The following is a 129,234-nucleotide window of genomic DNA, read 5'->3' as shown; positions in this document are numbered from 1 at the left end:
TCAAAAATCAATCTGCTCCAAGCATATGCATGTGTCTACCATTTGAAATTTTGCATTAGGGGAAGTTGCTTGCCTCATTTTCAATAAATAACTGATACATGTTGCTAACAATGCCACAGTAAGGTAAAATTGACCCTTCATTCAGTTTAGAAAAGGTCTACGCTTCAGCCTTTCCTTTCAGTTCTCCCACATGCTCAGTTTAATTTCAGTTATCTGATTTTTGAGATGCTGTTGGGAAGCTGCCAGTTACCATTAGAAACTTGATACAATGGTATAGAACTGCTGAAAGTGGAAATAATATTTCAGTTGTTTGCTCCTGTGCTGAGTATGTTGTCTTCAATGAATAATGCAGTGTTGCAAAGATATGATTTGCCAGAGAATTTCCCCTCAGTATTATTGGACTCCCTCACCCATAGACTGATAACCCTTTTTGCTGGTTTGTGTCATACTCCCCTGGGTTTTACAGTAATCGTTACTAAAACAGATTAAAAGATGGTGGTACTAAATGATGACTCTGTGAAGAAGTTAGTGGGAACTGGCAAAATTTAGGAGGTAAGTGAGGTGTTGATTGAAATGTTTAATATTCCATTCTCATAAAACAAAACATTGTATTTTTAGTACTTCAATCAGGTTTCTTAATTGAATAGAGGCTGCAGCTTTAAGGTGTTCTAAAGTGTTTATAACAACTTAATAGTAATTTCTATTGGATATTTGCAATTATGCACAGAGGAATTTTTTGGGACTCACACCTTTGGTTTTAATCATGTCCAAGAACAGGAATTTAACATCTAATTGTTAATTTAATTAATGTCTAATATGAAATTTGGGGTGAGGATGTGTGTAAAGCAAAATGGAAATTCAGTGGCAGAATCACTTGTTTAATACCTTTTGGCCTTTTTATGCCTTCTTTTTGCTTTTTGAAGAAAAAGCTAAAAGAATTAAACTACATATAAAATAAATATGAAAATGTTTTAGACTGATAGTTTTAGCATATACCTCTTTTTCTTACAACCAATCTGAAAGATATCTTGAAACATTTATGATGACAGTAGCAATAAGTCAATTCCATATGAGTACTAGCTCATACTAAAATCTAAATTAATGTAGTTTATCCTGAAAAAAATTAGAGCAGCAGCTATACAAACTCTACAACACTGTTGGATTTCTAAGAAGACAAAAGAATAGAATGATGCTCAATTTAATATAGTTCCATACTAGTAGCACTCAAATGTTAGCAGGTGGAGTTGTTTTTTGCCTTGGAAGTAATCTGTGCAAGACATGCATCTGAAACTGCTACTCCAGTGTATCAAAGAGGTCTAATAAGCAACAGTAAAGGGTGACATTTTCTGAAGAAAGTGCACTATTTTTCATGGCTAAAAAAGGCTTCACTGTTCTCAGAAGATTCCCAGTATAGTCTGGCAGTTTTCAAAGACTTGGTGAATGTACAAACTCATATTTGAAGGGGCCTTGTCTGGTGTGTTATGAGCAAGAACTAGAAGCTTTTGTGCATGTTAAAAAGCACAGGATCTTAGAAAGCACACAAACTTTCTTATTCTGGCTTGCCTAAACAGGAACTCAGGCCCATGTATTTTGGTGAAACAGATTTTTCTGTCAGTAGATGCTTTTCAATCTAGTGTAGGTGTTTCCTCAGTTCATATAAGGAATTTGGAAAGTTCTGTTTTGCTGCTACAGGAGCAAATGTTCTTCAGACGAGACAAGAATTGTGATAAGTTCTGAATTCCAGTTTCTTAAGTAAAGATACTTCCCTGCCTTCCATCCCGAGCATATCTCAACAGTTTAAGGTAATGCACAGCAATTTTAAAGGTGGCTATCAAATTCTCATCTATTTCAATGTACAAAATGCTCGCTTATGTTAAATAAACCAAACTCTTATTTCTTGAATATGTTTCTGAAAAACAAGCACACACATAAACACATCATTTAGAAATGCAGTAAAAAAAAAACTTTGAAAAATGTTGAATGTTTGCATTACATAGAGTTTTGCTTCTATTTTACCTTTCTATTTAATAAATAGAATAAATTATTAGGATAAAACTTTTGCTGTGAATTGAACATGGAGTACAATTTCAAATGTAGTCACGCAGTTTAAGGTAGATTTGTGAACTGTAATCAGTATTTATTGCTCCATTACTCATTTTGGCAAGTAGGTTTCACGTTGTTTTTCTCTGCAAGAATCGAAATTATCGCTGCGTTTGAAATTGCAGTCTCTTTGCCTCTCACAGCCTGTTGTATGACTCAGGCAACTTGTGTAATCTGTGTGTTCATGGGCAGAGCACTACATTTCCATGTGCAGAATATTTATGTGAAGTGGAATATAAAATGAATACTCTGGCATGATGACTGTTTAATGTACGTGAGGGATTGTGTTCAGCCATGCTGCCACCAGTGCAAAGGGATTCCTGCAAGCAAGAAGACTGCACTGACAAACAGCTCATCTAACAGCCCGAGAACTGTGCATTGTCAAATATGATAAAAGCTACAAAAAAACTGCAAGAGTGTGGTGGTTTGTAAAGATTTCCTGGAATTTTTCCCTGCTGAAACCTGGGCAGCCTCCTTTGAAGCTGACAAAGACCAATCAGTGTCTGACTTTTAATACTGACACATTGTTACACCAATGAAAACGATTATGTGCCTTTTGTGAAACACACAAAAAGATGAAAAACCCTGGGAAAGTTCTCTTTCCCTTCCGGCCTCTCAGAATGTAACACCGCCTTCCTCCTAGTTCTATCTCACAGCAGGAAAGGAGTCAATAATTCTAGTAGGTGCATTGGCAATTTGGCTAATGCTAAAACCCATTACATGATTTAGTGCATTGGTGAGAAATTTCAAATTGACAAACCGAAACCACTACAAAAAGTTTTGCCTGGAGGCTGAAGAACTAACAAAACCAAAAAAATCCTACAATTACTGAAAGAAAATGAACAGAGGTTATCAGTAAACTTAAGAAGTTAATTAGTTGTTGAACTCTTGCTTGTGTCTTCATGTTCAATGTCTCTTAACAGAACTGAAAAGTATTGTGCAGTAAAAAAAATTCATGCAGGGATGCCCTTTGACAAATGTAACACTAGAGTGGAGAAGGGTAAAATTCTTTTCCTGTCTTGTTGAATAGCATGCAACTCTATCAACACTGCCTGCAAGTGTTGAGCGTGGACCACAGGATATAGATGTTTTACACTGGGGAAGATTTTATGTATCTTGTACTTATTAGGCACAATTAATTCATAGTCACTGACATTACTGTTTAAGATGCATTAATAGTGTAACAAGCTCTAAGGTTGCTACTACTTGTTTGCACAGCTCTTCTATGAAATCACAATACTGTGGAATTTATATCACAAACCTTTACAAGAACCTACTTTTTTTATGTCAGCAAACAATAAAAAAACATTTAGTCAAATAGACACAGAAAAATGAACAAATGGTTTGTATTGTCCAAGTTCCTTTACTTGTTTCTTTTAACATCCTTAAGAAGAACTCTGGCATCTCATTTAATAATTTAATTTTAGTTTGTAAAGGTGAGAAATATTTTCTTATCAATCATTCCTAGTAGGTTTACTATCTGTATGTTTCTTTGAGATAGCTGGAAGATGCTGTATATACTTTAAGGTTTTCATCTTTCTGCTTATTTTTTCAGTTTATAGGTAATTACTAAGAATGTGGGCAGATTTTGCTGAGAAAGACATCACTGCAAGAAGACATGTTTGTCTGAGCAGTCTTTGAAGAGAATATTCAATTTCGATTCCATCCTGGTTTTGGGAAGTCTTGGTTGTATTGCAAGGCACATTCTAAAAACAAGTTACAAAAATGTGTTGTCTGTCTCTAGATGGGAGTATGTGGTGAAAGCAGATGTGTGTGTGTATGATATGGACAGGAAGAATAAGGCCAAGCATTGGCATCTCAGTACTGTGGGAAACAGAATGGAGGAAGTGATCTTTCTGGCCTATAAATCTGACTGGAGTTATATTTGCTAACAGTCCAACTGTAGAAACTTCTGGGAAAAAACAGCAGGAAGCTGACACTTGTCTAGTGTCCTGAGTAATGTATGTGCCAGTTAACACATGTTAAGGGAACTTGGGGGTTTGTCCTTTTTTCTAAATGCTGAAATGTATTTGTATCTCACATAGGTTTAGAGTTCAATCTGGCAAAAAGGTCAGATGATTTTTAAGTTTCCTCTAAGGGGAAGTGAGTTGCATGTCAAGTTTAATGTAATCTAACCTAGAAAAACAGAAAGTAAAAATGCTTACTGTAGTGAGATGTAAAGAGAAGTACTTTTAGTAGATCAGAAAAATTTGTAGGACTTGTGATTTTTATATATTTTCCATTGCTGCTCTTGCTTTGTGTATTCTGAACCTACCAGACATCAGTGTTTACTCCATGGATTGGAAGAGCCATACTAAGCCCTACTAAGCCCTACTATCCACATTCAGACTGAAAAAAAAACCTCATCACACTGAATTTTCAAAGCTTTTAGTATAAGCAGCACAGAGTTATTATTGTGGATAACAAACTGAGATTGCTGCCATGTTCTAAACTTTTTTCTGTGGAATAGAAATCTGTGTAAATGGTACTGAGAGAAAATCTGAACTCTGCCAGTGATTCCTCTGGTTGGGTGGATCCATCTTTCCAGCATGCTCTGGCTGGGTTTTAGGTAACTGAAATTAGTACTGGAAACTGGAATGGAAAAAATGGGTAATATAAATAAGTTAAAGCATCCATAATCATAGATACACAGTATCCACTTAATAATAAAAACAACACAGGGACTTAACAGCCTTCATAAAATTCAAACTATTCAAACAGAAGAATAACTGGAGAATTGACATAGTTGAGTTGAAAATCATGAGTGCTTTACTTATGTTTCATTAGAAAAAGGTAATGGCTTAGTGATTAAATAATATTATGCACATTCAAAAGCAGAGTCTCCCACTCCCCCTTCATTTCCTGAAGTTTGAGCCCTGTTTAAATCACTGTAGAACTGCTTGTCACTTAGTCATACTCAGCCATGCCAATCCATGTGTTTCTGTGATCCAGCTCGCTCTCACGTGGCTGCAACTGTCTCACACCTTCCATGCCCTGAAGAGTTTTTCTCCTTTTATCACTGAGTTGAGTAGGAGCTACAAATGCAAGGCTTGGAGTTTGAGCAGATGCATGAGTTCCCTTGTACAACGCCCAATGCTTATGCCATACAGACTACTGAATATTCTACAGAATCCTGAAAATCCTGAACTTGGAAGCTAAAAGCTTCCAAGCTTTTTGGAATCGTTCGTCTGAAACTAAAGCAATTCTTCATAGAGTGATTTGTCTCTATTCCACCCTGGGATGTTTATCACAAGTTTAACACTGAAATTCATGGTTGGTGGGAATCTGCAACCTTTTTTTTTTTTTTATGTGTACTTAACTGACATTTTATAACAAACATGAATAATGAATTTTTCTTATCTTTTAGTTTATTTGTATTTCCCCTGCTCTGTTGAGGATTATACAGCAGCATACAACTTAATCAGAACAGTTCACAAATGTATTTTCAAACTTATTGTACAATTTAAGGGAGTTCTTACTTGCTTTCACAGTGCTTTTTATTCTTGCAACATAATCTTATTCTCAAAAGACAGAAATCCCTAATTTCTGGAACTGTATGTAAGTAGCTATGGCTGGGAGACCCACACTGAATCAACCTGCAGAGTTTTAAAGTGTTTTGTAAATGTGAATTTAATATTGTATTCAGCTGAAGTTTTCAGTTGAGGGTGGTTCTTCAGAGAACCTGTGAAGATATACAGCATTGTAAGGGGAAACAGTACAGTACTTCCTGTCTTTGCTAGCTCTAGATAGAGTAATTGCTCCGTCAATTTTACTGGCACTTCTTTCAGTTTACTATAAAATCATATTACAATTAATTTCACATTTTTCCAACAAGATCAAACCAGAAAAATTAGTATTTCAATAAATCACAGGGCTAGAACAGCTCAAACACTTAATCTGATGGTTGTTGTAGAGCTGCTTTAATGCTACAAACTTACTAGAGGTTGTTCTACTTCTGTTTCATTAATGTAATGTAAGTGTGTTCTATTGTCTGGTTTTGTTCTGATATTCTTCCCTTTAATAGCCACCTAAAAGGAACAGCCACTGAACTGCTAAAAATGAGGATGAATGACACATTGTAAGGAAAGAGGCTCTATGCCAAATTCCACACATTTACACTGCCAACATTTATCCACAATGTTGGCAAAGTGGAGAAACACTTCTGAGCTGCTCTGTTATTTATGAGACAGATAATTTCTTTCCCTGGTAGGATGGCGCTGGATAATCTGATTTTTGTCACTGTCAGCTTAGCTACCAGTTTTTAGGGTGCCATTGGGCAGCTTTAACCCTTCTGTGTCTCTGGTTTCTCCATCTGTAAAATGGAAGTGATATTTACATATCTGATGTTACTCTGAGATTGAATTCAATTAAGCTCCATAAGTATATTTTATTTTCATATGAGGCATTATTGCATATTAAAAGAATCATTGCTTAAATTAATTTTGTACTTATTTACTCAGGATTATGTGAATTTTTTCCATGAAAGCAGTACATGGTGAATTAACTTGTTTCACATCTATTATAAAGTGTTTAACAAGATCAGGTATAACAGTTTTCTTCAATTTCATCTTACTAATATGACCATACACACTTAAAGATATTCTGCCTCATTTGTTCTTTTTGGAATCCTTCCAGGATCTGTCTGCAGAAAATATGTGAAATACCCTGTTTTTGTGTCTTGGTCCTTTCCCCTTCCCTCTACCTCCACAGCATTTTAACTAAACAGTGTTATTTAAGTAAACTGTGCTACTCTGTATTCGAATTTGATGCACAGGGACAGTGTTTTATAGAATCTTAGTTTATGCAGTGATCTCTCTCCCTGCCCCTCACTGCCTTCTTGTCCTGAAAAGACCTGCACTGCAGCTTTTCCTGGTATTGTAAACTCGCAGCTCGGAGCAGGGAGTTGGAAACGTGTGTTCATTCGGTGAGGACGTTAGTTTGAACAATGTGTGCTAAGGCTTTGTGAATTTGGAAGTTAATTACTGTGTAAGAGACTTCCTAGAGAAGTTCATTCTGAGCAGTTGCCTTAGGCAAAAAAGACAAATTCTTACTTTTTGAGATGTCTTCACAACAGTAGGCACTGAAATCGTGCCCGAGGTCTCACAGATAAATATTCACTGTAAACCTAACCTGGGCAGTTACACTGCTACACAGAAGCTGGTTTTTTATGCAACTTGAATGCTACACAGGAATAATGCAATACTGGGAGGAGGCAGGGGAAATGAAGTAAAAGAACAATTAGAAATGCTGTTCTTTGAAATCATAGTCCAGGTTTTCTTAGATTATATTTGTGTATTTGTGTAGAAATTGAAGTCTGTGGGACAACATAGCCTTTTCATCTTGATATTTGTAGGAAAGGGCACAAAGTTTTTTTTTTAATTCCTTGAATAAATGCACAAAAATACTTTCCGGAGACGTTTAGTATCTGCTAGAGTTCTCTTCAAACATTTTCCTGGCATAGTTTAAGCATCATGTAAGCACAAAGAGAAGGGTTTATCCTGCTGCCTTTGGTCAGTGTTGTGAGCCATACTAATTTCAATTCATATCCAGTGCATTCCTTCTTCCCTAACAGGCAAACCAGGGCTCTAATTTTAGCATTAATTTCACATTCAAGATTTTTTTTTTTTAGTTTTAACAAAGACTTTCTTTGGTTTTATTCTAATACAGTGTTTTCTCTTGTGCTGTGTTTGGACTTATTAGGATATTTAAGCAAAAATTAATGTTGCTTTTTAAAAAGTTTGGATACATTCTGCCTACTATGCACATTGCTGGTGAGCCAGATATCTCCAGGAGAGGGCTTATGAAGGTGGCTTGAAAGTGTCTAGGATTTAAAAATCATGCAGAGTAGAAACTCATAAAATGCATCATTTATGCAGAGAGAATTCTTTAAGTGTAGAGGAAAAGTCTCTGGGGCTCACAAAGAAAGGTAGCAAACTATAAAAATATTTTTAGTTTGCTTAGTATATAACTCTTCATGTAATATATGCAGTGCCTACAAAATGCATTATCTAACTCTGTAAAAGAAACACCCCAAGCTTGAACTTGATTTACTCCTAAATAATTTAGCCAAGTTGAACTGTAGATAAGTCACTTATACTTTTTTTTTAAAGATACAGTGTAAATTTTAAAAATATTTTGCTGTGATATCAGTGTTGAATGTGTGCAATAAGAGAGAGACTTTTGTGCAAATTACCTTTAGCATTTATAGCTTCCTGACTTTCAGCTGACCTATTTTCCAAGTTGCATTCTTATATTGCTGGAACAGAAAATCACCTTTATAAACAGAAATAATATAATTAATACTTCTGATTAAAAGCTTGTGGAGTCCTAGTGGACACAATACTCTCAATTTAAATGAAATTTGGTAACAAATTCAACTTCAGACAAGTTAGAGTTCAAGCCTTGTCCAAATAGCTGCAATTGAAGTGGCTTGAATGGATTTGATTATTGAGGTTTCTTGGGAGGCTGAAAGAGACTGAGATAAAGCTTTTTGAAAGGCTGCACATAAGGGGCAGTTGCAAGTGTGTTTCCCCACAGAATTTTAAGATGTAAGTTTTACCTCCTGGGGAAATTTTCTATTTGAAGTGTTATAAATTTGCTATTGTTGCACTTGCCAATGTTGTCACATTTGCAGCACGAAATCTCCTAACTTACTGTGCATTAGCTTGAACTCTTCTGTACATATACAATTAGAAATCATTAAATAGGGTTCAGTTAAACAATCTTCCCCTGAAAAGCTCAAATGGAATTTTATTTCAATAAACAAGACCATTAGGAAGCCATGTGTTTAAAAAAGATCTAGGACTTTGAATCTAATATTTGTGTCTGCATTACCTGGTATTGCGTTGTTGACTCTTATATTCATAATTAGATGAAACCCACACGCAGGATATAAAAATATGAGGATTTATATAGTAACTCAAATAAATTTTTGTGATTATTTGTTTGCTGCTATAAATTTTCAAAACATCAATAAGCTGGTCTCCTAACTCACATTTCCCTGAAGAACTGTAATGTTCACAGTCTCCATCACTTTCCCAACCCATAATTATTTTTCATAAGTTAAATGGAGAAATAATGTCATACACATGGCAAACCGTAAAAAATCTCATGTTTTGTTACCTTTTACTTAGCAGTTTCCCATTTGGTACTTTATTTTGGATGGTATATAAAGGCAATAAGCAGGTGGAAATTGGATCATAGGAAACTTTCTGGTGCCAAGAAACCAACTTAATGGAAATTGTTAAACATAGCTTTATTTTGTAAAGGAGCTTTACTGTTCTCATCTGAATTTGGCAATAATGTTCTGTATTATGTATGTTTGAAACAATTGTAAATTAATGCTGAATCCAGTTGGCTCTCATCAGCCCTGTCGACAGCAAACACATTTCATATAGATATATGTTCACTGGAAATAGGAAGTCTTTTATTTGAAATGTTACAGCTTTACTTTTACATTTTTATGCTATTTAAATGTCAATATTCTTAATTTAGACAAGAGCTGAAGCTGTAAAATTTGCCTGCTGAAAGCTGTTTATTAGCTTAATGCTTATTTTAAAAATTATTAAATAAAACCAGGTTTCTGAGTAGGACTGACAGTTGAATGGGTGATATTTAATGCTGTACAGAAGTCTTAAATTTCCTGCTATTTTCATACTTGACTGTTTGTCCTTAAAGACAGGTTTTTTTGAAAGTCAGTACACAGCAACTGCTGTTGTACTGCTGCTGTGTGCTTTTGGTATACAAAAGTGGTAATTCAGTGAATGATCTATGATGTTGACTTTGACATCCTGAAGTGAAGGGCTATTTTGTATATGAGTATGGAGTTCCAAAAGATAGATGAACTTCATATTTCACTCAGCTTTGCTTTTCCATGTTCTTTGCCCTTGAGATTCAAGCCTCCAATTCAAATGTTTTCTCTAGTAGATACTCATAAAGAGAAAATAAATTAGAATGCATTCTGTACTATTAAGTGTACTAGTTACAGGTCTTAGCTATTTTAATTAGATAATTATTTATTTGTAATTAAATGAATATGTGCTTTACATAATCCTTTTTTCTTTTAAAAAAAGATTTCTTTCATATAAAGATTTTATAGAGCATAACCTATCCTACACTGAAATAAGTGTGTTCCTTTATATAGCTGAAATAATAAATCAGGTTTGTATCTGCAAGAAAAAAAAATGAAATGCCATAGAGGAAATATTTCTGGAGAAGTATTGTACTAAGCAAGATTTTGCAAGATTTTCCATACAGTTGAAAGATTGGTTTGCTTTTGAAAGTTTGGACAGATGACCTTTTTTTTTTTCCTTCTTTTTGAGGGCATGCAGATTTTTTATTAAACCTGAAATGCTTTTCAAAAACAATGACAAACATTTCATAATCTCTGTATCAGAATCTGTGGTACTGCAAATTCATAATATATATTAATGCTTCCTTCTTTAGTTTTGATGTCTAATTTTGCAAAACATTAAATTTTCTATAAGCTAAGTGACATAAATTTTGCCATATTTTAATTTTGTTCTGAGTAATAAACCCAAAACAAGAATGCTCTGGAGTGACTTATACCAAACTCTGTCAGATTTATTGGTATAAAATGTTTGTTTGTCACAGTTTGTCAAAGTTAGGAGTGAGTTAAATCTGTATCTGGAATTTTAAAATGTGAGTCACAGTGAGATCTTAAAAAACAAATATTTTGACTGGGTGTCCCAGGTGGAAAAAATACTGGCCACTTAGATCTCACTGAAGAACAGTTCTATAATTCTCTCTTGACCTCACTTCTTTATTAATGTTTTATTGTTTCCTGTATGGAGAGAAAAAACCCAACCAACATTCACACAGCTTCTTTTATGGTTGTGATTCACCACTATGGCAATCGAGCAAACCTTGGAAGAACACTGTGTGGGGCTTTGCCAGTGCTTTGAAGTGCAGGCAGCCAGCGCTGTTTGGACATGCTTTGATTTGAATGTTGTGCCAATATGTGATTTCCAAAGTTCTTGCTTGTGGTTCTCCACCCAGAAAAAAAGAAGACAATCACAATGCACCCTCATACTTTTTTCCTACAAACAAATAAGAAATACATAATAATGAAGAGGCATTGAAAATACTAAAACTGCAAACTGCTATCTAACAAATAAATTGTTCTTATGAGTAAAGAAGCCAAGGACAGAATTAGTTACCTGTAATGTCAAGAAAACATCTCTGAATGTTGTCCTGATCCTATTTTTGGTATACCTACAAATGGTTTGAAATTCCAGTTTAGTAGCTTGGGTCTACTTTTACAATATAGGGGAGAATATAGATTTCATTTGGAACAAGCACTTGTCTCAGGTAGGAGATCTTCCTCTGGCATTTGCCTAAAACTACAGGAACAATTGACAAGTAAGAGCTCAAATTGTGTAAAAGTTATTTAATGAAGGGCATCTCTGTAGTGAAGAGCCATTTGTAGGTATGACTGCATGGAATATTTCCTAAAATAATCACAATTATGTTAACTTTTATTGAAAGTGAATATTTGACAACTGGCCTGCAAATTTCAACTGATGCAATAGTGAGAAGAAACAGGCTTGTCACAGGCTTCCTAATGTCCAGTCAGCTGGAAATGGACCAGATTGCTTTGTTTCCATTCTTCCTCTTGAAGGCCATATACCTTTAAGCTTTGTTTGATCTAAGTGGAAAGCAGATTTCTCTTTGGTTCAGTTTCCAGTCAGATTATTTGTCTTCTATTCCTTGGTAAATGTGAGACTTTGCTTGTACGTGTGCCCCAGCACCAAGGATGAGCACTGACAGCTGTGTTGCTGTATTCTCTGAAAGATTAAGCACAGCTTTTCCTTTTGCCCCCCTTTTATGCACTCAGGGTTTATAGTTCACCTCTTAGAAAAATGTGATAGTTGAAGGAGACAAGCACAGGTGTAAAATTCTTGTAAAATCAATGATTCTTTGTATTAGCTGGCATCTATCATACAGCTGAGAAAACACTGGATATACTGTGTATACTTCCCTTCATTGGTTCTAATGTTGTTTTGGGCATAGTCTATGCAGCCTGTGCCATCCACTTCTGTACATAACTTTGCTAAATAATGTTGCATACATGTCTGTGTCACAGTTCTGAAGCCAGGTTTCTTCTCATTTGGCTGGCCCTCAGTTAGCAAAGCACACCTCACTGTTCCTTCATGCACAAGTTTTCTTTCTTTCTGTGATTCACAGCATTTCTTTATCTTTCAAGGTCTAGTTGTAGCTGTTGATCTTCCTTTCAATTTTGGGGAAAATCTATAGCTTAAGACCCTGGCTTGCAGGAGGAGTTTGGGTGAATTTGTTGCTGTCTGGCTCAGACATCTCATTGTCCTTTTATGTTCCCTCTTAACTAGGAGCTGCTTGGGTGGGACATTTTCCACAGCCCCATGTCTGAGACATGGATGACTCAGGCCTGACAGCATATGGCTGATTTCACATCCTCTGAGGTATTTAATGATACAGCAGTTTCATAACCACAACCACAATTTCTACTTTGCACACAGATAGATTTCCCACGTCGGCACAGATGTTTTTTCAAAGGTAGTTTCTTAATAGTTCTGAGTATTTAACCTATAAGCTGTACTGGTGGCACTCTCTATTTCCTGCACTACTTATTCACCTCTCTGCTTCTTATAAGCAGAGTATGTAAGAGGTATTAGAGTGGAATAAAATATGAAAAGTGAGATTTATCACACCACATAACTTCTAAGTAAAAAGGTGATTTACAAAGCCAGCAGCTGCTTATATAGATCTTAAGATATAACCAGTACTTCTCTGAGTAAAAGAATTTCAGATGGGTTATGAATCAGAAACATGAGAAAAACTAATAGACACATAGAAGGCTATAAGCTTGGAAGCATAATTTTGGCTTTGGAAGTTGTGGCTTCAAAAACCACATCTTTTTGTTTCCCTGCTGTTGTTTCAAATAGAATTATTTATTATTTTTGACTTACATACAATAAACATTCAGATGGGAATGGTCGTCTTGATCCTGGCTTCATATTCCTATCTCACTGTTATATCAGTTCAGGGAAGTGAACTGGCAGAAAATAATTCCCTTTTTCTGAGGATAACATCTTGCTTGCTTCACGCCTTGAGCTGACTTAAAAACATGAGCAGGGTCTTTCTGACCAGCATCATGTCAGGTGATGCTGGTTTGGGGGGAGGGAATAAGAATGTGTGACCAGAGACAAGGGAAGCCCTTAATGTTAGTGCTCAAGGAATTGCATTGCATTAGCTCCATCACCCCCATATTCTCTGTCATATTGAGCATTTTCAAATTAAATTGCTTTACTTAGATTTTCCCAGACTATTGGACATATGAACTTATTAGCTAACTCATTATGTTAAAAACTCCTTAGAAATTGAAAGAGTGCTTAGAAGGAAGAATTATTAAGTGGCAGTTTTAAGTGTTCTAAGTTTATACCAGTGTAAATTATATTATGTCTGCTTGTATCTTGTAATGTTAAATACATTTCTTCCATATGAGGAATATAACTGAAAGAAATTTTAATCTTCAGATTTGTCAGAATTAATGTTTTGGAACTCAGTCCAAATGTCTACAAATTCTAAGTGAATACTCCTAGAAGTTATGCTGCTGTACCCAATATCCACATGTGATAGTCTAGGATGTAGTTTGGGTAACTATGAATACCATGGCAATCCTTAAAACAACAAGCACAAAAAATCCAAACAACTTAGAAAACCAACATGGTAAACTTCTTCGAAAAATTTTTAAGGTAAGCTAGGGACATATGTTTTATACTGCCCTTATTAAAAAACAAAGGTCTGGCAACTTTATTCTTTGAAATACTGGAATGACCCAAAGGCTTGGAATTGAGTTTCGATGTTGGCAGGAAAGTGACCTGCCTGTTGAGCATGTGCTTTTTGTTATTTCTATGAAAAATCTACATATTTAACCAAGTTTTAACCCTTTTGGCCATAACTCCTATATCTAGCAAGCAATCTCTGCTTGCTAGATTTAAACAGTGAAATCTTTGATAATTTTATCCCAGATTATTCCCATAACCTCCCTCCATGTGAAGCATGTGCATACGAGCTCAAATGAGCTGTTGGATACACTCTGTCCCCTCACAGGTCACACTGAGACCTGTCACAACTGTCTCAGGAAATTCCATTTACTGGGGCCTGAGGATGATAAAAATTTAGTAAAAGGGGTAACATCTTAAGACTAATCACAACTGTCTCTTATCACAACAGCTGGAGAACCCAGGTAGGTGAATTTCTTGATTGCAGAGTTCAGTTCATCTGTCAGCTCTGCAGCTCAGCTATCCCATTCCAGGGCTGCAGAACCAAAGGAATGCTGGCTTTGTGGTCACTGCAGGTCATGGGTCCGTGTGTTAAAATTTAACAAATAGTGGCTCATTTCACTTACTCAGCACTGAACTATAGATTCTTTCCTCCCCCCCTCCCCAAATCTGTATCCTGAGGAATTAGCATAAAAGGTTATGAACCTAAATTTTGGATGTGGCTAGCGTGAAAAGAGTGGTGTGTGAAAGGTTGGCCTTATTTGATATTACCAGCAGTTAAAGGTTACAAAGTGTTTGCAGTTACTCAACTATTTCACCTGCTGCTAAGAGAGTTAAGAGACATGATACTTAAATCCGATTATAATGGTTTGAAGGATGAATTCTCTCCATGGAATTTTGCAAAACTACTGAATTGCAAAAGTTCTGAACTCTCTTTGTCTTTATGAGTTAAACAGTTTTCTTTACAGAATCAACTTATGTTTGAACCACCTTATATGAGTTACTGGTAGCTGTACAAAGTAATTATTTTCAAGGATTTAGCATTAATTCTGCTCTCTGTAATTCTTGTCACTCCTTGTAGTAGTTATTAAATAAATATGAAGGGTAATGATTTTAATTTTACAGAAATTGTAATTTAGCATTTCTGTAAGAATCCAGGTGATTGGAAAAAGCATTTTTAAAAATAAATAATTGACTGGGAACATCAGTTTAATTTCTTTCTCGAGCCTTTATAATCTTCAATTAAGGTTTTTGGTGACTATTTTTTTATGATTAGTCTGCTTAAGTATTGGGTTCCTGACTGCACTATGACTAAGCAGTCTAGATGCTTATATCTTAAACTGAGAGCAGAAAGAATTCATAATTCATACAAAACTGTGCAGTGAAATAAATCTCGAGCAGTAAAACTCCAGTCATCTCATAAGCACCCATAAGTGTGCATGTAAAGCTACACGTGGAGCTTGCAAAGGGGAATCAAGGAGTCACCTCTCACTTTGTGCTGTCTCCAGTGTCTGTCAGAAATCAATGCAAATTATTGTTAGAAATACTAAGTACAAAATCTTTGTTTAACTTACAGTTTGCACACAAATGAATATGTATGTCAAGTGCCACAAAGGAGAGAAGAAGGCCCCAAAAATCACTTCCTTTTAACTCCAGGTACTTCTTATTTTATGCTTTCATTTTTATTGGCATAAACATAATATTTAGAATTAAATAATCCACATGTAAACAATTATTTTGATTATATTTTTCTCCTGAGCCTATTGAGTCTGCAAACTCTTACAAGGATTCTAGAATGCTCCTCAATATTAGGCTTGTCTGCCAAGAACACTCTCCAGTTGTGCTAAAATCTTCTCAATTCTTGTCAGTCTTGGGAAAATCCTATTTTTCTAGTAACTCAAAATATCTTGGATTACTGGCTTTCTGATAAGTCAGTGCCATAATTAAACTCCAGTGAGTTTACTGCATCCTTTGCATCTTGTCTATTAGATCCACCCTTTTTTTAAAGCATCTTTTCAGTAACAGTGCATTTTCTGGAAACAGCAAGATTATTTGTAATTTAAAATTAGGAAATTACTATTACATAATGTTACTTTAAAAGAAGTTAACAATTTGTCCTTTATGTTAGTTGATCTGTATGGGCAGTCTATTAGAAAAATATAACTAAAGAGACAGAAAATGAAGAGTTTCTTTGCTTTTCCTTTTCTTTTTAAACATTCCAGTTAGTGAGTAATTATTCCATGGTCTCCCTACTCCACGGTATAAGTATTAAAACAGAATACTTAATACAGAATTGTATTCAATACAAATACTTATATATTCCAGTAAGTAGTTAAGCAGGTTTTTTATGTGTTAATGGTAGTTTATGGCAACGAGTAGGACAGTTGTATTTTAAATATGCAGAAAATCTGAAGCAGAATATCTCCACTTAGTGAATAAATAAATACATAGACAATCCCATGCATTGCTGCCAAAAGGATGACTTAAAAATGAATAAAAATTGTGTAAGTGTAGAATTCCATTCCTTATGTTTTCCCTTGCAGAATGGGATGTTTTCTTTTTTGCAGGAGTGGCAACAAAAGTGCGTTAATTAAAAAACAAAAATCAAACAAACAAAAACAAACAAAAAAACCCCACCCAAAAAGAACCCCCCAAAACAATTGCAGTTATTTCATAGAGCAACTCCTGACTCTTGGAGACCACAGTCTGAGCTGTGATTGGAAAGGTTAGATTTTAATCAGCTGAATTTCGTTGAAAACTCAGAGAGTGAGAGAAATGGCAGTTACAACATAATTTATCTTGATAACCAGAGAGAGAGACTCACCAGATTCCTGTAGTGCAAATATTTGTGTGATTGGGTTTTCTGATTTGATCTTTTTTCATTACTCTGAGTCCTTGACAGCTTTTCTGTGTGGCTTTCTAATGTGGATTTCTTCTGGGCTTTTCCTACAGAGGTACTGAAGAACATGAGAGAAGCACAAAGATTTTATTTCTCATGTTTTATTACCAGCTCCTCATTACCTTTAGCTGCTGTATTATAAATGCACTCACTGTGAGATAATACAAATAAAGTCACAGCACATAACAGAGGTCTATAAAGAGTTTCAGAAAGCAGAGGTTGTAACTGAGGGGCATTATTCTGTACATGTGATTTGGGACTATGCAAATGAATTAGAAGTCTTGTTTAAAACCTCTGAAATTACTCAGGATTTTGTAGAGTGTTTAATTCAGATGTTTTTATTTCAAATTGTTCAAATCTAAAAGCTAGTTAAAAGGCTTTGCAAAGGTATGTACTTTTGTCAGTGATCAATTGTATAGAAGAATATATCTTCAATATCAAAATAGATTAAAATTCATAATGCTTATATTTTAGTTTCATAAGCCTTTCAGAAAGTGAGAAACAACAAAAAAAATGGGTGAGTATGTGTGGGTTTGAATTAATATTAAGATATGAAAATGAATCTTTGAACAGCTGTGGTATGTCGGGGACTTGAGTGAATAAAGGGGAAATAAGCAAACAGCAATTGAATATTTGTGGGGATTTTAAATATTATGTAAATATCATGTGCCATCTTTTGAAGCAATGTTGCAGGGTACATCAGAGATATTCAGGACATATTTGTGCAGTCATTGGTGTGCTTCCCAAGGGGAGTTCTTTTCCACACTGCTGTAGTCCATGGCCATGCAAGTGTTCCTGAGTCCCCTCTGTGAGTGTCATCTCCTCTTGAGGAGCAGCCATCCCAGGAAAGTGCAGTGGAAAGGATACCTCTGTCTGCTAGGTCAGAACTGCTGCTGGCACACATTCTGGGGCACCTGGCTGGGATTCTTCTGACTGTATCCACCCTAAAATACCAGATTTTGTACACAGTTGCCACTTAAATCCAGTGTACTCTTGAGAGGCAAGATCCTGTTATAAAATACTCACTAGTTGAAAAAAAAAAGCTGTGCTAGGAGCACATTGCTTTTCCTCAGCTTCTCAGGAAATACTTTGTACTTATTTTGGCAATGACAGGCCAACAGTCAAATTCTACAAATATGTTTTAACGAGAAGCTAGGCAGGAAAGGTAGTCAGTGTCACAAATTCTTTTCTCAGATTCAGGTTCGCTATCCCACTTAGCTGCTCCAAACTCTACATTGACAAATTCCCTTCTAGCAATTTGGGATTTGTCCCCTTTACTTCTGAAGCCAGATGAGAGAGAGATGTCTATATATTTCCAGTTACCACAGAAATCTTTTACAGAAATCTTTATAATTCTTTTATAATTTCCTTTCTATTGAATCCCTTCTTTTAGGAATTTTTTTTTGAGAGAGTGGGAGGGAATATTTTTAAAATTCCTACTAATATAATTGCATCAAATGTAATATACTTTCATCATCATCATCAAATATTAGAATGCAGTAGAAAGGCATTTACAATAACAAACTGAAAAACTGTAAGATTAAAATTATATGACTCCTACTAAGTATTTACTGTCAGCTTGATGTTATCAGAGATTCTCACTACAGAAAGTGTAGCAGGAGTTGATATTTCCAGGACACATGTAATACTTACCATCTTATTTATTTCTTACAATTCCCAGATATGATGAACAAAAAGGGGAAAAAAATAAAAGAAAAATGTGCTCTTGTTTGGGATTTTTTGTTGTAGGTTTTGAGGGATTTTTTAATGAAAAGGTGGAACTTTCCTTTTAAAAAGATGAAAAGCACAATAATAATTATAAAATAGCAGTCTTGTTGAGGCAAACACATTGAAGTCATTCAGAAAAATAACTGCATGACATCATGGGAGAAAGATAGAACCAAAAAAGGGTAAGTTTTCCAGGCCAAATAGCTTCTATTCATTCCCAAAGAATTTGTCCTACTCACATAAGAATTAGGAGAAAGAAAGAAAGAAAGAAATAAAACCTTCATCCTTGGAAGCTCACAAAACACAAATATGTTGTCCCACATAGAAAAGGTCAAAAAAGTAAAAAAAAAAAATGAAACAAAACCATTACTCTAATCAGGAATGCTTACTGAGAAATACTGACTTGCTGTTTAAAAAAACAGTTCAAGTTACTCCCAGTAATCCAAAGAACACCTGGAGCAATTGTGACTCACTATATACTTTTATTATCTTACATTTTCAGCAAAGTAGCATTTGCATATTAAAGGATGATTTTTGACACGTTTTTCTATCTTGATCGCTCACAGCAGCAGGAAGAGTTTTACACCTTTATGAATTTAGCAAGGTGATTCCCAGGCACTTGCTTGGCACTAGGAAATGTCAGAAACATGAGCTGCTCCACCAGCTGATCTGTGCCCTGTAGCTTATCCTGTCCTTAGGCACATAATTGTGTTGTCTAAACCAACCCACGTAGCTGAGGAGGAAATGAAGCATTTGGGTTCAGAAGGCTTCCAGGACTGAAGTACTACATAATCTCGGGTTTTATGCCCCCTGACATATCCAGGCTACTTTGAAATAAATGATGTGCTAAATACCATGAGGGAACTCTCACTCTTCTGCCACAGGCCTGTTAATCTGTCCTGTTTCTTTACCTGTCCTGTTACTATTTTGTGCCTTTCTGTACTTCAAGGGCATCTGTCTCTGAACAGGAACAGGTACCTGCTCCCTGCCCCTTTGTTACCTCTACATTATCTAACGATGGCCAGTTGCCATTACTGCTCCTTCCCTACGGTTTGCAATTTTCACATGATGTAGTTCAACCCATTATCTTAACAGATTTGTCCTTGAATGTGTGCAATATGCTTAAAAATAAGTATATTATCAAATTAACATATAAAAGTCCTTGAAATTGATGTTTCTGAGGATATTGATAAGCTCATGCACTGTGTTAGTCACAGCATTCTCCTTTTATTGAACAGAGTGAAGGAGCTGTTCTTGAGAGAAAAATAGTACAGAAAAAAAGTGTCAGAAGTTTACAAAAGCAGGAAGGTAATATCAAGAGGGGAAATGCAGTGTTGTCTGAAAGCTGAAAAGGAACTTGTTTAAGTGGATACAGCTGGACAAGGTTAGGGTAGTTGGGTACATTTTAGTGTGCATTTAGAAATAATCACAATTATTTTCTTGAATCATACTGGGGCTACCTTCAGAAGGTGGTGCATCTTAAAACAGTGTTATTGTCATGCAGGTGTGTAATTTCTAGAAATAACACCTAAGGCTTTAGAGATATATTGGTACTTAAAGCAGATTTGCTGGCTTCCTGGCATATAGATATTGATAAGTCTTGTTTGATAATGACATAGAGTATTTGAGACATTCTTAGCTTTGTGATTTAAAGCCAAACAACTGTAGCCCTAAAGTGCCAAAGCACTAGAAAGGAAGTGTCATTCTTAGAGGAACTTAGATCATGAAAATTGCTCTTTAGGACTATGCAGAGTTTGAAGGTGGCAGACCAAATCAGACTAAGAATGTGCCTATAATGATGAGCAGTGCCATTTGAGTGTTTTATGGTACTAATGTGAGATTTCTAAACTTCTGGGCACAAGCTTTGCGCTGTGAAAACATGGTACTACTGTTACAAATAATTTTGGTTGCATTTATTTATACACGTGTGGATTTACAATCACAGTTGTACAATGGCATATATGTATCTTAGGTACTTCATATTTGTTTTCCTGAAGGAAAAGTTTTAATGTTAAGGTTAAGGAAAATTTCTCAGTTGCAAAGAATGTGAGTCGAAACTTCTCAGCAATTATTTTGGTAAGTCGATACATTCTTTATGTGACTTTTGGAGGGAGGTGAAATGACATTGCCCTACAGACATTCAGATGAAAGCTGCATTTAGCTGCAAATTTGAAGAGTAAATGTTAGTTTAAAATAAATTTTGTTACCATTATTCTTACAAAAAATTTCCATAGTAGCAGTGTTGTTGCCCTTGTAGTCTTCAATGCTGCCTGATGTGCTACACCATACAAATTGTCCTACTGCCTGTAGGCTTACATTTGGTTTGCAGCTGTCTGTAGTTCTGCAGGATTGGTTCTAGGAAATTGCCAATTAAAAAATAACCAAACAAAACACCAAAACCCAGCATTATTCATATATCCATTTCTGATGGACCAGTTCCCAGGTAATTACTGTGAGCTGATTGTTCTCATCCTAGCTCAACTCAGAGATTAAGTTTGTATCTCCTCTGTAGCAATGTTCTCACTCCACTTTTTAGAATATTGTCTGTTTAGTCTCAGTTACTCTAGAGTTCCTGAAGAGTCAATTCCCACGGAATGGCCAGTGGTTTTTTTTCCTGTAAAGAAGCAGTCACTTCTGGGAGGCCACTTTTCTGCTTTCCATCTTTCCCCAGTCTGTACAGACAGTGCAGATTTAGATGAACAATTTTATTGGCATATCTACAGAAAATCACTTCACCCAAATCATGATAGTAATGGTCCTGCTTCTTCTGCCTTGTTTTCTTACAATGATAGAAAGCACTGATAAAATTTTCCAATTAGTATTTTATGCTGGTAGAGTCCTCTTTAGAAAGCCTGTGTGACATACTCATACATGGTAGGAACTGAAAAAGGAAAGACCTTTTCTTTTGCTCTGTCCAGAAAGAATTCCACACCCTTGCTTCACTCTAAATTCACTCTAAAATGTAACTGCACAAGTCTGCAGATTTACTTAGTAAATTGTCATCTAAATCCATTGAGCAAAGAACTGTTTACTGTAATAGTCCAGAAATCTTTACAAATGTAATAGTTAATCCCCTTACAATTCAGGCCCAACAAAAATGTGTGCCAATATTACTTTCTCATAATTGAAGCCTATTCATCTTTCAAAACAGATGAAATTCATTTGTCATTTTTATCAGGAAATCTAGGGAGAAAAACACAGTCTTCTATCTGAACCTTTAGTAAGAATAAGGGATTTGTAGATGGGGCATAAAAAAACGAGTCATGACAGGTTTTTTTTTCACATAGGTACAAAGGAACACCACCCACAAAGGTAATCAAGGTCTATATTAAGGAATAGCTTTCAAAAACTTATGGTTCATATTATTGCAATTGCCAGCACTTCAGAGCCTGAGTCCCAAAATGAGAAAATGATGCATGAAGAATGAATAGAAGAACATTCACTGTTTCATTTTTTGGCATTATTAGTACATTTTACATGGCATGTACTAGTAAAACTATAAAAAAATCCAGAACACAGCTTTGGAATTTGGATTAAATTATATGTTTTATTTCTTCCAACAGAGATAAATTAAAACAAATCCTGTGTGAGCTGGTTTGAGTTCAGCATTTTGCAATCAGTGCAGTTAAGTAAGCAACTGAATGAACCTATACACTAGGTGTCAAATCTTTTCTTATTAACTAATGCATTTGAGTACATAAAAAGCACTTCTTACTGTTGTATTCCAAATGGTGCAAGTGGTGATACATAAAATAAACATCCGTAGAGAAAAACCACTTTTAGTTTTTACTGTTTGTAGACTGATGTTAAAAAGAAATCCAGAACTCCCTGCAAATTAATTTTATCCCATAAGACCAGTAAAACAATGGAAAGTATGCAATCTGCCTCACATAAAGATTATTTAATATCTTCATGGCTCTAAAAAGAGCTTGGTGTGGCCTTCAATCTCAAAGACAGTTTCACCTGTTGCAAAGCCTGACTGAATTATCAACACATGTCATAAATAAAAAGTTCAAGGTGTTATTTCTTTTATTTCTTAAAGCCATGTGTAGCTGTAAAGGTTTTATTTCTCTACATTGGAATAGAAAGAAGAGTTTTCACATGCCAATATTATGGCAAAGGATTTTAGGCATGAACCGACTGTGGATTTTTAAACCATTTTTAAGATTAGCAATATTAATAACATATTTTAATAATACTGTCATTAAAAACATATTTGTTAACAAAGTGGAAGTTTGAAAAATGGTTAGTAATAGGATAATATGAAATTGAATTTTGTGGGGGATGGTCTAAAAGGAAGGGGACAGCAGAACACAAAACTGCCACAGCATTATCCTGCTGGAGTTGTAAAGAGTAGTCAGGCATGTTAAAGATATAAGGTTAAGAGGAAAAATGAAGAAACAAACCCCTTTTAAATGCACTTGATCAAATTAGATGTTTTTTACTATTGCAGACTACAAAAATCAGGTGAATTTTCCTGTAACTTAACTGCAAATACTACTTTTATTCAGGAATCCAACTTGTTTCTCTTTCACTAAGTATAAAAATAAAAAAAAGTTAATATAAACTAAGAAAAATAATTTGCTGTCATCCAGAAGCAGGAAGTAAGTAACAGGATGGATTTGTGAACAACAAACCAAATTAATCAAGTTCGATTTCCCTTTATGACAGGGTAGCAGCTCTTGTGAATGAGGGACAGGCAGTTGTATATTTTATTTTTAATAACTCTTTTGAAAAATGTTTCAAATAACATTCTCATAAACCATCTAGGGAAATGCAATCTAGGTCATACATTGGCAATATTCATGGCTGTATGCCAGATTGAATTTCCTTCTCCAAACTCTGTGATTTAAACCCTTGTGCAATTTGTGAGACGTCACATCTCACACAAGATGCTTTGTGCTGTTGCCTCTGTAAAGATGGTGGCTCCTCACCGGTATCCCTGGGAGTGTGCAGTGAGCCCTGCTGGCAGGGCAGGCACGAGCACAGAGACACAGATGGAGGGTGAGAGTGCTCTAACAAGCAGTAGCTCCCAGAAGCTGAGCTCTGCCTGCTAGCCAGCTTTATTAGCTCTCCTGGAAAGGCTGCTGGAAACCCAGTATTTATGGAAGGTGGTCTCCTTTGAACAGGTGCAATATAACTGCATCCATCTTCTGGCCTTTCTTGCAGCAAGTCAGAATAGATTCATATGTTTTTGTGTTACTCTTGCTGTACATTAGGAGTGGTTGAAAAGTACTCATAATATTATTAACTTTGGAAACCTCTTGCTTTTTGGTCCATAGCAAGTGGAACTGCTCAGCAGTGAAAATGTGAAGAGATGTACTTGGAATCAGTGCTGACAGCTTGAGAAATAACAGGTGATAATGAATCAGCACCAACAGCTAAGTGTTCATTCTCTGCTAAGCTGTCCAAAGCTTGGTTTAGAAGGACAAGAATTAATTAGCTGGTGTCAGGATTAGGAGCAATGATCAGTAATGGACCACCTGGGCATATTCATATCCACTGAAGTCAGTGGATAGTCCTGATATCAGCAAGAGAGAGCAGGACTGATGCAAGCCAGGAAAGTAAGAGTGACCTGGCTCTGCTTCTGAGTTTTGTTTTGGAGGTAGATTAGTAGCAGAGTTTTCTGTCTCGTGAATGACTCTGTTCTGTTACTCATCAACTAAACAAGCCAACAGAGAATTTAAACAAAGCAACTCTCCTGCAAATGAAGCAGAGTATGGGTGCCAGCTGTGCCCAGCTCTTGGTCCAGAGCGAACCTATCAGCCTGCACGTTCGGACAGTTGCTATTGCTGTCTGTGGCGAAGAGGATTGGGAACTGTTTTGGAAGCAAGGGCTTTCTGACACGTTTATTAGGTCATCCAGACATTTCTTGATCCAATAAAGATGTGATCCTGTGCAATCTGCTCTAGGTTGGTCTGCTTCAGCAGGGGGATTGGTCTGCACGGCCTCCAGAGGTCCCTTCCAACCACAGCTGCTCTGTTCTGTGTGACAAACGTCTGAGAGGGCCACTGTACTGCCTAGCACAGCCAGCCACAGCAAAGAATGACTCAGAGAAAAGCCAACATTTCATTAACTCATCACGTGTAAAAGCACAAGGAATGCAGAAAAGCTGTGCAAAGTACAGTAAAGCTTTACCAGAAGATCCCAGAGGACCATAGTAGAGGTGAAGATAACAAAGCCAGCCTTTATGAAATCTTGGTTAGCCAACACTGGGCTGAACAAGATAAAATATGGCAACAGAATTATACTGGTATGATCTGGTTTACTGACACACTTGTATACAAATACCCTGACTAGCATGAGTAATTGCAATAACTTAAATATTAAAAAACCTAGGAAGAAAGACTCTACAATTAATAACTCACATTTTAACATGTTGATAAAACAGCAGAAGTCAGCAGAAGATTGCTGTTTTTACAGGACATTAAAGGATTGCTATTAAAACTTTTTGCCCTGCACATGAGTATTTTGAACGATGCAAATTAAAGTTCTGTGCTTCCCTCCAAATATCTGTAGGCAATAAGATTTCTCTTTCCAATTTTTCTTTTCTTTAAAGAATGTGTGTACATGATTATACCAAGCTTGTTCTTCTACCTAATTTTTTAGTGAAGAACCATCTTTCTATTGGTGTATTATAAGAATGAAGCTCCCTCCCCCTTCAAAGAAGAGGGCACAATTCAGAAGTAGTTGTTTCAGAACATACTCAGTTTAATTACAGGATCAGTGAACACAGCAACATTTTCTTGGCAACAGGTAGAAAAGCTGGCAGTTGCTCATTTTCTCTGGAGCAGTTTCTTGGCATTACATTGCTGCATTAGAAACTTGGATTTCATTTCTCACTTTGTTTTTCTGTTCCCCTGCTTCATTTCCTCTTTATCAGTTTTCTCCTAGTGGTATGTAAAAATAACATGCTGCATTCTTTGCTATGAAGAAAAAAATAACTCATTTGCTTTTAAATCATAAGTAGTAATGTACTGTGGTAAGAATCCTGTGCATATACATATGCATTATCTGATAATAAAGTAGATAAATGAAGATCATGAAGAAGAGATAAGTGTTGAATGTTAAACTGATGCAATTGCCATTGCTGAATTTATATATTAAAGTACATTACATGCATAAGAAAAAGCCAGTTTATAATGTAAATTTACTGATACATCAAGCAAGAGAAAACTCTTAGGGTAGAAAGAGAACAGCCACCAACAGTTCTTACGACTTATGAGAGAGTTCTATTGCTATAGCCTTACTGCCCCACTGTGTTCATATCTATTGATCACGGCATATATCAAGTTGAATTTAATATTTGGAAGCAGATATCATACATTCTGAGCACTATTCTTCAGAGAAAATCTATTGTTCTCCTTCCCTTGTCCCTTTGAGAGACTAAACAAAACAAGTAAGTGAAGTAACTGCTGACTGAAAAGAAAGTTGGTGTAAGCCCTGTGTATCTATACTTTAACTCTGGGCAAAGATGAGCCACAAAGAATGACACAGTTAATAGTAACTGATAGAAGACTTAGGAAATCATTTGTATACCTGTCTAGCTCTCAAAATAATCTCACTTTTCGTTATATACTTTTTTTTTTACTGTTTCTTTTAATGCTATCCCAAAATAGTTTTATTAGTAATTTTCCCTTCATAAATAAAAAGCATTTTTGCTCAGATACATCATTATTTTTGTGTTTGTACAGCATATGGAAGATAGAAACAGATTCTTAGGAGCTTGCCATGCCTGTACCGTGGCCTTATAATTTTAGTTCATTTTTGTAACTCTACACAAGCTCATTTCATCCAAAGGGAAAAACCAGCATTGGAAATGTTTCTTTTCTGTTGTCCTTTCCCATTACTTAATGCCATTGTAGAACAGTAATTGAATGTGGCTCCTGTTACTGATCTGCATCAGGTACATTGTCATGTCTCAAAACAGTTTCTGGTTCTGCAGTTTCTAGGACTGGAAGGAGTAGCAAGATAAGGTATTTTTTACAATTATTTTTTGTCTTAGGAAGTAATTTTGCCCCAGTGCCAAAGTAAAATATTTAAATTCCTTTTTTGAGGTCTGCAAATCAGAAAGTAGGGCAGTACTTTATTAGGTTAAGATGTTATGCTGTGTTTTGTTGAAAGCATAGATTTTGAGTCGGGGTTTTTTTAATATGAATTGTGAAACAGTTTCTGCACATTTGTTCCCTTGCTTTAAAAAAAAACCCCAAAATACTTTAGAGGGAGTGAGGAACAGGACAAAAAGAGTTAGGAGTCAAACAGTACAGCTTCTGGAAAACTTTAAACTTCCCCTCTAAACACTCAGCACAACAGTAGCCTTGAATTTTAATTTAAATTTTTGCATGATTCTATGAAGTGTTTTTCACTAAGTCTGGAAAAAATACAGTAATTTTTTTTTTACCAGAAATGTTGATTATCTCTGTGTAGCTGTTACTTAAGGAGCTTGGGCTTATCCCTAACAAATAATGGTTTTTTTTAAGACAGGGATGGCATAGATCTCTCCCCACAGATGCTAGATTTTCTACCCAGTTTCTGTATGCTGTATCCTGTCAGAAAACAGTAACTAGAAGTAGAGAATGTTTCTTTTTCTGCCGAGACACCTTCATTCTGGAGCAAGATTCTGTTTATCTGATTACAGACATAGCAAATATGAAATTCAATGCTCAGTACCTTGTGTCTTCAAACAGTTTATTGAATCAGGCTGGTATTACCTAGAGTCATTTCCTGAACCTGGGTGCTAAATTATGCAAGTCCTTGGAAACAAGACTCAGCTACTCACTTATTCAAGTACGTCACTGAATTATGCCTCAAAAAAGGGCTGTACTGAACCTTTATATTTTTATGTATTTAAAAAATTTGTTAATATCCACATCCAGTATCTGAATTTTATTTCAAAGGATTTGTATGGAAAACATAAACTGGAATGTTATTCTACTGGTTTTATTTCTTTTTCAGAAATCATTTGAGTGCTTAAAGAAGAATTTTCTATTTAATGCTACTTTTAGCAGTATTCTTCTCAAATTTCAGTACTCTTCTCAAAAATTCTTTCTTCAGAAAGAATATTAGAGATGGATTTTCTCTTTTCATCTTGTTTCTTCTTGACTGCATTCTTACACTACAGTGTATATAATGATAAATATGAGAGTTACACCTACTGATTTTGACTCACTTCTGATTTCCTTTCAGGACTTTCTCATTTTATTTTCAGGCTTAATCACTGCTATTGTAAAAATATTTTCTATCTTCACAGAAGTTCCCAATGGATTTTTGACTATGACTTGGGTGTGTCCTGTTATTCATATATATATATATATATATATATATATATATAATTGATCCACCTATTGTTAATTAACTGCCAGTTAAGTACAAATCTCCTTATTTTTTTCCAAATTTAAAATACACTTTTTTCCTATGATGCTGTGCCACGCTTAAAATACTGTTAGAGGAATTTACCCAATCTTTATTTAGATACGCTTATCCTGGTAAAAGATATAAAAATATACTTTTGGTAGCTAAATGTAATAGGCTTTTAATTGTCCTACTTTTACTAAACTTAGGATCTGAACTTGGTGCAAGAATGTAAATTTTTCCCTGAGGTGCCCAGGATCGTGGTGTTTCCAGATTGAAAGTACTTAGAAGTCCAGACTTATTTCAGCAATTTTCTGTAGTCTGAATCTAGAGTGAATATTCTGTTTCCACTTTCAAATGTTAAGAAATAGATTCTTTTTTTTTTTAAGTCTTTATCTTATTTATTTCTGACAGAATATTTACTTAATCACATGGTATTTACTATGTTTTCTCAATAGTGTGTGTGCTTCTGCAACTTTTGCAGACATTGTAAGTCTATTTGCAGAGTAGAGGCTTTCTGTTAGTCTGGTTATCTTACAATTTTCTGATAATTAATGTGACAAAAAAGCTTTTTCTAAACTAAGATTGTGATCATGTGTAGCTTACTTTTGACCCATTCTAGAGTAGAAAGCAAGCAATTTTGTTTCAAATTTTCCACATAGCTAATTTTCAGTTCGATTTATATTTTTCATAATCCTTTTCATATGTTGTTTTCTTTTAACTGAGTCGTACTATTGCCATTTACAATATCAACCCGCATAAGACTGAGGAATAGAGGACAGAAAGGAAAAGTAAGAATAAACAACTTATAATCTTAATAATTCTTAATTAGCTGCTGCTTTGGATGCTTTAAACATGGTGATAATTAATGTGGAAAGCTATGGAAGCCTTCATAAGCTAGCTTGATCATCTGAAGAATGCCAGTACTTATTAGGGAAAGTTCATGATTCATACGTAAGGATTAAGCCAAGAGAATCTTGTGACCTAAGCAGCCTGGCTCTCCAGTGGTAAAAATGGGATTTTCTTATCTTAGAAAAAATCATAATTGTGGCAGACAGCAGGGATGGGAGCAGACAGGACACGTTTGGTTTAGGAGTGAGCAGCACACGGGTGGTGGGGAAATCGCTGTTTTGGCACACTGCTGGTACCATGATAGAAACACCAAGTTAAACTGCAGCACACAGAGTGTTCCACAGGGATGAATCAGAACATTCCTGAGAAACTGTAGTGAGGAGAATTGTAACATGAAATGTGAGGAGTTTTTATGTTCAATGTCTGAAATTTTTAGTCATTTGCCTGATTGCTCTTCCCTGGGTACTAAGCACTTAAACCCAAACACATGAACATTTGTCACAGTGTGGTAGGTGGACAATTCTGGATGTAAGATTTGGAGGGATGACATGAAATCTGATTCTTCCTCTAATAGTAAATATTGACTTGACAGAGTCAGTCAGCTTCAATACTTCAATTTTCACAACTGAGTTAATAATTTAACTTTTGATCTGTATGTTTGGAGCCTTGAAAAAAAAGGCCTTCAAAATATGAACAGAAGGGGTGCACAGCCTAAGTGAGCACTGCAAACCACCTCCCTGAGGCAGTCACATAAACACACTATGCTTTTGCAGAGCTCATTGACATAAACAGTCTTGGTTATATTTAGATGCCTTGCCACCTCTATTCTTTCCTTTTTTTTAGTGCTCTATCTCACTGCATTTGACAAACTGAAGGGGAAAATAAAAGTACAAAAGCTGTAACCATCATCACTTTTTAACTGGAACCTGCAGTCATGAGCATGAGAAAAGTAAAACATGTATCGCTTTCATTTCTTTTTAAGAATGGATGAATATCAGCAGGCAAAAATTTATCCATCGTATGTAACTGATGATCCTCTTGGCTTCTTTAATAACCATGCTGGCAAATTCCTTAGCCTCCCCAATGCTGAGATTTCTGGCAGTCATTTGAGGGTTTCAGTGATAGCTTTTGTGGGAACTGCAGAGGTGGGGTCACAGCAGACTCCTTTCTGTGCATTCCTGTTTCGTACAAAGCAGTCATAAGGCATGATGATGCAAGGGACATACAGTGACAGGCTCACTTTAATATTACATCAGGGAGTTGGTTTGAGTTCTGGGGAGGAAATACATTTAAAGCTTCATGCAAAGAGATGGTTTGTAGGAAAAATTTCCCATCGTTACACTCCAGTACTTAGTCACAGCATCTCATATTTCCGTATATTCGCACCTTCCTTTGTGATCTTGTTGCATTGTGGTTGAAATAAAAAAATCATACAATGAAAAATATAATCCACAGCACTATAAAGAGCAAATTCCATTACTACTATTAATGGTATCTTTGGTATTATTAGCTAGAGACGTTTTATTTACTAGTATCTATTCCTATAATCAGTGTATATGCAAGAAGGTGTCTTAGAAGGTTTGTGAGGATTATATAAAAAAAATCAAGATTCAAAAATCTCTCTGTACAGTTTGTATTGGGAAAAGTATTTAGTTCATGTTTTATTCTTATTCCAAAGTTATACTCATTGTGAATACCTAAATATACAGAATATACGTAATCCTGACACTTGTACGGACACGAATTACCTCACTTTTCAAAACAGCTTTAAATAACAGAATATTTTACCCATAAGAAAAGAATAAGCAAAATTAAGATTATTACAAAATTTAGATATTTCAATTTTCCCATAAGCATTGCAAAACAATTGCAATATATACTTTTATTTATTTTCTGTTGAGTAAGAAGAATAAAAATTCCTCTGTTCTACATGGCATTGTATCCAGGCAGTCTTGTTTTTCTGTGGAGTTCCATCACTGAATTATGTTCCATGAAGATTGCAGGGCTTCTTGCAAAATGACAGTTTGCAGAGGGAAGAATAATACATTTATCTGTCATAAATAAAAACTACTTAACAATGTTATGCAGGTTTGCGATTTAGATTTTGGAGCCAAAGCCACCGCTACACTTATTGTCTGCTTTTTTATGAGTATTGCCACTATCCATAACTCGAAATAATAAAGGATTTCTTCATAATAGGAAATGGGCAGAACAACTCAAGTACAAAGAAATTGCCAGTAGCAATATCTAGAAGGTCATCATCCTTATTTGTTCAGTGTGTTAATCCAGCTATCAGAGACTGTTCCAGAGAGAACCTCCTCTGAGACAGGCACCAGCCATTTTTATCAACCAGCATTTACGGTCTCCAGTGTTCTCCAATCACTCTGCATTTCATAGGAGAGGAACCCTTCCTGTTCAGCACAGTTGTATGAATTAGGATTTTAGTTTTATGAATATAACAAAAATGTTTCACTTTGGTAAATGATTAGGCATGAAAAAGTTAGCATGGATAATTCCTTCACTTTCCCATACTTCAGACTTACTAATTCTCCAGATTCTGCAAGAATCACGGCCAAAATCTCTCGAGTTTCATGTTATTGCCTGTCACCAGTACTGTTTGCTGTGTTGAAATGCAACCAAAATCATCTTAGGCACACTAAACGTGTTAAAGGGAATTTGGTCTGGATTTCCAGCTGATTTAAAAGCAAAACAGCCTATTCTTTTCACAGATTGAGATTTGGTTTTTAATTCCCACTGATTTACGTGACATTTGCAATTTATAAAAGTGATTTTTAGGGTGAAATTTAGAAATATAATGTTATATAAATTATATAAATAAGATATAAATATAAATAAGTTATATTAAGAAGAATAAAATGTTATGTCAAAATAATATTTTGCTGTATTTCCTTAGAAGCAAAATGGTCTCACAAATCAACTTATTTGAAGGCATTCTAAACTTATGGTTGTGTAGATCAGTTTCTGATTTCAAAGCCTTGTAGAGATGTCAGGTAATAGAGACACCTATTTCTGCTGGGGTTTTTATGACTTATGCCGCAGGGATTTTTACAACACAATATTTAGTGTTGTAAATACTTTTATACTGTAGAAAGTTTTACCAATGTGATAATAATGACATAAACATCTTACTGCCAGTAATTTTACAGAGACCATGACTGACTGTTTAGTCATTTAGACTTCATATTTGATCATGTTACTTCCTGTGAGTTAAATGTCTAGTTGCTTTATTTTTTATGTAATATTAGCCTTGTCTGGTTCAATTTAGAATGTGTTTATAGGAGAAAATTATTTCTGCATGATAAGAGCATGATGTTTACTATATTCATGCTCAGTTTTAATTTGTCATTTACAGTGTCTGTAGGCTGCAGAAATAGATTTTGCAGTTTATAAAGTGGTGTCATAAATAGAACAGGCAGCCACAATTAGACAATATTAGAATACTCCTTTCTTTCAGGATTTATTCTGATCTTGTATGTAAGAAAAATAATGTTCTGATTTTTCATTTTTTTAATCCTCTAAGGAACATAGTGACTTTAAGGATAACTAATCACTCCTTACTCTGGGTGTCTAAAATCTAGAGACCATGATGAACAAGAGACTATCAGTGAAGAGTAAAGGTACTGTCAAAGAGTTATTCATCCTCTCACATGATAAATATCTAAGGTAGGTAGGACTCAGAGAGGAATTTGCTGAATTTTGAGATATTTTATTCTGAATCTGGATTTACCTATAAAACTAGACACCATCTTCAAGGGGGTCAAGCTGTTAAGTCACCCTACAAACATTAAAATGTGGGTTTTATAGAAAAAGGGTATTTCCTTTTCATCCACTAAAGCAAACCATAAGTGTGTATATATAGCTATATATATCTAAATAGGTAATGGTTAGGTCTTGCTCCTTAAATAATCATTTGTTGCCATGAGGCAGAACCAGGTACAATATATTACCTGCATTCTGACATTTTGCTCATTATTTTAATCATTTACCTTTAGACCTTGGCTAACAAGCTATATGGCTGTAAATCTAAAAATTAAGTAGAAATAGATATTTCATTTATAGGAGTACAGATAATGTAATTTTCATATTATAAAAAATCACTTAAGAAAGATTTATTAAATTTTAAAAAATTTACTTCACTAAGAACTAAACTAGTCATGCTCTTAGGAATTCTTTCTAATACTGTCCTCAGTTTATACTCCTCTGTAAAGAACTTAACATTCATCTCTGTAGTAATTTTTTTTCCATAGAGGAGGACTATATTCTTTCAGTTCCACTCATCTTAACTTTCCATTTGCTGCTTTAGTAGGATGTCCTGGTTTAGAACACATAGGATTAACACAGCATTCCAAGTATTATAACAGGAAAGTAATACATTCATAAAAATTCTCATTAAAGTCCTTATCTTCAAGTTACAAAAGAATGCACTTTTAATGATTAAAAACCACATACTGAAGCAGCACATACTTAGAGAATGATTCTGACACTACTTGGGTTGCATGGATTTGGGAAGATCTCTTTCCTACCCCATTCTTGTGTCTTGGAGCTCTTTTACTCCAGTGATAAAGACTCAGGAACATAATACGTGTTTAGCAATGCCTAACTAACACATCTCTCACTAAAACAAATTCAATATGGAAATGTACAGTTTTAAATGTAGAAGATCAAATTATATTGGGGGTTTTACAAGGTGGGTAAGGCTACAAGTACAACTAAATAGCACCTTTGCATCAAAGGTGCTATTGATTTCTTGCAATTTATATATTGCAAGATTTATGTCTTTTCATAATAATGAACAGTGAGAATTCTTAATCCATACTATATTATTTTTAAAATTCAGCAGGAACTCTGTAATTCTAATCACAACTGGAACACATGATGTAAGACCAGACTAGGTGCACTAACTGATTAGAGATAAACACCAGAGCTTGTTGGGATGAATTCCTGTGCAGTGCTCCTGGTATACCACCTCAGAGCCATTACTTCAGAACAGTTTCTCCACCTCCAAGTAAACATAATTCCCTACAACACATTCTGAAATGCGGAGTTTCAGAATGAGGGCCTGCTCCCAATATGCATTCTCCAAAAAAAAAGAAACAAACACAAATACCAACCAACCAACCAACCAACGAAAAAAAAACAAAAACAAAAACAAAACAAAAAAAAACCAACCACCCCAAAAACATTACTGCTTGGCCTATTGTTTTAAATGAAGGGGTCCTTCAAGTGCCTTTGTAGATTAATTTTGCAATTATGTGTGAGACCCAACCTAACCTAACAGAACCTGATTTAAAAAGCAAAAACAAGCAAACAAACAAACAAAACAAACAAAAACCCCAAAACTGCAGGAAAAAATAGGCAGGAAAATTAGTCTAAAGTGCTATATAAGTGATCTTTCATGATATATGAACTTTATCTTACCATAAACATTACATCTGTCAGACCTAATATAACAGAAATGTTACCAAACAATATTCTCTTCCATTTTATCTTTGTTTTATTAGCTCCTTACAGCACAGACAAAGCAAAATATTCTTAAAGCTCAGAAGACAAATGCTATCTCTCTGTTTTCTGTGCTTGCCATATGTGATCTATTCATATTAGGAAATACCCTCAGCTGAGTTGTTGGTGTGAAGTTGGAAGGCAGTTGATTCTTTAAGCAGTGTGATGCTCCTGTAGGCAGCCAGTCAGCTCATCTGGAACATTTCTCCTTGTTCCTGCATTCTCACAGGTTACTATTTATGATGCAGGCCTGCATAAGTTCCCATAATGATCCATTAGGATCCTGCTTTCTACATACCACAGTCAGGGTACAGTAGTTTTGTAAGATGTGTTACCTGCTGATTATCACAATATAGACATTGATAAAACAGATACCTGCTGATTGTCACAACACAGAAGTCTGCTGCTGTTAAATAACACACATTTTGGAGGAATTTCATTGTACTGCAAGAAGCTTTTAACTCCACAAAGACTTAAATTGAAATGTGCATCTTATAGACCATCTTCCCAGACTGCTCACATTCTGAATCTCAGAACTGCTCTTAGCACCAGTTGCTTAATAGTGGAGCTGTTTCCTGTACCAAGAGACCTCTAATTTTAGTGTCCTGTTTTATGAAGGCCATCTCCCTCACCTGAATTTGCATGTACATGTCACTGTCTGGTCTGTTGTCTAAATTTTAATATTATATATTGGAGAATCAGAAGCAGTCAGAATAAGCAACTAATATGTGAATTTCATAAATGGCTGAGTGAAAAATAATTTATTAAACTGAACTTATTTAGTTAATTGAAAATATCTAAAATGCCAATAGCAATATTTCAGTACTATTAGCCTCAGAGTAGTTAAATTGCAAAAATAGTAATCTCTAGTTGGTTAATATTAATAGGTGAATAAATATGGTACCAAGAAAACTTAATATTTTCAAGAAAGCTAAGAATCTGCAAATAAACAATTTCTGCCTTGTAGCAGAATATGATTCAGTGTCTAAGAATACAGAGGGGGGAAAAGCCCTTGCTCTTTCTCCTTCAAAACAGACAGGAGTGTGTTTACTTCCACCAAATATCCACATGTGTGACACTCTCTGGTGGAGCATTCAGTTGCTGTAAAACTTTTTATTCTTTTCCATAAACATCCTGCACATGCATCTCCTGTGACCGTGCCCTCAGTTAAGCAGGAAGTCCTGAAAGGCTGTCAATGTATTCAGTCCTAAGCTCCCAGTGGGAAGCCAAGGCAAAGACAAAATACTTATACAATGGGCAAAGGTACCTCCATTCCACAGTGCCAAACGACCATAAAATCCAGAAGTTCCTAGTCCTTACCCTTGCCCTACTTCAGACATCTGGGAATCATTGAAGTCTTGCAAATAACTGAAAATATTACCTGACTGGTCACTGATCACATCTTGCTAAAGTGCACATTTGATCTTATCCTGATTTTCTTGTCCCTTTTACCCCATATTGAGAGACAGGATATTAAAATAACTTCTTATGCCTTTGACAAAGTGTAACAACATTTGCCAGACAAAATGTCAGAATTTTCTTCTAAATGTGTTATTATTATTATTTCTCTAGAGCTAAAAATTGGCATACCACAAATGTCAGTGGTGCCTTAAAGTCTAAGTGGGGGAAAGGAACTATAGAATAGTATGGTTACTTTTGTAGGGGAAAAAAGAAATTCTAAAATAATTGTTCAATAAAATACAAAAAAGTCAATACAATAGAGGAGATATGTCTCTTCCTATAATCTAGGAAGACATTTTTGCTTACGTTTTTATAATCTGTGATTAATATACCCACATCCAGGTTTTGCCAGTAAACTCTGATCCTACATCGCTGCGTTATGCCTTTGTTTCTCCTTGTTTATATTATACTGCATTGCCTTACAGAAAGGAAACTAAAAGTGACATTTGGGATGTATGGCAGGATTTTTAATATTTGTTTTGGGAAGTCCTAGTTCAAATGCAGATTTGGTGACAATACCAAGGGACAAACACTATCAATTTGTAACGCATGAAGGTCTACATCAGAAAAATAATCAGGCAAGAATTTAATTAGGCAAGTGCTAAATCAAATGATACTTAAGTACACTGCATTCAGTATTCAATACCTACAACAGACAAAAACATGGAGACAAGATCTCAACATCCACAGTTAGTGTGAAAAGACACCAAGCAGAAGTGACTAAGTCACTAAATCAAATTCTGCCTGTTGTGCAATGACTTTAAGAGTTCCATATGAGTGTAGAATTCAGCCTTCTACATCTGTACCACCTGAAAATACAGACCCACAGAGCAGTGGTGTAAGTTTACAAAGGAGACAGACATATTGAGGAATTTACTACAGACAGAAAGAAAAATTGTCTACAGCAATGTCACTAAGAATAGAAACCTTTTTTTCAGCAAAACTGTTTTTGGCATGGATGAGTTATTTTTCATTTTTCAGCAGCACACCAGAACTTTCTACCATGTTTATCTCTTGTTCAAATGAACTAATAAATTGATACAACTCTTAACACCCCTTATCAACTTGTCACGCATGGCAGTGTTTGTTAACTTGCAACAAGAAAATGTTTATCTGTTAGCTACAGTCAAAGCAAGAGCAGAACTGAAAGTCGATGTAAGAAGCAGCTGGCAGGTGGCCTGAAGTCTAAAACTTAGCTTTACTTTTCTATTTTTTGGTTCCCATGCCTTTTTTTTCCTGTATTTCTCATGCTAAAGATTGGCAATAACTATTTATAGCCTAAAAATATTTCAGAATCAGGTAGAGCACCTTGAATTTATTATTTGTTGTTTCCAACTTTTTAACACCTGAGTGCTAAACACATACATCAGGACTGGGAGATGCAGAATCATCTTACAGAACAGAAACAAAGTCCCTGTCTCCCAAATATGTTTAAAACTCCATGTTTCTGCTGTAATACTGCCATAGTCTGGTGCCTTAGCATAAAATACTTAATTATTTTCAAGTGTTCTGTAGGCAGAATAGAAAAATTCATTCTTCTGTTCTCATGAAAATATACAATAATGTCAATAACACCTGATACTGTGTTTCATTAGAAATGTTACCTTTTTTGTGCAATGAGATAAACTTGCTATTACAGGAATTGTAATATACTCAGCAGATTTGCTGTTCAAGGGTATATATAATATATAACACTCTGCTTTTATTAATTCCTAGTGAAATAATTTAAAATTGTGCCATTAAAGCATGACTTTTGTTTTGTTTGCCAACCAGAGTTGTAGGTAGTTTTTCAGTTCCAGTATTAACAGTGATAAAGGAAATTCTCTTTGGGAGTCGGGTGAGACAAAACTCAAGATGCAGCAGTTCACCATGTGTTGCTATCTTGTGGGTCTTGTGCTATCCGACAGCTGAGAAAAAAGGCAGTGAGACCATAAAATAGCAATAAAAGTGCAGTGCGCTGTGCTGCTGAGCAGTCGCAGCTGCAGCACAAAGGACAGAGGCACAGGGCGGCCCCGCAGGAGGGACCGGGGTCCCCCAGGGGCTGCCAGGCACGTCCCCCGGGCTGAGGTGTGACAGCCCGGCAAAGGTGGCCCTGGGGACACTGCAGGCACGGCCGGGTCCTGCTCGACGGGAAAATCCAGAGGCTTGAGCTGCCTAATGGGTGTAAGTATCCCTCTCCGGGATGTTTGCAGGGGGTGTTATCAGGAAATTACAGCCGTGGCTCTGTCATTACTTCCTGGCAGGAGGAGTTACCTCTGGTTTTGGGTGGGTTTTTTGACTTCTTGGAACTTTCTGTTTATTAACTGGATAATCTGGAAAGGAGGAGATAGGAATGGAGTTGGTACAGAAAGATACGGTGTTTAAGGCCAGAGCTGACTGTTCCAGATCAAAACACATTCTGGAATAAGGTACTGCTGTTGCTCCCTCTGACAGGTGAAGTGCTGGCACATGTACCCTGACCTCACCTAGCTTCCAGTCAGGGCATTTGGCACCTCCTTGTCACTGGCCAGAGGGCAAGTCAGGGCCTAGACCTTGAATCCAGAACCTCCTGCTGCAACAGTCACCACCTGGTGCTCAGACTGGAACCTAAACTCCAGAGTTTTCATTTCGGATATGTTCTAAGAAGGGATTTGTTTCCTTTTTTCTTTTAGACACACCCAAGAGTCTTTAAAGAATAAAATTGTAACATTCTGGTACAAGTTAGAATAAATCTATAAGATAAGCTAATTTAATATGAATTATCAAAATACTAAATCTAGATTATTTGAACATCAGCCCAGACTATATCACAAAGTCTGTGTTTGATTCAGACTACAGTCTGGGGTTCTTATGGGCTCACTCAGTTCTCCATATTGCCAACTGCAGTCATGGGATAATTTTGTTATGGATTAGTTCAGCACTCCAGAAATGACTAGCACAGATTTCCTGGCTTCATATAGAAATATCTTATTGCCTCCTCTGAATTAAGAATTAACCTGCTGCAATCTTGTTTGGTACTTACTTGCTTTGGTACTTACAAGCCATTTTGAAATGGCTTTTCCTTAAAAAAAAAAAACCCCAAGCCCTAGTAGTCAACAAAAAAGTAATTTTGGTTAAGAATTCCAGTTTCTCAGTCGATGATTTATTGGGTAATGTCACCTATTAATTCTAACTACTGAATAAATTAATCATCTCCAAACATTTCAGCTTGTATTTTAATTTCTTAAGTATAAAATAGGTCATATCTAGATGAAAGTCTGATTCTAAAGTATGTGGTTTCTTTTAATGATTTTTATTCACTTTCATTGATTTCTTGTGTTGCTACAGTGTATGTACACAGTTTTCCTCCAGCTATAGCTGAAATTATGTCAGCCATGGACTTCATAACTGATATTTACACTTGATGATAATACAAATTATAAAGACCCACTTTAGTCAGAATCTTGGCACTAATGATTTAAAGATGGGAATAAAATTGTTTGTATAAATTCAAAAGTTAAAGAAAAATAAAACCATTTACACATCTTTAATCAACCATAAATGGCCACAAATTAACAAAGTCTGAAACAGTTTAATATAATTGAGAAATGTAGTAGCAACCAGTTACTGAAGGAATTTATTTCTGTATGCACTTCTGCTCCCATAAGTAAGCATTCAGTGAAAAGCTCCATTGCAGGGTGTGATGAATCCTTCCTTCCTTCCCCTTCTGGCCACATTCTGCTGCTTTATTCTATAGACTTATTTACAGCACCTGACTAGTGGTTTCTCTCTTGCAGGTGCTACTTCCTTTGCTACAGCTCTTCCCTTTCCCACGTCTTTCTCTAGCCCACTGTGGAATTAGGTGGCTTTTTCTGAGCTTTCCTGAGCAGCCTCCTTGTGCCACAGCCTGGAGCTGCTGCCTGTGCTCAAAGCCTGGCTCTGGAGTCACCTCCCCAGGAGCTGCACAGGGACCCCTCAGCATGTCATCTCTCTGATGACACTCTCTTAATTTGGTAACAAACTGGATCTAACACACTGAAAGTGAAGTAAGATAGCAAATAAATAAATAAATAAACACTACTAAAATGGATCAGCCAAGTTCTGTATTCTGAATCACATTTTAAATAGTGTACAGACACTTGAGGCAGTGTTCAAAACTCGAGATAAAAATGGGCGTATACAATACATAAATGAGTGTCTCTTATTCAGCCTATTTAATACCCGCACGTCCTTTCTTCTATTTTTGTTTACCTATTATGTGACTGTTGGTAATCAAGAATTTTATGTATAATAAAAAAACCCAAAATGCTGTTAATGCACTTCCATTTTGTAAAAGAATCAAAATATTCTCATATTACTCATTTCTTGGCACATAACAAATACTTAATATCTTTTCCACTGTGGAAATTCTACTTGAAAAATTACCTACTTGCTACTGTTCTAACTTTTAGAGTAATTTGTTTGTTCCTGTTAATGTCTCTTGGCCCTGTAATTAAAAGTTAGCCATAAGAAAAGGCTAATAGAAATCTTTGCTTTGCTAATATTTAAGAAAACAAACATAGAAAAGTATTACATTTTACAAAATGTTTGGTACTGAAATCTACTCACAGCCTATTCCCAATGTGCTGTTAGCTAAGTGGACAGTTCTACAGATGAGTTTTGCAGTCCTTCCTCTGAGGTTATATCAGATCCAAAGATTTTTGTGAAATACTATTTCATACCAAAATGATTTAAATACTTAAAATAAAAAAAAAATTGAAGCAAATATTTGAATTCAGAAGTGTAAGTACACATATCAAACCATGTGCTTGACTCTCATTTTCTAATGCTTATTCTTCAGTGACAAAAATGTATAAAACAAAATTACAGTTATATGCCAGGTGATTCCTAATAGATGTAAAAGGGACTGGAATACCATGTTACTTGTTTTGATCCTGTTCCTTGAATTTAATGTCAGGATTGCTTGGTCTGAGCATATATTTTTCTTGAAAGTAGTGTCATATGAGAAATGTATTTTTACATGTTTACAGAGCACGCATTCAGAAGGAATATAACTTATCCTACAACCTATGTATATAAATAGGTATATATGCAAGATTCATCTGTTCAACCAACAAGTTATTTGTGCAAGAAGTTATATGAATGATTGCATATGCTAAGAAAAAAAGTAATTTGAATATCCTTGAAAGATTACATGTAAGATAACGTGGTAACATAGGAAAATTAGAAAATTAGATTGGTTGTAATGCACAAATCTATAACAGTATTCTTTACATAGGATTGTGACTAGCATAGCCTCCAAGAGACCTTTACTAAAATCTCCACTCTGTTTTCTGTATAAAGGTGATACAGTTTGTAGTTCAGGGAGTGCTCCCTTCACTGGTACTTAATACTGGAGAATGCCACAGAATATTTGCTGTTGCATGCTTTTTTAAAAAAACATTTTCAATTAGATGCAGAGTCTTTTCCTAAGAGTGTCACTTAGAAATAAAAAGAATGCTGAACATACACCTTGGCATGTTTGGAATAAAAACATGCAAAAAACCTCTATAACTAATATTAATAGTCCAATTAGTTTCATACCTTGTAAGTAACTGTAATTATAAAGGCTGAATAAGCCTCAAGCCAGTCTGTGTTATATCTTCCATTCATATCAGAAGGTACTAGGGATCATCTTGTGATCAGTAGTCCAAATAGGAACACTCCAATATTGATATAAAAATTTCAGATTAATGTAATGGCTGTGTTTTCTATTCTCTGTCTATACACGAATTTGAAATGCTTTTGCATCTTGCAGTGTTTAATGTTGAAGGATATATTCCAGTGTGTTTTGACCCATGAATACAAAATTGCTCAACACTGCTCATTCCATACTTCTAGAAAGGAATTTTCTTGTTACTGCATTATTTGTCTGGGCAGTAAAATTTCTGAGGCTCAGTCATAGCAGCAAGCCTGCTTTGTGACCTATAGGATGTGACTTGACCTGTAAGATCTTGCTGCATGAAAAATGAGACACATTCCTACAGAAGAATGAAGAAGAGCATCTCCCTGGAGATTAAATATAATATAAATATTTTAATATAAAAGTGGTCTGGTGAATCCACCCAATCAGTTAGTTTCTTTCCTATGTCACCTAATATTTTGCAGGGTATTTAAAAACATTAGCAGACACTATCAGAGGGACCATGTGACACCATTTATAACTTCTGTAAAGCGAGTCAGGGAAGTCAAGAGTACATTTAACACAAAGCAGTGACAGTACTGTGTGTGCCCCACACTCAGCTACTGAAATAAACGTTACCAGCACTGCACATGTCAAACTGATGATGTATTGCTCTGCAAGACCAAGACAACAACAAACCATGTTTACATGTGTATGTTCTGCCTTCTCCTTCCAGAACTGGAAGACTTGCAGGCTCCAGGAGAACCTGCCACCTAGCAGGAATAAACTGTGCCTGGGAGATCCCTGGCCATGTCTCCCTTGGAGAGAGGAGCTGTAGGCCATGACTGCGTTCCCACCTGACTGTGCCTTCCTCAGAAGCCTCAGCAAGAGGTAGAAGACCTTTTGAGTTGAGTAAGCATAGAATAGCTGACAACCCACAATGTCTTCTTCAGGTTTAATCATAATTTTATTCTGAGACTGTATAAAACATGATTTGAACATTTTGGTGCATTTAATTTAAATAAATGTACTGGACAGATCTATGCACTTGATAAATGGCCTGATGTGTGTTTCCAAAAGCAGTAAATATTCTAAGTGAGGCTCACTTACAGCAATCATTCAAGTTAGCTTGCAAAACATCTGTCATATTTTCAGAGACATAAATGCTAAATTCTTATGTAAAAAACAAGGTAGTTGTACCAAAAAAATTAAGCTCTCGTTCTTAAGCCAAAACAGATCCCTCTTCATAATCCCATGCAGTTATCAGCATGTCCCTTGGATTTATGACTTATGACATTTATTTACCAACAGGTGGTTGCGTATCCTGCCATTTATATTTTAAGCAACAGTAAACACAACTAAAAATAATATAAGACAAACAAAACAAGACTCAGTGGTGTTTTTAAAGTGTTTTTAGATAAAAGCTGTATTTATAAGCTAGGTCTTCAAGTAGTTCTCACCAGGCCCAGCAATACAGAAGAATACTGCAAGAGCAATAAGGATTTTTAGGGGCATTATGATAGTGTAATGGAAACACATCTGCCCCCAAAAGTCCCTCATTTTCCCTGCGGTTAAAAGCCATGCAGGAAGTGGTGAATGCTGTGGAACATCAAGAATGAAACTATAAAGAAAAGATTTTAAAGTTAGAACAACTTTCCAACAACACCTCAGGATTTCATAGTCTTCTGTTAGTCCACTGGATAGAAAAACTGTAGTTTTTCAAGGATCCCCTAATTCATTAGCTCTGGATGTATAAAATGGTTCTGTCCACTCAGTTAAGTGAATTTTGAGGCAGCTACCATAGAAATACTATTACTGGGAAGTGAAAAACATTTTGCACAAAGCCCAGACAATACAGGACAGTTTTTCTTCTTTCAGCTCTCCAAAGAAAAGCAAAACAAAACAAAACCCCAGGATAATCCACATCAACTGTTGACCTGCATTTCTTATTTTTAAGGATACTTCAGTGACAGAGCGAACATTAGTTTATAGAAGAAAATTATACATAATAGAATTAAAATAGAACATCTTTCATTTTAAAGAGTTTTAACATATTTTCCAATGAACTGTCTAGGCAGTTTTCCATACATACAGAAGGACGAGTAAGGGTAAAAATACAAAGCAGAATCCCAGTTTAGTAGGCTGAATTATCCATATTTATAAATATCCTTAGTAAAACAGGTAGCACATTTCAACTTTGAGTTATGCCCATTCAATTGGCATGCCCAATGAAAAGTAACTACTTTAAAATAATCCACGCTGAATAGCACCTAACAGGCATATTCTTCACAGATTCTTGTAGCACAAAGCATAAAATATAATAATATTGTTGAAAAAATGCAATGCTTAATTCCTCACATTATTTAATATGATGTTCTGTGTAATACTTTTGCCCTTTTTTCATGTTAAAATATGAAAAATTAACTAAATTCTTTTCTCAGGTTCCAGAAATTTTAACATGATCTCACCTGTATTTTTTATGGATGTAGGTGCAGTGAATTCAGTGCAGATACTTCTGGCTTACAACAGCATTCAGGCACCTACTGACAGAGATGTGTGTGCTTTGTGTGATTTAAAATAGGCCTTTGATTGCAAAAGAAAGCTTTAATATAAACAGCAGCAGCATCAAAGCAAAAATCAAGATTTTGCTGACCATAAACCAGAAATATTTAACAGCAGCAATGTGTAACAACTAGAAATGCTCTTTCAGTACAATTACTGCATTCACTTATTTTTCCTGATGCATGTGGGCCAGGCCTGAAACATCCTGAAATGATTTTTCTCACCTTGTCCTACAACCCTTTATACATGCCTTGCTGTAGATGATAGAACACATTTTTTTATTTTTTGGAGGGGTGTGTGTGTTCTGTTTTAATTCTTGCCCTGACCTACAAATGAAAAGCTTTACTTAAAAAATTAGTGCCTAGATACTATTTTATATGGGTTCATGTAGAAAGGCATGATTGCAGGAAAAGGATTTGGACTGTCTGACTGAAGCTGAGATACTTCAAACAGCAAAAATGCATCAATACTACTTTATACTGTTGAATTTTAGTCTCCCTCATTAAGAGCTAAACTAGGATGAACAGTATTAACTGAAAAGATCAAAATAATTTTGTTTAAAAGTTTTTCATATATATCAACAATGTAAGTATTCAGCATACTAGGAAATCAGATAGGACTCAAATTTTTAAGACTTCTTTTGAGCTTAGCTAGAAGCAGCTATGCTGCAAACAGGAAAAGAAAAAAAACAACTCTGGAGCCTGTCTGTAGAGAATTATGATTCCAATATTTTAAAAAATGTTGGTAATTCAGGAGCCTTATATCCAACAGGGGGTCAGAGATCAGGGGTAACCTTCTGGAACCAGCTGCTAATGTGTAGTCCAGCTACCTCACAAAGCCAGTTACCTCAGTCATGTGTGAGGCTTTATTTCTGTTGGTGTTAATCTTTATTAACTCTGTAGGTTTTGTAAGAAAAGTCCTGAAAAAAATTCCCAAGCTGAATAAGGCCTGTCAATTCACACCTGAATACAGAATTGTTGCCCTTGCTCCCAAACCTTGTAAAAAGGAACTGTTTCGACAAGAGGCAAAACCCCCTGATTCTTTGTTTCTTTTTCGCATGTTTATACCTATGCTAAATTCCCTAGGTTTGCACTGTTTGACTGGGAATAGCACATGGCATTGCAGCAAGGGATTAGTGTAGTTATTAACTGATGTGCACTGTGTACTGGTCAAATGATGCTTTAAATTCATTGATTTCACCAGAAGCTTCATAGTCTCAAGCCACGTGGTCTGAACCACTTTTCTACCAGGTCTTGGACTACAGGTGCAGCTTTCAGGTGTTTCTCCCCTAATCTTTTAAACCCATTTTTAAAAATGCACTTCTTTGTTTCATTTTTGCTTCATAGACTTCTAAATACAATTTCCAAGGCAGGTAAAATTATATTTAGAGTGATGTTTTTAGAAAATAAGCCTGAACATACTGGTTTGTGTTTGCATAGTCCTTGTGCCATGAGGTCCAGGTTTTCCACAAGGAAGCAGTGCTGGTGTGTGACACTGCAGCAGGGAGCAAAGAACAAGGCACAGTTTAAAAATCACACCTCAGGTGTCTGTGTGCCCTGGAAAAACTCTGGATAGCTTCCTAGGAAAGGACAACTGATTCTGTAGCCTTTAATAAGGCAAAAATTTTAGGTGTTCCAGGTCATGGATTTCCAAACTCAGGGTGGTTACCTCTCTGTCTCCGTTTCTGCAGTTGGATCAGATGGGAGCCACAGAACTTTTCTGTTGCAGAACACGGAGTCAGGAGGTGCCAAAGGTTGCTTCAGAAAATGCAGGCCCCAGACCAATCTCCAAACCATGCCACAGGATTCTGGTGGAGATCCTGATCTTTTCACTGCTTTCAGTAAAATTTCAAAAGTGAACAGATTTGGTAATCCTCTGCTGATTCGCTGTGTTTTTTTTAAAAGCTTGCTTAAAAACGCAGAAAAGTAATTCTAAAAATGTAGTTTTAATTAATTCCATATAGAAAGATAGCTAGTAGGACTTTCAATTTTGTCAATTATAAATGCAATATATAGTTGGGGTTGATATTTCTGAATATTATTCTTTCTATAATTAATGACATTTCTTTATCTGACAAAAAAATATTTTTTATTCAAACATACCACCTACTTCTTATCTTCTGTAAATTTCTTTTTTTCATCTCAGATAGCAAGATAGACTGATCCCAGGTATTTAATTATTAATGCTGTGGATACACAGTGCACTTCAGGAGTCTCATTTCTGAGGCCAGCACCCCAAGTTGCATGCAAAACTGCTGGGAAAACCAGTGTGAGGGAAAGAGACCAAATTTTTATAACACAGATGTTTAGGAAATCTATCACTGTTTTATCTAATCATCATTAATTTAAGTAACACATACAAAATGAACATACATTTAAAGCTTAAAATATATGCATGATATCTATAGCAGCAGAAAATTGTCTGTTCTACTGCACACCAGAGACAAACAGGAGCTCTTTCTGTAAGCTTATTGATGGGAAAAATGCAAATAAAAGTATTGTATGAGGAAGGCCTACAGAAGTATAACTGTGCTCTTTAACACTGTTCATTAATCATTTAAATAGTGTATTAATTATATAGCTAGGTTATTGGTGCTTGAAGGAATGCAAATGAATTTTATATATCCTCAGTAAATAGCCAGATAGATTCCATTTTAAAAAATAATCTAAAAATAGCTGATTAACAAAGTGTGATACATAAAGCACATCTTACTGGAAGTAGCTGTACAAAATTACATTTTAATTTAAGAGCTTTAAAGTAACAGCTGATAAGAAGCAACTGTGGTATTTCAGCAGAGCAGAGCTGATCTTTGCTGCTGTTTGGATATAAGTGTTTCTCTTTTCCCTTAAAGCAAGATCCTCACACTGATCCACTTTCTCATCTCTGATTCTCTGCTCTTACATTCTCAGAATACTAGAGAAGAGATGACAGGAAATAAACCAATCCAAATCTGACAACTAGGAAGACTGGACAGGTCTGGAATGTATTCACAAAATAAGTACTAATATGCCGAAGTATAATTAAAAATAAAATATTTCTATAATTAAATTTTTAATTAATTGTCTTATGCAAATTTAACTTTTCATAAATGCTGCTTCTGAACAGTACTATTTAATGGAAAATAGTAGCTAAAAAGCATATTTGGACCATAGTTCTGACCTATGCTCCTCCAAATCAGATTTCAGTCTTAAACAAGTGAGGAATTTGTTGCACTGAGGTTTAGATGCATCCTATTTCACTTGTGTTGCAATTATATTGCTATAAAATATAAAATGTGATAATTCTGCAGAAAAATCTTAATAATTCATCCTGATATTTATTTGCGTAGATGTACAGATCTTACATATAGTCATATGATAAATCACATGCCAAAAACTTTGCTTTAACAGTGTGTCACTGTCTCACTTCAGCTGAATTTCCAGTCTTTTTGAAATACTCAAGCTGATTCAGTCTGTGTAGGTCAACACTTAAAATTAACTTGACTGCAATGACAATGGGACCACAGTGTGAATGTCTGGATGTTTATGAGCAGCTTAAGCAGGTGATTAGCTGGCATTAAATGTCCAAACTTTGACAGACACATTTACACCAACTGAGAGGAGCTCCTGCATGTATGCTGTGTGAATATGCTGTATATGTGAAACATTGTATAAATTACATTGTGTGAGTATCATGTGCTCATTCAGTGTTAAATATCTGTGCAGTATGTTATCTGGAACCATGAGAAAATTCAGTGCATCTACCAGGGCTTTCAACACTTTCTATAATCCCACGAGGAAAGTACAGCTACGTAACTTTTAAATAAAAATAATACTTCAATTCTTTAGGATATTGATACCAAAATGTAAAGAGTAACATGAACTTAAACAACTCTACTAAGCTCAGGTTTACATTGCCTTACTCACAGTAATATACTCCACAGCTTTTACCAGTACAAAAATTAGCAGTCTTTAAATTGAATCACAGATGAAGACTGTACACATGGAAACACACACAGACACACATTAAGACACAGCTCACTCAAGAGATACATTAACACTGAATACTTTGTGAGAAAAAAAAAAAGTATGAGGCGGGGGATTGACAATACAAATGTTACCAAGTGTTTAAAAGAGTTTTTCAAGGTTTAAAACAACTCACTTCCTTAGGGACCGTCTTTTCTCCCAATTCACCTGTATGGCATGACCACCCTTTGAAAGGTGACTTTTCCTTCAGCTTTTGCTGGCTTTTTAAGAGAAAACACCACCAACAGTTAAAAAACTTTTATGTTTCACTTTCGGAATTATTGTATTTTCTATCCACTTTTTATTGCTGAAGACAACATTAAAGTTAGAACATGGTTATTTATTTAAAGTGTGTAATAGCCCTTTACTAAGTGCAGCAGTAGTTTACTACTAAGTTTACTGTCCAGTGTAAGAGCCATAATGTGCTGTTTTCTTTTGCAGAACAAAGTGACCACCAAAAGCGGGACTTTGTGGGCCAGTTGGATAAAACATAAGCTCATCTCGCCCCCAAAACCCCGACTCTGGAACCACAGCCTTCCAAGATTCAATTTGTAAGTAAAGTATCTTTGTAAAATATGCCAAATCAACTGAGTCACTGCTTCTAGAGTGGGTAACTTTCAGACTAATCAAGAGAGAACGTTATAGCCCAGTTGCAGTAGACCCTCCTTCACTTTCTGGACAGCAGGAATTGCTAACAGATACTAATTGATTTTATTAACATTTTATGATCTATTTATCAAGCAGGTAAGAAGTACCTTTTCTAAGTGTCTATAAAATGACATAGAATAACAGTTATTAGACCCAGCACCCAAAATATCTATTAATATTTTTTTTCAAAGTGCATAACAAGTTATTATTTATCTATTTCATTATATTTCAGACTAAAGTTGACACATCATAGAGGAATGTCTGTCATTATTCTAAATCTGTTATTTGTACAATAAACTAGAAATTATTTTCACTTGAAAATAGGTCTCTTCCTCCTAACAATGATAGTCTCAAGTATTCAGCTCTACATCATCATCTTACTACCTTCAATATTATGTTTCATAAGATCTTGTTTCAAAGAGAGGAAAAGTAGAAATTCACGGACAAAAGGAACACATATTCTAAACCCTCACTTTATAACTCCAACAGAGCTTCTAAATAAAATCCACGTTAAAAGCATTATAGTTTACACTTGGATGGCTGAAGTAGGTTAATGCTGTCAGTTACTTTAAAAGAAACTAATTACTGTCCTTGAAAAGCCCCTATTACATTCATTCTGCTTTTAATAATCAAAATGCGGAGCCGAAGAATGCTTTCCTAGCTGAACTGCTTTATAACCACCAAATACATCCTGAAAGGAAACCGTAGGGAACTTAATGGAAATTCTTTCTAAGGAAAAATGTTTAAATAATTGCTGTTTCTACAGACCATACATTTTAAGTGACTTATTTATGACTGGGATGATTTAGGAGATTTTTTCTGGCCATGCTCTCACAGGAGCTGATCAGACGGTGCGCATCGACACCCCTCCGCACGCGCATTTGGAGTTATTTGTGTCTGGCCAAAGTCGCCGCAGAAGCCACGCGGAGGCAGCGGGACGGGACCGGCGGGCGGGCACCTCGGGGAGCGGACACCTCGGGGAGCGGACACCGCGGGGAGCGGACACCTGTGACTCCCGAGGGTGCCGGCACGGCGGCGAACCGCCCCTTCCCCGCGGGGCGCGGCGGGCCCGGCGCCCCGCCCGGCGCGCCCCCTCCGCGGCCTGCGGCAGGTGGGCGCGGGGCCGCGCCGGGAGCTGCCCGGGGCCGCGCGCCCGGCGATGCGCGGCCCCGCGCAGGGCGCCGCCGCGCCCGGGGCGCCTTTCCGCGGCCGCGCCCGCACGCCCCTGTGCCCGCCCGCCGCGGAGCCGCCCCATCCCCGCGCAGGGCGCGGCCCCGGCCGCCCGCGGAAGGGGGCGCGGGGCGGCGGCCGCACCTGCGGCCTCGGCGGGGACGTCGCGGGGCCGCGCTGCTCCCCGCGAGCGGGCGGCGCGGAGCGGGGGCGCGGAGGGAGAGCGCAACTCACCACTTGTCAGTGCCCGCGGCGGTGCTCCCGCCAGCCGGGAATGGGAATGGACCAGCGCCCGCAGCGAGCGGGGATCCCGAGCACAGGGAGCCGCTCGCCGGGCAGGTCCCCGTTCTTGAAAGGAGGCAGCCCTCCGGTCCTCGCTCCGAGCCGGCTCCTTCCGTTGGCAAAATCCTGACTCATTACATAAAAAGATCACCCTGCCAGGCGCCCTGAAACATTTCTTCATCACGGTCACGCCACAAGCTAAACAAGAGGCCACATCAAGGGGAGGGGGAGAGGGGGAAGCGGAGGGGGAAAAAAAAACCAGAGGTTTTTTTTTCTTTCTTTCTCTTTCTTTCTCATTCTTTCTTTCTTTCTTTCTTTCTTTCTGATCCTCTTCCTTGAAAAAAGGGAAAGGAAAAAAAAAAAAAAAAAAGAAGTGCAGGGAGGAAAAAAAAAAAAAAAGCAGCCGCCAGGAAAAAAACTAGAGAAGATTCACTCATTGTTGCCACAAAGACACCTCTCCCCTTCCCACTCCTTCTCCATGCTCATTCCTCCAACAGTGCTACAAAGACGTGCAGTCTGCGCCGGGAGTTGTGAGCCCGAGCCGTGAGCTCCTCAACTCCGCGGGGGCCGTGCCAGGAGACCCGGGGCGCACAGTCCTCTGAGAGGAGGTGTGGTGAGTCCAAGACCGTCTGAAAATTATTTTTTTCCTAGAAGCTACCACCAAATATAGTAACAGGGAAGGGGTATTCCTAGAAATTCGGGAGACGTCAGAAAGGGAAGATTTGTGAAATTCAGCTTCACTTCCTGCAGAGGGCTCCTAGCACAGGGATGAAAAAAAAAAAAAAAGCAATAAAGTGCTTTTTATGCTTCTCTGATCAGATAATGGTTAAAAAAAAGGAATGGTAAAACACTTAAATTTCTCTGATACAATCCAGGAGTTTCATATTGGAAGAATACAAATCAGTAACCTCCTTTCCTCATTTTCATCTAATGTTTATTAGATGTCTATCTCCTGTATTTATTTTCTCCACATCCTCATATCAGACCCGTACAGGCAGCAAATAAAAGGAATATGCACATGAGTGAAAAATGGGCCAAATGATAACCCTCCCACATATCACAGAAACACTGAGTGTTTGTGTGTTATTTTAAACAGGCTTTTCTGTTTGCATCTTTCATGCCACACTGATGTGAATAATTCATGTCCCCACAGTAGATGTGTGCAATATTGTTACTCGCATGAATTGGAATTTGTAGGTTGGCTTTTATTTAAGGGCTTCAACACTGGGTACTGCTGTGCACCGTCAGTCCCCATGGACTTAATGGTGTCTTAGGCTCTTAATTAAAAAGAAGAAAAAAATCTAAAAAAATAGATCTAAATCTATGTTTGCTTGGTACTAGTGTCTAACACCCAATCCGTCCTGACTCATATCTTCTTTAAAAACACTATTTGATTTGTTTCATAGGAAGCAGAATTGAATGTTTGCATAGCAGAGATGAATGAAGACATTATATGCTATTAATTATATAAAGATGTCAGTGCATTTGTAATAAAGCATTATTTATCCAGGAATAGCAAAGGTTGCTATAAAAACTACAAAGCCAGCTTTTGGTGGAAGATAATAGATTTCAATGTATGCAACTCTTGCAGGTTAATTGGATTTCCTTAATGAAATTCCCCTCAGCCAGATGAAATCCTTGGGTTTGTTCTTTGAATTTCATTATGACTTGCAGAGTCTTCTCTGCCCCCAAATCAGATGCAATAAAAACACCGGAGTTGGCTTCACTTCAGTGTTTTATGAACACTCACATTTAATCAAAACTTGGTTACAGACACCTTGTCTGCCTGAAGTTTTGAAGGGGAATTAGCAGAGTTCACCTGACACTCCAGAGTGTGCTTTGACTCCTAAGTATGTTTTAACTGCTATTGCAGTGCTCAGTAAACAATTGCATCAAAATACAGACCCAGGTTTCACCGATGTGCAGCCACAGTGTTTCGTTAGCAATAATGTCTGCTGAGAAATAGATTTACTTTAAGTAATCTCCTGGAATTCAAAACAGCTCTAGTTAATTGCAAAAAGGCCTTTTTAATCTGGCTGGTTTACTTATGGCACACTGCTCCACTCTGCCTGTCACTCTCATTTCCTGAGTGAAAAAGTGAATGGCAGCTTCAAGCTCAGGATCTTTTAATCATGAAAAGAAATGGATGTGCTGTCCTCTGTTGGTCATACAGGTTGTCACAAGTAAAATTCAATTTAAAAAGAAGCAAGATGCTGTTATAGTGACAAAAAAAAAAAGAATATGAAACTAAATTAAATTTGCTTCACCTTCTGCATTCACCAATAACACTGCACAGTGTAAGGGATTTTTTTAACTGTGCAGTGATAGAAATTGGATTACACAGAGAGGACTCATTCCACATGACTGTAGTACAGATTCTGCCCTGGGATTCCCCAGCCCCTGGCTTCTGGTTCCCCCTCTGTGCCCGGCGTGTGGGTGCCACAGGGAGCTGCAGGTGCCATGGGGAGCCAGGGATGCAGGAGGGTGCAGTGCTGCCAGGCACGTGGGGAGAGAGCCAGTTTGGGGTTTAAATTTCACATCCCACAGCCCAGTCTGGGGACAGGGCCACGTGTGCCGGTCCGTGCTCAGTGCAGTGAGCTGTGTGGTGTGATGCCATGGCAGCTGGGCAGCCTCGCAGGGCACAGGCAATGGCAGCCTGGCCTTTGCTGGGGTGTGTGATGCACATTCCTGCTCGGCCTCGGCCGGGTCCTGTGAGCCCTGCTGTGTGGAAATGCCCTGCTCTGAGCACTGCTGCTAAGCCTCGCCGGCTGCTCAGTTCAAGAGGAATATGTAGCATCTGGAGAGGATTGAGGGGATTGTAGCAAGGACGATTAGAGGTGTAGAAAACCTGGCCTGAGAGATTTTTAATTTTGGGCATTGTGCTGTCTACGAAGAAGAAAGCTGAAGGCAAATAGAGCAACACTTTCAAAAAAGGTTTAATATCAGGTAAATGAATCCATTTTGGCGGTAAACCCGTGTGATATGTCAATTATTTCTACCTCTTAACTGCTGCTAGAGTTACTATTTCTGGGCTACAAAAGTCTCTCCTAGGCTGTGAGTTGCAGTCTTGATAGTTTTCCAATTACAAAATTAATTTCAAGTAAATAACCACAAGACATGTCTTAAAATGTTACTTAGCAACATTGCTATCACACTAATAGCTTAGCAACGTTATTCAACAAAACATAAGTTCTGTCTGCAAACTGTGGAAAAACAGACTCAGTATTACCGGATTTCTGTGCCACCTAATACAGACTCACAGGCCTCGAGCCATCGTTAAGAGGGTGAGACACAGTCCATAGCTCTTCTGCATACCTGACTTTGTCCTATGAATACATTATTTCTAAAGAACAAGAATTTATGAAAGCTTTACTCATCAGTGGCTCATCTCCACCCTCCCTGAGAGGCTTATCCCTCAGGCTTTAGTAAAAAGAAAGCAGTATTTATCAGATACGTGTTTTGTCCTTGAGTATGAGTTTTGCATTTAGTTTTTACAACTCTCCTATGAAAGTAGTTTCAGGGACATGGATGTATCTCACTGTTCTTTGTATCCATAAGTAAAAATATGTAAGCATATTTACAAAATCCCATGTAAATAGTTAGGGACATTAATTCCTGTTCATACAACAAATGTACAGTTTATATCCCTGACAACAGTGGTGCAGAATATGAGAGGAAGATGTGTCAGGAGGAGAACAAAATTGATTGTGTGGACACAGCCGTCAGTAAAATTTCAAATAATGAGTAAATATCAAATATGAATCAATAAAGATTTCCTTCAATTAGTAATTCCGTTCCTATTTACAGTGATGGGATGGGTTTAAGTGCTATCAGCCCTTAACTGTGTTAAGGGTTGGTGGCTGGTTCTGTCAGTGTCACTGAGTTGGACCTCCTGGCCACTTGTGGTCCTGCTGGATCAGCTGTGTCCGAAGCACCCAGCATTCGGTTCACCTGGAGAAGGGGAGCACTGCTGGGCTTCTGTGAGTGTAACCACTGCACCTTCCTTACCCATTTCCAGTGTCATAGGGAGCTTTTCTGTTAAAAATTAGAAAATGTAAAGTACACACTAATCAGATTGCAGATAATCCTTTTAAGTGGTTAGTGATACAGATGAAGAAACCTCATGGTTTACTAATCAGAAGACAGAACCAAATTAATAAATACTTAATTACGTGGTGGCAGCGTGGGGGCGATCCAGTGAAAGGGAGCTGGGGGATGATCTTGATAGCTGCAGCGTCTATAGAGGGCTGTCTTCAAACAAGAATTTGAAGAGATGTCTTTAAAACAAAATCCTGCAGAGGCTTCACGTGCTCCTCCCAGGAATGCCTCCATGTTAAGATGGACACCAGCACTAGCCTCAAGGGTGCTGTGTAGAAAAGGTGTGTGACACGACTGCCACTCGGCCTCAGCAGTCACCTTGGCCTTTCACGTTTCAGACTACTTTTTGTTTCTTCAGGCTGAGCTGAGGGTCTCTTGAAAACAGGATTAGACTCCTAGCAAAAACGAAGAAAAACGTTTTTATTGCTGCAGGTGTGAGGAGGGCAGCGCTGCAGCCGCTGAGGCACGCGGCAGGGCAGGAGGAACCGGGACGGAGGCAGGGGCGGCAGGACATTGAGCGGAACCATTTGCTGGGGCCGGTGAGAGCCCGGGGACTCCGCGGTTACGGGCTGCGCTCCGCGGACAGACCCGAGGACAGGCGCCGGGCAGGGCCGGGCCGGGGTTCCGCCTTCCCCTAAAAAGGAAGGGGAGAAATCCCCCACGGGAGCCCACCAAGGCACGGACGGGGTTCGAACCCGTGATCTTCGGTTTACGAGACCGACGCCTTACCACTTGGCCACCGCGCCTGCGTTAAGCGTTTGTCCCGACGCCCCTCTATCGCTGGCGCCACTCCCGCGCGCCCGCCCACGGCCCGCCCTCGCGCGCCTGCGCCGCCACCTGCCGGGCGCACGCGGCCCGAGGCGCTGAGGGACGCTGAGAGAGAGGGAGGGAGGGAGGGAGGGAGAGAGAGAGAGAGAGGGGGACTGGAGGCGCCGCTGCTCCCGGGCTCGTTCTGGCTCTTTAAGCTTTCCTGTCGCTCTCTCTCACACGTTCTCCCGCTCTTAGAGCTGCCAGAAGCCTCCCCTCCGGCTGTGGAGGCATTGAGGGCAGTGCCCCCCCGCCCGCGTCGGCCCCGGGGCTGTGAGGGCGCGGTGCCCGAAGAGGGCACTCGAGGGGCTGCTTCACACCGGCCACAACGGCTTAGAGAGGGGCAAAAAGCGGGGTTAAAACTTTCCTCCTCCGAGAAGAGAAGCAGGAATGCAAAACGTTGGGATAATTAAATGGTAAATACTAAATTAAACATACTTGCTGCCTGGAAGCTGTTCCCTCAAAAACGCCAGTGTTGTGAAACGCAGGAAAATACTTTCCAGATATTTCCTAGACTGGGTTTCCTAGATTTTTACAAGTGTGACCTGAAAACAAAGCTTATAGTTTTCATTTAATGTCCGTTGTGGAGGTCTGTTTCAATTCTCCATGAAAGTGTTGTTTGATATCCAAGTTTTATATTCCTCTTGGTGTGGTTTTGGTTTCCTTGTGGAAGAAGCATGTGAACATATTACATTGTCAAGACTGAGATCAGAGTTACTGACTTGTTAGTGCTGTAATGCAGTTGCATTAAAAGGTTGATATAGAACCAAAATAGTTTGATTTGGAAGAGACCTTCAAAGGTCCTCTAGTTGAACCACCCTGCACTGAGCAGGGAAATACTTCTGTATCCTTTTGGGATGTTCTTTGAACTCTCCTCATGGAAAGTCATGCTTGATGCCTTGAGTCTATGAAAGAAATCTAGTTCTTTAGAAGTTTATCATTTGTTAGTTTGTCTGTGATAACTCTACGTCTGCCTCTGTAAAGAGAGTGATTTAAATGAGCTTGACCTGCAGTGAGAAGTGTTTAATTTAAATTACCTTACTGGATAGTCAGCCCTTGTTAAGTGTGTTTGCTACCTTGGAAAAGCAAACCCAAAAGTGATTTTCCAGTCCCTATGGGCATAACTGATGGTCTGGCAATCCTAATTCTGGCTGGATTTTATCCGCTAGTCTTGTTCATCACATGCCCTCATCTGGACTATGGAAAACTGGGAAGTGAAAATAGCATTATTGTATTCTGCTTCTGTCTTGTCAGTATAATCACTGCAGCACTTCCAAGTGTGATGGTGTGCAGGAGTGGATGCTGCCTCCCTCAACTCTCATACCTGTAATCTTTGTGAACAGGGTGACCTCAGAGAGCCACTTATCTCCCCTGGCTGAAGGAGTTACTCTTAGTAATACCAAGCTGGCAGCAGGAAGGAGTTCAGTTTTAATCTATCATGTTTGACTGATGATATGCCATTTCTGACCTACTTGCTTATTACAAAATATGCTTTTGTGTGCCATACTTGCCAATTGTAACTTGCCATCACAGTTCCTGTGCAGCTCACATCTGTGCTTATTAATGTTTTTGGATCCTTGTGAGCTGAGAGGTAATTTTGTGGTGAGTGTGAGGGTTGTGTGATTTGTTGGTGGAATTCTTGTGGATTTTATGTCTTCAAATACACTAATTTTAATAAATGTATTTGCTTGACAATGGGAATAGTATTTAATGGTAATTCAACTTCTAATGATCAAGTTCTTCCTTATGGAGAAAGGGAAACTTCAATTTGAATTCATAAAGATCTTCTAACTAGATAAAGAGGAAATACTTTATTTGGTTTTAAAAATTTGTCTACTCTCTGAGCCTAACTTCCTTAAGAGTGTATGGAGAAACTGTTTCTGTCTAAACAAAGTATTGTTTAATTTAGGCTTTAGGAGAGGCCTTTGTGTCTGTTTTCATGTGCAAAACCAGGCCTTTTGACACATTCCCTGACTCTTCTGAGATACAGGGGAACAATCCTATTTATGTAGATTTGGTGCTATAGCATTTTATACAGACTTGCTATGGGATGGTGAGGAGCTGGAATGCTCCTCAGTTGCAGTTACTTGAGCTTTGACTTTGTCTTAGCTGTATGAAAGAATGTTTCTCTTCACTATTTTAGCTTCTAATCCATAGCACTTGTCTTGGAGAGGTTCTAGAATGGCACAGCAGATGGCAGTAGCTTTGCAGTCCTTTTTCTGCAGAGAAGACTGAAGACTCAACTTCAGGTAATTTTTTTACATGAAGAAAAGTATTTATCTTAGAGTTTCTTGTTACATTTATGGATAAACACTTGAAGGAAAAAACTCCAAGCCCTGGCTGTTGGCTCTCAAAAGCTCTAATTTGTTACTCTGATTTTGTGTTAGGAGTGTCTTGGTTAGGTTGGGGACTATACTTTGAAGGTGTGGGGAAATCCATGTGATTTCTTTGCCACCAAAAAAAACATCTCCTACCTGAGACAGTACAAATAACTCTTAAGAAATATGTCCCTCTAGCAACATCTGTACAATAAACAAGAAGCCAATGGGCAGGACCAAATGGCCGTGAATGTGGTAAAGAAATGTGCAGATGGCCATCTGTAGAGTATATTTGAACAAATTGAGTTTTTATTGAAAATCAAGGTTTAGCCTATGGAAAAAGTTCACTCAGCATAATCCTGTTTTATCAAGCCTTGTTTTGTGTTTACATAAAATATTAATATGAACACAGCTTGTGAAGGAAGGTTATGTGTTTATATTCTTTGTCATTGTAAAACAATCAAACCCCCCAGTCAGTCAGCTGGCATCAAAACAAGTGCTTTATCTCTGTTATACTCTAGCTGCAATTTCTTCAATGCACAAATACATGGTCAAAAAGTGCTGCGCTTGTTTTACAATTCTTGTATTTGCTGTGTGGTATCTAAGGCAAGTTTGTGGCCCATACAGCCTACAAACTTTTACAATGGTTAAAGTTCACAGAGAAAATGTATTTTATTAAATTTACAGTGTTAATTAGTAATTTTAATTTGTTCAGTTTTACTTAATTACTACTTACTACTTTATGGGGTTTTTGATATTTGGCCATGTTCTGATGTCATCAGCATAGAAAAGACTTTATTGTGGAAAGGGTGGGTTAGTACAGGACTGCCTTCACAGGGGGAAGTATAACACTAAATATTTAAATGAAACAGCCTCATCCTAAAAAGAAGCTTGTGCAAACACCTTATATCTTATTCTCCTGAAGAAATGCATTCAGGTGTTCTAGAAGCTGAGCAGAATGCAAATTGAAAATACAGAATCTCACAGCCTAACACATCTTGAAAACCTTGGAAGAATTTAGGAAAGTCATGTATTAAAGTGCATTACAGGAGGTTTGTAGTGAGGACAAAGAGGTTGGATTCCAACTGAAAGCGAGTAGGTTTATGCTGGGTGTTAGGAGGAAGTTCTTTACTGTGAGGGTGCTGAGATACTGGAATGAGTCACCCAGAGAAGCTGTGGCTGCCCCATCCCTGGCAGTGTCCAAGGCCAGGTTGGAGGGGGTTTGGAGCAGTCTGGGATAGTGGAAGGTGTCTACCCATGGCAGGGAACAAGATCAGCTTTATCCCCTCCAACCCAGGCCATTCTATGAGTACATGACTGTATGTAAAAAAATTGCTAAGAAATCCCAAAAGTCCAAAACTAAACTCTGAGGGTTCAGAAGTCTCTGTTCTTACAGGTTTTGGCTCTGATTTTGAAGACAAACTGTAATTCTTCTGGAGTTTGTCCAAGTGCAGGGTTCGTTCTTGCTCCTTTTTGTGAGAAAGGTACTTAGAACATAGGCCACGTGTTTCAGACTCAGAGAAGTCAGAATATTTTCACTTTTAAGTAGTAAGCATGGACAGATGAACAGCTTTCCTTTTTTATTTGAGACACTTAGCAAAAATGCTGAAATATCAAACATGTCCTCAGTAGCTACAATATTGTCACTATGTACAAAATATTTGATAAATGTAGTACACATATAAAAATACAGTATGCATTACATATATACAGTACAATGTGCAAAACATATGGCATTCAAACATATGGAATTGATTTCAGGGGTGCAAACAGCAAATACAAAGGCATCATGGTTTCTTCTAGAAAGGCAATACATAAACTGACGCCCTGATTGCCATAATTTGCGTTTAGTAAAGTAGTGCTTAAATGAAGAGGGCCCCAGAGACAGGTGTTCCTCTTCTTATTTTCACAAAATGAGATGCTAAGACATAATTACGACTCGGAAAATAAGAAGAGGAACACCTACTACTAGGGTTAGCGTTATTTCTACTGCAAGCAGTACTGTGAAGAAAATCCTAGCTGAAAAAAAAGCCTGTGCTATTACCTACTACAAATTTCTCAAACAACAAAAACATATCTGTACTGTTAAACATCAAAAACAGCTTTGAAAATATCTACATCCGTAATTTTAAAAAAGTATGGGTGATGTTTTGGGGGACTTACTTTCCTATGTTTTAAAATACAAAGTGCCTCCTTTGGCAATATAAATGGCAATGCTTTGGTTCCTATTTAAACTTTTATATTATTATAATTTATTTTAGGCTGTCTTTTGAATATCTGAGCTGTATATTTTTATAAAAATAGTGTGATTATATAGTTATTAACCATTCCCTGCTTTTTTTTGAGAATTTGCTCTCATAGCTAGAATGGCTTTTTTTGGCTAGATTTCTACAAATACATTTATGCACTTTTAACTTAAAAACACTTTATATTCAGTGTTGGACACTACAGAATGATGTAGGTGTCTCTTTTTTGCACTTTATTCCTAGCAAACTGGTATAAAAGGAATATTTGAGATTATTTCAGGTTTTAATGGATGCTCTCTGTTGGCCATGTACGTACTGTACGTAATTCAATTCCACGGGTCTCACATGCAGTACCTCCTGGGGTATGGTCTGGAAGTCACTGAAAGTTGATTTCATAGACCACAATACGAAGAGTTTCAACAGAACATTTACTAGAGATACGTGGAAGATATTTTTTCCAGTTTTAATAGTTTGCTTTAAGTTTATAATACACTTAAGATGCCATCCAAATAATAATTGTTTACATCGGTGAGCTTTCCTGTGTTTTGATTACATAATGCCCTTCCAGTTCAATGTATCCTGTAATTGCAGTTTCTCTGCCTTGAAAATAGTTCAGCAGCTTGTACTTGGGTTCTTATTACAGTGCCTACACTTTTGAGGCACCTGAATGCTTGAGGTTATGTAACAGAAAAGTTTTATATTGACACTTCTGTTTGGATCACCATCTTCTCTGAACAGGACTCCTGTTGGTGAACTTAGAAATACCTGGGAAATAAATGTCAGTATTAAGCAGTGATTATTTATAAAAGCCATGGCCTTGGCTTTTTAAAGCAGACCTGATTCTGCAGGTCTGCAAGCCCATATTTCTGGATTACACTTTAAATTTCTGTAGAGAACAACTGCCATAAATTAATTTTATTGTCAGAGAGACTATGACAATGCTTTTTAAACTATTTCTAATGTTAAACAAACTTCTGCCTGTAAACTTCCTTGCTGTAACTGATGCTGAATGGCACTAAAAGTGCCTAACAAATTCCATGTCTCCACCAAACACAGGATGTGACTCCTCTTGAGTAACCTGAGCCTTGTAAAACTTGTCTGAGCTCTCTCTGTCTAGATGTGTAAACAACCAACTTTTGATTTTCATACTGATTAAAAGGTATTCTTAATTACTTTGAAGGACCCACTAACACCACATTCGATAGGATGCATTCTGTTAGTATACTGCAGCCATTTAGAAGGCAAATTTAGTGCCAGTGCATTCCTTTGCAACTGTTCTCTTAATGAGAAAGATTCAGTTCCATGCAGTCAAACTGCAGTCATGATTCAATTTCTAAGATGTATTGTATTTGTGCTACAAAAGTTTTCATGTACAACATGCACACACAAAAGTCTAAGCAAAACCTATTTCTGCCATAAACAGGCATATACTATGGCAAACATATCACATTTCAGAACAAAGTCTAAAGCAAACCATTTTATATAAGGTTTAATACACAATTCTGAAATGTACAGAAAAGTAATCACACATTCTCTACACTAGAATATTTGTACTTCAGAAACTAAAATGATCCCTTTATTTTTTTTTCAAACAGACGTTCAGAGCAGAAAGCTATACTGTATGATAATAAGACATCTCAACTGTTTGGGTTTTATTTCTGCACAGAGATTCCTATGGATCAATTAACATTCTACACTGCCAATAAGGGTAATTTTGTAGCAAGATGACTTTGCCAGTTTCAAGCTCTATTTACATGCACATCAAAAAATGACAGTACAGTTGCCCTAGGTTAATTTGTCCTCTAAAATTAATTTAATTGCCTCTCATTTAATCAGGAGACAAGGTCAAAAAGGGATAACTCTAACCACACATACATTGTATGATGTCTGGTGTATCACATGTAATAAACTGACAGTACTGCAGAACACTAAATTTCATTCGGAGTTGTTCCTATCAGACCAAGAGTCCTTAATTCTTATTCTCCTAACAGCTGAGGGCACTTCGTATCTCAGAGTATTAGCTCCCAAGACAGGATGATGAACAGGAATGCAAAAAGTTGAACGTTAAGTGTTCACTGTTATTGAAAAGTCCTATACCATCAAAGCTTAAGGCAGACAGTCCACATGTAATATTGTACTCAAGTATTGTAGGCACAGCAAGAAGGAATAAGGAATTATGTCTTTCAACTGTGTGTAGTGAAGATCTCCAAAGATTGTTTTCTTGTACTTAAGTTTCATATTACAGTAATTATTAGCCAGTAAAACCAGTGAAGATATATAATGATTTAAAGTGCTGTAACTGGTATGATGCAAACACATGGTATCAGTTCAAACCCTGAATCCATGATGTAATCCATTATTTTATCTGAAGCGAATGGAATTCTGTTGTATCAGTAAATGAGACTGCATTATATCTGGAGATGCAAATTTTTAGTTAATTCTGTAACATTGTCTGACAAAGGTATTTGATGTTAACATGATTGTGTTGTGTTTTTCTTTTTGAAAAATGTGATGAAGGTTGCCAAGTGGATAACAGCTACTTACTATTTTCAGTATTTCTTTGATACATATCATTATTCTAAGAAGAAGGCCAAAGCTTCAGGATATTTTTTCATTCAATCCTACAAAACTTTATTTTTGAAACTTGTTGGTGAGGAAAAAACCCATGAAATGAGATCCGTTTTCAGATTAGAAAATATACAATATTTCACTATTTCAGTAAACAGGGAGTGTTTCCTTTTATCTTAATTTAGGAATTCCCTAACAGGAAATTCCGCTTTCATGTTTAATCAGCCTCTGTCATCTATTTAACAGCTATTACCTGAAAGACAACCATAGAATGTCAAAGTATATTAGTTCTACTTGAATTTTTTGTTTGTTTTTCTAACTGCTTTCATAATAGAATCTGAAAACAACAACCAAGGGCTTTAAAAAAAAATATTCACGTGCTGTGCTGTGAGGTAAGAGCTGAATTTTTGCTATTCTCTGTTTTAGATATGCAATATGCCTTCTTATCACAAACAGTACATTCTGATCCTGGTGTTTAGGATTCGCACTGAGCAGCTTCTTTGTTGGCTTCCCTGATGTCACGCAGTGGCAGACAGAGCTGTTCAACAGACAAAGTATTCATTAAGAAATGATGCTTGTCCTGTCAGCACTGTCCTCTGCAACTTGATCTCATCCTACAGACATCTTTTACTGAGGGCATTGGGACTATTCTTGCATAGATGCTTGCAGGATTGTAGTGTACAACACTATTAATTAAACTTTTCTAATATGCTGAGATACTGGATTCAATAATCTAATATCCTCAAACACAAAGCAAAATAGGATATTTACTTCCATTATAGTAATCTCTTGTTTGAAGACCACTGTGTTCCCCTCTTTTCACAAAAATAAGCTATATAAAGTTAGAAGAGTATACAAATAATTGTCTCATATACACATTAAAACCTAGCTATTAAATCCAGAGCATTGCTATAAAAATTCAGTGTTCTCAATATTACCTGGCATAGCTACAGTGGATTTCTTGCAGTTACACTTAATCTCCCTTTGGATGCAGTTAAATTCCTCCCTCATGATTAAATAATGGGGGAAGTGTTTTAAAATTCACAAAAGCAAAATATAAAAACAACTTGAACAAATTAAGAAACTAGATATATGAAATTTCACTGAACCAGCCAGTGCTTCTACTTGCCTTTGCCCTCACAATTAGTTTTGAACCTGGCTCAGGCTTTCCACAGGAACAATGAAGTGCAGTGATACCTCCCAGCCCCCAGCCATTTGCTCACTGGGTCAATACAGAGAACTGACATCTCACTCTAAGTTTAGCATGTTGTGTTGCTCATTTGAGCATTACAAAGTCAGAGACATAACTTCTTGCTTAAATATTTGTGATATGTTTACCTTGGGGTACTTTTAATCACAAAGTACAATCATCCTTTCTTGACTTGTGAAATACAGCTTTCAGAGGGCCCTGATCTGCATTACTGATAGGTGCATAAAGTGATTCACTGTTGTAAACTTGAAAATCAATAAGGAATTAGCTTCAAGCATTTGTTCTTCCAAGCATTACTGTCTTAAAAAAAAAGTTATGTTAACTGCAATCAGAATGGTATAATAATGGACCTCTGCTGTAAAGAGACTTGCAGGTCGTGTTCTCATTGGCTATAGTTTAATCCCAGTGCAACTGTAGATCCTGTGGATCTAGAAAGTCAGTGGAAAACACACTTGGGGCAGCAGAACTGAGAGGGGTGAGTCCAGATGAGGAGCTGGGCATTGTAATATCCAGCCATTCCATATTGTCCAAATTTGTATCGGGAAGGTCAAGAGACAGACAAGAATTATTAGTAGTAAACTGTGGGTCAGACGTTTCCATGGGTGAATGAGAGTGATCTAAAATGCTGGAGTGATTAAGCAGATCATTCTGGAGGTCTTCAATTAAAGAAAATGACTCTCTCTCCTCATTACTGCTTGTCAGTTGAGGAATTTCATTACCTGATGGTAAAGTTCCATCCAAGAGGGCTTCGAGTTGGTTTTCCAGACTTATAGACAAGCTGGTTGTTGGTTCTAAGGACACAGGAGGAGGGGCCATTTGGATCTGCGGAGGTGGACGGGATATCACTGTGTTCACTGGCATTGTAGTGATGTTGGCTGTTACTGGTCTCATTTTGGATATAGGAGATGGTTCTTCTTTTATTGGAAGGGAAATCTCTGTAATAAAAAACCCCCACTATTGAATAAAAAAAAGATAATGACATAATATCCTTGTGCTTAGAACTCCCAACCCTTCTTTGCCCACTTCAGGATACATCCACAGTGAATTAAGTGCAGTAAGTTACTTTGCTGCTCCACTCACACTCACACTTACATACACCAGACTCTGGCAAGGCCTCCATGAATAACAAGAGTATTTTTTAAAAGTCCCAGAGTTCTGCTTTTAGTGATAGCTCAGCCAATTAGTATGAGTATTGATGAAAAAAGGAACGTATTTCTAGATGTTGCCTTAACCTACTTCATGTTTATAGTTCTTCTTATTAACTGGAATAATTATGGAACCAACACATTTCCTTGTCTAGAGAAGAATACCCAAACAAATTTTCAGTTTCATGCGTTTAGTACTGTCCACATTGGTCAATTAAGAGTCCATGAGATGAACTGATGTGATTAAGAAGCATTTATTCCCAATTCTATAATCTAAAACTACACTTCTGTCAAGAAGTTCCATGTAAGATAGTGGCAGTAATAGAGGGAATATAAATAAAGGGAAATAAAGCATAAGTTCTAATTTATTCTTAGACATGAAGCCCAAAAATAAGACATAAACAAATATGCAAATAAATCCTCTAGCACAAAATGATGTTCCTAGCAGCAAAAATATACCTGAAAATACATTCTGTGCTTGTTTTCCAAGCAAAAACCCACATCCTTCTCACCCTCCTGAAGTACATTACAAAACTAAACATCTTTCACTGCAGAGCTTACCTACATTAAGTACAACAGCCCTGCATGCTTTACTTTGTTTTTTTCATAAACATGATTATTAATTTAGCTTGAGTTGTTGACTACTCAAGTTGCTTATCTCAGTCTACTCACATTTTCTGCAGGTAACCTTGCAATTTGCTTTGAAAAAGAAAAGAACTACTCCAATATTTGGAGTATGGCTCAAGTCTTCCAGTAGCCTAGAACCAGTCCCTGTGCCCTGGCATTCACTCCTGTCAAGATCCTTATATGACAGCAGTTACAAACCATTCTGTTAACTGAATCACTTGGCACCACATTTCCCAGTATTGTAACAGCTTCTTAGTCTACTAAGCCTAATTATGGCTGAAATCTTTCTTTTATTGCTGAGCTACAGTTTATTACTTTAGTTATTTCAGTGCCTTTCTGAAAGCTCCCTTATTTTAACTGGCATAAAGTTGTTATTCATTAATGTCTCTATGTAGTTCATGCACACATTTCCCAGTCATGTATCTTTGATGTTTACAGCTGATAACACATGCTTATATTCAATGAAATTTTACTGTCAACATGCTTTAACTCTCACCTTATTCTATTCTTTGTATAATTTCAATAAACATGTTACAGACTTGCTCAACTTTTCCCATTTTGATGAAGTATGTCTGTGCTAACCTAAGGTGTTATTTTAATTATTTGAATGCTGTAGAGATTATTGTAAAGGCCTGCCTGATTTGGAAGCACTGAAGTTCCACAGCAGGTTGACTGTATGTGTTTTGGCAAATGTTTTCTTTAATAAGGAACTAAGCAAACTTTCACAAATTTAGCTTCATTCAGGCTGGATAGCTTCTAACTCCTGTTCCTAAAAGAATTCTCACTTGATTATAGCAACGAGTTTTTATTACCAGGTTTTCAATTTCTACATCACACAGCTGCCAATGAGCTTACCTCCACTTTTGATGAGAATATCAAAAAGATCATCCATCTGCTGACTGTGTGCACTGGAAATCTGTAGTGCAGGAGAACAGGGTTATTCTCTTTCATGTGGTATTTTTTCCTATACTCATTGTTCCTAGTTTCTCTCAACAGTAAGTACTAACCTATGATAAAGACTGAAATGCTTAATATGAAATTGTCTATCTAGAAAACAGTTACTTTGAAGAGACATTTGCAATCTCGGATTGGTTTCAGTACAAAGGAATAGGGAAAAAGCATGACAAAGGCTTCATGATGGGAACCTAGGAGAGAGGTGCAGGAAACTAGGGATCAGGAGAGTTACTGACCCCATTTTGTAGTAGGGTAAGAATAACTGCAGTACTTTGGGGTGGCAAACCCTGCTCTACTGTCTCAGAGATAGCCTGTGAATGAATGCATCATGTAAGATGCATTTGATTAGGTATCTCTGGGGCTTTTTCCTACTTTGTAGGTTTATGGTCTTTTATTTTTAAAGAGGGGATAAGCTTTCAGGAACTGCTTATCTCTGTTTTAAACAGCCATCCCCTAAATAACTGAACCTGAAGCAAAAGGTAACAAAATCCCCCACAAAGCCACTCATTCAAAAACAAATGTAGACTTTCACGAAGGTCTGAAGAAGTGTTTTAAACCATTGCTTATACTCCAGGGATGGGGAGTGATTTGTCCCTTATCAAGGTAAACTGGCTAAGTACTACACAGGATTATTCACCAAGATCACAATACAGACTTTTCAAACAAGCAACTTGCTCAAGTTTGCCTGTGTGTATAAACACATTCACACACATTCTCCTCAAGTGTACTCACTTTGGAAAATACAAACACATTTTCTCTCTTTAGCATGTGGTTTGGGTGTCACACGTTCTCAAAACAAGTCATTTGAAGGCTAGTTACTGTTAGTAGCAATAGCAGCATTATCCCAATTAGATGCATTACCAACTGGGAACTGTAAGACTTACTGACATACATGCTGCTTTAATAAAAGAATAATGAAACAGGAGTCCTGTAGTTAAACACAGTTATGAAACTAGTAACAGGCTATGTTAGAAAATCTTGACACAAAAGAAAACAAAAAACCTAAAACAAACATTAGTTTTGGTAATTGTAGACAAAAGCTCTGTTTTTAGCAGATTAAAGAAAACAAGTACCTCACGCTGTGATGGCTGAATACTGCGGGTCTGTTTTATGGCCTCTTCATAACGAGGAGGATCTTTTGTCTTGGACACTGTGTTGTTGAAGAGGGGTTGCTGAACAATGTAAGGCTGGGCTTGAGAGGGGGACCCAGGCTGCATGAAATAACAAAACAATGACCAAAGAATGTGATTTAGTGAATTCAGGATGTATCAAGCTCTACAGATTTTTCTATTTTTGTCACATCAGTCTATGTATTAGCATAATCAGAGGGATAGAATAAGTTTCTTTCTCCCTTTCTCACACATATAAGCATTATTAAAATCTACAAAACATTCTTCCTTGAATGTACTGCCATATGTAAATAGTTATATAAGAATAATAATACAAACCTGAACTTTATGGGAGATTGTTGGGATATCCTTACCTTGTTAGGAGCAGCAGGTCCATTCTGCACAGAGGGGACCTGATTACCACCAGGGTGAATGTTAGAATTTGATGTTTTATTAACAAAAGATTGTGAAGGTGCTGAAACTGGTGCAGTCTGATAGGAAAATACAGCATTTGATGTGGCAGGTGGAAAAACCTGAAAAGGATTAACAGATCAGTCTTAAGATTGTGGGGGTTTTATTAAAAAAAAAATAACATCGGATAAATTACATTAATGAAATACAACACCTTTTTTCCAAAAATGCTTCCTTGCTTAAATTCCCTATTAAGTGAATGTTATTTATACTGATTTTTCCTTTCAGTGGAATAATTTTGAAATACACAATAGTTAGTTTCTGAAAGAAACTTTGTGCTCTGACATATTTCATTTATCACTAATTACTACAAACATTTTCCTGCAATTTTCCAGGAAGCATGAGGAAAATGTATGGAACAGTTCAATAGCATATCCATGGTTTCACCACCTAGTGGACAGTCAATAATATGAGCTTATTTCTGACCTGACACAAACTGTACACATATCCACACTTGCCCTCTCCTGCTGGTTTTAACACAGAATGGTTTGTCTGTGCCATAGAATTCTAATTTTTTTTTGGAAACTAATTACAGGTATCTATGAGGACTGAGGGAGAGGCAAAAGATAAAACTGATGAACACGGGTATCAGCTAAAAGTTTGGTTACTGGTATATTAAACTTTTTATTTCTTCAACTGGTAGTCCACATAATCATTGCAAATGATTCCCAGCAGTATCCTGCTTCTCATACTTTAGAGTTAAGAGGAGATGAAGAGAAGCTATGAATGCTGATGCATGTAAGGCTGTTTTAAATTTGGTATCACTTCCAAGTACGTTTATGACAAAGATGACAAATCTTAGATCATGGATGGAGAGAGGTAATCTAATGCTGAGGGGTGTCCTGATCTGTTGTATCACATGAATATTTTCATTTTGATGTAAAAAGCAGTGCAGTAGCAGGCTGCAAACTCTGCTGGGAAGTGTGGTCTTCATGACAACTGATCTAAATAGTGGGGACAATCGGAAGGTACAGATCTTGGTTATGTCCTGCAGACATTTCAAGGAATTTGGAGGCAGCAATGGCAGCAAGCTGCCAGTCTCTGGCACAAGTATGTGCCTCAGAATGACTGGATAATTTCTCAACAGGACCTGCTGAATTAACAAAGTAAGATTAGCCCTCACAAAATCCCAGAGAACCTGCATGAAATCTGCTTTTTGGATGTTTGTCAGTTTTGACTTCTGGAGGATAACCTCAATGTCCATGAAATTAAAGAGATTAACAAGCGGTCTGAAGAATATTGATGCTCCTTTAGCTGTGTCCCCCTTTACTAGCCAGCTCTCTAGAGAATGGCAAAGCACAGTCATACATCTTCTAAGTTAAGTTCTTATCCGGAACAAGAGCCCAAGCAGAGGCAGATAGGTGACACTGCTCAGGTACAATCCCCAAAATCACAGCAGAACATGGGGTTCATGATGCACTTCTGTAAACGGAAATAAGAATTTTGAAGGCTGAGATATAACAGTTATATAATATACTGTAAAAATTACCCTCTTAATCTTAGAATTTGTTTCTGAATTATCTGTCCCAAGGGGCAGGCTGAAAAACCTTGCTGTCCTAAATAATAGAAGTGCTACAGTCAATAGCAATAGCAATACTGATAAGGATGCAATAAAGGTCCAAAATTGATCTCCAAAACATTCTTAATAATAGAGGTCAGTCTGGAAGAGGCACAGAGAAGGAGAAAACCTTTTTTTTTGTGATGACTAGTGCTGATGGGTTGATACTATTTCCCATATGATTATGACTGGAGTGGCAGTCCCAACCGTACATCCAGTGCTGAGAAACCTCTGTTGGAATGGGACATTACAGAGCTGATTGTTTTTGGTAGAGAGGAAGAGAAGGATCCCTCTGAATCATACCCTGCATTCCTCAGGAAGAGGCATTGGTAGGGTTTTGACTCACTGGAATTACCATCCTCAGGATCTGAGTCCATAGCTCTCTTCATAAGGAGGGATGAAATCAACAAGGAAAGTAAGAAAATCAAAATTAACTTCTGTAACAGAATAAATCTCTGAAGTCACAGGAAAAGCTTTCTCTTAAGAACTGCCTGTGAGAATCTCCCATTTAGTGCCAGTGGCAAATTAGAGAAATTGACTGGAATATAGCTGGTACACACCACTTGTGCCAAGCACAAGGATGTAGAAGGATGTAGTAAGAGTCATGCACTAATAAGTGTACCATTAAGATAAAAAGTCTTTAGACAATGTATTTATTTGCAACTTAAAAATAAAGTCCTGCACAGACTAAAATTTTGGAAAGAGAAGGAGTTACAAGCCCATTGTATCACACAGAAAAACATGGTACAGATATTAGGTGAATTGATCATTTGTATATAACAGACGACACACAAAAGATTGTAAAAGCACTGTCTAGAACTAGACTATACAACTATTTATCTTAATTTTTATTGCTATCCACAAACCTTTCTGACTTGTTGGGTCTGACCAAGTGCATGCTGCGTGATGGTATTTTGTTTTGATTGTGGAGTATGCATCTGAGGTGCTGTCTGCACCAGGCCAGAGGAAGAAATAGGAGCAGGTATTTGTGATGGGGTCTGTATTCCAGCTTGTGATTGAGCCTAAAGGATGAAGATAAAATAATTGAATTATTTGTATCTCACAGTAAGTTACATCATGTAGAAATCTACTGCACACCTTATGCAGAATAGCAGTAACGTGTATTCTGGGAGGGATGTGTTTACTATACAGGAAACCAAACTGTTATTGTGTTTGGTACTGAGGAGTTCCCAGCTAAAAGGTGAAGTTTATTTTGCCAACAGAGTTGCAGACAAAGATGAACTGGAAAGAGCCCAGCAGACAGCGATGAAAATAACAGGGGACAGAAAGCATAAATCAGTAAGAAAGGACTGTAAGAACTGGCATGAGTAACCAGAAGACAAAACTGATGATGCAAGAAAAAATTTACTTTTAAGACCATGGTAATTTTTAATGGCCAGTGAAAGGCAAGGAGTGTGTACAACCTCATGAAAAACAATTCTAAGTGGTAGTGGAAAACTTTCTGGAGTATCAGTGAAGTATAATACCAGGACAAGCTGCTTAAGGTTGTTACAGAATTCTAGCAGGGTTTTAGAACAATACAGGTGGAGATCTGGGTGTACAGCTTCTAGGAACAGTTCTTGCACTGCAGACTGGGGTCCATTCTCACCAAAATTTTCCACTCCTCATAAAGACTGCTGGATGTGCTACTGCACAGGCTTGCAGCAAGCCTAGGCCCAGAGCATGCACAGCAGCCAGGGATACAGTGCAGCTGGAAGAATACTTTGCCACCATGATGGGTGGCAGGGGATGTTCCAACAATGCACTGTTAAGTGCATTACAGCTCTTAAGAATTAAGCATTACAGCTTAATTCTACCTCAGACCAACAGGTTACACTGATTCAGCATGGTCAGATTACTCTTATACCTCTGAATTTACAGCCAATCTTGGTTTATGATGTATTTATTCATTACCTATAATCAGCCTGGAAATAATATTTGCATAACCACGGTTGCTTTTTCTATGTCCACAGGAGAGTTCTACAGCCTGGTATTCACATTTTTAAATACACCGAAGCACCACCACACAAGGTAGTTCACTTATGTTTGGCAAACAGGCTATCTCAAAATGAAGTACTGAGGCTAGCTCTCTATTACAATTTGCAGGTAACAAAATGATGGTATACGCTACTATAAATCAAATTGTGCATGGAGGCAGTACATGGCAAGACAATTGTTTTTCAGGAAAGAGTATCTGGGAACAAAAGTTGCAAAGAAACATGAATTAGAAGCAGGTATTACAAGATTGGCTCAAGCTTTTATACTGTTTCCCTTAGGCAGAAATAGGCTAAGCCTGAACTTTAAGTTAATCTTACAAGCAGCACATTTACCTATTTACACTAAGTTATGAAATATTGCCATGCAGGTTACATGATAAAGAAATAGAAACACCATTACCTGCAACTTGATATTTCCAACTGGTAACTGCACTGCAGTGGCAGTATTCGGTCCCTGGATGGACAATGGGAGCAGCAGCTGGGCAGTTCCTTGGGTAGTTAATAAAGCTTGAGGCTGGGCAACAACTGCAGTTTGTGGCTGCCTCTGTGGACTAACATAAAACTGAGAAATGGCATTCTGAGGTTCTGCTTTGGCCACAGGTATCTCCTGCTTGATAACAACTGCCTTTTTGGCAACTGGATTCTGGCCAGCAGTGTACACTGACTGTCCTAAGGAATGGCTGGCTACAGGTACAGATTGACTTGTACTTGAGCAGTCAGCAGAAGCAGTTTCCTCTTTGACAGCAGCACTGAACTGCTTCTGTTCCAAAGCAGCTGAGTTACCAAAAGTCTGAGACTGTTGCTGTTGTCCCCTTTTTTCAACCTCAAGTTGCATTTTCAATACTTCCACAAGTTTTTGCTCTTGTTCCAGTTTTCTTTTGAGCTCTTCAATCTGTTTTTCTTTTTCCTGAAGCTTGCGGTCTTTTTCTGCTACATCAAACTCCATGGTTGAGATGTTTCCACTGCTGCGATTCTGATTATCCTCGTTTGTACTTGCTCTCAGAGGTGAAGTGCTTAGGAACTGGGATGGTGACATCATGGTCATTTCTGGGAAAGGGTCTGCCATACTCGTATCATCTGTGCTTAAACTCGACTGTTCAGAAGGAGAGGGAGATATAGGCAAGGGAGAGCTGATGTTTTCAGTATTTACTGCTTTGCTGCCAGGTCCAGTAGGTGTTTTTTCTGGAGGGAAGGTGGATATCGTATTAGCCACTGGTTTATTTAGTGTTGCAACAGGAAATGCCACAGTCACTTCCCCAGTGTTACCTGTGGGCCCACTAGAAGTGGTCACTGTCACAGAGGTACTTGTAGCAACCCCATTGTTGTTAAGATCTTGATACGTTTTCAGACGCTCAATAAGATCTGTTTTTGTTCCAGACACTGGTAATCCCCTCAGTTTCAATTCCATTTTAAGCTCTGCTACCTGAAATAAAAAAAATAAAACACTATAATAAAAAAGGAAAATATTAAAACTTACTGAGACGCATTCTTATTACATCTTAATAATGAAAATTAATTGCATTAGTGTATTTGCCAGTTATTACACCTCTGGGTTCTGATAGCATGCATTATCTATGAACACATTTCCATGACCTCCAACTTACTTCAGTTTTTAAGTGGCCAAAATCTTAGCAGTGTTCAATTGTACAGTGAATAGTAGCAAACTGATGAGGTTTTTTCACAAAAAAATCAACACAGAAAAATGCACCTACAGCTCCAGTTCTGAGCTAAAAACCTCTGAAGCAAACCAGCAGACAGTGGCAGCAGTGCAGATAAAACCACTGAAAGCAGCACACTGAGCCCCTTTGTTACACCATCAGGACAGACAGATCTGTTTCTGAGAAACTTTATCAGGTCAGTTGATGATTTGATAGACCCATTGAACACAAAAGGCTGTCCTGCTAATTAGCAACCAAACAGTTACCCTATGTGCCCTCTGGGTTTCTTTCACAGAGACAGTATAAGCAGTCAAAATTACTTTCTGATAGAAAAATATTCTCAGTTTTTTCCAATAAGCTTTCAGACAAAGTAAAATGCAAATGTGTTGAGTGTAAATTAATTCTGTGCTGCAAAATATCATTTAAAGAAAAACGGTCATAAAGAATGGTTTCTGTTTATCATAAACATGCACCACAGCTAACTGCAGAGTTGGGGCTCTCTGCATGTTAGAGCTACCTCTAATAGAACAAAAGGTAGTATTTCAGTATTCAGCCAACCTGGAATTTACTTTGGAGGTATTTTTGATTTGGAAATGATAAAAAGTCACAGCAATACATTTTTCATCTCTAAAACCCACAGCAATTTTACGTTAAATAACTCCCTACACAATGACTATCAGCTGTTTCCCCAATCTGCTACCTTGTACACTTCAGAGTGCATTCTAATTTTTCTCTTTTTCAACAATTAATTTCTGAACTCTTAATCAGAACTGATTTAGCTGATTCAGTGGTAAAACCAGCCCCAGCAGGTCCACAAGGAAGGCTTATTAGTGTTAACCACATCAGCAGGAATACCAGTAAATTCTGCAGAAGTAGGAAGTGAACAGCTTTAATCACTGTAAAGCACAATTTCAGGCACTAACTTAAATATCTTCACAAGTTTTTAGTAAAAAATTTAAAGATTAGAAAACTTACTTCAAACACTGTTGTCTAAATTGCATTTTATATAGACTTACTTCATATTAAAAGATTGGCTTTAACTAAGGACAATACATTACTGTTTTGAGAATCCAATCTTCTGAAATTTCTTCTTTTTACCCCTTCAAATCTAAAAAAATCTTCCCTCTCACCCCTCACAAACCTTGGTAAAGGCAGAGAGAAAGGAATTAATTGCCCACTAGATGTCCCTACCCTGCCACTGAAGTTTGGCACATTCCTGCAGTTGCTGAATCCTAAACCCCCACAAGGTGCTTCAGATTAGTCCCTCGCAGTCTTTAATCCTGCTAATGTATTTCAGAAGGAAGAAAATCCTATGCAATGCCCTCACAGATTGTACAACCTGAACAGTCTACACAGTTAGTTATAACTTCAAGAAACTTCAAAATTTAGTGTTCCTTTTCAGATGATGTGTTGAACTCTGATAAAAAGATCTTTTCTATTCTCATTTTACAGTCTTATTTCTGTTTCAATTTATAAACTGAAAGCAGTGACCTCTCAGAATACGTTTTTATTAGGGCATCTTTTAATTTATATTGCTTAACTGAACTTCTTCACTGATAGACTGAAACTGAGAAAATTACTGCTCCAGTGTTTGAATTTGCCTGAGCTGAAACTTCACATGAAGTGAACCTCACAGTTTACCCAAGGTGTCATAGTGAGGGACCTATACAATGTGTCTGAAATTCCTCCTCTTCTAATTCTTTGGGAAATAAATGTCATTTCTGGAACATATGCATATGAGGAATCAATTATTTCAGTCCAGGAGGGCTGTGTATGAAAACTTTGGCCATCTAATTCTAACCAATTAGGAGGAATGGACAGTTTTCATTGGTACAAATTACCCAGCATATATTCTCAACAGTAACAGTCAACAAGTTATGAATTAAAGTAATGCACAGGAATAGACAAATTCCTCTTATTTTTTACCTTCAAGTCATCCAAGCTTGAAGGTAGAGGACCTGGTTTCCTGCTAGGAACATTACTGTTCTGTCTTGGTGAGCTGGCAGCTGATGTTGGTGTACTGTTGTTCAAAGTATTCAGTGGTGAATTCCCATTGTTGCTCTGTTTGTCATTCAGTGGCCTTCAAATAATAGGAAAAAGAGGGACAAGAATGTCAGTGCTAAATATATTACGTTTTCCAGTCAAAAGGCTGTGATTCTGAATATCATGTCTGTGAAGCTAAAGAACAAATTAACTTTTTTTACAAATTCATACTTAACCTAACACATTACTGTTAAGTGTTTTCAGTAAAACAAAACAGACAAGAAAACAGAGTAGTATGTTACTATTTTGGTTTGGTTTTGCAGTTAAGCATACCAATATATGCTTCATAGTTTTGATTATTGTCATAGTATCCCTGAAGAACACTGTGGACTGCAAACTCATTTTACACAAATTAATCACCAGCCAGGACAATTATTCTTTTGTCTGGCATCAGTAACCCCCTGCCAATACTGAACTCTGTGTATCTACCCTTCCACAGATGTACAATGTACCCACACAGTATTGTCTGACATAAAGCAGTTCACTTTGAAGATGATACATTTTTATCAGCTGTACTCAAGAATCTCATGTAAGGACTCTGAAGTAATCGTAAAAAATTAAAAATGCCACCATTTACAGTAAGTACCATAAGTCAGCTCTTTTATTTTGTTCAGCTGATTTATGAAGAAATGTTTCTGAAATGTCAGTAAATGGAACATAAGAAGCGTGGGCAAGCAGGCAGAAACATCACCAGTCCAAATGTTAGGATACATGGTAATTATAAATACAACCACAGATGGTAGCTTTAACTTTTCTAGCCTCACTTGCTGAAGAACTCAGTTTAAAACTCATTTAAAAAAAACAGCTGAAAGTCAATTTGAATTTAGGGTTGTGTGACTGTGGCATGTTACACTTTAGCACTTCCACTTCCAGGAAAAGATTGGTCTTAGATGATGAGAATGAAACTGCAGGTAGTCAACTTCTTGTCTTCTTATGGGGTGCTGGCAAATCTTTAGACACTTATTTTTGACTGCTTCTACCTATAAATCAGTGAGTATACTTCTCACTGTTAGAAGTGCTAAAGACCAGTACTAATGAGGAACTCATATAAGCATTAGAGATGAAGCTATAAACAACAGACAGATCTTACCAAATTTTAAATGACTGTTATGTCTTATTTGTAAACTGCAAAAATGTGGTTTGTGAATTTGATGTAAAAAAAATAAACCCACAAGAACAGTGTATGTCTTTGTTAAAGACATGGTCTGCAAGCTTCTCTCCTGCTCTGCCTACCTGTATCACATTTGAGTGAAAATGGTGTCAAAACTTTCTTGATTTTGCACAAATGCTTTTGAGTTTCAAATATGCATTTGGTCAGAAAAAAATGCATCTGACAGGTAAGATGTTCTGTTTCCATGTCACATAAAAATAACTAGGATCTCTTCAAGGCTTATCAGACTTCAGGATTATTTTAACAAGAGAACAACCTCATCACCTTCTTAAATAAGACAAATCATACCCACAGTGATGCACAATGCCATTTAAAGCTTTCCTGGGTTGCAGCTGTCTCTGTAACATTTGGAAACCATGTTCACTTCCAAAGCCCTAAGCCTATCACTGATGCATATGCTTTTTCTTTAAAGGACACAAACAATGCTTCACATACTTCAGTGGTGCAGGTAGAATTGTCTGGTAGTTGTAGTGTTGTTGCTGTTGGCTCAGGATCTGCAGCTGCAAAAACAGTTGCTGCTGTTGTAGCAGACGAGCATAGTTGGAGTCCATCTGTGGCTCATTTTTCTCACCTTTCTGATCAGGTGGAATATATTGATGATACTTCAATTTTTTCACCCTTGGCTTAGGTTCTTTACATTTCTTGCTCCGATGTTTATCATTTGGGTTCTTTGGGTGGCTTTGCTGTTTATGGAGGGAAAAGACAGAAACAAAACCACAACAGATATCACTTAAAGCAGTTATGCATGGCTCAGAGATGCAACATACCAGAGCACTTTTACTGTAGAAAGATGCTGAAAACAATTGTACTTGAAAACATCCCCCAATGAACCATCCTTGGAAGATTAACATACTCCAGCTGGCTTATCCCCTGCACAATTAGGGGTCATCAAATCATAGTTTGTGAATGTTTTTTAAAAGGTGGCACAGCTAAGGGATTCTACCTGAATGCAAAGAGGCATTCATCTTAAGCAGGGAAGTTCAAAGCCAATTAGCAGTTTGTGGAAGTAAAAGCCAGTACTCTAAATTCCTTCTGTAAACATCTCAGGTACTTAGAGGTCTAGACTAAAAGCATGGACAGACACTCCTATAAATTACAGACAGCAATATCTTCATTAGCAATACCCCCCTAAGTGGTAAAACTCTCTTCCTTTACAAGCTCTTTGAAATTATTTTGAGGGAAAAATTGAAGGCAGTTACCTAATCATACAGAAGGTATAAAAGCAGAAATGCTGTGTTGATCCATGCATATTTACTACACAGATAGCTCTTCTGGGGCACAACTGAATTTGCCATTAAGGTCCTGCATTAAGTAATCTGGTACAAATCCAGTGATTTCAAAGGATTTAACCCAAACAGATACTAGAAATTGACTGCCAGAGGTCATCCTCAAACATTTAACTGAGTTAATTTCATGTAGGTAAGTAGAAGTCCACATTCATTAACACAGCTGAAGACAGTGAAATTACTGAAATGAAACATTATGCACATCTAAAAGAAATCCCTCTCTAACTGTATTTGAAAGGGTTTTCTAATGCTAAGTCAGTGCAGAAAGAGTGCTGTTCACCACTTTGGTTACAGTTAGACTGTGAATGCAGTGATTATCTTTCTAAAATTCAACTATCCTCCATACAAAACTATATTAGAAGGCAGATAGAAATAGAAAGTAGAAACTCTGTATTGCAAAAACCTGTTGTCCTTATTTCTTAAAAACTTCCATAGCAATGCAATGCACAATTCTGCCTGAAAACTTCTGTCAACTGTACTGTAAGGACCTCTTGGAGTAATGAGCTGGTACCTACAAAGGTTACTGGCTGACCAAAAGCTTTGAGTCACCAGCCCAGAATGCTCTCCTGAACACCAGCAGAAGTTGTTCTTAGCTACAGGCACTTGTAAGGTTACTTGTGTAGTTTTCCATTAAACACAGCATTGTGTTTAGGACACAGATGAAGAATGTTTTCTCACGGGACACAGTTCCAGGTACCCACCTTCACTAACGTTGGCCCAGGCTTTGCTGCTGATACAGTGGTTGTGCTCAAGGTGGTTGCAGCAGTGGAACGAGTCACGTGCTGTTCGATTGTAGAGGGAGTTTTGAGGAATTCAGGAACTGGAGAGGTTAAAGGTGGATACTAGTATTAAAAAAATATAAGGAAAAAGAGAAACATTAAAAACATCGACCACCTGAGTAACTGGAAAAAATGTGAAAAAGTTAAGACAATTTACTATCATGTCAAATTCACAAAGTATTTTTCAGAGGAATGGTGAAAACAGAAGTCCTGTACAGTATACAAGTATTCTGTAAGGGCACATTTTGGCACACTTCAAATATAGCAAATAAAATGGTTTCTTATTTTGACATCTTAGCTAAGAAAACACTGCTTTATTACTATAAAATTGAGGCTTTCAATATTTTTGTCTGAGGAGTCAGATTTTTGTGTATACAAGGAGAATCTTACCATCTAAACAAGCACTGTCAGAAAAGTATTGGTTTCATAAAGGTCAAACTTAAACATAGGCAAAAAAACTTCTCAATTCAGAATGATCTCACAGCAGAACAGCAGGTGTATTTTCACCCTTCCTATGGTATTTTCACAGAACCCCACCTCTGACTGTGCCAGGAGGTCCATTTCTTCTGTATGTTATGCCAGCAGAAGTGTAAACCCAAGCTTTGCTCATCTTAAATTTGTCATACCAACTTTTATTGTGCTGAAATTGGTTGTGACTTTAAGTCTTAAAGAAACCTTATGATTTCCTTCCGTGGTGAATATCCCTCTGATGGAATATAAACTCTATATAAACAGATCTCAGTCCTTGTATTCCTAGATACACAAAGACATTTTTTACTCTTTTCTCACAAACAGATTTTTCATTCTCTGATTATCTTTACCTGTTACAGGTAACTGTGTTAACAGTTTTCATTAGTCTTTCTTGGATATAAGTAACTGGAAATATACAGGACATTCCATGTAGGGTCTCACTGCATCCTTACTGTGGTATCAGCACTTCTGGAATCATCTCTTCAGACAGACTTGCAATTTTACAGAGGATGTCCACAGTAGCTCCTGACTTCACTGCTGAACACTGCACCCCAGCTCTCTTCCTCAGTTTTATCCTGAGTCAAAAGTCCCCAGGTTTCCACATTTCTTTGTCATGGGAAGAAAGGGCCTTGTGCATTATTCTTTACAAGAACTATTCCTTCTATTAGAATTACATTTCTCTCCTAAAAGCCTAATCAACCAGTTCTTTTCGCATAATAACAATCCAACTGTGTGCTGACTATGCCTTCCTACTTTTGTTAGGTGACCCACTCTTACATCAAGGTTGTTAATGGCACCACGAAACCACAATGTCCCAAACCAACTCCCAGAGAGCACTGGTACCAACTTCCTTTTAGCCCAGGATTTCCCTCTTTCTGTCTCATTTCTGGTAATCTCCATCCTCATTTTCCTAGTCCTTAACATCATTCAGTAATAAATCCAGCCATCATGACATCAGTTGCACTTCCATTGTTTAACAAAGCAATAGATCACCTAGTACAATGTTCCTTTTATAAAAGCCCCTTCTTTATATTCCTATCAGTAAACATCCTTTTTCATCCAAACTAATTCCCAGACTTGCATTCTAATTAAGTCCAACTGGTACTTTCTGTTTCATTTCTTCCCCTACCTTTCCTGTATTTTTCTGTGAGATTGTATCACAAAGGACTTTACTTGGTTACACATTTTGCAACTCTGTGTCCTGGTTCTTTTGTATTTCTGGGACAGCAGTTCCCAAACTGCCAGTCTGCATGAACAAAGCTCTCTGACTTTAGCTTACAATTAATTTGTAATAAATTTCCATTTTATCTTTGTGTTTCATTTAGACATCCCGCTGTGGTCCCAACCATCAGCTGCCAAGAGGCAACTACAGCTGCCTTCCCATAAGCCAGCAGAACTGAACAGTGGGTTTGATCCCTCTGTCTTGCAGTTGAACAGGAACAGCTCCTGATGATGGCTTCACTAAACAGCACATTTACCATGCCCTCCCCAGCCACTGGAACACTGTGCACCTGCCTGTCCTGGGCTCCTGTCTGTTTATGGCAACAGGCTAAAGATACAAATGCCTCTATTTCTACATTCAAGTTTCAGAGTGTTTGCTCTGGAAAGCCCCTGACATCTACACAGTGTCTGTTATTTGCTGGACTTGCACAAGAATTGAGAGGGGATGTTAGAGGGACTCAACCTTTAAAAAAGGGTTCTGGATGCTGTATTCCAACATACTGCATCCCTGCTGCTATCTGGTTTAAAAGGCTTATTTGAGTTACAGCAGTAAAACTTTAAAAAGCACTTAGTTTGTCCTAGGATCAAAGTGTCAAGTACCATATTACCATAAGGCACAGGGGAACTAAAACGACCTCATGATTTTCACTATTTCTTAATTAAACACCATTTCAAATGTTTGGTACTTCACTTACTCATTGAACAGTCTTGTACTATTCTGATCGTTCTTGAACCCAAACAATTTGACTCCAAACATACTATTTGGTAATCCATTCATGATGACAGCACAGCAAAACTCTTCAAAAGGGGAAGGTTAGTAATTTTTTTTAAAGCCCGAACTAAACCAAAACAACAGAAAAAAGCACCAACAAAATCCCAAACTGCCTCTTTTCACATTGTGTGAAAATTTTGATGTTAAATCTTTTCCTCTTGCCAGAGAGTAAATTATTTTTCCTTACACTAGTCATTATCCTAACTTACACACAAAGCTTTTCACAGACTTCTCAATTTTACCTGCAAGTGTTAGATAAGGCAATGAACCATGCACATAATTTACTTTATGTAGTTTTAAATTTAAAAAATATATAAATTTAACAGGTCTTGACTTCTTAACATGATTACTTCATAAACTAGTAATTATTTAATTTGAACAGATCCCTATTTCCAAATAGTATGAGTTGTGCACCTTTTCTGCTAGATGCCAACAAGAATCTAGCAGGTCAACAAGCTACAGAGAATATATTAAGAAAATCTTTCTGTGCCATCAAGCAAAATTCTTCAGCTGTTTTGAAGATACTGTTTTTATATATTCTAAACTGTGAATGCCTCAATTTGATCTGTTTAGAATATGACTAAAATGCCTAATCCTTACCAGATGCAAGTACACTGGGTTAAAGCTAGTTTTAGGTCATCAGTCAAAGAAAGCTGAAGGTTCTCAAAATTATGTTACATCCTCTGAAGTCTGGAAATGTGCGGAGGAGGAAGCCTTGAAAAGAACTCTGGCTGCACTCTGCTTTATTCAAAACATTCTTTGTATTTCTTGTTGTAATAAAATTTAAAATTTAACAGAGGAAATTAAAAGAATAAAGGACCCATTCCCAGACATGTCTCCTGTAGAGACCTGCTGTGCTGTTATTCTTTAATTCAAAAGGAACAACAAGGTAAGCATCTCTTATTCTGCAGAAGAGCAACTTCTCATTTTAGATGTGTGCACAGAAGTGGCTGTAATGTAATACGAAATCCATAAGCAAAGGCTTGAAGTTCTATCTGGAGTGCTTTTTCAATCAAGTTCAAGTGCCTTACTTTTTGTTTCTGCAATCACAGATCTCTCTTCTGCTTCCTACTTGGAAAGCTTCTGGAATGTATTTCTTCGAGAATTTTTATTGAATTCTCCATTAGGAACCTAATTCCTTACTCAGGAATCTAATTTCACATGGTTGGATTTCAATTTATTCAACACAAATTATGTTCTCTCAACGTGAAACCCAACTCACATCAATCTGTATGTTAGGGAACAATGAAATAAAATGGATGTGCTGTACTTTGTGTCCAGCATTGCTTTTGAATATGAACTTTGCAATACATTTTCTATCTACTGTGGTAATAAAACCAAGGAGAGTAATAACAGATCCTGAACCACTCAGCTGTCAAGTGTCCATGGTCATAAAGACAGTATAGTCTTTAGAGCATTAACAAGAGCTCTTTCCTTTTTACTTATTTAACAGTTGACTTTTACATTACTTTCTGCAGTAAGGAGCAAATCTACAGCTCTCTAAATTCTCACACATTTAAATGTGCTGCTATAAAGATAACATTTTATCTGCTGTGACACAGTTCCTTTCCTTTCTTTGTAAGTACCTTGAGAAAAAACTAAAAACCTTATAGAAAAATCAATATAACTGTTATTTTGATCTCTTAAATAGTAAATTTCTTAGGCAGTATTTTAAAACTATAGGAAAGAATATTTAAATTATGTGGGAAACCTTTTTTTTATGGACTTTTCTGAAGGTAATGGAACTGTTATCAACTGTTGTTTCAGCTAAGTTTAATTCTACGTGAGTTCAAGACCTTGCCCAGAAGGAAGACAGACATTAAGTAATCAATAACAGCTGGAGTAAAGCATGGCCATGACCTTTTAAACACCTTCTGGGAAAGCTGCAGATCTTCCATGTGTCATAATGAATCTCAGGGAATTTATGGCTTCACTGCAGCCTATGGGAATTTCATCACTGCCACCAACTAAGCCACGATTATACTCTATGCACTCCCAACCAGAAAAGAGAGTCTCAGATATCCCTTTGTAGCAGCAGATGTATCAATTCCATGTGAAACCCTGTCCTGTTTCTACAGTGCCAAACCAAAACCCATACTGTGAAGATTTTAACATTTAAAAACTGTACCTGTGTTGATGTAGCAGCATTTGGGGTTATAGGTGAGGGTGAGTCACTTGTTTTTGGCTCACCAGGGGAAGCTGCTGAACCCTGTGATTCTTGGCTGGCTGGTTGATCTGGTGATAAAGCATCACTGCTGTCTTCATCAAATGAGAAATCATCCAAAGCTTGAGGGTAATTCTCTTGTCCAACTGCTAAAATGTTTACATAGAAAGAAACAATGTTTTTTTTTTAACTGCACAAATTAAATTTAGACATTTATGGCAGAATTAACTTATTGCTGGAAAATGATCAGTTTTCAGCAGTCTAAACATATGGTACCTAAGTATTTACTGTGTTTTTAATATGAGAGCCATATTAAATCATATTCAAGGAATCAATAAAGCCAAGTGTGGAGCAGAAGTAGTTTTAGTAAGAGATTGAACAGTACATTCAACAGATGTGGAGTGCACACAGACACCTATGACAGGCTGAGGAATGCCCACAGATGTTTGATTACTTTGTAATGATTTTTATTAAAAACCAAGTATTTTCATATAAAAATAGGATTACTTTATTTAAATGATAATGAAGTTTAGGTCTCAGAAGCTGGAAGAGAAAGTAGCAATAAACTTAGCATATGTTATCTTCTAGTGAACTTTACCCTCAAGAATTAAATTATTTATTTTCCACAGTGCCATGTAGATCACAAACAGAAGCTGTGGGACTTCTACTTGCCTATAATGGCTTCTTTAACACTGGAGTCTACAGGAAGAATATTTTTTTCTACAAGTTCCATAGGGCCAGGTCTCTGAGCAATCTTCTCATTCAGATCATCTGCCAGCCGAGCTCTCTTCAGTTTCATCTGAGTGGCCTGTAGTGAAGGCTCTGCAAAGGTCTCTAAAAGGATATACTGCTTTAAGTATTCTGTTCCAATTATTCCCCAATTTCATGACAAACAACATTGTCTTGTCTTTGCAATAACCATTCCACTTGTATCAAAAGTAGTCAAGTATAACAGGTAACAGGGTAACAGTCACATTTATTAGAGGTTCCTTAGGGCCAGGGGAGAGCACAAAGCTTTGTCAGGTCATTTTAGGGCATGAGCAAAAAGTGAAGCAAAAACTGAAGCAATAGAAACACTCATGATACAATTACCATTATAGATTAAGAACAATATGCAATAGCAAACAAATACACTGCTGAGAATACCTGTACTGACATAGATATATCTATTCCTATACAGATTTAGAATACAGACTATCAAAGACACTGCAGAAGTAGAGAAATACAGCAGATAAACCTTTAGGAGAAATTCCCATCACAGTGTAATTCAGTGAGGCAACTGAGAGCACAAGCAAGTCCCTGCTGTGAGCAGCTCAGGAGCCCAGAGCTGGCACGTACCTTCCAGGATGTGCATTCTGACCAGCTCCGAGCGGTCCGGCCTGCTCCGGATCTTGTGCTTCAAGAAATTTTCAGTCTTGAAAGGAGAAAACACCATTAACTACTGTTCACTTAAAAACCCAAAGCAGTTTGACAAATCACCTGCATCCAGTCCATGAATAGTTGCAGTTTCATTCAGATGGGTGGGTAGCACTGTCAGAACACAGGGAGTAGAGGGGTTCCTCTTGCTTTGTTTTTGTTTTCCCAGCAGTTAAGCAGGGGTGATGGATTTTCAGCTTCCCCAAACAGGATGGGAATTTTTCTGGATTTGATCCCACACTACCACATAATCACAATAGTATAGATTTGCTATAGAAAAACTGTACAAGCATAATTTCCCCAAGTATCCAACCCTTAACTGGAGATAACTCTGTGTTAACCCCCCTAAGTTTAATATCCCACACTGATCTGTGAAGGCTCAGAGAGGTTCTTTTCAGATTTGACACACGTGTCTTGTTTTAATAAATTCTTCCAAAATAAAAGCACACATTATTACTGTAATGGTAAGAATTTTTCCATGTACTCAGAGAATTTAGTATTACAAAAAAACTGACTCTCCATTTCCAGATGTTAATCACAAGTTTACACAAAGTGGTTTACCCTGGCTCGCTCCAGGCTCTTTATCTGCTCGTGGAATGCAGCTGGACTTTTCAAAGCTGTGAAGGGAGAGTAAGAGTTAAACTGACAGGAAGTGATTTTCAAAAGAAATATGCTAACCAGAATGTGTGTATGGGTGTTTAACACCACCTCTGAGTTTAACACCACCACCAGGCTTATATTGGATTCATGCTAGTTGTATCCACCTCTATTCAGCAGAGATAAGCAATACTCCCATACAGAATATCTGGAATATTTCATTTTAACAGACTATTACCATGTAATGGTTAACTTTTTCGCTATGTACAAAGGTGTTTATTTATCAAAACTGTCCCACAGTGCAAATTTTATGAGATAAGGTTTAGAATGTCAAAATACCTATTTAATTTAATTTATTCCACTGAATTTTCTGGCTGTCCATTCCTCATACTTGGTGATTAGAGAACTGGACTTCCCTTAAGAACTATGGGTTGATTTAAAAACAAAACAGAAAAATGTAGAAGCCTTAAATGTTCATCTTATAAAACAGAATGATGGTTAGCTACTAAATAACCAAATAGGGTAAAAATATCACTGTTCACCTAGAAATAACATAAAATGTAGCGTGCTCCATCTCAGAGCTGTCTGCTTAGAGATTCTCCATGTGTTCTGTGCACCCCTCATTTGTTTGGGAACCTTTGTCATTCTACTCTTTAAAAACTGCTTTTTTGTTATTAATGCCCACTCACAGTAATTCAGTTTATTTAGTAAATTTATCATAGTTGTTTAAATAGAGAAAATAAAAACAGAGTCAGACTATGTCTACAAATCCTTGTGTATTCATCACAATGGCCATTTTAACTGAAACATGATGTAAGCACGATGAATTTACTATGCTCACTTATGTTATAAAAAGGATCCCCCAAGTGTTTTCAAATGCTAAAGTTATTTTTAATGATCTTACAGAAATGCTTATCTTCATTATTTTATATAGTCAATTCATAATGAACACTACAGAAATACAAATTACTAGAAGTAAGTCTTACGTGGCATGATGCCCTGGTCCACCAGCTGTTCTCGTGTCCGTCTCTGCTGCAGCCTCAGCTGAAGTACTGACAAAACAAAACATTCATTCCTGTGTAAGCACAGTCTCCTTATAAAGTGCAAAGCCCCATTCCAATGATACAAGTATTGCAACCTTAGAAATACTTTTTGCTGTGCATTCAGACCCAACAGTAACCCCTCAAGAGCCATCCTAGGAATAGTTGCTGTTAACACAGTTCCCAGGGACTACTTCCATCCCCACTTTCATTGGACTTTGCTACTTCTCAATCTAATCTGATGCCAGCACTGTGTTTCCCACATGCATCTACTTTTCCTATCAGCCAGACCTCATGAAGAATGCTGACCTTACATCAAGCAAACAGTGAGGTAAAAGGAGTTTAAACCATAAACTGGAGCCCATAATGATTACAGAGCCTTACTGGTGTGTCCTAAGCCAATCTTACATGACTTCACTGTGCTGAAATAGAAATTATGTTTGCAGAGCATTTTAAAAGAAAAGTTCTGTGTGTCTTGTTGATGGTTTCTTCTGACAGGTTATTTTAAATATAATGGCTGATTGTGTATTTAAATAATCCTTGCTGAAACACGAGAAGCAGAATTTTATCTGCCTTGCTTAAAAACAACAAAAAAGTGCTACAATAAGAACACATCTTATTCTCTCTCTGAACATCTGAAAATGTTGGTTTTTTGATTGAGATATGTATTATCATAATTATTTAAAGGATAAAATAAATCAAATACTATCAAACGTGGAAAAACAGTTTATAAAGCTTCAGAGGTAACTTCTTTTCTTTCATTACATGAAATAAAGTTTCTCATCATTCCTGTGTGAGTAACCAATGTGACATATATTAAATACTACATCAGAAACCACAAAACCTGTGGGAAGACGTAGACATAAAAGTTTTATACTTTCAAAGATTATGGCCTGGGGGGAAAAAAGGAAAAAAAAAAAAGTTGTTTCTTTCCTCTCCTCCTCCCTTCCCCTTCTTTGACACATATAGTTACTACCCCAGAGTGAAATTTCATCTTCTGAACAAGGGACAGTCGAGAGACAAGATAAATATGTAATATTTACATGCTGAAACTAAGACTTGAGAGCTTATTATGGGTGTATGATTATGGTATGCTGTTCCTATTGTATTTCACACAAGGAAGCAAAACAAGCTAATGTATTGTCCAAAACATCAAAATGAATGTAATTTCTAAAAAATTAAGCTGAGGACGAAGTTCATTGTTTCCAGAATTCAAAAGGAACCAGCTTATTTCCTGTTCTGCAGTACAGGAAGGATATTCCTCTGGCTAAAGCATCAAGACCGGGAATAGCAAGTCCTGAAAACAAGGACATTATTTTCTTGTGTCACACAAACATTGAGAGTTCAAATACAAACATTTCAGGGCTGTGGCACAGCAGATCTGTTCAGACTTTACAATATTGTGACACAAGAATCACGAAGGATAGAGATGCAAGAATGCAAAATAACAACACTAAAATGTAAACTAATGAAAAGTCATTCAAATGAAAAGGTACAGAGTTCCTCTGGCAACTTGAAAATACCTGCTTTAAATAGGGCATTGTATTTTCCAAGTAATATTAACTGTGAAAAGTTAACAGAAGAGTAACTTTATAATAGTTTCTGGTTTTGTGTTCCTTAATTTCCTTTGGCTCCAGGAAAGCCATGACCTCTTTGAAAGTTATCTCTCATCAGAAGGTGCAAACTTGTACTGCCTGGAGTCCTGTGCCAGTTTTACCAGAAAAGTGTTCATTTCAAAAAATAATTTCAAAGGAAATGCATTTCAAGCACACAGTGTAATGTTGTGATGTTAAGCTTCTAACACTGGGGTACATCATGAGCCCAAAGCACAAATAAACTCACTGACTGCAATGGTGTTTACAGGAAAGCAAAAGAACTGATACGTTCTTGGTTTGGGGTTCCTTGCTTACAATTAGTAAGGGAAGAAAGCTCAGAGTCAGCCTTAAAACTCTATGTGCAACCCTTTTAAAAAAATTTAAATAAGTTTTACCCATCCAAATGATGTGAAGGACAATTGATAAGCAGGATGGCAAGACTACCACATGCCAATGTTTTTAGTCCTGAGTAGATTAAAACTCATCTTTCTGCTGTTCTTTGCTTAAACTGTGCTTTCTTTTACATCACTAGGAGACTGTGACAAGGCTAGAAAATCACATCCTGCTCTGGGCAGGAATCTCATCCTTGCTAACAGCTTTATTGGGGTCAAACTGACACCACACTTAAATCTGGCTTTCTTGGAACACTAAGCAAATGACAGATGTGCCTACCAAATCTTCACCTAGTTACAGGTCAGTTTTAAACACATGACTCTTTACTTCAGGCCCAAGGTCCTCAAGCAAAATGATCTGCTCCAAGATGTCCACAGCAGAGCTGATATATAAAGCATATAAACCAGAGTTAGTATTTATTTTTCAGTTCCATTACCTGAAACGCTATGGGTCAGCAAGTGAATGCTGGCAGTATCACAGCAGGTTAGTTAGTAGAATGTTAGTACAGCTGTGACTCATATACCAACATATCATAGGCAGGTAATCTATTAAGAAATAATGCATTTATGGTGATATTCCAGCTTTATAATATTTTTTTTATTCAGACTTTCTTTTTCACTAAGCTTTCTCATAAAGCCCATTCTGTAGGTGTAGCTGGCTCAGCTGTAACTACCTAAGCATTGCTGGGGTTGTGCTTTCAACATTAGTAATCACAACTGGGAAAGAACATTATTACTGAATATATTATACTGAACATTATTTCTAAATATAAATGATGGTAAGCCCTGCTGTGTAGTTTAGGAATGTATTTATGATTTATGGCTTCAATTATGGTCAGATATTTGGCTTAAGCTTTGCAGAAAGATTTAAAACTGAGCCATATCCTAAACAATGTTCAGTGTAACAAAGAAATATGCAGTGGACTAGAGCAAAAGGGAGAGAAGAACAGTAAGAATGTACCTGCACATAAACCTTATGTGCTCACTTGTGAAGCTTTAGCATTTTTTAAGAAAAACATGCAACAAACTATTCTTGTCTCTCATAACATTACTTGTCTGCCCTTAATTTACACTGGGCATTACAAAGCAATAAGGGAGAATTTTGAAGTTGTCCCATCTGTATCTGGACAAGTCATAAAAGCAGTGAGAAAATTGAGAAAATGAGAGATACAGAAGACAGGGAACATGTAGTTTTTCACTTACTAAATAAATACCATGAACTTATATATTACATAATAAGGAAAGGACAGCCTGTAGCATGACTAATAGGGAAGCACTGCAGGGGGAATGCTAAAGAAGAGATAGATGACTCATAGTTAGAAAGATGGTATAAGATAATAACTGAAGATTTTGGCTTGACCAGAGCAAAGAGGTTAAACAGAAACCAGTCTGGATGAAAAACAGATGTTTGCTTTTGCAATCAACTCCAAAACTAAAGTTGAAAAAGTTTTTCATATCTACACTTTTTAAAAAGGTAAATATTGAACAGTTGAATGCATTATTAAAGAAAATGGAATTTTCAAATAAAAAGAAAAAATGAATACAAACCCTAAATATATTTTTTTTTCAAGTTGGAAAGCTAAAAAAGTTTTGCTATTCCAAAGCAAATCCATCAGGAAAAAAGCCAATATTGATATTTCTATAAGAGATGTAAGGATCTAGAGGATCTAAAATACTTTCAGCCCCTACAGCAACACAAAGTAAAAAGCAGAGCTGTTTCTAAGGAAGAAATATTAACACCTGTCTGTGAGTTGCATAATTTCACACAGAGCACACCTGGTTACGGGTCAGGGTGTCAGAGCAGGTGGTCATAATACAGTCAGGAGTGACCCTTCCACTGTCTCTGTAGTTACAGACTGATGTGTACCCTTATACTGGAGGGGAACCTGAAGTGGGTATGAAGGAAGGGGAGTGAGGTCTGTGAAAAGCTCAGAGGGAAATGGGGGCTCACAAGAAGCAGTTCAAAGAACAGCCAGCCCGACAGGAGGATGGGAGTCATGGAAACTAAATCACATGTTTTCAATAAGGAAAATGGGATGAAATTATCTTCGGAGACAAGGATGAGCCATCTCAGAATTGCACCTTTGGCAAAGAATTGCTCATTTATTTCTGTGAGAAACTATCTAGACTAGAATGCAGGTTGGTTTACATCTAATGTAATTAAAGTTAATACAGACTTTGCTTATCATATATATGGAAATCCATAGAGCAAGAGACTTCTAGAACAGTCTGTAACACACAAAGTGGTAAATCTAGTAAAGCTGGATAAGAGGACAAAGCCAAAAAAAAATAAAAACCCTAAAAAAAAATTCTAAAAAACCACTGAAGCATTACCCAAATACAACATATATATACATATTACCACTTGTTCTAGTGTGGGTCAGAGTTTAGACTCTTTTTCCTTCTTTTGTTTTTCCCCCTCCCCTTTATTTTAAAGATTAATTTACAGACAAGCCATCATGGAACGTGGGGAAGGGAGAATTTGAAAGACAGGAGGTGGAGGTACTACAAAGCAAAGCTCCCCTTGGAACAGTACTCAAACACTGTGTTTTACAGATGGTTCTTATCAGGGTAAATCCATTCTGCTTGTTGCCAGATAGTTTGGCTTTCACTGTTACACTTTTAAAATCAGGCATTTACCTACATAACATCTAAAATCATAAGTGATCTTCAAAATGAAGGCACAAAATTGACAAATATTTACATATGTTGATAAACTATTAATGTTGTTAATACTGTTCCGCCTATTTAAAGTACATGTGCAAAAGAAGGGCAATATTAACACCACCGAGCAAATGTAATTACTAGAAGACAGTACAAATATTTTGCACTTCACATTATCTGGCAGGAATCCTCCTTCACACCACTGCAGCTCTAAAAATTGTCTGTGAACTGCTTCTGAATAAAAGCCATGCACAGAGAGGTCAGTCAAATTCCTGCTTTGACTGAGGGAGAAAGAAGGATATTCTTTTTTGTTTTCAACTAAGCATATGATTTTAACACTTGAACACCAGGTGGAGAGATTCCAAAATTTCCATGTGTTTTCTTAAATCAATAAAATGATCATTAAATCTTGGATACCTTATTTAATACTTACTGACAAAACAAAAAAGCATAATCCCTCCTCACAGTAAGAACATCTGGTTATCTGACTCTCAGAGTCAGCAGAAGTCTTGTGACTGCGCTGGAAGTAGAGGTTTTTGCCAGCACAAAAGCTGAGTGCCAAAGGCTGGTGCTCCCACTCTTCCAGCTCCTTCCAGTGTTAGCACACCAGAGATTCAACACTGCTCTCAGCCAGGGAATGGACATGACAGTGCAGAAAGGGGAGCTCATCCTTTAACCAATGCACTCAGTTATGTGGAAGTATATTTCTGTAAAGCAGAAACTTTTATAAAGTGCCCTGTTCTCACACTGGGAGTCCTGCTCAGGTTCATGTGCACTGTGCCCCAAAGGGGCAGAGAGTGAGGATAACCAGAACCAGCAGCTCCTCAATCTCCTGCTGAAGCGCTCTGCAGGGTGAGAGCAGAAGTGCCACAAACAAGCACTTGAGGAGACACAGCACGGTCTGTATCAGCCCTTGGAAAGGCAGCAAACAGAGCGGTCTGGGCACGTCTCATTTGCTGTGAGTGGCAGAAGGAGTGAAATAAAGTGTATTATTAAATCACCTACAACAAACAGCTTTTATCAGAGCTGAGCAAGCGATTCCTGTTACGAATCTGTAGCGGGTATCCTATAGAAGAGCAGTCTCAAAGTAGTACTACGTAATCACTAGCACTGGAATGTAAAGAGGCCAAAAATAAATTGATAGTTGTCCTGCAGGAACAATGCTATCTACACTGATTGACAAGCTTTCACCACTGCTTCTTGCCTTGAAAAATAAACAGAACACACACTGCACACAGTTCCAGCACTAATAATTCCACATCTAACATAGTTCATTACACAGCCTATTAAGATCAAATTTTAATCTTATAGAAGTTACTATGAAACAGCAAATAGTTGTTGCCATTGCCCAATTACACAGCTGAAACAAACATTCCACCATGGACAAGGGGTCCAGCAGACACCACATAGTCCTTTCAAATGGCAGCAAGAGAAAAACAACGCATGGAGATTTTTTTAAACGTCCTGTATGTAATCTTCTCATTATTCTCTCAAAGTTAAAATCCAGCAGGTATTACCTATTTAAACTCTTAAAACTGCAAGTTAAAATGAGAAAATGCGATGTCCAACATTCCTGCGTACCCCCTTGGAAATTTCCAAGAGCGGCAGAAACTTCAGCGCAGGCTGCTGGGCTGGCTGCCATGGAAACAGACAGTGCTGGAAACGCGGCCGTTTCCTTTAAATGAAAAGCTGTTCCACTGGAAGCCTCCTTTTCTTTCTGCCCGCTGCCAGCAGCTTTCCTGCAGCCGGTGCCCCCCGGGCGCTGAGGCTGAAGCACAGGGCAGAGGCTCCCTGCAGGCGCTGCCGCGGCACCGGGCACTGCGGGTGGGCACAGACCCGTCCCCCGGGCCCGCGGCTGAAGCAGCCCACCCTTAACACGAGTGTGCCACAGCACGTGGCACTGAACACAGCAGAGAATTCCGTCGGGCCCAGGTGACCTCCAGGAGTGATCCGAGCACCAGCTTTGTCCTGGAACTGTGGCCAGCCTTACAGGGCAGCAGGTAGAGAACTGCAGAACCTGAGCACCGAGCGCTCCGTCCGCCCCGCGTTGTTACCCTCGCCCCAAACGCCGTCTGCTCGCACCCAAAAGTTTCTGTTTTCTAAACACTGTAACTTTATGCTACGCTCATCTTCCAGAGATAGCTTTTGCTTTCTCCTGAGCTGAGATTGTTTCTCCCTCAACTCTAATTACACTCTATTTATTAAAAATGGGTAATTTTTTCCCACTAATATTTGTTCTGGGAATAAAAAATAAAAAACAGTAGAAATTATATTTTGGGTAGTAAGTAAAATAAATAGCAGGTGATATGCAAGGTACATAATTCAGGAAGGTTATGGAATATGGTACTTTGCACATGGTATTACACACGAAGTTCAGAATTTGTTAATATAACATTCGCTTCATTTATATGGCATGTCAAAGAAGGAGAGGAGGGAAAACCATGAAAATAGCTACCTTTAATTTGCTGGAAATGATTCTAAGTAAGTTGTACAGAATTTTGAAGATAAATCGCATTTAAAAATGTGGTACTCACTCCACATTAGCCTGAAGATGGTAATACAGCATGTTAAACGTTCTCAGTTTTAAAAGAAAATAATTCTTCACCAATTCATCTTATAAAAAATATCAGGCGTCATCTAATCATGGGTGACTGCCTTCAAAACTTCCATGTATGCCAGCATATAATTTTAAAAATGAACTATTTTACTTAAATTCGCTTTTGTTTAAAAAAACCCCAAAACACAAACCTTTTTAATGCTTTTTTAATGTTAATGTAAATTTTAATGTTCTTTTATCCGTCATTGTAGAAGTGATTTTTCTGCTAAGACTATATCCAAAATAATTAAGAAAAGTTGAAGCAGTTTTTTTGCACATTCATTTTAAGCAATTATTCAGTCATCCTTCCATTTCAGCTTAGAAACATAATGCTTTAGTGTAAAGTATGTGAGAGGGGACTACTGAGGGCCATTTCAGATAATCTCTCCAGAATTCTGGAGGGAAGCCCTGCAGGACCTCCAAATCTCTTAAATGATACCACTGTGATTTAAAGCTTTTGTTTATAGCCAGTGCTGATGCTCAGGTAAGTGCTTCCAACAGTAACAGCATCCACTGAAAGCATAAAATGAAAACCTAGATGGCAAAGAGGGCTGCATGTAAACTCAACATTTCAAACAAACATATGAACTACAACAATATCATTAGCTGAGAGGCTTAAATGACAAGGATATAGAACAATCTGTATTGCATCCTACTGCTATGGAACATGTTGCTTAGAAACAAGGCAGAACATACACAAACCTCCAAACAAATTACTGGGATGTCTGCTGGGATGAATATATATATATATATATATATGCACATGGATATGTAAAAAGCAAAATCTATACCTTTCATGATTCTGTTTACATCTTTAAAATGAGAAAAATCATGACCATCTTGGGTGAGAAGTCTCAATAAACTAAAGCTTATATTTCCATTTTCTATAAAATTGCATAACTGAAGTATATTATTTCCTAAATCTGCAAGTATGAATCTGCTTAGTTCAGACCTCTGATTTTTAAAAAATAATCTGAATTTCCTCAAATACTACTATTATCCAAAAAGTGTACTGTCAAGAGGCTCGTGCAACTTCAGTTTAAATTCTACATCTATTACAACTTCCTTTGTGATAGTTTAGAGTTTATTACATTGAATGATGACAGATGATTTCCAGCCAAGCCCCCTCCATTGTCCATTCTACTCCTAGGCACAGCAAACAAAATGCACACCCAAGCAGATTCTCCAACTCAGGAGACTACACATTAATTCAAAACAGAGAAAGGTGGATTGCCACTGAGCTGCCTGACTGCAGACAGGGATGGGAGCAATGGTACTGAGTCAACTCTGCTACAGACAGCTCCAGACTCTGCAGATGCTCAGTGGGTGAGTGCAGCTATCACAGGGATGGGGAAGTTGCTGCATTAGGGAGGACCCTGCACTAGAGGCTGAGGCTCACACGTGTTGTGTTGGATGTGACAGGAAAGAAGAATCCCCCAGCAGAGCAGCCAAGCAGACATTGGTTTCAGAGTGTGGTTTCATAACTCAATATGATCTAACACAGGATTACCAATGAAAAGCCAATGGTCTGTGCCTCCCTCCAACCCCAGCTGCTTCTGCTGCTTTCACAGTGGCAGAGGTGCCTCCTGTCAGGTCTGTGCTCTGGCCTGGCAGTACCATGAAATAAATGTTCTTCAGCAACACCTGGTCACTGATCCACTCACTTCAGGCTCCCTAACTCCTCATGCCAACACGACAAAGAGACTGGCAGTAAGCAAGGGAGGGCTGGATGGGAATACACCTGGCTCTTGGCAGCAGCAGTCTTAATCATAACCTTTTACAAAAACTTCAAGTAATCTAACAGTTGTCGTAGCAAGTTTTTAAAAGCTCTTGGTTAGCCACCATCATCTTCTAATTATATACAGATTACATACAAATTCAATTAGTACATGGTAATTTGGTTTATTGAAGTAGTTAAGCATGTGTTTATTATAATGGTATTACAATATATTTATTATTCATTTCAGTGCTACACTGAAGAAGAAAATTCTGTAGAGTAAATGCTGATTTACTTTTATGACATACAATTATCCCACTGACATTAAAGAGACTGTTTATGGAAGAGTTTAGCACAGCCTCACAGGATCAGTATACAGAATTTACAGTGTCTCCTTTATTAACAAAGGAATAACACTTTTTTCAACAGTATTTTTCTCATTATCTGTGTCTCAAGAAACATCCCTGAGGGACTACCACTGATGAGGGGTCATAAAAGCACCTCTAAACACCAGATAATACAACTTAAAGAGTTTTTCTTTATAAAAAAAAACAACCCAGCCAACCAACCCCAACAAACCAAGAGCACAATCTTTATCATGCCAGGGCAGGAGAGCACAAGAGGTCAAGAGTATCATCAATACTAAACATGCCAGCAATAGCAGGAAGTCTGTTCAATAAACAATTCTCATGCAACATGGATTTGATTGCAAGGGATGAGGGGGAGAAATCCTTCCTGACTGCACCTGGCAATCTGTTACTCAGGCAGCACGAAGACAATTCCAGTGCACACCTGAGAAATCTACTCATTGCACCCTGTATCCTGTTTCCAGCACTTGCCAGTCTCCAGTTCCTCACAAACCAGTAAATTTAAAATTCAAAACAAATCCCGGAAAGAAATTATGTTTCAAGGTGCAAATAAAATTTCCTTCCTGACTAGTTTTTTAAAAATTATTATTTAGAGTAGCCTACAGGCAATTGGTAACTTTGAAACTCAGATTATCATATGAAAAAAGGGTGCAAAAAACTGGGATCCAACCTCATTTTAAATCCTAGCTAAGCACCAGACTGCTCTGTTTCACCAATTTAATACTGTGTCTTCAAGAGTTCTGCATGGTCAGACAGCTCATCCGTCTTTATACTGAAATTGTTAAGGGTGTAAAACAAGACTCCCTCAACTCTCCAGTGCTGTTAGAAACCTTTCAGTCTGCAGTCCACACATATTCCCAGTTGCTAATACATGCACTGTTTGATGACACTGAATGTTCCTTAGTAACTGTATGCACATTTAAAGCTTTTCACTTGAATTTTCCAAATGTTGTGGTTGCTTACTTGACAGTGCTATAAGGTGCTGCACAAGGTAAAGTCAACGGTACAGGAATTTCTAAAAATGCTGTTTAGTTAGCACTGTGTGGTTGACCTCAGAGACAGAAAGTATTTTTGTTCCTTGCTCATACAAAAGGTAATTTTGATCAGACAGATAAAAGTAAGAACTGATTTCACAAAAAAGGCAATATGCAACAATAGTATCTGAGCTGTTTATAAGAAAGTAGGGTAATTAAGAGGATTTTCCCCCATGCTACAGGATACTATAATGTGTATCAATAGCCTAAGCAAAGAATAAAAATTCAGCTTTGCAATCTAAACTGCTAATGTCCTTAATAAATACTAATTTGCTGAAGACAGTGTTGGGGTTTTTGTTTCCATCAAAAATCTCTTTCGTTATAAAGAAATACTAAGTAAAAAAAGAACTGCACCTCACAGTTCTCTTAAGGTACTCACTGCTGAAATAATTGCTGTACTATCTCAGGATTTTTAGATTTATCAAACCTGTGCAAAGTAGCTTATGAAACAAAGGCACCTTTTGAATTACTGGATCTCTACATACTTCATCTGGGTTTGCCAACACAATTACGTTTTTAATTTTTGCAGGTTTTACAATTCATGTATCATATTTTTAAGTATTTTTGTGTCTTAAGGAAGAAACATTTGAGAATTCACATGGCAAAACCAGCCACATCATTTTAAGGATAAAGAAAGGAGGAGAAAAAAGGAGGGCAAAAAAAAAAGAGAGAATGGCACAAGTTAATTTCGAAGATACTGTTCTGTAAAATAAGTTATCTTACAATTTATGTTTTTAACAAAGTGTTACCTGTAGTGTTATTTAAGTAGGATTAAACTAACAGCTCCAACTGAATTTTTAAAAATCTATAAAACATCTGAACTACATATTTCATAACATTATAAACTGGAAATGTGAAGCTCTGTTTTAGTCTGTCTAGATGTAAATCAAGCAGATTTGGAGTGTTTTCAATAATTCATTCTATATACACCACAAGAAAGAAAATTATTGTTTTCCTAAGCTTTAGAAGGAGGAAAGGCTGGAAGAGGAGATCCTGTAGTCAATCAAACTCCCAAGAAAAGGTTCATTATTTTAATCATTGCACTGCCAAACTTGGGAGAGATAAAAGGATAAGCAATATTCACTGGGGAAAGTGAAAATGGAGAACGGGTACTAAAACACAGAAAAGGAAGCAAAGATAGTGATTATGGAAAACAATTGTATCTTCTTTTATGCACTGAATAATTTAAGCTCTAAAATATTCATGAATTTGGACTGGCAGAGGGTCCCGTAATTGCAGGTTTTTAACTACTCTGACAGACCATCATTACTGTAATGTACATTCTTTCATCCACTTTCTCCATAACTGACACGCCTGAAGAAGCCTGAGGATAATCATTGCCATGGTTACTCATTAGTAACCATTACACCTACACTACTCACCGTGCTGGGTTTTGCCATGTTTTTCTGCCCTTTATTTCTTGGTAGCTTACCCCAGATAGGTTTCGTTTCCTACTCCTCTGACCCTCTGAAGCTCCCGGCCTCCTCTGTGTCGCTGCTGTCTCCGCAGAGCCCCAGCAGCAGCAGGGCTTTAACAGGGCCTGCTCTGAGCTGCGAGGCAAAGGCAGCCCCAGCAAGAGGCCACTGCTGGCCCTTTTGCAGTCACTGTCTCCCAGTCAGTACTTTCCTGCCACAGGAGAAGTGCTCTGCTCTCACACTGCCACATGCAGCAATACTCAACCTCTTACAACCTTTCTAATCAGTAACAGACCTTTAGTATCAGTACATTGCATAAAAATCTGTGTTTTCTCTAGCTCTCACTTAAAGCTAAGTAATGGGGTTTTTAAACTAACCCTGTCAAGTACTGAATTTAATACTGAATATGGGCTATCTTTTTGCCATTTTAAGCATTATTAAGGTCCAAATTTAAAAATAAATTAACAAAACCTCCAAACAAACCCAGGATTTAAATTCTGAGAAAGGCAGGATCTCATGTAGAACTCTTGCCACCACACCAAGGGGTAAATCTCTGCATCACCAGACAAACCAGAGATATCTGGAGGAAAAGCCAAGGCAGAGTGCTGTAAAAGGAAAGCAGGAATTTTGTCTACTACAAATACAGTTTGTGTCCTGTTGATTAAGAAGCTGGAGTTGAGCCCAGAGCTGCAAGAGCCTGGTGTTAACTCCCAGCAGTGTCGGAGGCTCTGGGCAGGGCTGGCAGCAGATCCCCAGAGGTCTCTTCCTTCTCCTCCTCCACCCAGGCCAGCTGAAGAATCCTGCCTGCCAGGACTAAAACGATTTCCCTATCTCCGCAGCATCGTTGCCTCTGCCTAACAAAGACTGCTTTAAATGAATCTCACAGAGTTCTATTTGTCAGCTTTAAATGATGTTCCAAATATTCTCGGACTATTGTTATTTTAGAAGCTAATGCCTGTGCATCTTATCAATTTAATGCCCAGTCGAAATCCAGTAATTTAAAAAGATATAATGTGGTTTGAAAAGCACATATCTGAAAACCACATGAAAATCTAATTTAAAGTACGAGGGCAGAAGGGAATTCCAAAGAAAGAAAAGAGCTGAGAAAAGCACTGCTGAAAATGAGGCAGCAATATGTCTAATACTAAAGGTTTGTAGAGTTTTATTTTGACATGCCATATTTAATGATGTTTATTTCATTATATTTATTTCAATAATGACATTTTGAAGCACTTTGTGCAATATTTACAGGACAATTTCAGAGTCCTTCATTAATTCAGCACTAAATGATACTCTGAAAAGACTATTTGATAGCTCATTTTTCTTCATACAGTTCCTATCAAGCATATAACAGTATCATTGTTATTTTACTAGTCTCAGGTGAAATTTAAATTCAGCTTTTAGAGGCTGTTTGTTTTGTTGGTTTTTTTTTTTTCCAGAGGGCAAACAATACCTCATTTAATGTACAAAAACTCTTCCTGACCTACAGCATTACATCAGATATGCTGGTGAACGGAATGTGCCCAGGACTTCTGCATTCTCTGTGCCACAACCAGCGAGCGACTGACCTTCCTTGAGACTTTTCTGGCTGTTCAGCTCAAGGCATTCCTTCTCCTTCAGTGGCTTAAGATCTCCTGCAGGTAAGATCTCGGAAAAGCCCTGCTGCTGTTTCTTGGAGCTATCGATCATGGTGAGAATCCTTTAAAATGGCAACATCCAGCACCGAAAAAACGCAGGCGGCGGTGGGCAGCGGTGCAGCGCGGTGCTCTCACGGGGCCCGGCGCGGGCTCTACAGCTGCAGCCCCGGCGCCGCCGCGCCGCCCATGGCGCTGCCCTGCGGCCCGGCCCGGCCCGGCTCGGCCCGGCCCGGCTCGGCTCGGCTCAGCTCGGCTCGGCCCGGCTCAGCTCGGCCCGGCTCAGCTCGGCCCGGCTCGGCTCGGCTCAGCTCGGCCCGGCTCGGCTCGGCCCGGCTCAGCTCGGCTCAGCTCGGCCCGGATCAGCTCGGCCCGCTGTGCCCGCTCCGAGCCCGAGCCCGCTCTCACGGCGGGCACCGAGCGTGTGAAGCACAAGTCCCGAAGCCCGCCTCTCCTCCCAGACAGACACTCCCCCTCTGCCTTTAGTTACGCTCGCTTCCTCTGCACATTGGTGTTTCAATATGCAGCTCGGTGGTCAATCATCTGACAAAGAATGAGTCAAGCGGTTAAAAATAAATCCAGCAGTTGCTGGAGCAGCATTCGCTGATACCTAAGACAAACTACTGCTGAGGGCCTTCCCCCTTCCTTTTCCCTGCCCCCGCTCCTCAGAACACTGCTGCAGGCAGCAGGAATCCTTCATCTTTGCCTGACCGCCACATTCATTACTCATTGAGTTTCACCAGTCAACAAAGCTGCACAGTGGCATTTGAAAAAGTTATGTTAAGGAGCCTTCCCACCCACCCAAGCCCAGGTCTGGTTCCAGAGACATTAATCTAGCAGAGGTAACTGGGAAAACCAGTGATTATTTCCATGCCTTTCCCTGCAGTACGAGAGACTCTGTTCCTTGTTGTAAATATCTAAGCCCTGAGTACTTTATTATTTCCCTTTTTGCATTAGTTACACATCTCATTATTCCCAGCAGTTTCAGGAGTATTTCCTCCCACAGCTTCTGATCTGCCATTCTCTGCAGTATATCCCATTTATCTTACATGAATCATCAACATCAGTGTCAACCTGGAACATTTCAGGGAAATGGATCCCCTCTAATTACCTGGCATTGGCCATGAGGGAACATCAGACAAGTCTGCATTTAATTTCCTGTACTTAGAGAAAATAAACTATGTATTATGCTAAAGAGTCTCTACATGTCAACTAGGAACTCTGGCAGGTGTATTTTCCCTTCCCTTTGGCCTAAAAATGCTATCATTGCACACATTTTCCACATCTCTACTTCTCATTTTAAATCTTTCAACCTGAAATTATAAAGGACATCTCCATTCAGGTAAAATGTTTAATTCCATAGAATCGTATTTGAAAATATCTATATACATTCAGATACAGAATTTTTAAAAGTGGAAACTACAAAATAAAGCACCTCATCTGTTCCTCTTTGAATCTTTCTACAAGGCAGTCACCAAGCACTGACTCTTCACCTTGACAGTGGCCTCCTGGGCCAAGCAACAGCACAGGGCGTGAAGCGGCCTGAGCCAGCAAGCAGGATTTGGAAACCTCTCCCTGTTTGTCAGCTGCTGGGAGAAGGAAGACCTAGACCTGCTCAGAACTGCAGACTCGAAGAAGGCAGGACCTCACCAAGCTTTAGCAACCTCCTGACATGTAAGGAGCTGACAATACAGGCAAAAAACTCTTTGCGGCATGAATGATTTATGGCCGCTCTCCCAGCCTAAAAATCAGGTGTCTGCACATCATTTGTATAAAAATTATCACCTTAAATTATGTTCTGCTTAAATACAAGTTACAGACTATTCCAATACATTTGCTTTTGCTGAGTTTTACTGAACACAAGAAAAAAAAATACTGTGGAAAAGCTCCGTCATAAATCAAATTAACTTCCTCATTGCCTGCATCTGAACATTTACAGTGCTAACGAAACAAAATTACTGTTGAGAAACTCCACATATTCAGAAAATAAAAACTGAGACAAGCAGAATACAAACACCTTCTACGTAAACTCAAGCACATTAAACTCTGATACGGTAAATAAACAGAATCTTACACACTTACTGATGTAACAGATTATAACTCCACATTTTCCTTGTACACCAAGAGAGAAGATAATTGTTTGAATGCATGAATTATATTCTAACAGTATAACAATATGTAACAGAAGAAATTGTTTTATGGAAGGTACAGTGCACTTCACACACGCTGAACTGATTTCCCAGTGATTCAGAAAACAGAGTATTTTGAAATTTTAAAATGTCCATGCTCTAATAAGGAAGTGTGTAATCAAAGAACCCAGAGGAAGACATTTTCCTTCAAACACCATATTTCTAAAGGAAGTTATAGTCATTCCTATCAATTTATAGTGCTTTTTATTAATTGAGAGTGCCCAGTGTTTAGGTGAAAGCTGATCACAGTAACAACAGCTGGGTGGGAGCAGTTTAGATAAATTCCACATTTATCTTAAAAGAAATGGTGATTTTACAGGTGGGAAATTTCCTATTCAAATCACCCACTTTGGCCTACCACAAAAAATCCTCTAGAGTAAATATCAGTGAAACAACAGCAACCTGTTTGTTCTTTGACTACTTTTTATTTTAGCTGTAATACAGTTAGTAGAACAACCCATGAATTATGCAATATAAATTAGGGACAGAAAAAGCTTGGGATCTTTCAACTCCCCTTTCTTGTGTTCAGTGTCCAAAAGTAGCTGGAATTTGGACTGTCATTTGAAATTGATGGCATTGTTAAAACAGGCAAAAAACTTTTTCAAATTGCAAATTTTTCATCTTCTCTTTCTGCTGCTGACTATTTAAATAGAGAATGTTTTGTAATAGAGAGAACTACTCATTTCCAAACTAAACATTGGACATAAAACCTCTGCAATTTGAGCGTGTACCTGCTTCAGAAGAGCTGTTTTTAACATTACAAATAGCAAAATGACACTGAGGATCATGGAGAAACCTGTAACGACCTAGAAACAAAACTGTGGCAGAGAGACTAGCTTCTATCAAACAACAAAACCAAAGTATCTCTTTCAACTGAAAGAAAATCCTGAGTCCTGCATGTTTTATTTTTCAATTACAGGCTCAAACCCTGATACAAACTGCATGTCACAAACTGTATCCAAACCAGAGACTGAAATAAAAGACATACAACAAGCTCTTGGTTTCAGTGAAAACTGAATCTGTTAGAATCTGCATTATTTTCAGAGGGCAGAAGGACCTCTCATTTGAATTTCAATTTAAGTTGAATATATTGCATAAGAGTGGGTGAAATGAAGAAAAAACGCCTTAGAATCAAACACCTCTGTCAGTTCCATAAGCCAGAATCCAATAACATCTCATTTAATAGCAATGTATTGCACCAGTTTCTCATAAACGTTAGCTTCACATGTAAGGTCACCAGTGCTTGTTCCTTCCTTTCTGCAACACAGACTTCCAAGTGTTCTGCCAACCTTCAGCCTACGGCAAAAGTGTTATTTAAAAAGTGGAAGCGTCTAGTAGATGTTCACCAAATTTCCAAAGTACAGGAGGAAGCAATGCAGCGCCACAGTACCTCCCCAGAGCCTGCCTGTCTGCTCCTCTCTACAGAGCCCTTATCTGGGTGAAGCATCAGTGATCTCCTGAGTGACATCACTGACTGCGAGCCGCTTCACAGCCCTGTTAAACATCAAGTAGCTAAGCAACAATTGCTTTAACAGTACATTCCAACTCTTCATATCATATGGAACTCATTCCTTTCCAATCCCATCAAAAAGAAAAACAAAACCAAGCACCCTCGGGTGTTTAAACGCTTTCACTACCACATAAACATTTTCAAATGGGAAAAAAGCCTAATAACTCAAATATCTATTTCACCTTGGCTTTACATACACCTTGATGAATACCTTGGTGCTTTATATTGTGTTAGGATAATCCAGTTCTTGACTGTGGTGCAATAATTTCTTCACACAGGAAAATAATGCTCTGACTACACAAAGCACCATTACATAACCCCTATTATAATTCATTCTATTACTTCTATAAGCATTAAGAACATTACTTCAAATTATTAATTAAGGGGATTTGTTTCGGGGGAGTTTTGTTCTGCCTATATTCTCTACGATCATGGCAACAAAGACCCAAACAACACAAATAATGGCCACCATCTACCTCAGTCACCCTTCCCAGAAAAATACCAAACACTTACAGTGATGTCAAATTTTTAAGTCTACATGTTCTTTTCTCCACTAAAACCCACACAAATTCCTTTCAAGGAAGGACATATGTTGTCAGTGTTCACTGCTTAAATGAAAACTACCTTCCATTTGGTCTTGCCCATATACACATCTAAATTAATAAATATTTTTAAAATGTGTATATAAAGCACATAAAAATATGCATTTTGTATATGTTTAACTATACAGATCTACATTTAACTGTATACATATATCTGTAGAGAACAATATTTAGTCATCCACTGTGCTACCTCTGATTTGCAAAAGGTGCCTAGAATAAGTGCTGCACACCAATTACCAGTTCTGTTTGCTCCGTGTTACATTCTTGCAGTGGCTCTGTCACAAGCTGACACTTCAATGACAATATTTGCAATTAGGACTTAGTTCTAACAACCTAAAGCAATTACAGAATGGAATTTAAAAACATTCTTTTCTTGCTATGCATTTAGTTATGCACAAGGAATTTCAAGAAAAAAGGTCAGAATAAGACAGTTTGATCAAGTGATCTCTTTAAAGAAAAACATGCTTTCTGTATCTAACTGTAATCACTCAAATGCCAGGCCCTCAAACAGGATTTCATATATACCAGATGCCTTGAATTGAGTCAGTCACAGGTCATGTCTCCTGTGTTAATCTCTTCACAATAAGCAGATAATTAAAAAAAATAATATCTATAAATCAAACTAAAATGATGGAATGTTTGTTTAGAAGTTTACCAAATGGAATGACCCTGCTGGAATTCTTTCATGTAGCCTGTGAAAATGTCAGAATATATTCCATTTAAGAGGTCATAGTCCCTAGAGATCTCTGAGTTTTGGCTTGTATGTCTTTTCACATGCTTTAATATTTGAAAATTGTTCCTTGTAGACACTGACTGATGGCCTGGGAATGCTAGGATTGTGGGAACTGGCAGTACCAATGACAAAGACAGACTTACTGGGAAATCAGTACCTACTCAGTTTGCGCTCTCCTCTTGGAAGAGATAAGATGACATTCAAATATTTACAGGGAGACCAAGGGACATTTGTTTATTTTACTGACATGTTAAAAAACCAAACCAAGCCCCAAAAACAAACTCCCCCCAAAAAACAGAGCACTCCCAAAAAAACCCCAAAGCATAGAGACAAATATATATTAATTACAATATGCTGTGTGTTCTTAGCAAAGATTATTTAGTAGAATATTTGCACTGGATGTTCCATGGGCTATTAAAAGCTTAATGGAAAGACAAAGCCCAGAATTACTGAGGCTGGCAGCAGCCTCTTGAGATGCTGTGGCCCAAGCCCTGCTGGAGCAGGGTCAGCTGGAACAGGCTTGCCCACACTGATTTTTAGTATTTCCACAGGTGGACATTCCACGGCCTCTCCGGGTTGCCACTGTACACACACACATTATTCATACACTACGGTATAACTATATAAAATATAAATATATTTATGCACACACACATTTCTACTGTAAACTTACAGAAATTGTGTACTTCTTTATCTGGATAGGTCCTTCAGGATACACTTCCTTTGAGGTCTGGTTCGCAGGGGTTTTTATGTTTGGTTTGCTGATGTTATAGTTGGTGGTGCTGTTAATCAGAATATCTGCACACTGTTATCCAGATCTCACTGCTTTCAGCTTGGTGATTATGAAACTGCTGAATTTAAGATGACATTTTCAATTATATTCCCTGCCAAGCTACTACTTTAATCAGAACTAATTTTTCCATTTGTTGTTCTCTAGTCTTTATACTAGCCATCTTTTCTACACTGTGTCTTTACCAACTCTCTCAAGAAAATAAATTCTAAGCACAGTGACCTACATATGTATCACTACAAGAGGAAAAAACACACCTCATCACTGATCTTAGAGGAGTGAGGAAAAACCTGTCATACACAGATGCAAGAAGAATGTCCCAAATCTCACCTGATTCCCTAATATCAAATCTGCAGTTCAAATCTATTAATTGCAGAGAGGATTGAGAATTTGTTCAGAAGCCATAAAACTATGCCAAGAATGCATGTTACCAGTGCTACATACTGAGGGAGTGGAAGATAACAGATAACAGGCAAACTAATATACAACAACTCTTTCAGATGCCAGAAAAAAATCCCTTGGATCATCAAATTTATTTAAGTAATACCATTAGGTTAAATGGGCTGTGGATTTCATTCAGTTATTTTAAGAACTGTGTATCCCAGCTGACTCAACTGGTCCCTTAGGAAGACTCAATATACACCATTTGGAGTATTTGTTTTTGTTTGGGTTTGCGTGTGTTCCATCTTCCCCTGAATTCCCCACAGTTCCCCATAAGCCCTCCAGCCCCACAGGAAGCTGCAATTCTCACCTGACCTTCAGTGCCTCGGGGCCTCTGTTTCTGAGTGTCCCTGTTCTCACCCAGCCAGGGGCACTGCTTTCTTTGGGCTGCTTTCTCAGTCTTGCTTTTACTTTAAGATATTCACTGTCCCAAGGTTTTTTCATACAAAATGTCCAAGACTCTTGGTTCTTCTCTCAATTAGCCCAGTTCTGCTGGACAACAGTTGCTGCCAGCCATGGGAAGCACAGCACCACCTTCTCTACCTCCTCCAGTTCATGATGCACAACCCCAGAGAGAAGCAGAAACAATCCCATTCCTACAAGCAGAAGCAATCCCATTTCTGTGCTGGCTGTGAGTTTGGAGGACAGACACCTCCCAGCCCCCACTGCCTGGAACAGAACTGCTTCTCCACACGACACAAAGGGCAGGGAATGGGCACACTCCCCTTCTGACAGCATTTACGGCCAAAATGCAGAGCAGAAGGACAGCTGCCAGCCACTTATCCACCCATTTTACAAGAATGTAACAAGGCTCCCACCTGTGGATGATAATTGCATCACCTGTGCATGACAAAAGCAACTTACACATCTCTTTTTCAGAAACTAGTAGCCACTGTCACAAGAAGAGTTTGGCACTAAGTGATAGTCAAGGAATCCAGTGCACAGCCAAGAGAGGCAACTGTAAAACACAAGCTAGGAGCTTTCTATTTTACATGTACCTTGAAATAATGATTGCATGGCTCCTCACACCCAGCCCTTCACAGCTCCCTCTTCCAGCCAAAGTTGCATGCTCACCAGTTCTGTAAAAGTACTAATTCAGTGTGCAAAAAGCTCTGGCCATGCACTGCTTCCTTTCCTTTTTTGATGGTATCTACATGTGCAATCCCTTGCCATCGTTTGGCTCTGAAACAGCAGGCTGGAAAGCTGCAGGCAGCATCATTCCCATCCACTCTCCTACTGTCAGCAGCAGACAGCCTATCCTTCCCTCCCTTCCTGGCTCTCAGACAGAAGCTCGTGAAACTCTGGTACAGCGTGTGAGCAGCACATTGTTCTGACTGGTACTTGGGCTGTGCCATGCTGCTGCTACACTTGTCAGCCTTCCTCCACTGCAGCCCAACTCAACACCCAGGCATCAGTCTTCTCCCTCCTGCTTCCAAACAGCCTGATCCATGCCACTTTTCCCCCAGGATGTCCCCCCTAAGGACACAGCATCTTGCCTACAAAGCACATTGACTGGACCCAACCTGGGAGTTGTTTGTAGGGATGCCAGGCAGGGATGCAAACACTGAGCCTGTTTCCCAAACTCCATGTATGTGAGCAGCCCCACTGCTCATGAGAGGGGCTGTACACACCTGGCTGTCATGAGACTGCTAGAATCACAGACACATCTCCCTAATGACTCAGGAGGTGACAAGTGTGAAGAGCAGAACCAATGAAATAGGAACTTGTGCTGCTTTTCAGGAAGTGGAGCAAGAGTTGGCCTCCGGAGAACAGGCATAATAAACCACTGCAATACACAGGGCACAGGCTTACGTGATCAATGCAGTGTATGTACCACCTAATTGTCCAGAAAGATGCAGATTAATGAGAACCTGAAACTATCAATAGCAATACAGTATTGCCCACAGCCATGAACTTGAAAACAGCTCAAATGAAGTAGAAGAACCTTAAAATTGTGACAGTCCAAGAGACCAACATACAACATCCACCTCCCAAAATTATCCATTTGTCTTTGTTCTGGGAGTAAATACCTGCATGTAATAAGTGACTAAAAAATCTTAAGCTCCTAATGCATTCCAACAGTTTTGTTATTGATCCTCTGCTGGAAGTTAAAACCTCTTTGACAGAGTTGGCACAGCATATAAATGTTCCTTTATAAACTCAAGGGACAATAATTCCACTGGAGCTTAAGCTAACCATGGGAATTTGCAGCAAACCCACCAAGCTCTGCCCACCTGAACTCTTACGCCTGCTTTGCTCTGTGACTGGGATCCCTGGGACAGAGGGCGGGGGAGAGGAGGGAAATGTGAAAAAGGAGAAGGTAATAACAGCTCCAGTGACTGCTGGCTCACCAGGCATGCTGTGATTACCTCCATGGTATTAAAAAAAAAACAAAAAACAAAAAACAAAAACAAAAAAAAAAAAAAAAAAAAAAAACAAAAAAAAAAAAAAAAAAAAAAACAAAAAAAAAACCCAGAGAAGCCTCCTACCCTTGCAGTGACATTGGAAAAGCTGGAAACACAGTTTCTGTACTAACTTGTGCAAGTCAGCTTAACAACACCGCAGAAAAACACTAGAACAGTTCAGCCTCCTACTGGAGTACTGCCAAAGGACTCATTGAAGTAAACAAAAGGTTTAAAGGATCACTACCAAAGCTCACAGTAAGCATAATGCTTCCTGCATAAAAATATCCTACCAAAAAAATACCCTTAAACATTTCAGAATTTTTGAAGTGCCATTGTATTTCTGTGAACTGCAATGTCTTATGCTTATAGACTTCATAAAGTAGTGACATACTAGAACGCTCTTGCAAATATCTAATTTTTTGTAAAAAGTAAAAATGTGAAATTATTAAAACTACTTTTAATTGGGATCCATCAAGTTCAAAGTTCACGTCTACAAACTTTTCTTCTGACTTTCAAAATTTCCACAAACAATTGTTTCTAACCAAATTAACCAAAATTACTAAATCTGAACTTACGGGTGAGCAATTTGGCTGCTGTGGAGTTTTGACAGGACACAGATACCCACCTTATCCACTTTGGTTTTACAGGAAATTAAGAGAAAACAAATTTTCCAGAAGTACACTAATATTGAATTAAACTTTGTGGGATAGAATGCAAAACATTAATTACATATTATTTACGAAAAAAAAAGAAAAAATCCCACCATTCCTGGAAATTATCCCTTTTTGTCTGATTATAATACAACTCCCAAAAATATTTCATCACTACTTGCAGTATACACCAGCCGGAGTCTTAAAACTAGTTAGGAATCTCCTGAACTCCATTCTAGGAGCTCCACGAGCCGCCCCGGCGGGAGAAGCCGCCGGGACAGCTTTGCCAGCATCCCGCAGCACCCGGACGCCCCGAGGGCGGGCGAGCAGAGCCGCTGGCGGTCAGTGCCCGGCCCCTCCCCGGCCCCGAGCCCTCACTCACCATTCCTGCGCTCGGTGAGGGGCGGCAGGCAGGGCCCGGGCTGCAGCGACAGCCCCCGCAGTTCGTGTGCCACGGCCTCGCTGTGCGGGCTGGGCGCCAGCCTGGCCGGGGGCCCCAGCTCGTCCTCGCCGTCCGCCGGCCCCGCGGGCTCCATCCCGGGCACGCCTCGGCGCTCTGCGGAAACAACGCGGCTCTGGTCACTCCCTGCTCCGCCAGCACACACAAACGCTGCGGACGCTGCTCGGCCGTCGCATCTGGGCACAGGGCAGTTCCTTCGCATGCCAAATTCACCTTCAGAATTATGGACGTTACCTGCTGACCTGCCGCAAATGTTACGGGTTGGCAAAAACGTAGTCAGGGAATGAACCGAGAGGCAACCAACAGAGGCAGGACAGCTTCGCTCGCTGACACAAACATCACCCAGTGCTAGCCCTCACCAAGGATGCCCAGAAGCTCCCGTGCCCCACCCGCGTCTCAGCACAACATCCATCCCTTTTTTCCAATAGCTTCTATTAGAGAATGCTGAATTAGTATGTTGTGCTAGCATACAAATGGCTTTTACCATTTTGAAGATCAACTCTCTTTCAGATCCCAAATCAACGTCAGTATTCATACAGGACTTACCACCACCAAAGGAGTGTATCACAACTAGTTAATCCTCAGGTCTCTCCAGCAAGGAAGACTTTGGCCATGACTATTTTAAAATTAATTTTACTGCAAACTAGCTAATTATTGAATAGTTGAATAAAAGTCACAATTTACTATTTCCTTCCTTTCTATCATTACTGTAGCACTTAATCTACACTAAGGAGAGAGAGAAGTATGAATTACTGGTACAGGCCTTTATACCTCCTGGAACTATCAAGTCATTAAGATCTCAATAAATCAATATGGACTTGAGTGAAGTCCTATCCCTGAATTCTTGGAAACCTGAATGATATGAAATATTAATGACTCAGAAAGATCCACAAAAATGAAGAAATGCCTTATTATTGTGATTTTTTGGTAAATTTTAAATTATTTTTCTTAAGAAACACAACTGCTTGCCATACTCACCCTTAAAACTTCAGACTTCAAATATTCTGCATAAGAACACTTGTATGTGTTGGGGTGTGTATTCAGAATTTTTAAAATGCAATATATGTTTGATATATGTTGATCATGTTTCAATGATCAACACAAAAACATTTCAAGTGCTAACATGATACTTAAAAACCAAGATGACAAAAAATTATCATGAACACCAGAGAATGGCCTACACTACAAAAGAGTAGAATCATGTTCTGAAAGTGTGAATTGAAAAAGAAGAAATATAAGCAAGTGCTGCTTGATATACACCTAAATACAACAATTATCATGGTTAAGTGCATATTTTTCATTATTTTCCCTAGTTACCAACTGGTGCTTTCACATTAAATGAAGACATATTAACTTACTGTTACGCAAGATTTTTTTTCTTTGTTCTTAGCTTTTAGAAGCATAATTTACTCAGCTCTCACTCGATTTCCTGACATTACACTCTCCTCAAACTCCCACTCACTCATACAAATTAAGCACATTATTAACCAAGCAGGTCTCTTCAGAGCAGAATTTAAGTGAAAATGTCGCTGCTTATCTGTTCATATTCACAGCATTTTATCCACAATTTACTGGAGTCACTTTTCGATGAGATTAAGCCACGTGAGCTGTATTCATGCTTTCAAACCAGATTAAATTAATAGAAACACCTCTTTGTACTAAAGGTTTAGCATTTGTTATGCTGCAGGTTAGCTTTGACTAATTTTTCCCCGTGATAAGTAAACATCATGATTTCAATGAAAACAGCTTGACTTTCAGCACTTCTGCAAAGCACTGCAGAATTGGTAATATGTCCATCTCTTAATTTTTATTTCAGGAATGCTCAGAAATGTAGGTTTATTATCCAGATCCAACGGAGAACACAGCATGCAATTGAACGATGTTGATTGCAGCACAGCAGCACAACTCAAAACAAGTTTGACTTCCCACATAAAATGTGCTTGATCTGTGGTTTGAACATTAACAAATAAATCAGGTTGGAAGGGACTTTCTGGAGGTCATCTAGTCCACCCTTCTGTCCTGTGGGATTACTATCTCTCAGGAACTTGCCTTGTCAGCTCCTGAAAATCTCCAAAGCTGTTGATTTCACCACCTCTGGGTAATCTCACTATGAATGCTTTGCCTGCCCTCTTCATACAGAATTTCTTTTCCTGCTGATCTTGACTCTCAGGTCCCCATTTTCACTGTGGTTCCATAAAGTACATGAATGTCATCATTAGGAAACCTCTAAATTCAAAGTTCTCTAGTGCAGAACTCTAACCCTGATTTTAACTTTCCAGTTCACAGTAAAATCCCAGATATTGCACTTCCCTTTCCCTAAATCTTTTAGATAGGCTGCAAAAAACCCAGGTATGCTCTCAAATGATCCTTTAACACTCGAAGAACCTTATTGTTATGTTGCTACATAATCTTTGAACAAAAGACACCCTAGAATTTCCAGAAAGCCTAAATTCCTGAAATTCTTTACTCATATCACATTTTGCTCATGTTTCTTTTCATTATTGCTTATGAACTGCTGCTGTATCAGACTACAAAAATACTTCTGAGCTAAGAACAACAAATTCTCTTAACCTTCCCCAAAAAGGAAAATACATATCCCCACCCATTTACAGGGTTTTTTTAACTGGGGGGGGGGAAATGTCAGTGACCTACATAATGAACATCTGGCTTAGATACTCTAGGATCCCTACGGCTCCTTATTGAATCAACTAACAGAACTTCTAAAAAATATTATAAAGGTGACAAATTCAAGATTTGCAATAATAAAATCTAAACAACTAATTTGATTTTTTATCTCTTGTTCTATTATAATCTAAAAAAAGAATTCATTCAGCTGTTCAACTTTCTGAAGACAACTCCTGAACTTGGCATTCATGAAATTACTATTTTGTCTTTGGCAAAAGGTTTTCCTTATTGCCAAAGGAAATAATTAGGAAAAAAAGGAAATAATAATTTCCTTATTCTAATTTGGAAACTTCAAAATAATTTTTACAAAATCTTTCCAAACAAAGAAACAAAAAGGAAATAAATTAGTAAAAAAGTAATCTGTAAACATCTTTTTTACACTGCTGCATGTATGCTAACAAACAATTACCATCTTCTAGTACACTTATTTTAACTACTCCAGATGAATACAACTGCTTTAGCATCAGGTGCAGCCTACAGCCAGCAGCATTTACTTCACATAAAGCTCAACTAAAGATATGCAGAATATCTCTCATCTATTTTCAGTCTTCAAAAGACACTTCATTCTGGTGTTTCTAATATAACCAATTGTTTGTACATCAACAACTCAAACATGAAAATGAGTAGTAGAAAACATCTGTTCACCTTGTTTAAAATCAAATCCTGTACAATAAACACTTTATCCAGCAACCACATGCGAAACTGAGAAACCTCTGATTTAGAATGTCAAGCCCATGATACTCTCTTATTTTATGTTAAAGATAACAATTTGCCTCCCCTTTCTTATTTGTTTGAAGCCTCCTCAATCCTGAAGAATTAATTTCAGATTTGCCATCTGCATTTACAGATGGTAACCATTATCTGTGTAACCCCTGAATTGAAGTAGACCTATACACAAAATTTTTAAAACACAGTTTCAAAAAATCCATTCTATTAAAGTTTCAATATTCTACTTAGCACAACCCAAGAAAGCACCTTTTATACCAGGCTGATCTGACAAAAATCAGTTGTCACTCCAGGAGTTTCTGCTCCCTTCCATGAAACCAAGACACCCGAAGTTAAAGCTGTGTGAGCCATCCCTCTGCTAGATATGAAAACCATGTCTGCTTAAGAAATAATACAAATTTAATTCCAGAAACTAAAGATAAAATTATTCAATTTTTCCAATAGTCCTAAATTATTCCAGTTGGTTGGTTTTGGTTGGGGTTTTTTTTTGTTTGTTTTAACAGAGAATTCAGCAAAATGTTTAAGAGTAGTAAAGGGAAAACTAGAAAAAAAATTATTTTCCTACTTAGCATTTAGAATACCTTATCAAAATAGAATCTGCACCAGCACTGCTAGGAGGCTTCGGTTCACATTCCCCTGACAAGTATATAGGAAGAGTGTTCTAGCACTGCCAAACCAGAGCTCCTGTACAATGTATGAGCCTTATGTAAGTGTTCTCACAGATTGTAGGTGGTTGCTATCTTAACTGCTGAAGACAAACGTTCCTTTTATTTTTAAACATTTTATCTTCAAAAGACAAAATGTATTTCCTTGGAAAAATCTTATAATCTTATACTTCCATGCTACTTGAGACACCAGAATTGGTATTTTATTTGGGACAAGCTCTGAAATCTGGATGACGCTTCAGTAGTAAATCAGCTTTTATTTTAGCAATCTACTGGAAAATAACAGTTCAAGAATCACAATGCATTCAAGCTTTGGCCAAATCAACTGGCTGACATTAACACTGCTCACTTGCTCACACCTGCAAGGAACCTGGGTCACTGTATCCAGTACAGTACTGAATTGTATTAACAGTCATCAGATATTAGAAGTATCTCCAGGATTTACAGAATCATAGTGTGAACATGAACACTCTGTTTCTCCATTTATAAAACTCTGTAAAATTTAAACCTAGCAGTTTGTAATAATCTTTAGTGGGGAGAATACTCAAAATGTAAATTGTTGGGTTTGTTTTGTTTTTATTACCTTTTTCTTCAATGTATCAGTAAACACTAAAAAAGATCCTAAAAAGTGTGAGATACAGCAGGTTAACTAACAGTTGCCAAGGCAGGCTGTTGCATTAAGCTTTTTCGTCTCCCTCTCAGTGCCTGGAAAGAACTTGGAGATCTGTGCAGTGGGAACAGTGCTTTCTGACACCGAGGCCAATAAGCACTCTGGGGGCTGTTACAGTTTTAAATATTCCCTCTATCTGAGCAGTGGGCATTAAGATTTGTACCTGAGAGAATGTGAGAAGTCACAATCTGAAACTGACTCGGCAATTCCCCTTCCCCTCTCACGAAGAAGAGCAAGGACCACGCTTCCAGAATGCAGCAGACCCTACCAGTGCCTACACAAGCCTACAGCAAACTTCCTTCCCAGGCTACACGTTTGTCCAGTCCAGTGGTCAGACCCTTGGAATGCTCAGCCTGTCCTTTCTTCCAAGGATCAACACACGTCAGGCTTGAACATAAACAAAGCAGTCGGGAACATTGAGCTCACCGAACAGACAGGAACTGGAAGCTGCGGGAGTCACTTCCCGGAGACAAGCGCTGCGGGTGATCTCGGCATGCTGCCTATCAGCAAGGAGTAAAGAGAAAACCCAGAAACAAATCATGGGCTTGGCTGCAGCCTCCATCTCCATCAGCTCCTGGAGCAACACCAAGGAGAGGCTGTGCTCCAAAGGGGGTGATGCTCCTGAGCCCATTCGCATAGCTGCCGGGGCTCAGAAACGCAGCAAGGGCTGTGGGGGCACGAGCCCCAGTGGGACAGGCACAGCCTCACCTCTGCTGTGCTCACACCTTCATACACACACCATCCTACTGCAGCACATGAACTTGGACGTGAAAACTGACATTTAGTTACTGTACTGAGAGAGAAACTGCAATCTTACAGTTAAAACACAACGTCAATAAACTTAATTAATTAAGTTTTGTGGTCAAATACAGGGCAACTAGAATTTAAATCATATGGCTATTTTGTGAAGGCAGTTATACAAAAGCAAAGGATGAGAAATATCAGCAGCTGACTAACCATGAGTAATCACCTTAGATTATGCATTGAAAAACTCACTATTACTATTCATTTTCTAGAAAAACAGGGTGCAGAAATATCTGAATAAAACTGAGGTCCTGTCACGCTTCTCACTGTTCCAGTACCTGGAATAAGGTGCTTCTTCCAGGAGCACAGAGTCTTCCTGGACTGGGCTGGTCGATAGTGCAGAAAAATGTCCACTTTTATAAATACCCGAGATTCTGCTCCAGCTAAATACCACTGAACAGACACCAAAAGACCTCCAGAAGCTCATTTAACACGTCTACATATTTTGATAAAAATGCTACATTGAGGTTTTCTTTACTAATTCTTCACAGAAAAATCTTTAAATCTTAAGTCTTTGGACTGATCAAAAAATTAAAAATTAATAAGCTACATGGCAAATGCACACCATCAACAAGGTAAGATATAGAGAATTACTTGTATCTGGACAGAGACTGGGGATGACTCAGGAGAATCCTTGATGATACATTCCCTCCACTGCTACCTCCAGGCAGGGGAAAAAAAAAAAAATCACAGTAATTGGTAACAGGAGCTGTGCCCTGCTAAGTGCAAATTAATTACCCAGCAGTGTGGGGCTGTGAGGAATAAAGGCAGCCTCCCACAGCTCCATTAAAGTGTGGGGAAACTAAAGCCTACCCTGTTGCTGTGTAAGGTCATAGAGATGATTTATCTATTCTTTTCTCACATTACTGCCTTCTCAAACTAACCTGTTCAAACAAGAGTTGGTGAAATCTGGGCTACACATAAACCTGCATTGGAAAGAATCTACCTCATAGCAATGCTGTGAAGCTTAGTGTTTAAATACCTTAAGGTCTCATACAAATGCTTTAAGAGTTATAAATATTACAAATATCTTCTGTATTCACATTTCAAGGGCTTTAAAATTATTATAATAGACTTTATTCAAAATGCTAAACTTCTTACAAATACTTTAAGTAAAGCAAGCAAAGGCTCAATATGCACAATATTCATCACTAAAATAAACCCCACACCTTCAGATGAAACTGATGTTTAAATTGTTTACTGATTATATAAAACTGTTCAAATAAGTAATCTTCCTTTAAGAAACGGCTGTGAAACTCTGCAGTGTGCACCAAAATCAATAAATCAGTTTAAGGGACCAAACAAAAAGTAAAGTCTAAAACTACCTGCCTCTTAAAGGTAACACACAGTCAACAACATCCATCTTTAAGGACAAGTCTGAATTGCTCAGCTATTCCACCCTGTGAGAGAGATGCTCACCTCCAGAGAGCTGTTTAAGACCAGACATAGAAACAAACATCTATTAAGCCATCCTGATAACCCAGGATAGCTCTCAATTTACCTTTCAATTACCTTGTAGTGCTGCAATGCTTCATAAGCAGAAACTATGCTGCGTTCACTTGCAGTGATTGCAGCAGATTTGTGCTGAAAACTCTGAATCACGAGAGGATGACGATTTACTTCATCCACAACTAGTCCATCTTCCCTAACAGCTGTTGCCAGAGCAGTCAGCAGCAACCAGAATTCTGACCACAATACCTGAAGTGTAGAAAATGTCCCATAACGTGTTGTAAATGAAGGAATTCAGGCACAGTCCGCAACAACTTTTTACTTTTAATCACCATATAAGCAGATATAATTTGATTTAATCTCATCTTTTCTGTGGATATTCTTAATAAACAATGTTCCTCTTAGGCAGTGTTAAGTGGTTCAGCTGGTTCCACTTGATTAAATAAATACAAAGCTGACATAGCACATATCCTTACTAGTTCTATTAAAATAAAGAACTTCATAAAAATGCTTAAAACTAGATAGGCAAAACATGAAGTAGTATCTTGTTTAGCTGTCACTGTATATGGAAATCTGTTGCGTGCAAATGGTCAGAAAAATCTACACATGATATTACTATTTTTTAGTGTGTGAAGATGATGTCGATTGTCAATATTCTACATTTGCTTCAATACTCAAATTTTAAAAGTTGACAGTAACATCAGCAACAAATACTTCTAGGCTTAATTTACAAAGCAACACAAGGTGAATTTTGCACCTAAATTTATCAAGGCAAAGAAACAAAGAAACCAACCAACCAAGAAAAAAATTATCTGCATAAGTGTGGTGTGCAAACAAATGATGCTTCTAGTTTCTCACCCTCATAAATGTCTACATATTTAAATATATTTTTTTTACAATGAAACAGTGGCATATGACTTTAGAAGCAACTTACTTGAATTCCAATTCTAAAGTTCTTAATTTCAGTGTTAATATGAAGTGCTTTGCAGTAGTGTTTGAATAATTGTGAGATCAACTCATTAACCTGCCCAAAAGCAAGTTCAGCTCTTCTGGTCTATGACAGAACTTTGTGGAAGGAATTTGTAAGATCCCATGTGCTCCATGATTTTCTGTGGCCAGCAAACATAGGGTGTAGCCAGAAGAATCTATTTATGTAATTGAAGATGCCAACATCGGAAAAAATCAAAACCCAAGTGTTCATTTTGGTATTATAAATGCACTTGATAGCTCAGACTATAATTAGTAACTTTTATCAATGAATTGCATCATAATCTTTCCCAATTCCTCTATGTGTTCAGAGACCATTGATAGCCAAAATAGTGGTCCAACTTAAAAATGGATGTTGGCATTAATGCTTAATGCTATTAAAGTATTTCAGGAAAGGTTAGATGACTCCATGATTTCATTTGTTTGCTTGGATACTGTGAGATGTTCCCATTTATGACTAATCTGCAGGTGCTATTCTGTTTATTTTACTGCCTGTAAACCAAGCCCTTGAATTGAACAAAGCAAGGAAAGGACAAGGATTCAAATCAAAGAGGAAGGAACTGCAGGACAGCTTCCCATTGAACGTGCTGCTTTCTGCCTCCTGTCAGAAGTGGGACTGAACATTGCACAATCATTTCTAGTAGATGAGATTTCTTGAAAAATCTATACTTTGCCTCTTTTTATACCTACACATTTTACAGAGATTAGCAGTTTTATTATTAAAATATTCAGTGTTCTCTTAAAAAATACAATCAACTTCTATTGGACAGAATTTAACATATTGTTTATATTCAGCAAGAAACTAAGTGCTAATTGGACATTAATTCAAAGTAATGTAAGCATAATTAGAGATTAGAAGCAACTTCAGTTTAGGCAATCTTGCAAAAATCAGAATTATGTCTGAGCTGAAATTCAGTGACATGTACAGAAGGTCCTCAGTTAAGCAGACCCTACTCACAACCTTAGGACTGCAAAGAAAATCTCTCACACAAACCTTTAGCTGCATATTGACCTGGACCAACACAGTTACTTTGAGGTATTAACAATGCAAACAGAAACTTGAATTAGCTCCCATGGAAACCAGTCAGCTTTTTGCTCCCAGCTTCTGAAAATGAAACTTTTCGTATTTAATCTACTAATGGACAAAATGAAAACTTAGAAGGTGACAGATTAATGTTTAATTAAAAAAAATATATAAAATCAACTTGCAGTATATCTTAAGCAGCTGCTATTTACTGTGCATTCTTTACCTGATTTACTCCAAATGCTTAAGAGTTCATTTACAATATTTTTTGTTTCTTACCTCTAATTCCACATTGTGTTACGTGGCCTCATTTTTTATACAGCAGTGACAAAAGGTCACAGTCTGAATACAATTATATCACTTGTACTAGATTTACACCTTACAGCATCTTCCCAAGAATTAAAATGGTTCTTTTTTTTTTTTAAACAGAAACAACAAGGATGCAGACTGAAAGAATGCTGAATTCCATGCAGTTCAGCAGACTTCCAGGAAGAAAAATCCTGCAACAAAATCCCAGCCCTGAAACTCCTAAACACTGGAAATTAAGTATGAAGATATACCACACACATAGTATTATGACTAACAGCATAATAAATAATTTATTAAAATGACACTCTTCACTAAACAAAACCCACATTTTTACTTTTCAACTCAAACACATTTCTTCTAACAAGGAACAGGGTAAGACCACAGGAAGGAATATAACTTATTGCTTCTTTGTAAATACAGATCCAAGATAATAACTGATATAGCTTAATCTCCAGATCAACACCCATATTCTAAAATAATCTGAAGAAGTATGTTATCAGTATGGTGCCTGAAAACTCCGAAGTTCTAAACACTTTAATGCTATAATCCACAGTTCATGCCCTCAGTGCTTTAAGAACCAATTTCTCACGCTCTCTAAAGCTAAAATGAACTTGAATTCCATTTTCCCTACTGAAATTAGCTAAAGACTAATAGGGCAGAAACTCTGGGTCAGGAGAGTTTATGTTGCCTAAGGCCAGATTCAAAGAAGTCTTATCTGTTAAACTATTGTGTTCCAATATTTCATTTTATACAAAGCTGCTTGTTTAAAAATAAATAAGAAATAGATGGAACATAAAAACTGCACTTAGAAGCTGTCACACATCTACTTTCTATAGTTCTTGTAGCTTGAGCAGCACTCAAAATATTTTAAAAAGATACTACAAAGCTTTATTAGAAACTCTGTTGGAAAATATTTATTATCTGATGAAAACAAGATATTAATTAATGTAATCTGGTCAGATATAAATACTGTAGCCAAAGAGTTTTTTCTCTTGGTTTATTTCCATTGTTCTTTTTCTAGTGTCAGACAATAGTTATTTTTTCCCCAGATCACTTCAATATCCATTTTCCTGATTTCTGTTTCTGAATTCTATACTTTTTCTATTCTCTATGTATCACTAAACCAGCTCAACTCAGCTTTACCCATCAAAAATGCTCTGTATACCATCCTCCCTCAATAACCTTCTCTTGACCATGCTCCTCAGCTAGCCAGCACAAGGCTTGGCCTAGGCTTTCCAAAGTCTACTAGTGATGCTAAGAACCCACAGGCAGATGGGAGCACTACGGAATTCTCTTCTGCCCCACCTCCAGACCCCAGCTGTCCCAGGTGTTTGAGGAGCAGCAGGTGCAGAGCTGTGTCCAGGGGTCTCCTGTGAGTGTGGTTTACTCTGCAGCAAAGGGAAGCAGTCTCAGTGTTCTACCCATCCCCCAAATTCAACAGCTGGGCTGGCTCCACATTCCCTGTGCTCCTGCCTGCAGTGTTCCCAGGACAGCAAAGATCAACTATGGGCCAGAGCATGTTCTCACCACCTGCATTTCACCCTTTCCAAGAGACTCCACTTTCCTCTTTTACCAATTCTGCATGCCGAGTTTTTATAATCAGGCTTCTGATGAAGGACCTGGTAAAAGTCATCAAATGGTTTAACTGGCAGAATAGAGGAAGGGTGGAACATCTGGCAGAGGAGGGAGGATCTGATTCCAGAAGAAATCACAAATTACACTCTCTTATTCATAGAAGCAAGGCAAGTTGGTTAACACTGTCTACAGATAGAGAGAATTATTTTGGGCTTGATTTACTTTGGAAGACTTATAATTGCCATAACCATAAAGATTATTTATATTTTGCAAAAACAGACAGTATTTGCTCAGTACTTTGTATTAGAGTGCTGCAGTATTATTTGACATTAACATAAAGAAGCATTACTGTAATTAAGCCATACAAATTCAGAAATAGTAAAGACTTCAAAATAAAGTAGTAACTTCTCTTGAATTGTGATATATAATGAAAAAACACACTCAAAAATAGTTCAGAGAGATTTATTAGCCCGTTCAAAAATTCCTAAAATAACACACAAATGGTACAGGTCAGGCCAACCATAATGAACTGCTGGGTTCTGTATAGCCATCTCAGTATTCAGCAAGCTTCATTTTCAGAATACACCAGTCCTGAGACCCTCACCTGCCAGAGCACCAAGGGAAGATTACAAAAGTACAAACACTCCTTTCTTTTCACACTTCCAGTCACTCATGTACAAGGGAACGTGCCCAGATGGCCAATGCACAATGTACAAAAAGACTGGTAACACTTTGTGGAGCATTTTAAAACACAATGTGAGATTAAGGGTGACATCAGGTGTTCTCTCAGGTAACATCTAAGTACAAACCCCTAATTCCCAGTTCACACTGAACCCCTACCAATGTAGGATAGCACCTGCACATAGAACTGCACTTGTAGCACTTTAAGGAGGAGACAGCCAGCACAGACACACTCACGCTGCTCTGCCTGTGTCACAACATGACTTCCCTAAAGCTTTACTAACATGTGGTTATAAATCATGAAAAGCTTTAAGCATGTGTTCAACTTTGTGCAACCCATTTAGTGTCACAAGCACTTGCTTAAAGCTTTGCTGGATTGCAACTTTATCAAGCAATACATTTTCAATTTTAAAAATGCAACATTAAGCATTGCAGCAATATAACTAAACAGAATTTCAATAGCTGGAATCCTATGTCTCTTCTGTCTTTTCTGAGTAGGAAATATTAAGAAATTCGCCTCTACATGAGATGTAAGAACAATTTTTGGGTATCAACTGGACTTTATTGAATACACTAACAATTTGAACTCATTTTAATGAGTTTCTCTGCTGAATTTTTATGAGCTACCTCTTTTACATTTAAAGAATGAGTAAGAAACTAATTTTAATGTCTCTAGAATTTGTAAACAAGTTTTCAGCAACTGTTCCCTAGCCTTTAGCAGGCTTCTGGCATTAGACACAAAATGTGCAAATAAGAACACAACTGCATATCCTTCTCAGGTATGTAACTAGGACAACCTATGTCATAAATTCACTTAGAAGGGTGGAAAACCAGTAGGTTTCCTTTTTGACTTTTTTTTTGTTAATTTATGTTTCACTAGTTGGTGTGCAGAACAAAATTGAGTGTAACTAGGACTTCTCTCACTTTGTTGCTTTTGGCACCATGCCTAGGTAAAAGCCCCTTTTCAAACATTTAGTTAATGGCTTAAGCCAAGTACCAAATATGAAATCTTAAAATACTCTCTACTGAGTCAACAATCATAGAGATCCAGTTTATTGCACAAGTGCAAAAATCTTACATTAACATCTGGATTTAATAACAGTAATCTGAACACTTGAACAAATTCTATAATGTGCATTTGCTTTGGAGTTTCAGATCATGGAAGATTTTTTGTGGTAGACATCAATCTTTGCCACAGAAGGAAAGTTTCAAAAAAGTTGTATTCTGTAAGTACCACTGGCCAATTTTGGCTCTTGAACTTCAGGTGCTAAAAAAGTTTAGAAACAATGCCAGGAATACTGGTTCCCTGTCCTCAGCACAGCATGGAAAAATTTCATGTGAAGAAGCAAACATGAAACATTAATGGCTGTAAAGTGCAAACAGCCTCGATTTCAGTTATTTATCTCTTTTTTTTGGACATGCAGCTCAAACAGTAAGAATCAATGGTTGCAGAAAGTGAACTGGTTTGCCAAGTCCAATCAAACCTGCTCTTCACAGAGCCTGCACACAAGCCTAAACATATCTTGTCTTCAGGCTAGGGGAAGCTCCCCTACTTTTAAGTGTTTCTAATTGGGACTTTTTGCCTGACACAGTTCTGGAGTTTGTTGGAATACATCAATGCTACAGATACATACCCCCTTTGTGTATATCCAGTTCTGTACATCTTGTTCTTCCAGTCTCTGGAGCAGCTCTTAGCCATATGAGTCCTGTGCACTGTCTGCTTTTTCTGTAGAGGTGGAACCAATGCTCTGGTTCATCTAGGAGGCCTCAGTGGAAACTATCAAGAGGCTTTAAGTTTGATGCTCTGTCTCAGTCATCCTGAAAATCAGGCAACCTGTCTCACCCTTTTTCCCCACACAGAAGACAAGGAGTGTAGGGCAGGATCAGAATGTTCACCATTTAGGGACCACCTAAACACCAGAAGCACACAGTTCCAGAACTCAGAATGTGTTAGTCAATATAACCCAACTTCCCTGTTTTAGCAACCTGCTTGACCTCCCCTCCTAAGACCTCCTGAAACAGCCATTGAACACCCTTGGTTACTCCCTTTGAATGTTCCTCATCTATAATTGGATTGATTTAACCAAACTACATGGGGTCTACAGTCCCTCTGGAGATGCTGTGCTGGTACAAGCCTGAGTCACTGCAGAAAAACTGCATTAAAAAAAAAATAAACAAAATGCTCTACAGACCAAAGTTTTAAGATGAAAACTATTCACATTTGGAAAACATCTAACATCTGTGAAGGCTTGCAAGCACAATAGTCCTTTAAAAAGAGAAAATATTGTTTAATCAGCACATGAGTATTTAAGTCATAATCTTAAGAGGTGATTAAAACCCACTCATATCAAAAGTCAAAGCATAAAATCACAGTAACTTGCTCTTAAGTTTATATAATACACACATATAACCAAATTTCTGTCTGTATAAGAAGAGATGTCCTGGAAAATCTTCCATTTTAACAGGATTATAAAACCAGCACAACTTAAAAGGATACACTGCTTACTAAAAAAATAGCACAGGAGCTTTATTTTAAAAAAAAAACTTTAAAAGTTTTTTTTTTTTTTAAGATACAGCACTTACCTTGTGTCTCTAGCACCTTCCTAGAGTGTCTGTTTCAGCACATTCCTGATTGGTTGGAAAGTAAAAAGGAAAAACAAAAATCACAAAGATATCTCAAGGATTCTTTATTTAAAAGTGACATATTTTATTCTACCTGAGAAATTAAAACCTTAAGAATACTAGTTCAGCTTTCTCAGTTTCTGCAGTTTTCAGAATGTTAAAGTGTGTATGTAATTAGGTTAAAATCCTGAGAGTAAAGTGATTTCAATATACTCTATGTGCATCTTTTTGCCCCTTAGTCTATATTCCTACTCAAATTCTAAGACAATATTTGTCTTTGCAATTTACCTCTGGCAAGAACAGCAGTACCAGAAGTGTATCATCTGCTCCTTTTAACTCAACTGCAATACACAAACCCAGCCCTAGTTCCTTCAAGTCTCCATACTTGAAAGTGCCAATTATACAACAGAAATATATTTCAGTTTTCCATAGATTCCAATACAATGGAACATTTACAAAAACAAAATAAGATTAAACTCTTCACATCCACATGTTGTCTTTTTGCTATGTCACCAACTCAAATGGACTTGTTCCAACATCAGCATTTCATTTATTAGAATATTTTATAATGGGTGTACATACATACATATACAGACACATATGATTAAATCAACAGAAATCTACTGCACGTTGTATTTAGAAAAGTTAAAAATATCAGTCATTTTAAAATCTGGCATTTATCAAATGGTGTTTCATACAGTAATACTAATGGGGCTTTCCAGTTTTGGCTTTGAACCCAAAATTTTACTTTTGACCCCAGAGACTAATCCTAACAGACTACCCTTAATTCTTCTAAAGGCTGAAGCTGATGTTATGGTTTCTATACATATCAGTAACAGAGGTTAAAAGCTGAACATGTAAAAAACCAAAGCAAAGCACACAAGAGGAAGAGGTTACAAGACGGAAATGCCAAAAAGGTCCACAAAAATAAATGGCCTGTGATAAAATATCTTCCCTCTTCCTTCCAATAATCATTTAATCAGTAATCTAAACGCTGTTTAGAAAACCCAAACCTCAACTAAGTATATTCCTTATCCAATATTACATTAATCCATTGTGTCATCAATTGCCTAATTCCACTACTAACAAGTAAAAGTTCCAATTTTTGAAGCCAATTTTTGAAGCATTTTATGCATATAAACCACTAAATCTGTCTGAATATCTGTATATTAACCCTTACTATTAAAGCTGTTTTATAATACCTCATTCAACAGAATCTTACAGAAACTGTAAATATTAGGGTGATTTCCATGTTATTGTATGACTGCTTCTAAAAACCCATTTGCAAGTTCAGTTTTCTACACTTCACCAAATCCTGAAAGATGTTCTGCACTCCCAATAATGTACTAAGGATCTTCAGTTTCCAGATATTTTTATTTGCTTAATAACTGGTGTCATTACCAGACAGCAATCTTGTCAAGTTTTAAATGCAAGTTATACCACAAAGTCACATCTGCCCTAAGTAATTACACAGGAAAGAAGACTTTAGGAAGGAACAAGATAAAACGTCACATATCAAGAGAATAATGTTATGAAATGCCAGCTGTGCTTCTGCTGAGATCTTTAAAACCTCCATTAATTCAAAACCTGGGCATTCTTTTCTCATAAAGGAAAAGATGGTGTGAGGAAGAAGTGCGAACACCTTCGCATAAACAAGAACTTCAGAACATGCTACACTCACAGGACAGTGTAAGCTTGGCTTTTCTTCTTAAAAGGTGAGTGATGCTTAAGTTTTAAGTACTTTAGACATATTGACATACCAGATTTCATGGAGGTGTTTTTGAAACATTCATAAAAAGACCATTTTCTTCATATTTACTTCATAACTAAACAAGTTATTCACTTTAAATCCTGTAGTCTTTATTTCAGCCAATTTCGTGCAGCAGGCAGAAATCCTGGTATCTCTCTACTGAGACTGACTAATAGCAGTTTTCTGCACTTTACACTCGCACACAATACAAAAACCACATAAACTGAATAAAGTCAATGTCTCTGCTGGCAGAAAGGCACGGCACGGTAGCAAAGCTCTCCACCTGGCTCCCGCGTCCCGAAGACTGTCACTGCCGCAAGTGTCAGCCAAGTGACCTGCACCCGCCATGTGGGTCTGTGCATACAGGTGCTGCGGACAGACTTGGTAACAAAGCTGATTCTGGAATCACAGAATCATCAGGCTTGGAAGAGACCTTTGATACCGTCCAGTCCAACCACCAAATAAGCACTGCCACTGAAACCTCTAAACCACATCACCCAGCGCCACATCCAGTCTTTAAAATGCCTTGCGGATGGCGACTCCACCTTCTTTAGGCGCCCAATTCCAATGCCCGACCATGCTAAAATGGATTAACCGAGTTCAATCTAAATCCACGCATGTCGCGGAAAACGAGCCGAACTCGTTAACAGCCCCTGGCCTAAGGGTCGCAGTTCTTCTCGCAGCCCAGCGACCTCCGCTGCAGCTGCACGACTGCGCTCAGCGAGGGCCGAGGTCTCCCCTGCGCGGCTCCCGGGCGAGGCGCTCCCATCTCAACGCCTGCAGGGCTCGGGCCGGGCCCGCAGCGCCGCCCTGCAGCACACAGCCCCGCACCTCCCCCGGGAGCGAGCGTTCCTCACTAACAAATAATAACACAGGACACATCCACCGGCGGCCGCACGGCAGCAGCCGGGCCGGCGCGAGCCCCGTTCCAGGGCGCGGTGCGGGCACCCGGCACCTCCACCTGCTCGGGGCCCAGAGCGGCCCGGCGGAACTCGAGGGCCGCCCCTCCCGCGTCTCCGGCCGCGGCCTCGCGGGGACCCCGCCCCTCCCCCGGCAGAGACAGGCCGGCCGCCGCTCCCGGCACTCCCCCCGGCCCCAACCTCCTTCAGAAGGTTCTGCGGGCGGGGCGGCGCGCAGCCCACCCCGGGGCCGGGCGGCGACGGCCGCCGGCGGCGCCGCGCTGCCGCTCCCCGGCCCGGCCCGGCTCCGTTCCAGCGCGCGGCAGCGCGGCCTCCCCGTGAGGCGCGAACCCGTGAGGCGGAGCCCGGCCGCGCGCGCCCCGCGCCCCCCGCCCGCGCTGCCCCGCTCACCCCGGCCCGCCGCGGCCATGTTCCTCTCGCGAGCTCTGCGCCGGCACCGCCCTCCCCGGGCGCGCGCCCCGGCGGTTGGCCCGCGGGCGGGGGCGGGGCAGCCGCGCGCGCTGCGCCGCGCACGTGCGGGAGGCGGGGCGGCACATCCGGGCACTCGCGCCCTCAGAGAGCGAGGGGCCGGTCCCGGCTGGTGCGGGGTCGCTGAACCGCTGAGGCGGGAGAAGTGCTCTGAGGCAATCGCGTCCAACCTATGGCCGGGCACCGCCGTGTCAACCAGACCGTGGCGCTAAGGGCCACGTCCGGCCTGTCCTGATAACACCTCCAGGGACGGTGATTCCACCACCGCTCTGGGTAGCCCATTCCAATGTCTAATCGCCCTTTCTGCAAAGAAATTCCTCCTGCGTCCAACCTAAGCCTCCACTGGTGCGGTTTAAGAATGTGTACTCGCATCCTGTCGCTGGCTGCCTGGCAGAAGAGTTGGACCCCCTCTCCTACAACCTCCTTTCAGGTACTGGTAGAGAAATAATGTCCCCCCATAGCCTACTTTTATCTAGGCTGAGCCCCGTCATCTGCTCCTCAAAGGAGATGTGCTACAGACCCTTCGCAGGCTTCGTTGCCTTTCTCTGGACACGCTCCAGCACCTCAATGTCCTTCCTGAGCTGAGGGCTCCAGAACTGGACGCAGCACTGAGGGTGCGGCGTCACCTATGCCAAGTACAGGACTGGCCACACTATTCCTGGTGCAGGTATTTTTGAAAGTTCTCTGGGATCACTCCCCGGGCCCACGGACGCTCCCTGGGGGCACCGGGCAGTGTTGGGAGGGCCGGACTGAGCCGTGCCCGGGGCTTTGTCCCGGGCCGGGCGGAGGCTGAGGCGAGCAGCGCTCGGTTCCTCGGCGCTCTCCTCGGCGTGCTGCAGTCACGCGAATTTGAAATTCGAAGCCAATGGATTGGGTACGGCTTCAAATGTTGGCTGCGCATTCACAAACAAGATGGGACTCATATTTCATGTATTTCACCTTCAGGCTTAGTGTCTGAGGTGACTGAACTTGATTCAACATCAAACCAATCACTAGGAAAAAAAAATTCTTCTAAGAAGTTTTGGAAACCTGATGATTTACACTTGAGAATGTGCAATAGAGAACACAGGCATTTGTTCTGTGATCAGAATGTGATCATGCACGCATGCAGTAATTTATTGCAGATATTGTGCAACAGTGTGCTCTCAGCAAATATCTAACAAATTGACTTTTACTAATACCGAGCCAGTCCTGTTCTGTAAGTACATACTGCATCTGGCCCAGTATTATGCAACCCTGCGTTTGGGTTGTATTTTTTTTAGTTCACAGATTAAGGACCAAGCTGCCACTTGGTGCAGTGGTCTAATACAGCTTTTTTATTATTTGCAATTTGCTGATTTCCAGGAGCTTGCTGAGAGACTGCACGGAGCTTATGATACATGTAAGCCAAGCGAAACCCCATGTTCCCTGCTCCAAAAGAGATGTTTAGTGGACTTGTTCAGCAGTGATTCCACAGGCCCAAAAAAAAAAAAGTCAGTTTTTAATTCCTTATGATTTTAAGACATCATTCCAATACACTTCACTAAAAATTAATGCTTTGACATTGAAAGAATTACTTGTTCAAATTGGTTTAGACTGATTGGTTCTTTTTTTGTTGTTGTTAAACTTTGTAAAGCAAGGTAAATTTCTCTTATACTTCACTAGATTACAGTTAACTAGTCAGATTTTATCCAATTCCAGAAGCAAACTAAAAACAACAGTGTACAAGAGCATTGTGCAAGAGGTGTAAATCTCTTTAATTACAGTGCAGCCTAGATCATTCTGGTTGTTCCAATGGCTGCATTAATGGGCATTGCCCATTCATTGATTAGAAGGGTATAAACATGGTTCATACTGCAGAACACATGGAGTATTCCTTGCTAAAGAATGCTGTAGAACTTACAAAGCTTGGAAAAAAAGATGTCTGAGACAAAGGTCTCCTAAAGGGTTTGACATTAAAGACAGATGGTGCTCATTTCTTGAAGGCATTTGTGCTTTATGAAACCACGTGGTGATAGGAATCAAGGAAAAAGACACATTTAAAGTGGCAAATAACTACTTAAAACAGTTTCTTCCATAAAATCACTCTGTGGAATTTGTCCAGCTCCACTCAATTGTTCTTGACTTTTGAGCACCACCTTTCCTGTCTTGGGCACGGACATGTACAACACTTCCTTCTTCTTACAGTATAGTTCAACAAGAGCCCTTGGCCTATGCATCCAAGAATAACAATGGATTCTATATTCCCTTTTTAATAACAGCACAAGGATAAGAAGCAGTGGTTCAGTGGTTGAAAGTACCAATGGAATGCTCTGCAGTGGAAGGATGGACCCAACTCTCTCTCTCCCTCACTTTCAAACCAGTGTTCTCCACTTAGAAATTGCTGAACATGAAAAGCAGATAAATGACACAATATCAGCATTTTAATATTCCAATGAATGCATAAATAAAATTATTTGTTGTGGTTTATAGTGAATATGTATTTAATCATGCAGTTTTAAGTTGTATATTTTAGGGAAGGATTGTTTGTTTAATGAAACAATGCAAACATATTTTAGGAATTATTCAGAAATTAACTATGCTTTTCAGTTCTACTACAGGTTTATATAAAGAATGTGATTATTCTAGAGATGTAAACACTGCACTTAGATGTGTTAATAAAGACAATTAATTATTTAAAACATACAATAATATATTCTGCAGTTTGACAACTACATATTCGTTGGGTGCATTAAATTTCTAGATAAAATTAATTAAGACCACAATTTTGCTACCTAACTTGCAGGGTTACAGAACAGTAGTGCAGTTGGCTTACAGTTGCACAAGATAATTTGAAACTGGGGCAAGAGCTACCACAGCTTCTCCTAGAGTCATATAATTTGTAATTATTATGTTTCAATATATTCCTTAAAGGCCTGAGATCAAAAGATTGACAAAATATGTTGTGTGAGGAAGAAATAACTACTTTCTCCACAGAGCTTTCTCCGAAGAGCTGTAAGTGAGGGGGGAGTGGATGCGT

The 129,234-nt window shown here is 38.1% G+C and overlaps 1 protein-coding gene, 3 long non-coding RNA genes and 1 other non-coding gene across 7 annotated transcripts; 2 read left to right on the top strand and 3 right to left on the bottom strand.

The window, feature by feature from the left end:
• Positions 1-27,840: 27,840 nt before the first annotated feature.
• LOC134050719 (uncharacterized) lies at positions 27,841-42,357 on the top strand. Its single transcript, XR_009933725.1, has 2 exons — positions 27,841-37,857; positions 42,051-42,357. It is a non-coding gene; the product is annotated as an uncharacterized LOC134050719 (long non-coding RNA).
• Positions 42,358-50,399: 8,042 nt separating this feature from the next.
• LOC134050577 (uncharacterized) lies at positions 50,400-54,866 on the bottom strand. 2 transcript variants are annotated; one of them, XR_009933701.1, is made up of 2 exons: positions 54,751-54,866; positions 50,400-54,473 (listed from the first exon to the last, which is right to left on the bottom strand). It is a non-coding gene; the product is annotated as an uncharacterized LOC134050577 (long non-coding RNA). The 2 variants fall into 2 exon arrangements; XR_009933702.1 differs by having other exon boundaries at positions 54,808-54,866.
• On the bottom strand, positions 54,753-54,824 carry TRNAT-CGU (transfer RNA threonine (anticodon CGU)). The gene has a single exon. It is a non-coding gene; the product is annotated as a tRNA-Thr (tRNA).
• Positions 54,867-55,026: 160 nt separating the features above from the next.
• On the top strand, positions 55,027-100,969 carry LOC134050605 (uncharacterized). The gene is made up of 4 exons (XR_009933703.1): positions 55,027-55,301; positions 57,029-57,134; positions 98,977-99,127; positions 100,589-100,969. It is a non-coding gene; the product is annotated as an uncharacterized LOC134050605 (long non-coding RNA).
• Positions 62,567-108,975, bottom strand: MRTFB (myocardin related transcription factor B). Of its 2 annotated transcripts, none has more exons than XM_062503757.1 (15): positions 108,824-108,975; positions 85,653-85,718; positions 84,631-84,686; positions 83,992-84,067; positions 83,326-83,487; positions 82,618-82,802; positions 77,948-78,088; positions 76,396-76,643; positions 74,673-74,826; positions 71,489-72,511; positions 69,958-70,113; positions 67,437-67,595; positions 67,027-67,164; positions 65,855-65,915; positions 62,567-64,162 (listed from the first exon to the last, which is right to left on the bottom strand). In XM_062503757.1, exons 2-15 carry the CDS (start codon positions 85,657-85,659, stop codon positions 63,624-63,626), a joined length of 3,105 nt encoding a protein of 1,034 aa, XP_062359741.1. In that variant the 5' UTR covers positions 85,660-85,718; positions 108,824-108,975; the 3' UTR covers positions 62,567-63,623. The 2 variants fall into 2 exon arrangements, with proteins under 2 accessions (XP_062359741.1, XP_062359743.1); XM_062503759.1 differs by lacking the exon at positions 108,824-108,975 and adding an exon at positions 99,056-99,176.
• Positions 108,976-129,234: the final 20,259 nt, after the last annotated feature.

This window comes from Cinclus cinclus, chromosome 16 (genome assembly GCF_963662255.1).
Source record: "Cinclus cinclus chromosome 16, bCinCin1.1, whole genome shotgun sequence".
Taxonomy (NCBI): Eukaryota; Metazoa; Chordata; class Aves; order Passeriformes; family Cinclidae; genus Cinclus; species Cinclus cinclus.
This window is presented reverse-complemented; position numbering and strand designations above follow the sequence as displayed.

Excerpts from the sequence above, each read along its gene's own strand:
- MRTFB (XM_062503759.1), bottom strand. The coding sequence starts at position 99,176 with ATGATCGATAGCTCCAAGAAACAGCAGCAGGGCTTTTCCGAGATCTTA. Across the intron at positions 85,719-99,055 it reads CCAGAAAAGTCTCAAGGAAG|TACTTCAGCTGAGGCTGCAG; the intron begins GTCAGTCGCTCG and ends TTGTTTTGTCAG. Across the intron at positions 83,488-83,991 it reads CAGAATGCACATCCTGGAAG|AGACCTTTGCAGAGCCTTCA; the intron begins GTACGTGCCAGC and ends ATATCCTTTTAG.